At 42.0% G+C, this 122309-nt stretch overlaps 10 protein-coding genes and 2 long non-coding RNA genes across 13 annotated transcripts; 2 read left to right on the top strand and 10 right to left on the bottom strand.

Annotated features, from left to right (window-relative positions):
• Positions 1-7518: 7518 nt before the first annotated feature.
• On the top strand, positions 7519-9376 carry LOC134176189 (uncharacterized). The gene is made up of 3 exons (XR_009969265.1): positions 7519-8021; positions 8152-8765; positions 8822-9376. It is a non-coding gene; the product is annotated as an uncharacterized LOC134176189 (long non-coding RNA).
• Positions 9377-15994: 6618 nt separating this feature from the next.
• On the bottom strand, positions 15995-17178 carry LOC134176253 (uncharacterized). The gene is made up of 2 exons (XR_009969286.1): positions 17089-17178; positions 15995-16574 (listed from the first exon to the last, which is right to left on the bottom strand). It is a non-coding gene; the product is annotated as an uncharacterized LOC134176253 (long non-coding RNA).
• A 1800-nt stretch (positions 17179-18978) lies between these two features.
• Positions 18979-22730, bottom strand: LOC134198107 (TNF receptor-associated factor 3-like). Its single transcript, XM_062667443.1, has 7 exons — positions 22471-22730; positions 21890-21944; positions 21717-21821; positions 21492-21653; positions 21347-21430; positions 21212-21280; positions 18979-20484 (listed from the first exon to the last, which is right to left on the bottom strand). Exons 1-7 carry the CDS (start codon positions 22671-22673, stop codon positions 19459-19461), a joined length of 1704 nt encoding a protein of 567 aa, XP_062523427.1. The 5' UTR covers positions 22674-22730; the 3' UTR covers positions 18979-19458.
• Positions 22731-23296: 566 nt separating this feature from the next.
• Positions 23297-24541, bottom strand: LOC134198109 (UPF0746 protein DDB_G0281095-like). Its single transcript, XM_062667444.1, has 2 exons — positions 23675-24541; positions 23297-23611 (listed from the first exon to the last, which is right to left on the bottom strand). Exons 1-2 carry the CDS (start codon positions 24526-24528, stop codon positions 23572-23574), a joined length of 894 nt encoding a protein of 297 aa, XP_062523428.1. The 5' UTR covers positions 24529-24541; the 3' UTR covers positions 23297-23571.
• LOC134198110 (piggyBac transposable element-derived protein 4-like) lies at positions 23415-25978 on the bottom strand. The gene is made up of 5 exons (XM_062667445.1): positions 25693-25978; positions 25490-25637; positions 25163-25436; positions 24652-25100; positions 23415-24600 (listed from the first exon to the last, which is right to left on the bottom strand). Exons 3-5 carry the CDS (start codon positions 25192-25194, stop codon positions 24542-24544), a joined length of 540 nt encoding a protein of 179 aa, XP_062523429.1. The 5' UTR covers positions 25195-25436; positions 25490-25637; positions 25693-25978; the 3' UTR covers positions 23415-24541.
• Positions 25979-46934: 20956 nt separating this feature from the next.
• LOC134198297 (uncharacterized) lies at positions 46935-50834 on the bottom strand. Its single transcript, XM_062667662.1, has one exon. The coding sequence runs from the start codon at positions 50559-50561 to the stop codon at positions 47082-47084; it is 3480 nt and encodes a 1159-aa protein (XP_062523646.1). The 5' UTR covers positions 50562-50834; the 3' UTR covers positions 46935-47081.
• A 5534-nt stretch (positions 50835-56368) lies between these two features.
• LOC134198293 (uncharacterized protein K02A2.6-like) lies at positions 56369-56926 on the top strand. Its single transcript, XM_062667659.1, has one exon. It carries the CDS (start codon positions 56369-56371, stop codon positions 56924-56926), a length of 558 nt encoding a protein of 185 aa, XP_062523643.1.
• A 2777-nt stretch (positions 56927-59703) lies between these two features.
• Positions 59704-61120, bottom strand: LOC134198544 (TNF receptor-associated factor 3-like). Its single transcript, XM_062667955.1, has one exon. The coding sequence runs from the start codon at positions 60953-60955 to the stop codon at positions 60164-60166; it is 792 nt and encodes a 263-aa protein (XP_062523939.1). The 5' UTR covers positions 60956-61120; the 3' UTR covers positions 59704-60163.
• Positions 61121-67248: 6128 nt separating this feature from the next.
• On the bottom strand, positions 67249-74938 carry LOC134198416 (uncharacterized). 2 transcript variants are annotated; one of them, XM_062667808.1, is made up of 7 exons: positions 74445-74938; positions 73271-73495; positions 69475-69597; positions 69333-69404; positions 68900-69019; positions 67730-67780; positions 67249-67649 (listed from the first exon to the last, which is right to left on the bottom strand). In XM_062667808.1, exons 1-7 carry the CDS (start codon positions 74734-74736, stop codon positions 67606-67608), a joined length of 927 nt encoding a protein of 308 aa, XP_062523792.1. In that variant the 5' UTR covers positions 74737-74938; the 3' UTR covers positions 67249-67605. The 2 variants fall into 2 exon arrangements, with proteins under 2 accessions (XP_062523792.1, XP_062523793.1); XM_062667809.1 differs by having other exon boundaries at positions 67249-67563; positions 74445-74928.
• An 8241-nt stretch (positions 74939-83179) lies between these two features.
• Positions 83180-88948, bottom strand: LOC134198291 (TNF receptor-associated factor 3-like). The gene is made up of 7 exons (XM_062667657.1): positions 88755-88948; positions 85831-85885; positions 85656-85769; positions 85432-85593; positions 85287-85367; positions 84660-84713; positions 83180-84288 (listed from the first exon to the last, which is right to left on the bottom strand). The coding sequence occupies exons 1-7, from the start codon at positions 88946-88948 to the stop codon at positions 83293-83295; spliced, it is 1656 nt and encodes a 551-aa protein (XP_062523641.1). The 3' UTR covers positions 83180-83292.
• Positions 88949-89228: 280 nt separating this feature from the next.
• Positions 89229-98305, bottom strand: LOC134198290 (uncharacterized). The gene is made up of 7 exons (XM_062667656.1): positions 98014-98305; positions 96866-97099; positions 93836-93958; positions 93691-93762; positions 93260-93376; positions 89709-89759; positions 89229-89537 (listed from the first exon to the last, which is right to left on the bottom strand). Exons 1-7 carry the CDS (start codon positions 98303-98305, stop codon positions 89530-89532), a joined length of 897 nt encoding a protein of 298 aa, XP_062523640.1. The 3' UTR covers positions 89229-89529.
• A 4784-nt stretch (positions 98306-103089) lies between these two features.
• Positions 103090-105303, bottom strand: LOC134198288 (uncharacterized). Its single transcript, XM_062667653.1, has one exon. It carries the CDS (start codon positions 104599-104601, stop codon positions 103090-103092), a length of 1512 nt encoding a protein of 503 aa, XP_062523637.1. The 5' UTR covers positions 104602-105303.
• Between the last annotated feature and the right edge of the window lie 17006 nt (positions 105304-122309).

Here is a 122309-nt window from a genome sequence, read left to right as displayed (position 1 = left end):
AAAATGAAGTCTTTTATATGAGTTGTTCATTGCAATGAATACAGAATATCTTACAGCAATGGTCATTGCAATTGCATGTCTTTAATCATCTTTTCCAGTTTTTCAATTTGTGAATTGTGAACTGCTGCCTCCCTCTTCAGTGAACTGATGAATCAAGCAATCTCATCCATTTCCTCTCCATTTTATCATTATCTTCTTCACCATATTTCTTATTGGTGTTTTCCTCTGAATGAGGTCAATACAGACAGTCACGTTGTCTTTGTTGGATGCAGTCCTCAGTTAATTAATTGTTTGATGTGAGACTTCGTAGCTACAATTTCTTCATTGATATGACTGGCTTCCTTCACTTGAATTCTAATATCCAAAGATAGGTCTTCTTGTTTCATGTCTAGTGTTTCTTTCATGTGCTGTAGAGAATATATGTGAAAGCTTTGCAATTGACAGAGTAGATGTACACTGGCAACTTTATCTGAGACGACTGAATCTGTGAAGTCTATGAACATTGCAAATCTATGGACGATTGATTTGAAGTTTGAAGGTTCATAAACATATTCATCGTGTACTGTGAACGAGTCAAACTCTGTAGGATTTTGTTTCCGGTCATGTGATCCAAACTCCTTAAATCACGTGACCAATCGCATTTCTGCTCCTAGCTATTCACTAGAATTGGTGGTCTGACGTTCTGCTGTTTTGATATCATCGTTAGTATTTTGTTGTTGTTGTTGACCTGTTTGTGTCTTGGTTGTTCTATATACCGTCTCTAGTCTTTGTTGTTTTGTAGCTTACGTTGTTCTCCTATAACTACGAATGCTGCATGGGTATTTCAATGAATTTTTTTCAAGATAGTATAGTAGAAGTGAGTGGGCTTAGTTGGTAAAGAGAGACTGGGTAGAGAGCATGATGTCTGCATATTCTGGCAGACAGTGTCTATAGATCTATAGGCAATATAAACATCTACAGTTTTGTGCTGTCATCCTTCGTTTGCATTGGTACATGCAGTGACAGGTTTTTATATAGAGGAGTCACTTATGTCACGTGCTGATAGCTGCAGGTCATCTGAGAGATGTTTGTCTATAAAACCCTTGTGTGTACGTACGTATTTCTGTCAAATTACATTGCTGCTCATGCAGCTACTCTGTAAATGTCCAGCATTTCTCATTGTTTCTCTTTGTTGTTTGTAGATGTTGATGTTGTAAAGGCAGAGAATGTAAATTTTAGTCAGTCACATGACATGCATCCAGGTAGGTAGGTACTCATGAAATTTGTGGTCAAAAGCATGAGCATGCTGACTATTTACTGAATAAATTGTGTTTGCACATTAATCACTTTACCAGGGTGTTGTTGCCAGGGCAACAGAGCCAAGTTTGAACTTGGCTTCAGACATGGATCCTTTGACTTTAGAAGGCTTCTAAAAATTTAATGTGTCCCTGTGCTGGAGTCTAGTCTCTGTCAATGTCATGTCAGAGTCTGGACTCTGGGTCTTGTCAGGACGAGAATTATGCTATCAATGATATGTTTATACGAAGCTACACGGAAGATGACAGCTGAGGGTACCATAGCAGCACATGTCTGCAGTATGCCAGTTGTGACCGAAGCTGACTCTAGAGCGCAGCAATTGTCTGGTTGTTCAAGGGCTTTGGCTCCCGGTACACTGTACTGGGCAGCAACACCCAAATTTGGCTCCAAAATTGACAACCACCTGCAACCCTGTTTACTTGTAGCAGTAACTAGACAAGACTCTAGTCAGTCAAAAATTTTGAGTCTGGACCATAAATTGTGAGGGTATGTCTACAGTCGTGAAAATACAAAAAGGTTATATTTTTATCATTTCAGGAAGAGCCCTGCCAAACTTGATCAGTTAACTTGACGGCTTTTTCTACAGCTTGTCTGATGTCATTGCGGTTGGTGTTCTTTATGATGTCTGTTGATCCATTAGCTCCTCAGAAACAACCAACATTTGGTGACACGTGGGAGTTCTTGATAAAGACTTGAAGGCAATGACCAAAACTGATATTCCATCTGAAATGGTTTGTAACAAGATCATCCTCTGGATTAACAAATAATTATGCGAATTAAGAGGCAACACTTTTCAAGCTGTTAGATGTGATGCAGACAATTGGCCTGTTGGGAGAGAGCTCTCAAAGCAAAATTTGCATGGATAAACAAAGATTTACTTGATGTTATTATCAAATTGCTTTATATAATTGTGGTAAGGACTAGACATTAGTGTTTGTATTAGCGATAACTTTTAACTTTTTATGATGGTGTAGTAGTAGTAGACACAATACATTCTTGGTTTGGTGTTGTGTCTGTAGGAATTTTTGTACTCATAATGGAGTTGGCTTGATCCATGCTGATTTGTCAGGGTGGTGGCAAATACTCTTAAACACTTAGTCACACATGTCAATAAACACTAAAATACCAACAGTTGACCTATCAGAGAGCTATTTGCAGATACTAGTAGAATGCTTTGCTTGACTGATTTTTTGCAGATTTCTAATCTAATACAGTGGCTGCTGTGGTGCTGTTAATTTCAGTTTGTGTGAAGTTTTTCTAAATCTGTGGTTGTTGATATATCTGGTCAGTCTAGATTTGTTACATGAACGAATTACAACGTGGTCCAAGTGACTCAGTTTGTATTTGCCAATATACATATTTGTATTCTAATAGTCAGTTTCTCCTCTCACTTTGAGAAGGTCGCATGCATGCATCTATATAGAGTTATGTAACTACACATGCATGTACTACAGGGGCAACGGAAGCTCCTTTGGATTGGAAGGGGAGAGAAAATGTTGTAACAGACTGCAGCCAGTTTGATTTTAACTGAATATGTTTGGTTTGTCATTAGCATGCACACATGATCACAGCAAGTGAGTCAACTGCAACACGTACCATCCAATGTTATTTCTACTTACAAGCAACTACACTGATTATCATCCAGTAATGGAGGGGCGACGTGTCCAATCTCAATATTTCAGTTGCAGCCACCTCTCCTGCACCTGTTTTCACCATCCCTGTACTATAGTACAGTTATATAGCTATGCTATAGTTACTTGTATGCCACTGTAGGAAGCAATAACTACAACAACAATCATACAGTTTCAACACTGTTAAAGTGTTTTTGTAAGCAGTTTCTCTAGTTTCTCAATTCTTATTGCTTGAGTTGCTGCCTTTTTCTCTAACAAAGTAGCAAATTGATCCACTTTGTTTCTTATTTTCTCTAACTCATCCATATTCCGTTTTGCCATCTCAGGTAGTAGTACATCTTTATGGCTGAGGTCAATACAGATGGCCACATTGTCTCTATTGGATTCAGACATCACTTGTCTGATGTATGACTTTATAGTCATTATTCTGTCATTGATGCAACTGACTTGCTGCAATTGAGTTCTATAATGCCCCAATAGAGATCTTTAGTCTTTGTGTCTCCTGTCACTTTCATGTTCTGTAGTGGCTGAGTAAGCTCTGTTAAAGTAGCTACACACATGGAAATCTCATCTGACGCAATTGGGTTGGTGGATGGTGCCATAACTGAAGAGAAAGCAATGTATTATACACACAAAGTTACGAACTGTTGATGCATTCTTTATCAGTGGCTATTGTACTAAAATTAGTTAGTTGATTATCAAAGATAAAGGGATAGAGTACATGTGCTGCTTGTAGGTAATTGCCTGAATCATGCAGATTGCAGACTTGTTTGTGACCAATGCCCATGTGTAGGTCTACCTGCATGCATGGGGGCCTTGCACCCAAGTGGGAGATGCACTGGAAAGAAATGAAACACTATGCTAGATGATAAGTATTCTTTCAACTCAGTTTAGTCCACTTTCCTTGTTTAAATGAGTACACTTTTGGTTTGGTCAACGAAATGCATGACTAGTGGAGATGCATGCATAGGCTGGGAAGAGCTTCTCTGCAATAGGTTGATGGCTATGACCTGTAACAGGCCGTGTGCATGTATACATAATGTTAAGATAATGTAGCTGTTACTTGGTTTTATCCTAACAGCTTTAATCTATTTCTAGTGCAGCCGATAAAGCGACTTTAGCATTTTTCAAGTTAGATTTGTTGTTTGTTTTGCTGTGTGTGTGTGTGTGTGTGTGTGTGTGTGTGTGTGTGTGTGTGTGTGTGTGTCAGTTGTTTTCATGCATATCGTTTGTCCTTATGCACAATTTTTCTTGTTAATGAACTTTAAGCAAGTGTAAGTGGCAGCTGTATATGATCACTTGAAGTATATATTACCGTTTCTTTCCTGTGCTGTACATTGACCCTGGTTGCTATGCTGACATGGGAAAGCATCAGTTGTCTTAGGGCACAACTTGCAAAAGCAGGACATGATTGTCACTACTCAATCTTTGTAGCCAATTGGCAGAATGTATGTAAACATTGTCTAATATAGACTTAACGGTACCTTGACTCTCATTGTCTTTGCTTATCTCACCATTTAAAATATGGAAGAATTTGACAGGTTGGCATGGAATAACCGGATGTACAGAAACGGTGCACTATGTCTTGGTGCACCATCACAACACTTACTTAAAATATGCATCAGTGTGACAGTTAATTGGATGTGGAATAGTCTATAGAGGAAAGACATACAGGGTACAACTTTTACAACAGCAGGACATGATTGTTACATTTAATTAGCCCAATCTCTGTAGCCAATTGGCAGAGTGTGTGTATATATATAGAGGTACTGTTACCTATACCACTCAATTAAATAATACATGAATTTGACAGTTAGACATTGAATAGCCGGATGTACTTTCTGATAAGAAATGATGCAGTCTTGGTACCTCCATCCACACACTTATTGATGCATGAATGTAACAGATAGATGTTATAACCGGATGCAATCTAGATCAGGAGAGATACAGTCTTGCTGTAGGTATACTGTGCCACCACTAGATAACACGTAACTCAACCCAAACTGTATTTGCACTGTTATCTACATGCAGAACCAGAATGGTATGCTTAGCTGGAGTCTGTTATGTTCACATTATATGAAGTATATATACCAAGCAGCTAGGTGCCAGCTTAGGGTCAGGTATTTGGTTGATTATACCAGTACATGACTGTCATTAAATGCAAGAATGTTGTTTCATTCTTTTGTAGATTGTACGTATGTCCACAACAGAGTTTCTGCAGTAATCTGGAAATCATATTGATGTACCACCTAGTAGCCTGTGAGTTAATTAGGTTGTGACTTCTGTGTGTACTTGCGTATGAAGTGGTAATTAACTGGTCATTCTACATGCAATTAAGCCGCCTGAGTTGTAGTTTTTGGATACTTTACTTGTGCATGATTCCTTTTGCAGGTGTTATACACTCCAAGTAATGTGAAGCAGCAATATTGCATGGCTTGAACTCTAGTTCTCTCTAATTACATTATATGTGTTAGTTATGTCATGGATCAAAATCTTTTTGACTTCTACAAGTTGGAGTCTAGACTTCCACAAAGACTTGAAGAGGGTCATCTGCGTGCTTAAAGCCCGCGAAGAGACATGCAATACCAGATTGTTATCATTTTGATAACTTGCAATCAGATGTAAATCACATGCACTAATTGCCTAGAGGCAAACTTGAAGTAAACAGACTTTGAAGATCACCACACAAGAAGCAGTATAGGGTCTACGTACTCAGGTTATAGAAAGCATTTGATAATGGGAATTTGTGAATGCTGCAATTTACTTCCTGCTAGGTTTAGGAATTGACACTAGGGTGAGTGCATGCAGATACCCGTTTGCATGCATTCTCGTGTATACGGATTTCCTGACTCTTGGCTTTTACCGTAGTTAAATCAGTAATTAAGTTGGGTTTTATAGGGCTAGGGTCTATTTCAAGTTCTACACGCACTTGTGCATGGTTTCTGTTCTAACTAATGAGGGAAACATCCCTGAGCTCAAACTTAATTTGCTAAGATCATGCATTGCTGGTCTTGTGACAATGATGCTGACATGACAATGGACGCGGAAATCCCTAAACTCAAACCTCATTTGATGAGATCATTGCATGCTGATCAAGACAGCTATAGGCGATCGAGTGCTTGTTGACTATTGCATCACTGAGCTAATAGATATGCCATATGAGTAAACTTTTATTGCATCACTAGACTTATAGGTTTGAGGCATTTATTGATGCATTGGACATAAATACGAGAAACTGGAAGCCAAGCTGCAAATAGCATATATCATGCAGGCCCAGCAGGTCAACGCCTATGAACTGGCTAGGGTTCAGCCTCAATCCTTTCTTTACCCATGGTGTAACCTTTCACACCTCAGAGCATTTTGATTGTGGCTGCCTGCATGTCTGTATGTGTCTTTTTTTGCAGCAGCTGTTAAAACTATATAATGCTGTAGATCGATTTGTATGCTAGCAGCTGGGTCTGCATGCATGGTTTGTGTTACAAATAGCAATGAGACTCAGAGTTAACCGTTGAGTCTCTCAAACATCTGTTGTTCAGTTCAAGGATAGGTGCTAATAATAGAGATCATACTGTTATTTATTTATTTTCTACTATATTTTATGAAAAAAGTATGGGTGATGTACATAGTAGCCTGGATAAATTTTAACTGAAACACAGAACCATATTGAATGTATTTTGGCCGGATATCAATAGTTTACATTCTGTGCAAATGGCAGCCCCTATCTCACCAGGCAGTAAGAAAAGAATGACAGCAGACATCTATTGATTAAAATTCTAACTGTTGCTTATTGATTCACTTCTCAATCATTTCTACTTTACAATCCATGCAGTCTCAAAATCGCTCCTTGCAGGTTTGTTTCTTCCATATGTACAGTAGCATGCAGTATATATGTATCCAGCAATCATACGAACCAGCATATGTATGCTGAACATGTCACCCATATCGCATGTTGAGACCTGCTATGATATCTAGAATTATGTATTGAGCTATCAATGATTCTTGGCATATATGTGTAGTCGTAGTAAACTCAAACTATAGTTTGAGTTTACTACGACTACACATAATTGCATGGCTTTCCAATTATCTTAAATAGAAAATTAAGTCTTTCATATAAGTTGTTCATTGCAATGAATACAGAATATCTTACAGCAATGGTCATTGCAATTGCATGTCTTTAATCATCTTTTCCAGTTTTTCGATTGTCAATTGTGAACTGCTGTGTTTCCCTCCAGTGAACTATTATTGCTGTTTCCTATTGAATGAGGTCAATACAAACAGCCACATTGTCGTTATTGGATACTTGCAGTCCTCGGTTGTTTGATGTGGGACTTCGTAGCTACAATTTCTTCATTGATATGACTGGCTTTCTTCACTTGAATTCTAATATCCAAGGAAAGACCTTCTTGTTTCATGTCTAGCGTTTTTTAAATTTCATGTGCTGTAGAGAATACGAAAGCTTTGCAATTGACAGAGTAGATGCACACCTGGCAACTATATCTGAGACGACTGACTCTGTGAAGTGTATGAACATTGCAAAAATATGAACGATTGATTTGAAGCTTGAAGGTGCATAAACGTATTCATCGTGTACTATGAACAAGTCAAACTCTGTGTGGCATTTTGTTTCCGGTCATGTGATCTAAACCACTGAAATCATGTGACCAATCGCATTTCTGCGCCTAGGCACTAGAATTGGCGGTCTGACGTTCTGCTGTTTTGATATCATCGTTAGTATTTCGTTGTTGTTGACTTGTGTCTTGATTGCTCTATATAGCGTCTCTAGTCTTTGTTGTTTTGTAGCTTACGTTGTTCTCGTAACTACAAATGCAGGGTATTTCAATGAATTTCAAGATAGTATAGTAGAAGTGAGTGGGCTTAGTTGGTAAACAGAGACTGGGTAGAGAGCCATAGTGTTTGTATGTCTGTTGATATTCTGGCATATAGTGTCTAAGTATCTAGAGGGATGTAAACGGAAGCGCACATCTACAGCTTTGTTCTGTCATCCTTTCTTGCCATTTGTACATGTAGTGACAGGTTTCTATCTATAGAGCAGTCACCAAGGTCACGTACTGGCAGCTGCATGCAGCTCATCGGGTATATAAGTTAATTTAGAGATGTTTGTCTACAACCTTAGTGTGAATTTTCTGTCAAATTACATTGTTGCTCATGCAGCTACTTTATAAATATACAACACTCTCTCATTGTTTCTCTTTGTTGTTTGTAGATGTTGATGTTGTAATTAAAGACCATCAAAGCCACTGATATCAAAGAATGTAAATTTTAGTCAGTCACACGAACATCCAAGTAGGTACTCATGAAATGTATAGTCAAAAGCATGAGCATGCTGGCTATTTACTGAATAAGTTGTGTTTGCACATTAATCACTTTATCAGTGGTGTTGTTACGGGGACATCAGAGCCAAGTTTGACCTTGCCTTCAGACACGGATCCTTTGACTTCAGAAGGCTCCTAAAAATTTAATGTGTCCCTGTGCCTGAGTCCAGTCTCTGTCAATGTCATGTCAGAGTCTGGACTCTGGGTCTTGCCAGTACGAGAATTGTGGTATCAATGATCTGTTTATACGACGCTTCACGGAAGATGACAGCTGAGGGTACCATAGCAGCACGTGTATACAGTATGCCAGTTGTGACCGAAGCTGACCCTAGTGCGCAGCAATTGTCTGGGTGTTCAAGGACTTTGGCTCCAAGTACACTGTACTGGGCAGCAACACCCAAATTTGGCTCCAAACTTGACAACCACCTGCAACCCTGTTTACTTGTAGCAGTGACTAGACAAGACTCTATAGTCAGTCAAAAATTTTGAATCTGGACCATAAATTGTGAGTGTATGTCTACAGTCGTGAAATACAAAAAGGTTATATTTTTATCATTTCAGGAAGAGCCATGCCAAACTTGATCAATTAACTTGACGGCTTTTTCAAAGGCTTGTCTGATGTCATTGCTGTTGGTGTTCTTCATGAGGTCTGTCAATCCATTAGCTCCTCAGAAACAACCAACATTTGGTGACACGTGGGAGTTCTCGATGAAGACTTGAAGGCAATAACCAAAACTGATATTCCATCTGAAACGGTTCGTAGCATAATCAGCCTCTGGATTAACAAACAACTAATGCCAATTAAGAGGCAACACTGTTCAAGCTGTTATATGTGATGCAGAGAATTGGCCTGTTGGGAGAGAGATCTCAAAGCAACATTTGCATGGATAAACAAAGATTTACGTGATGTTATTATCAAATTGCTTTATAAACTTGTGGTAAGGACTAAACATTGGTGTTTGTATTAGTAATAACTTTTAACTTTTATGATGGTGTAGTAGTATAGCAGTAGACACAATTGCATTCTGGGTATCAATAGGAATTTTGGTACTCATAATGGAGTTGGCTTGAGCCATATATACTGATTAGTCAGGGTGGTGGCAAATACTCCGAAACACTTAGTCACACATGTTAATAAACACTAAAATACCAACAGTTGACCTATCTGAGAGCTATTTGCAGATACTAGTAGAATACTTTGCTTGACTGACTTTTGCAGATTCTTGATCTAATACAGTGACTGCTGTGGTGCTGTTACTTTCAGTTTGTGTGAAATTTTTCTAGATCTGTGGTCGCTGATGTTTCTGGTCAGTCTAAATTTGTTACATTAATGAATTACAACTTTGGTTGACTCGGTTTTGTATTTGGCAATATACATATTTGTATTCTAATAGTCAGTTTCTCCTTTCACTTTGAGAAGGTCACATGCATGCATCTATATGGAGTTATGTAACTACACATGCATGTGCTACAGGGACAATGGAAGCTCCTTTGGATTGGAAGGGGGGAGGGGGGAGAGAATTTTGTAACAGACTGCAGCCATTTTGATTTTAACTGAATATGTTTGGTTTGCCATTAGCATGCACACATGATCACAGCAAGTGAGTCAACTGCAACACGTACCATCCAATGTTCTTTCTACTTGCAAACAACTACACTGATTATCATTCAATAATGGAGGGGCGACGTCTCCAATCTCAATATTTCAGTTGCAGCCACCCCTCCAGCGCCTGCTTTTTTTTCACCACCCCTGTACTATCATACAGTTATAAAGCTATGCTATAGTTACTTGTATGCCACTGTAGGAAGCAATAACTACAACAACAATCATACAGTTTCTACACTTTTAAAGTGTTTTTGTAAGCAGTTTCTGTAGTTTCTCAATTGTTATCGCTTGGGTTGCTGCCTTCTCCTCTAACGAAGTAACAAATTGATCCATTTTGTTTCTCATTTTCTCTAACTCATCCATATTCTGTTTTACGATTTCAGGTAGTAGTACGTCTTTATTGCTGAGGTCAATACAAGTGGCCACGTTGTCTCTATTAGATTCGGACATCACTTGTTTGATGTGTGACTTTATAGTCATTATTCTGTCATTGATGCAACTGACTTGCTGCAATTGAGTTCTAATTCCCCAATAGAGATCTTCAGTCTTTGTGTCTCCTGTCTCTTTCATGTGCTTTAGTGGCTGAGTAAGCTCTGTTAGAGTAGCTACACACATGGAAATCTCCTCTGACGTAATTGGGTTGTTGGATGGTGCCATAACTGAAGAGATAGCAATATTGTACACAACTAAATTACAAAGTGTTGATGCATTGTTTATCAGTGACTATTGTACTAAAATTAATTAGTTGATTTTCAAAGATGTAGGGATAGAGTACATTGCTACCTATTTGTAATTGCCTGAAGTGTTTGTGACCAACGCCCATGGGTAGGTCTGTACCAGCATGCGGACGTCTCAGTTAATTGGGAGATGTACTGGAAAGGAAACGAAATACCATACCAGATAATAAGTCTTCTTTCAACTCAGTTTAGTCCACTTTCCTTGTATATTATGAGTACACTTTATGTTTGGTCAATGAAATGACTAGTGGAGATGCATGCAATGTGTTGTACAAACAGGCTGGGAAGAGATGCTCTGACCTGTAGCAGGCCGTGTGCATGTATACATAATGTTATACTGTGCTCTTGGCAAAAGTTGGTTTTATCCTATAGCAGCTTGTGTTTGTGTGTGTGTGTGTGTGTGTGTGTGTGTGTGTGTGTGTGTGTGTGTGTGTGTGTGTGTGTGTGCATGTGTGTGTTTGTCAGTTTGTTGGCATACATGTCGTTTGTTTTTATCCAAAACTTGTTAATGAACTTTAAGCAAGTGTATGTGCCAATTAACTGCAGTATATATGAACACTTATACTTACTGTTTCTTTCCTGTTCTGCACTCTGGTTGCTATAATGACATGGTAAAGCATCAGTTGTCTTTAATAGGCACAACTTGCAAAAGCAGGACATGATTGTCAGTACTCAATCGTTGTAGCCAATTGGCAGAGTGTGTCTAAACATTGTCTAATATAGACCTAATGTTACCTAAGTTCTCTAAATGTCTTTTGCTTATCTGCCATTAACATATGGTGGAATGTGGCAGGTTGACAAGGTATAACCGGATGTACTTTGAAATAAGAAACTGTGCAGCTAGTACTATCTTGGTACAAACAATACTTAATTAGAATATATGCATCAATTTGGCAGTTAATTGGACATGAAATATAGTCTTGAAAGCTAGGAAAGGCATACTGTATACAGTCTTCTTATGACCATTATACTACCACGTACTTCAACCCAAAGTTTCTTGCACTTGTTGTTTAATGAACCGGCCATGCAGAACGCATGCTTAAATGGCTGGAATCTGTCACCATGGATGTTCACGCTATGACGTTATACTTGGCAGGTGCAATAACTCAGGTATTTAACTCTTTCTCAGCACATGGGGATGTAGGTAAATTGAAGTACGTTGTTTTCTATTGTAGAATGTGCGTATGTCCGGATGCGAGACTTCTGCAGTTATCTGGAAATGCATCAATCTGCTTGTGAGTTACTTCTCTACATCATGTGTGCATAGAGTGTTAATTACCTACATGGTTAGTAATTAACTAGCCAACCCAGTTGAGCTTTCGGATACTATGCGTTGATTTTTTTGGCAATATCTCTGCAAGTAAAGTGCAGCACCATGCAATTCCATGATGTAAACTTTAGTTCTCTTTCCAACTTGTGTTGTTAATTAATTAATTGTTTAAGTTTTAGCTCTATTGCTATAGGACAAGTGATTGCATGGATCAAAATCTTTGTGACATCCACAAAATTTAAGTTTTGAAGACTTCCATGCATGGACCAGAACTTGATAATTTAAATGCCATTTGGGTGCATGGAGGTGATGAAGAGATAATGCAAAATTGTCAATAACTGATGAATCACACTAACAGATATGAATCACACTAAGTAATATGCAATCTCTAAAGTATGTAATAACATAAGATACATATTACCACACAAGAAGCTGTTAGGGTCTACTCAGATTCTGAATTGCTAGCAGGGTGAATGAATACATGCAGATAGGGATCAATATGCACTAGAGTTAGGGGTCTATTCCAGTCACCCACATGTGATTCTAGGTCTTGTGACATTCCTAGTCAATGATATCCATGCAGCATGGAGGGACTATCCCTCCTATGGTCAAACTCTTTTTTTGATAAGATCATTGCTGGTCTTTGTGAATTTCTTGATGTTGCATATGGACAGGAATCTGTTTGGTATGGGTGAGATCATTGCTGATTGAGTCAGCTAGGAGATTGCTTATGCTAGTTATTGCATCACTGTAAACAATAGGTGAATTGCATGAGTACATGGAATATCTTATTGCATCACTAAACCTATAGGGTTCAGGCGCTAGATTTAGTTTAATTTGAGACATTGGACATCAGAGGAACTCAAAGACATGCTTCAGCATGATCGAAGCCCTATGTATAGCACATATAAACAGGACCTTATAATTAGCTAAGCACCTCAGTTGCATGCAAGCTAGCTATAAGCTTCAGCCCTCAATCATTTGTATTACTCAATGGTGTAATTAACACCTTTCGCAAAACAGAGCAAATTAATTGTGGCTGTCTTTTTAATTTGTCCTTGTTGCAGCAACTGTTGCAACTAAGCTGTAGATTTGCTAGCAAGCCTACATCTGGAGTGTACGCGTGATGCATTCTAATTGAAGCCTCAACAGCAGTGGGCCAATTAATTTACCTTTATATAGATAGTCTCACAAATATATCTGTTAGTCAGTGCAAGGATACATGGTGACATTCTCATAATTAGTCATTTTTGAACTTTATATTAAACTGACACAGAAAACCGTATTGAATGTATGTATTGCAGAGTAGAATATCTAAGGCAAACGTTTTGGTTGGACATCCACAAAATTTAAGTTTTGAAGACTTCCATGCATGGACAAGGGTTAGATAATTTAAATGTCATTTGGGTGCTGAAGAGATAATGCAAGATTGTCCATAACCAATATGAATCACACTAAGTAATATGCAATCTCTAAAGTATGTAATAACTAATGCATACTACCACACAAGAAGCTGTTAGGGTCTACTCAGATTCTGAATGGCTAATAGGGTAAGTGAATACATGCAGATAGGGATCAATATGCGTTATAGTTAAGAGTCTATTGCAATTACCCGCATGTGATTCTAGGTCTTGTGACATTCGTAGACAATGATATCCATACAGCATGGAGGGGCTACCCCTTATTATGGTGAAACCCTTTTTTAATAAGGTCATTGCTGGTCTTTGTGGTATTCCTTGATGTTGCATGGACAGCAATCTGTTTGGTATGTGTGAGATCATTGCTGATTGAGTCAGCTAGGAGAGTGCTTATGCTAGTTATTGCATTCACTGTAAACAATAGGTGAATTGCATGAGTACATGGAATATCTTATTGCATCACTGAACCTTTAGAGTTCAGGCGCTAGATTTCGTTTAATTTGAGACATTGGAACTCAAAGACATGCTTCAGCATGATCGAAGCTCTATGTATAGTACATATAAACAGGACCCTAGAATTATAAGCACCTCGGTTGCATGCTAGCTCTAGGTTTCAGCCCTCAATCATTTGTATTACTCAATGGTGTAATTAATTACTAACCGCTTTCAAAAACAGAGCAAATTAATTGTGGCTGTCTGTTTGTTTCTATGTGTCTTTGTTGCAGCAACTGTTGCAACTGAAACTGTAGATTTGCTAGAAAGCCTAAATCTGGAGTGTACTCGTGTTGCATTCTGATTGAAGCCTCAACAGCAATGGGCCAATTATCCTTGCCCATATTTATTCATTTTTGAACTTTATATTAAACTGACACAGAGAACCGTATTGAATGTAGATATTGCAGAGTAGAATATATAAGGCAAACGTTTTGGTTGGACTCCACAAAATTTAAGTTTTGAAGACTTCCATGCATGGACAAGGTCTTGATAATTTAATTAAATGTCATTTGGGTGCATGGAGGAGGTGATGAAGAGATAATGCAAGATTGTTAATAACTGATATGAATCACACTAAGTAATATGCAATCTCTAAAGTATGTAATAACATCAGATACATATTACCACACAAGAAGCTGTGGTGTCTATATACTCAGATTCCCTATAGCATTCGAAAATGGGAATACGGGGTTCATAGGTATTTGTGAGTGCATGTGTTGCAATTTCTTTGTGGATTACGAATTGCTAGCATGCAGGGTGAGTGAATATACATGCAGAAAGGGATCAATATGCATTATAGTTAAGTGTCTATTCCAATCACCCACTTGTGATTCTAGGTCTTGCCACATTCCTAATCAATGATATCCATGTAGCATGGAGGGGAGCATTCCCTAATTATGCTCAAACTCTTTTTTGATAAGATCATTGCAGGTCTTTGTGATATTCCTTGATGTTGCATGGACATGCAGGAATCTGTTTGGTACTGGTGAGATCATTGCTGATTGATTCAACTAGGAGAGTGCTTATGCTAGTTATTGCATCACTGTAAGCAATAGTACACATGGAATCATATTGCATCACTAAACTTGTAGGTTTGAGGCGCTAGATTTCGTTTAATTTGAGGGATTGGACATCAGAGGAACTCAAAGATATACTTCAGCATGATTGCATGATCGAGGCCCTAGGTATACATTTAAACAGGACCTTATTTAGCACCTCGGTTGCATGCAAGCTAGCTATATGCTTCAGCTCTCAATCAATTGTTTTACTCAATGGTGTAACACCTTTCACATAACGTAGAACTGCCTGTTTGTCTTTATGTGTCTTGCTGCAACTGCAGTTGTAGATTTGCTAGCAAGCCTAGCTAAATCTGGTGTGCACGTGTTGCATTCTAATTGCAGTCTCAACAGCAGTGGGCCAGTTAACCTCTATACATATATAGTCTCACAAACGTACTGTTATTCAGTGCAAGCATAGATAGTGCATGATATGCCCTTATTTATTCATTTTTGAACTTTATTGAACTGACACAGCTAGAGAACCGTAGTGAATATATATATTGCAGTATTGAATGTATATATTGCAGAGTGGACTATATGGCAAACTTTTTTGATGGACATTGTGCTCTAGCAGAAGAGGTTGACCTGACATTTGAAATTTTAGGCATTCATTTGTTGCATCGCATTCACGACCGTATATATTCGTTATTAAAATACAATCAAACTGTTACAGTATTGTAACAGTATCGTTATTCATGCATCTGGGGATCATCAACTCTACAATAGATTTTGCCAGCTACTTGGGTCAGTTGTCTAGATGTTTGGGTCACTCATTGATTCCCTACCATGCAATAACTATAAGGCCTTGACCAGTCATGGAGGTATATCTGATCAAAGCAAAAGAGTGGTCAGTCATGAACACCATGCAGTTGATCATATTGAACTCTGCCAATAGATATGAATAGTGTAATTTTGTGCAAATCAATGGTTGGTTCATGATTGCTTGATATACAGCTATAGGTAGTGGTACTGCATTTGGCTATACGTGCATCTGCTGTTATGGAACTTATGGATCTAAGAAACAGACTTATATTTATAAAGCAACAGCTAAAACTTTAATCAGTAGATGACTGCTGTGCATTCTTTCTTGACTGCATGGTAAGATGGGGTAATTGTAAACGTTGAGCATTCACTTTACTTAGATCGCATGTTGAGAACAACGATATTTATTAATAATTAAGTATTGAGGCATCAAAGATTGTTGACATAGTTTTGAGTTTACCACGACATAAGTGGTCCTCCATTTACCTTACATAAAATATCTTTGATCTGTTGTTCACTGCAATTAATAAGTAGGAAAAAATGTTACAGCACTAGACACTACAACTATACGTCTGTACTCATGGCATCGATCATTTCCAGTTTTCAATATTCACATTGATTGTGAACTGCTGCCTTCTCTTCCAGTGAATGGATACTCGGGCAAACTTATCCGCTTTCTCTCCATTTCATTCAAGCTCTATGATATTTTTATAGCTGTTTCCATTTCAATGAAGTCAATACAAACAACAAGGATAATGTCTGTGCTGGATATGCAGTTATCAGTTGTTCGATGACTTCATAGCCACAATTTTTGGTTGCTAAGACTGCTTCTTCCATTTGAATTCTAATTTCTAAACAAGGTTTTTCTGCTATAGAGTGTCTTTCTTGTGTGCTGTAGAGATCAAGTGTGAAATCTTTGAGATAGTATATTTGCATAACATCATTTGAGACAGCTGGGTTGGTCAAGTCTAAGCAATTTGCAAAAGCTATGGATGAATAACGACAAGCAATACAATTGACGCTGAACGATCAGTTATTACTACACAATAGGTGAGGACATAATATCATATATCAAAAGTTTTAGCATATGTCACTGGAATATATCTCTCACTTCTAGCAAAGTACATAGGTTAGTCTAGGTTTATAAAGAATTAATTAATGCAAATTAAATACAACTTGGAACTAAAAGTTTTGTACAGTAATTAATAATTATTATTACCAAGAGCACAGAACAGTTTATATATTCAGATGTGAAAGCAGCTATGCTCTATGTTTGTAATACACTAAATTGTTTTACATTTTAATTAAAGAAGATGTTCAAAATGCATGCCATTACTGACTAAACAAACAAACATAGCCTATAGTCCAAAGCCTACAGCAAAGAGTTGTGTGTATTCTGAGCCTAGCCTAGTCTACATACATTCTAGGGCATTTATGTTGATCCCGTCTAATTCTGTTTGTAGGGCACTTTTTAGACTGTACCTTTTAGCTGTTCTCAGACTTCTGTACTAGTGAGGTGTTTTTGTCTACCTCCATCAGTGTTGGTTTTGGTGACTTTCACAAAAGAGGATGCAGCCATAGCATTTCACTCGAATATGAATACAGATCCACACAGTGTGACACACATCACAGATATTATCTGGCCAGGCGCACTAACAGCAATCAAAGTATGGTGTGTTCACACTATGGTTACAAACCATGGTGTGTTGTTTTGATTTGCGTGATACAAGGAAAGAAATTAGCATACAGTACAAACCTGTGTTCAGACTAAAATTCGTGAAAAGACTTTTTAGACTGGGTTTGATTACCTGGTTTGTCAACCTAGCACGCTATTGCGATCCATTGTTTGAGCAGGAATCTCTAGACATGGCGTCTGACAACAGAGTTAGAATACTCCGCATGACAAACGAGACAACAGTTCCGTGCTCTGCTAGCACTGCGATAGCGACGAAAAACGACGTCATCTGTCATCTTGCACGCGCAAGATTCTTGCTGTTGACGCCCTGTTTCTAGCAGCATCCACCACAGTAAGACGATGATTTCCATTGCTACTCTCGTAGCGATGCGCTACGCAGACTGCTACTCTGGTTACTAGACGCTAAACAGCTAGGAATGTTTTGATAGCTCCAAACCAGACTCAAGTAACCGCAAACCGCAAACCTACCTACCTTTGGTTTGCAAACCCACCGCAAACCAGCATGCCATGGGGCACGTGCAACGTTTAACACTAACTCACTTGTGATAACAAGCTCAAACCAGGCTCGCAAACCATATAGTGTGAACACACCTTTTAAAGGAGAACTCCCACGATTTTCAAGTTGGGGTCAGATACAAGTCCCTTCCATAAACCGACAATTCGAAGGAACATAGGTTTTGTGCGCGACATCTTCACGGCAGGAGAAACGTCGAAAGAAAGGGGCGTGTCGGGTAAGCGAGGTACATGACGTCATTGGTGCAAAGCCACACGCGCATGCCATCGGGTTAGATGCAGTTGCGGACGGATTCGAACGCATACGCTTTGTTCTTTTCTGTCTGGTGTTCGACCTTACAGTTTCGAGCCAGAGTACGGACCTACTCAGCGTGACATCAACGCAGTTGAATACATTGACGGCCATGACGGCAGACAGATCACCGGTGAAGATCTGTCTGATGAGAACGAAAATCGAGTTGGGAACACTGCTTGGTGCAGGTGCTTGGTGCAGGTGCAACAGGTGTTCTGTAATACCTAACGTAGTTGAGTGTTTGTGCTGCCAGGAAGTGGACGAACTAGGGTATAGAGTGGAAGCTTCAGGATCTGATCTGTAATTATTACGCAGCATGAGAACTTCCTTGCTGTGTGTCTCAATGAAGACGTTCTTCGAACAGCTATAGTCTTAATCACCGATTGGCGACGGGATCCCATCATGGAGCCACTAACTTCCAGACGAGTAGCACCTAGACGAACTTGGACAGGCTTGCCTATGTAATATTTTCACGCAGGCTGCTGCGACTAACTGTGTACAGGTAATTTACTAGCTGGGTGCACGAGAGGCTGGGCAAGGGTATCAGACGTGTCATTCCAGCATGCGTTGTAGGACTCAAAGTGATCCGAACGAACGCGGCTAATTTTTTTGAGATTAGATACTAAAGATTCCGCACTTTTGAGACGACAGGGCTCAGGGTATCATTTGTTTGCGCCACAGAGTAATCTAGTCACATGCTGATGAGGGGAATCCCCTTCTAACTCCACCCATTTCTGTAACCAGCAAACAATTCATCTAATCTCGCGTACTCCGACCTTTCACTGCCCTGTGAGTTACGTGTGAATTGGCTACAGAAACTCTCTTGAAAACGTGTGACCACACAGTCCCCATCACGTTGGGGGAGCAGTCCCTATCCCATCCTGATTGGGGGAGAGTCCGCATGCCTTCCCAAATCACAGGTGGACCACCTACGTGGCAGATAAGATGGTGGTAGATTAGGAAACAATTGCCGTACTTGAGTCAAATAAACCGTCATAATTGCTTGGTAACTTCCTTAGATTTTTTTAGATAGGCAAGGCATACCAGTTGGCAAAGCAGTACCAAAAGCAACTTTACAGCTAGAACACAAGTACTGTGTATGATATATACCATATAAATATATAAAAAAGTCCTATACAATGTAATGTCAGTTTAGGAGGAGCAGCTTACTTTCCAGGTGTTAGGTTTGAAGTGCTTAGGGGGCCTTGTGTCATCCAGTCCACTAAGTGCCGCATTAGTAAGCCATGGTCAGTTGGTGTTCCAAAGGATGGAAGGATCATGAGCTCATATTGGCAACCGACCGATCCTCGGCTGAGAACGATCCCATGTGGACTAGTGCACAAGCCGACTATTATCGTGCATCAGGACGATACAGTTCAGTAGAGTCAACTACCATTTTGATGAACAATGTATCATCGGTGATGTATCCTCCCCCATCCAGAGTAGAAAGTGAGACGAACAATGGACATCCACTGGCAATGTTCATCTCACTCCTTGGCCGCTTGAATGAAGACGAAGATGGATCAGGCCTGAAGGTATCAGAGATATGATGTCGTCCGCCTTGATCTATCAATATCAGAGTCACCTTCTGCTGGAAAGGCCATGGAAGCAACGAGTCATATTCGCCACGCATAATGACAAAGAATAAAGACAAATGAGATCCACGACCCATCCCATCTCCATTCAAGTACAGCCTTGCACACATCTTGTAGCCATTTGGCGACGTATAGAATGGCTGTGAGTATATAGATGGTGTTTTGCCATTCACTGCTTCTCTTCTGCGTCGTCTGATTTCGGTAATCTTCCATAACAACACGCCATCGGTATTCTTGCAATCCATCATATCTAACCGCAGACTATGCTCGGCTAACTTGATGTCGTGGGAAGCAAGAATACGATCTTGGGATTGAAATTGTTGCTGAGATGCTTCCGTCATGCCACTAGATTTTTTATTCTTCGCGATATCTTCTTCTAGTTGTTGAATTCTGGTAGACTGTGTAATTATTATTTCTTCAAATTTCATACACTTTTCCATCAGACCTCGCATATGATGCTCAAACGATTGTAATTGTTCCTTCATGTCTTTCTGTAAATTATCGACAGATTGGTAACATGCTTCTAATGTCTTCTGCTGCATCAATTTCTGTTGTGTAGCAGCTTCATTTAAACCAACTTCCAACTGGTTTGTCTGCTGAGATATTGAATGGATTCGATCCTTGCAAGCTTGCTGTGCCTGTTGTTGTTCATTCAATTGACTGTCCAACTTTGTTTCCATCCTGGTTATGTCTTCTTTCATAGAAATTACTTCACTATTGATCAAGCTAATATGCCTGCTATGTCCTAATTCCATATGAGGTACCATTTCTTCTCTAGACGCCTACACAACAAACAAAGTATGCAAACCACTAGTAATTGACATTAATCTAGTGTATAGATAAAACTGAAAATGTGTGTATCCATGTATGTATGTATTTGATGGATGCCCTCTGGCATGTGGAAGGTTTTCACTGGTTTGAAAGACAGGCAGCACTTGTTAATTGTCAAAACAAACATACTACTAACTAGCACATGTCTACTACAACTAAGTAGACATCAAATGTTCCCTGCATACTTTATGACTTCTTATGTAATCATGGCCTACATAGTAAAGTAGGGTGAGGCTGTAGGGAAGAGAGAAGCCACAGTGACAGCACTGGAACTTTGTATGTGCTGGAACAATTCTGGGTCAACGAACTGTTCATACTGAGACCTTCAGATTATCAGACCCGATTTAACGATCATTGGCAATGGCTAATGAAACCTATAATAATATAATTTATTTTTATCTCACCACATCTGGTGTTTTCCCTCATAGGGGCAACATGAAACACACACACACACACACACACACATAAAGAGAACTGACATAACTATCACAAAATTTCCTATTCTAAAGTAGAGGATTTTACAGCCTTTACATTCCTACATGGCCAATCAGAGGTCAAGAATAGAACCATTAACCCAGATGTACAGTACTGCCATCCTGCAGCTGGGCAACAGATCAATAATTCTATTTACAATTATTATAATTACTATTTGGGGAAAACTTAAATCTCAACAATTACCTTATATGTACAGCCTATTACGGAACAAGCATCCTTCTTCCGTGGACACCTTTCCAAATGATCAGGAAGCTACAAATATAACAACAAGGATGTTACACACCATAATATTAGACATTCCCACTACATGAGACTTACGTCCTTCCTTAGCATAGTATCCTTATCATTCATGCAACCATTAGGACAGGGAACGGGAAAATGCGTGCAATTCTCGCGATGCAACTGCAACACAAACGAAATTTTACACCAAAGAGTCAAAACTAAACAATCAGCAGCGACATACATGTAGGGAGTGGACTACAATCGGTTGATGGCAATGAGGGCAGATCTCTTGACGGTAATCACAGACCGATTCGTGATGTGCCTTACCAGCAAGCGGAACGTATTCGCTACAACCTTCATTGTCGCATTTTTCGAGTCTGTGCTGACAATTCGGGGTATGAGTCTAGACAATGATCTAGTTATCTTATCTAGATCGCCGGTGGCGCGCACAAACAACACGACTCACCTCAAGATCAGACTTTCTGCCATTGTAGGTGCAGCCGGACTCGTGATTGTGGCAGTAGAAAATGAGCTGGTTTAGTTCCTTGGCGGCAAACACGTCTGGCCACGACTGGAGAATATCATAGAGAAACTCAATTATGCAACAAAGGAAATTGCTGTCTAGTCGTGGTTACTGACCCCTTTGACGTCGATACATTGGCCACAGCATGGACAGGTCGGACTGCTGCCACCTCTACAGAATACGACAACAGCGGTCTTAGTTAAGAAAGTACAAAGTCAGCGACAGTGGTTCGTCTACAGACCCCTAATCTAGAAAGTGCAACAACAGTCCCTTTATTAATTAAGCTATACCGATGCGTCACACCCTAGGGGACTGATTGTGATTGTGAGTGATATGAAACTTGATCATAGCGACAGTTGATGAGATTTTCGCAGCTTAGCCGTCGTGTAACAATACACTTTCGCTTGCACTGTTACATAGCACAGCAAAGTACAGCGACATACACGTTTCCCGCGACATACACGTTTCCCACATCCTGTCTGGTCGTCTTTCTCTATCTTACTGATCTTTCACACGACCGGATGTACGTGTACCTTTGTCTACTTATGAGACATTGCCGCAATACTGCTAGGGTGATGACACTTGACACGTCATGGTCACATGGACCGAGAAACGCGCCTTGCAATAATGCCGTCGCTCGTCAAGATACTGTAATTACTACCTCTACAGCTTTCACCCCTCCAAATGCGAGACTCACTTGACAATTGCCTTGAAGCACTCCTCGCAGAATCGTTCTCCGCATGCGGACTGGATCGGTTCTTCCAAGAGGGCTCCACAAGCACTGCAAAGGAGGCCGCTGGGTACTCGGTTTACTGGTTTCAGTTTTCGCCTGGTTGAGATAGGACTGCGTGCGTTGCAGTCTGCTTTTACATTCCCAGCGAGTCGCGACTGTGCCGACATTATAATATATAGTAAACGAACGGGACCAGTAATTCTGGTAGGCCGTCTCCTCTACACATGCGCGCTTATATAGGTTCCAAGGGGACTTCCTTCCCTTCGTCACTGTGTTATGACGAATACGGGAATGTTTCGACTTAATTAGTAGGGAACTTCTGAGTGGGACTAGTGACATTACGTACGTGACAGGGGTTTTGGGGGGCTAAAATTGCACCCCAAGAATTATTTTTGTGGGTCTCATTTATTTTTGTTTAATTTATTCATTAAGTCTAGACCTTCAGAACCGGCCCGCGAAGTTCCTCAATCACCTTTGCACTACTATGTCACGCCTATAATTATCTAGCGCGCGTTTCTATTACCTAGCGCGCGCCCTTATAATCTAGCGTGCGCATAGCAAAGTACTATTATTTGCAACTGTACCAACAGTATAGAAGTAAAAATAACAATTCTGACACATATGAAATGTACATAAATTGCTCATTTGAATGACACAACTTTTGTAACTACCTCTAACTGTTTCAATATTTGCTTTGTCTCCCTGTTTATTTTACCTCTAATTTGCATAACAATCCAATCAAGTTGATTGGACTATTTGAAAAAATATTGGTATGAAAATGCTAAACAAATACAAAATATTTTCAGCAGTGACTTTACACTTTCAATTATATACACATATATACACCTAAACCAACACTAAAAAACAACAAACTTTTACTATATACAAATCGTGAAACATAACATAGATCACCTAATACAACAATATATAAATAGAAATATACAACAATATATAAATAGAAATATACAACAACATATAAATAGAAATATACAACACTGTATAGAAATATATACAATATATACAGTCAATTCCTAGTGTGGTAAATATACAATATAAAGCCACTATTCAGTCATTCTGAGTATGGTACCTCTCCGTATGATAAAGTCTAAAACAATGTCGGTCAGCAGATGCCACACAGAGGGGGACGTTGCATTCTTGGCAGCGATACCTGGTCCTTGTGTTGTTCCTGCCTTCAGATACACAAACAATGCAACGTACTAGCCCCTCTGCTATAACCGGCATGTGTGAGCTATACCGAGGGTTTGGCATCTGTTCTAGTTGTTGTTGTTGTATTTGTTGTTGCTGTTGTTGTATTAGTAGTTGTTGTTGGTGCATCTGTTGTTGTTGCATCTGTTGTTGTTGTTGTTGTTGTTGTTCTTGCATCTGTCGTTGTTGCATTTGCTGTATTTGTTGTTGTGCATCTGCGAGTTGTTGTTGCATCTGTTCTTGTTGTTGTTGTTGTTGTTGTTGCATGAGTTGTTGTTCTTGTGTGTGCACTCTTTGTTGTTGTAGTTGTGATAGTAATTGTAATTGCTGGCTTTGCTGTTGTTGTTGTTGTTCTTCTTCTTGTTGTCGTCTCCGTTGCTGTGGTGTCGGTGCGGGAATCTGTATCATTCGTTTTGTTAAAAAACAATATTGAGCTAACGGTTCCCTAATGTCAATTCCTGCCAACCCTCGGATAAGCTCACACCTGAAGTCTTTCTGCGCATACTGCCCTTTCCTCTGGAGACGTTCATCTTGAGGATATTGTTTTTGAAGGGCAGTAAACATGATGAAGCTGTTGAGAATAGCTAAGTCAATCATGTGCAGAAAGATCTTCTTCCAGTACTTGAGGCTCTTATGCAATACTTCATAATACTTTATCATTTGATCTGACTTATCCACGCCTCCCATGTGGGCGTTGTAGTCGCAAATAGCCTCAGGTCTGAGAACACGGATCCTGTGGTGCCCATCATACTTTGCACGATCCTTGGTGAATCTTTCGCAGAGAGCATGATGGTGTCCAGAATGAAGGGTGCTCATAAGTGTTACCACGTTACGGTCCACCCATTTGAATGGTACAGAGTGGACCGTCACGTTCATAACGAAATGAACCTAAACAAAACTGTAATTGTATTTGCTAATAAACACATATGCTATAGTTACCTCGTGGCAATTTTGAGAACAGACGAATGTTCTTCAAATCGGCAGGAACACCCTTCCTGTTTTTCTGGACTGTACCACAGGCCATTGTATGCCGGTCATAGAGCTCCTTGAACAGAGGTCCTGATGTATAGAATTGATCAGTGTACACAGTGTACCCCTGATCAAAGAGAGGATCCATCATACGCATGACTGTACGATGGATCACACTTGTGTCATCTGCTGACTGACGTGTTGTCTTCCGTCGTTTTCGAGCTGAGCCAGCTGATGGTGTTGTGGTTGCAGCTGCTGTTGTTGCTGCTTGTGATGTTGTTGTTCCCGCTGTTGCCGCCACTGATGATTGACGCTCCTTGCCCGTGTAAATATCGAAGTTGTATGTGTAGCCAGAAATAGAATCGCATACACAATACAACTTCACACCCCACTTGACGGGTTTGTTTTTTATGTATTGCCTAATAATAGCAAGATCATATTCAGTAATTGTTCAGCTTATATTTTGGAAACCTTTACATACCTAAAAGCAAAACGGCCTTTGGCTTTCACCATGAGCTCGTCAAGTGAGACACGGGCTTGAGGCTGACCATATTCTAGACAATTTCTTCGTAATTCGTTATATACGGTGCTAATACTTTTCTCAATGGGTCAGCCTCTTGGTCCTTATCAATACGAGGATTTTCCATCTGTAGGACCAATAGGATCGTGTCAAAACGATCGCGAGACATGAACCTTCTGGCCCACAACCCGTAAAAGAGAAAAGTTGTGAGCCAGTAATCTGAGAGCTCAGGAACCTACAGATACAAAGAATCAAAAATAATACACTAAATATTTTGTTATAGTATACCTTGACAAGTCCCATGTATATCAAGAGCCCAATCAGCGAGTTCATCTCGTCAACCGTCACTGGTCGAAAACTACCCTCCCCTCGCCGTCCTCCAGATTTGCCTCTATAACTCTTTTTACAGCTATCTTCACCGTTGATGTTACTGTTTCTACAGAATATTATACCATGAAGACAAATGCAGAGAAAAGACATCAAACACATACGTTCTGATAATCTCCATCATGTTGTCGGTGAAAAACAATTTAAAGAATCCTACAGCAGTGGTAGAATACGGTTGAGGAGGGTAGAATCCAGCAGGCCTTCGTGGTGCAAATTGTGGTAATTGCCGTTGGTAATCATCAACAGGTGGAACATGGCACAAATGCTCGACAGGCAGTGCATCAGTGCGGCGATCAAGACGGGCAGCTGGCTCAGGCTCAGAGTCAGATGACTCAGACGAGGAAGCTGGTGAATGACGTTGTTGAGTTGCTCGACGACGAGCTGGCTGTTGGCAAGTTGGCTGTTGACGAGGTTGAGGTGGTGGTTGCTGATGGGGAAGAGTTGACATTGATGACACAGAAACAGCAGTGACTGAGGAAGAGGGAGCTGAATGGGAAGTAGGAGGTGAATTGGCAGGTAGAGAAGTAGCAGGAAGTGATAAATGAGGATCTGGTGATAAAGGAGAATGATTGTGAGGTGAAGGAGGGCTAATACAAATATGAGATATTAGAATCTGTGTGCATGAGTGCAATATATTGCATCTGTAATCACAAGGTACAGGTACACAGCCATAGCAACCGCAACACAACAGGTCCGTTGCTATGTGCGTTGCTATAGGCATAACTCAAATTCTTGCCAACTCCTAACATCCAAACTTGGAAAACACTTACTGAAACGTAAAAACTAAACAGCGCATAGCAAAAAACGAAACGAATAGACATCAAACTGTTTTACATACCGATGTCTACCACAACATACGGGTACACAGTCATAGCAACCGAACACTCATGCGTTGCTATGCGCATAACTCAAATTCTTCCCAACGGCTAACGCCCAAACTTGCAAAACAGGTACTAGAAACGTTACTGAACAACGTATCGCAAAAAACCGAGATGATTAGACATCAAAACGTTATACTTACAGCGTAGCGTCATCGCTGTCTTCCTCGACGGGTAGCGCTTCTTCGTTGTCCGTCGCGTCATCGTCGGACGACGATATCGAAGCCATCGACACATCATCACCATCGCCAACCTCGTCATCAGTTGTCTGCAGCTGAAAAAAGAAAGCCAAATCGCCAACAGGCAGCGAAGCCCCAACTCAACAAGAGCGCGGCGACATCCGGTCGAGAGAAAATTATGACCAAGCCGCATGCGCCTTTAAAAATTTCCCCGTATGTGTAGACACGCCTCAAAGGTGTGTCTAACAGTGAAAAATATTTTGATTGGCTACCAACATTCACAAAGGTGGCTATTCGACGATAAAGTCACGTGGCCGGAAACAGGCCATGACGTCAGAGGTGTGCAAACTGCGATATCTAGCGATTACGAGAACGTAGACTCCTCAAAGTAGGTTCATTCGAAAGATAATTTAATAGCGAATCGTTTAGGCTATAATTTAAAAAATATTGACGAAGGCTCCTTTGCAGGAAACCGGAATAGCAAAGCCGGGTACTGACCGGAGGTGGAGACAAGGTACGCGCGTTACTGACGTCACTCCACGTGATGACCTACGTACCCGCGACGTAATAACTGGTCAGGAATAGAAGAGCTAGAGGGTAATTTTATGTACATAACATAGTTACTGTATACAATACAGGCCCGGATCCAGGAATTTTTGAAAGAAGGGGTTGACCTGGTAGCGGTTATTTATAGCCTTACTAATTTTCTCTTTCTAGTGAAATTATATAAAATTATTGAACCACGCGTATTGAAAAAGGGGAGTTTCAACCCCCTTAATCCCCATCTGGATCCGGGCCTGCAATACCACGCAATTATACATTTAATTATTCTCTACTAGTTGATATGGATTATGTCCCGGTATTATATGAGGCGATAGACCAAGGCCAGTAGGTCAGTTAGTAGATAGAGTGTATATTGCTCTAAACACCACGTCCTAGTCAGAGTTGCAACTAACGACATTAATTAATGAATTTAATTAATAATATAATTATTATCTTTAATAGAGACGGTAGTCTGTGAATTGACAAAGTATTAATATTAATTTTGAACAAATTAACATTAATTGCAACACAACTGAACAAAAATTAGTATTGATTTAAACAAATTAATTGATAGTAATTTCGAATAAATAACTATTAACTTTGAACCTCAAAAATTTTCCTTGGCTACGCTGCTGCTGCATGGGACCAGGCAGTCTGGGACTGTTTGTAGGAAGCTGTAGTCTGGAAGACAAGCTGTCTCTTGGTATTCTTGTCACTTCTAGATTATGGTTGCTGTGTAGCTACTACTTAGGTGATCCCTAATTTGGAGGGGTGTCATTCACACTCGAAAGCCAAGCTCTGGTCACTTTTATGGCATGAACATTCATCACGTTTTCACCTAGCCGCGTCCCCAGGCGCTCCTCCGTGCAACGAACTCCTTGTAGTCTCGCGTAGCCAGACCCTTGCCGCTGGAAGGATGTAGGCAGGAAAAGTCTGGCTACGCGAGGCCAGTGACGGTAGGGAATACACGCCAGAGCCGTATAGAGACGACATGACGATTTGGTCACGTGATGATGTACAGGGACTATTCTGTTCACGTGGACTATTCTGTTCATATTTGCTCCTATTCTGTTCACCGGGGACTATCTTGTTCACGCAATTTGAAACACCCTAGCGGGGACTATCCTGTTCACTGGGGACTATCCTGTTCACATGAACAGGATAGTCCCCAGTGAACAGGATAGTCCCGCTATAGCGTGGACTGTTCACCGGGGACTATCTTGTTCACAGGCGACTATCCTGTTCACGACGACTATTCTGCATGTTCATACTAGCCCTATGCATAGTGTTCATGGTGACTATCCTGTTCACAGGCGACTTATAATCCTGTTCACAGGTGACAATTTTGTTCACGTTCACCGAGGACTATCCTGTTCACGGCGACTATCGGCTACTATGTATTCTGTTTACGGCGACTATAGATCTGCGTGTTCACTAGAGCTTCTGTTCACTAGCTAGATACTTTTGTTCATTGTCAACAGTCCCATCAATTCATACGCGCAACACTTACCGTACTAGCTCTTGCTCAATTTAGCTATCAATTAAGCTATCTGCCTGTACGGTACGTGGCTCACAACACTACCATATCGTAGACTCTTCCAATGTGCTCAACTAAAGTGGTCCTCTCTGGTGTATACAGATCCTAGAAATGTGTGTATTACAACTAATAATTTCCTGATTGTCCATGTGTGATTACGTAATTCCTAGATAAGTATGATATCTATACTGTACAGTGTCTGCGACAGAAGGTTGACGAGTGGTTGCAAGAAGCTAGTAAATTTACAGAAACTATAATGCAATTAATGCATAGTAAGTTAATTGCGTCAGTAACAGGGATCGATGGTTGTAAGCAAGCACCAGCAACTCATCTGGGGTAGGGAAATTAATTGAAGATTGAGACTGTGATCTAGCATTACTATTTTCCTCATATACAATGAACAAAAACACATTTTATAATATCTATTTTGTGTGTGTCTGTGTGTGTCTCTGTGTAAATTTTAAATGTACAGTTCTATGTCCTTTATTAACTGTGGATACTGTATGCCTTCAGCACGCGTGAAAGAAATTCATACATATGAGTACCATACTATAATACATTTCTATATCACACAGAAATTGCCATGCATCGATCGATCAATCTTAGACACAGATTCAAAAGAAGTCTAGTGTTTTGAGTGTGGGGGAGGTTGCATAGGCTATTGTGTTAAAAATGATGTCATAACTGCCGCCAGGTTATTGCCTACAATTCTTGTTGGACGTCTCTAGATGGGAAGACTGACTCACATATACTTTTATGTTTTAACTTAACAGATGTATCAAAGTAGATAATGAGTAGTTATTTACAGCTACAATAGCATATAGTGCGCAAGTTTTATTTGAAATAGTGCACCGTTAATTAATTGGTTTTGAGACTAGACAGATTTTTCGTTGAATTATATAGGCTACAAATAAAGATTGGATAAACAAACAATAAATGTTTTTGCAGAGTTACTGTTGATGTAATTCAAATAATTGTTGTGAACAGAATACGTGTAGTCGCCTGTGAACAGGATAGTCGCCATGAACACTATGCATATGGCTAGTGTGATTATGCAGAATAGTCGCGGAAACAGGATAGTCGCCTGTGAACAGGATAGTCGCCTGTGGACAGGATAGTCCCCGGTGAACAGGATAGTCCCCGCTATAGTGGGGACTATCCTATTCACCGGAGACTATTCTGTTCACGTGAACAGGACAGTTCCGGTGAACAGGATTATAAGTCGCCTGTGAACAGGATAGTCACCATGAATACTGTATGCATATGGCTAGTGTGAACATGCAGAATAGTCGTCGTGAACAGGATAGTTAGTCGCCTGTGAACAAGATAGTTGCCTATCCTGTTCACGTGAACAGGATAGTCCCCAGTGAACAGGATAGTCCCCGCTAGGGTGGGTTCAAATTGCGTGAACAAGATAGTTCCCGGTGAACAGAATAGGAGCAAATATGAACAGAATAGGAGCAAATATGAACAGAATAGTCCACGTGAACAGGATAGTCCACGTGAACAGGATAGTCCCCGTGAACAGAATAGTCTCTGTACAGATGTAACGGGCGCCATTTTTGTGTCCAGTTGTGTGTACTGCGGGAAATCAGGAGATAGTCGCTTTGTGGTGTAGTCACTGCTTGCAGAAAGCCTCGTTGTTGCGCTTGGGGATGCAGCAATACAACTGAAAAAGGGTACAAGCTGTGTCGTTTCCCAAAAGACTTTGCAAGAAGGAAGATCTTGGAGGTGAAAGTGAGGCAACGTTGTTGGGCGTCATCTCCGACGAGCTTTTTCTCTACTAGGTAATGTAGAAGGCATGAAAACTTTTAGGGCGTTGTTGTTTCTTTCCTTTTTTGCTTTTAGGCTCATTTTTGTAGTATACTTGAAGTATAGCAATAGAACACAACACGTAAACAAGCGTAACAACTAGAAATACAACACGACGTCTGCCTTCCTGCAGCCGGTATATGTCTAACCCCGGATATCTCAGTCAAACCATTTACCAAGCCCCGTATATTACATCTCCCCTTGTTTCAAACATAGTCCTTCCTCCACTGTGGGGTTTTCACTAATCGTCCAAATCGTGTTCGGGTTTCTATATGTTTTTCAGGCCTAACCGGGGTTTGCTGTGCAGCTTCTTCCACTGCCTGTTGATGGTTACTATTAGTCTCTTGATGATCTCTCTGCCCTTCCACTGTCTGTTGATGGTTACCATTAGTCTCTTGATGATCTCTCTGCCCTGCCACTGTCTGTTGATGGTTACTATTAGTCTCTTGATGATCTCTCTGCCCTTCCACTGTCTGTTATGGTTACTATTAGTCTCTTGATGATCTCTCTGCCCTGCCACCATTTCAGGGTTTAGTCGAAGATCATGACGATTGCGTCTTAGAGTACCCCCTGATTCAGTCACTACACGGTATGATCTCGGCTGTATCTCTCTATCCACTGTCGCAGGTACATTCCCCTCTCCACCTATTTGGTCATGAACCAACACCCGAGTTCCTGCAGCTGGTTCCAAGTCTGGTAAGGATCGCACTCCATGTCTTCTGTTATATTCTGCTGCCTGCTTTGCTTTGCTACCCCTGTCTTTCTCTCTCACTGAAGACTTATCCACCAACTGTGGAATCAATTGACTAGCAATAGTTGGCATGGTTGTCCGCAACTTCCTCCCCATTAACAATTGACCAGGAGACACTCCAGTGGCTTCATGTTCTGTAGCTCTATATGCTAACAATCCCAAGTGTGGATCTTCCCCTGCGTGCCAAGCCTTCTTAATCAGGGCTTTGACAGTCCCCACAGTCTTTTCGGCTAGTCCATTTCCTTGTGGATGTCTAGGAGATGACGTTACATGCATACACTGATAAGTCCTGCTGAAGTTCTTAAAGTCCTCACTCACAAACTGTGGTCCATTATCTGTGACCAGTACATCGGGAATCCCAAATCGTGAGAAAATACCCTTCAGTGCTAGTACAATATCCGTTGATTTTGTTCCTGTGAGCTGTTTAACTTCTGGATACCTCGAGTAATAGTCAAGCAACCACTAGAAAATGCATCTTTTCTACTTCAAATAGATCCGCACCCAATTTTTCCCAAGGTCTTCCTGGCATTGGAGTACTACAGAGTGGCTCTTTCCTCTGCTCACTTGCATATCTTGCACACGTTGTACAGTTGGAAACTATTAACTCCAACTGATTATTCATTTGCGGCCACCATACTGATTGTCTTGCTCGTTTCTTGGTCTTTACTATTCCCAAATGCCCATCATGTGCCAGCTTAAGCATCTCCTTTCTCATAGACTTGGGAATAACTATCTGATGTCCCCTCAACAGTAACCCGCCAACCACAGTCAATAAATCCTTATGGCTCCAAAACGGGCGAATAGCAGCAACAACCTGAGTAACCCGATTCGGCCATCCTGCATTGACAACCCTGATCAACTCTTGCATATCTAAATCTTGACGAGTTGCCTCCTTGATCCTCAATAGACCATCTTTTGATGCTGGTAATGCATCTCTAATTCCCTCAACGTGTTCTTCAACCGCCTTTATCAACTCATCCACCATGCTATCTACATTAGCAGGACTTTGTGGTCGTCTAGACAACGCATCAGCTACTTGCAACTCTCTTCCAGGAACATAGACAACTTGAAAGTAAAATTTCATTGTACGCATCTTAAAACTTTGAATCCGCGGAGGACTTTGATCTAAGTCTTGCTTGTTCAAAATAGTGACTAAAGGTTTATGGTCTGTTTCAATGGTAAATGGCTCATCTCGACCCAACAGAAATGATTCAAATCGGTCACATCCCCAAACCAAAGCCAATGCTTCTTTTTCAATTTGTGAAAAACGTTTTTCTTGATCTGTCAACGTTCTTGATGCATACATAACCGGTGCTTTTCTTCCATCTGATTGAATTTGCAGCAATGCAGCACCCAGACCATACGAAGAGGCATCGGCCGAGACAGCTGTTTTAGCTTCAGCACTATAAAATGCTAAAACTGGTGCTTGAACAATCATTTGCTTCAAATCTGACAAACAATTTTGAATCTGTATCCTCACGAAGCAGGTTTCTCAATGGACCTGCTTTGTGAGAAAATTCAGGCAAAAACTTGGCCAAATAACTAAACATCCCCAAAATAGTGCGTAATTGATCTTTATTTGTTGGACTCTCTAGTGAAGTTACTCCACTAATCTTGTCCGGATCAGCCTTCAAACCTTCGTTAGACAAAACATGACCAAAAAATTTGACTTCCTGTTTCCGGAGCTGGCATTTGCTCATATTCAGCTTCAATCCACTGGTCTTACATTTCTCTAAAACCTGCCTCAATCGGTGATCGTGCTCTTCTTCATTCACACCCCATACCACGATGTCATCAATAAAACAATCACAGCCATCTATCCCTGCCAAAATCTGCCTCATCACTCTTTGAAAAATTTCAGGACCAGAGGTAATGCTAAATGGCAATCTCAGACATCGGAAACGTCCCAATGGTGTAATAAACGTTGTTAGTAACGAGCTGCTTTCATTTAAAGGAATCTGCCAAAATCCTGATTCAGCATCCAGAGTTGTAAAACACTTAGAACCTTGCATCTTAGCAAAAATCTCCTCAGCCACAGGAATTTGGAATCGTTCACGTCTTATAGACCTGTTGAGCTCACTGAAGTCAATACACACTCTTATTTGACCATTCTTCTTAAGAACTGGCACCATAGGTGCAATCCAATCCGTCGGTTCAACCACTTCTTGAATAATCCCCATCTTCTGCATTCTTTCTAATTCATTTCTCAATTTTGGCAGCAACGGAAGCTTCACACGTCTAGGAGCAAAAACTGAATACGGAACAGCACCTTCTTTCAATCGAATTTGATAGACATGATCCCTTAGAAGTCCTGGAGTACCAAACACAGTAGAATAATCTTTCAAAACTACGTCCTTTACAATCTGATTGTCATTTCTATCTACTTCAGCAATTCGTTTGACCAGTCCTAGTTTTTGACATGCATTTAGTCCCAATATTGGTGAAGCTGTTGCCGGCACAACATAAAACTGCAAATGGTGAGTTGTTCCATGCTCCACCTGACACAAGTATTGTCCATCTACTGGCAGTGGTCTAGATAACCCATATGGCATTAATCTAATTTTAGCCGGTTCCAGTACTGGTTTAGATGTCAGTCTACAATAAACACTCCGAGGCAGGACATTAACTTGAGCTCCTGTGTCTAGTTTAAAGTTTACCATAATGCCGTTAGTTCTCAGAGACATAGACCACACATCTGACTTTGAGCCACCTAGAGCACTAATAAACATTTTAGCAGGCTGTTCTTCTTGCATCATCATTTGCTGCACTTGTGCTTCATTAGCCTTGCACTTACTTGCAAAATGTCCGCGTAGTCGACACTTTAAACAATTTCTTGTGAAGGCAGGGCATCTCCTTTCTGGATGATTCCTTCCACACTTAGGACAATCTCGTATGAATTGCCAGTCTCCTGTCCTTTTACTTTCTTTCCTAACAGCATCTAGGTCGCCTGCCGTACTGGTGGATCCACTTTCCAACTCTTTCAACTGAAACTGGGACAGTTCTGATGCCTTGCATATCGCCACTGCTTTCTCTAACGTCAAGTCCATCTCTCTCAACAACCTCTCTCTCAATCTTGACTCCAGAACTCCACAAACTAACCTGTCTTTAACCAATGACTCACTGATCACTCCAAATTCACACGTCTTCTCTAATGTACGTAACTCAGTAACATACTGGTCTATTGTTTCTTCCTGCAATTGATTTCTCATGAAGAAGCAATGTCTTTCGTATGTTACGTTTCGTTTTGGAATGAAGTGTTCTTCAAACTTTTTCGTCACGTCTTCCAGCTTTTGTCTTTGCTTTCTTCAGTGCCGAAAACGGAGGTGTTGTAAACATCAAGAGCCTCGGGCCCGATTGAATGAAAAACACCGACGTTTGCACAGGATCCCCTTGAGATGTCAACCCTGAAGCTACTCGATAAATTTCAAATCGCTGCCTCCATTTCTTTCATGCCATGGCCAAGTTTCTTCCCGTCAACGATAGATGCTCTGGAGGATTCAGACGCTTCATTTCCTGGTACCATGTTGTATACTTGAAGTATAGCAATAGAACACAACACGTAAACAAGCGTAACAACTAGAAATACAACACGACGTCTGCCTTCCTGCAGCCGGTATATGTCTAACCCCGGATATCCCAGTCAAACCATTTACCAAGCCCCGTATATTACAATTTTGACGAGTCTCAATTCGAGAATTGCATGCAGAGCCGACAGGAAAAGAAAGCTGAAAGGAAATATTCCATTTCGACGATATTCCCTCATCGCAAAGCTAACTTGCGAAGAAAGCCTCCTTCATTTAAGATGAAGGGTAGATCCGGAATCAAGAGCTCCCCTTGTCTCATTCCTACTGTTCTTCCATGGAGGCCGGGAGCACGAGTTTCTTCAAATGAAGTGAGTAATATATACAAAATATATGAATTTGGACTTGTGATGAAATAAATGCACTTGTTCACTATGGCAATTATTAAAACATTTATTTGTTTGTTCTGCAGGAGAGGTGGTTGCAGTTAATGATACAGGAAAGTAATTGTGTGATGATGAGGTTCCTCACTTGACACCCTGTCTCAGCTAGAATGCAAAATAATTAATTAAGGATACCGATGAGAGAGCTAGCTCAAGCTAAACACAAGAAGAGAACAATTTTGCATCAGAAACTGAAAATAAAGGAAAGATTTGGCATTTTTTGGAAAAGACCAGCTCACCGCTCTTTTAAGAGGTCTCTAGCACGAGAGGCATGCTTTGGACATCGTCAACCATTAATTAAGAACATTGATTTGCTTGTGGATCTGTTGAATACAGCCTGCTTTTGAAACAGCACCATCCATTGCCATCTGTGTGTACTCTTCAACGAAGAATGTCAACCATCTCTTCTAACTCTATCATAGACCATCTTCACTCAAAACTGCAGCATCTTTGTGAACAGGAAAAACGTTGATTTTTGACAATGGATGAAATGTCCATTACCCAAGGGGCTGAGTTTGATACAAGTAGTGGTCAGAGGCGAAGTCGCACTGCCTGGTCAACTTAATTAAGCATGGGTGTGTCACTAGGTTGGGTGGGTTAGCATCATGGTGGAAGCAGACAGTTGCTTACTACTTTACTGACAATTTTACTTTTGTCATTGTCCTCCAGCCCATTGTATTGGAATTATAATGTGCATGGACAATAATTGCATGGTAATTAATATATGACAGGTAATTAGAAATTCGAAACATAGCATAACTTTTAATGTTTGGAAGCCAAAAATAAAGAAGCAGCTTTTTAAAGGTGTCCCTGTGCCCTTGCGTTGACTAATCTCAGTCTGACTCGCTTGTAACATCCAGGAAAGCAAAACTGCCGAGGCAGTCCGAACTCCGAGGCAGCGCACACCGCGGCAATCTCACTTCCCGCTGATGCCATCACTTAGTGTTTCAAGTACCAAGGAAAGCAACGTGAGATCTTTAAAGGACAAGTGAGCTCTAACACTAGCTATCGTCATCTGGATTATACAGAGCCGCTTTCTAAAAATACTGTACGTACATACAAAGTCCCTCAAAATTAGGGAAAGTGTTGTTCATACCTATAGAAATGATTTCCATTAACTTCAACCTTTGTCGATGTTCGTACAATTTATACAAGAATTTTTACTACCGTCGGCTGGACACAAATGGCGCCCTTAATCCGGGTTGTCGCACTCTCTCTCTCTCTCTCTCTCTCTCTCTCTCTCTCTCTCTCTCTCTCTCTCTCTCTCTCTCTCTCTCTCTCTCTCTCTCTCTCTCTCTCTCTCTCTCTCTCTCTCTCTCTCTCTCTCTCTCTCTCTCTCTCTCTGTCTCTGTCTCTCTCTCTCTCTCTCTCTCTCTCTCTCTGTCTCTCTCTCTCTCTGTCTCTCTGTCTCTCTGTACTTCTCTCTCTCTCTCTCTCTCTCTCTCTCTCTCTCTCTGTCTCTCTCTCTCTCTGTCTCTCTCTCTCTCTGTCTCTCTCTCTCTCTCTCTGTCTCTCTCTCTCTCTGTCTCTCTGTCTCTCTGTCTCTCTGTCTCTCTGTCTCTCTGTCTCTCTCTCTCTCTCTCTCTCTCTCTCTCTCTCTCTCTCTCTCTCTCTCTCTCTCTCTCTCTCTCTCTCTCTCTCTCTCTCTCTCTCTCTCTCTCTCTCTCTCTCTCTCTCTCTCTCTCTCTCTCTCTCTCTCTTCTCTCTATACGACTCTAACCCATGCTAGTCTCGCGTGGCCAGACGTTTGCGTGCGGGGAGGAGGGGCGTGTAGTAAGTCTGGACACAGTGGCCGGGTTTATTAGTCCGTGGGCTGATTGCTGTAGCGAGAAGTTCTGCTCCCACTTTCGTACGAGGAAGGTTCCTTGATTGTAACCGACAGAGGACTCAAATTGAAGGCTATTCCACTTTGTTGGCGGTTGAGAAAGTGGTCGGTTTTCGTGATATAATTATTTTATTAAACGCGATGGAAGCGAGCAGACTCAATTTCGTTTTGCATTTTTGTGCGTCTTTATATAATTTAACTTCCAACGACTGCTTCTAGTTTGATAGGTGTAACAACATTTTCTGGAACTTAAAATAAACTAGGCGCGCAGACACTGTTTGGAAGAGCGAGGCTGGCCGCTGTTGTTCGCATGTGTCTGTTGAAGCAATTTTTGTTGACGCAGCTTTACGTATTATCAGTTGTAAACACTATAGAATTAATTTAATTTTGATTTTACAACGGCCTGTCAGTTTTTCAGATTAACTATGTATGTATTTCTTTAGCATCAATCTTTACTCGCAAATGTTACGAGTTAAATTGTAAAATTTAGCAACACAATTTGATTATATTAAGAAAACTAACATCAGAGTTTTTAGCACTGTAAACAACTTCGTTTTAGTTTAAATTTCTAACATTACATGATATTTGTACAAACCAGCGCCCTGTAGCTACGTATTTATAGTTGTGTCGGTTACATTTCATCAAGAACAATCAGGTCGTCGTCTTCAACGTATACATCAGTGACAGAAGGAACAGCAGCCTCGGCACTGACACAGTCTTTGCACTTGCAAGCATCGGTACATGGCATGTTATTCTTGAAGCACCGACATCTTGCACTATTGCAACCCGATGAACAACCACAACGCAGTAATTCCAAGAGAGCCAAAGGTGCAGGAGGAAGAATCATTCATAATACTTTGATGTCACCATCGCCGATATACCAACCATGCCCAATAGGACTGGGAACTTCTCCACACTGAAGACACCGTTTCCAAAGAAACGCTTAGTAGTTGCTTCGGCGGACATGTTGAACAAATGCGTCACGGGTTGGAGGTAAATCGGCGTACGACTTGCATGCTGCAGTGCAAAACAAATAATATCTTAACGAATTCACACTTGTAAATGACTCCTTTCCGTATAGTTTGCACACAAACTGTTCACACAATTGAATTACATCTTCATCAAACGTCAGAAATTCTCCTAGACGCTGCATCGCTTGTATGTGGCCTCTCTTGATGAGTTTGAAAGCTCCATCTTTCCACGTTTTGAAAAAGAGCTCACGGTATCACAACCTGTAAATGCATGCACACCTGGTATAGCTTTACAAACATCACTGCCATGAGTGCTCTCAATGTTGTCTAAGCTGATGTACCCACTTCTCTGGGCTGTATCTGCATAGAGAATTAGCTGTGATGCAATACGGCTATCTGCCCAAGCACCAATAACAGCAATATCAGTATCTGGTGATTTAATTATGACTGCCGCATAGCCCGAGATGGCAGCATGATAGGCATGTAAAAAAGGCGTGTGTCAGATGTGTCTGCAGTTCTGCTATAGTACATGCTACTACAGTTAGGCCGTCGGTACTGGTAAGACATTCGCATTTTTTAGCGACAGTAACATATAGCTTCTTGCCTTTGAGTAGTTGTGAATACTGCGGCATCTTCCATTGATTGGCAAGAAACGAAATAAGAGCAACTTTGTTGGATGAGGTTGCCATAGATTTCTTCCAAGTCGGAAGCTTTTGTTCAGCGCTCGCGATGGTCATCACCAGCATTCCAGATTTTCTTCTCTTTTGTCTTTCCAGTGATTTGATGCTATTTCGAGGGTACTGATCGCATACAAAATCAACACGTCCGCCTTCAATAGTACCGTAAGTAATGCCTTTTAGAACTTGATCGGCAAGCATTCCAAATGTGCCACCAGTTGGTATCGTGGTCCGTAGAGTTGCCATGGCATCAACAATATACGCTGCTCTAGATGGTACTATATCGAGAGTTGTTACGTCTTTTTCTAGCAGTGGCAAAAGCTTTGACTTGCTCGTCTTCATTAGCCCTCCATGTAGAGTTGCCAAAGAATAAGGAAGTAGTCCTAGTTCGTGTGATAACACATCTTGCATGTTAAATTCCCTTGCCTGAGCTACAACTGCAAGCTTCGCAAACAGGTTGCAATGCGCCTTCAGAGAAGTTTGACGTCCGGTTGAAGTTGTTTTTAATGGCTTCATTTGTGACGTAAAAGTCTTCAGCTTTAGGGACTTTAGAGTGGCAGAAAAGTCCTCCATTTTGCTTAGAAGACGTTTAGCAAAGAAATGATTCACATGCGTTACAACCTTTCATATGGGCACCAAGCACATCAGAGCGTACTTCGTCATTTGCTTGAATTCCAGACGAGAGACAGAAAAGAGCATCTGAAATTGAAAAGGGATTGGCCCAAGCCTAAAGTGCCGTGCTGACTTGTTCCACTAAGATGTTTGATTTTGATATTGCTGACTGGCTCAACCTTCTAGGCAGTACTGACGATTCTGTGAGCATGCCCGCCAAGTTTTTGCAAGACTTTGTTAGCGCTGCGCGAAGCTGAGCAGTGAGCATCCAACGTTGCACGGCGCCGGGCTGAAACCTATTATCCCTCCACTAACTTTGGTGTCATGATTGACTGTTTGTTGCAGAGCTTAGTCGACTGGTACTTGTGCAAAGTAAGACTGTCGACTGCGTCGAACAGTGAGTTCACCGCGCTCCATTTGAGCGTATGCGTCTGGATGAGTGGAAGGCAACAAAACCATTTCACACCAGTATGCAGACAGATATCGACAGTAGTTGGTACGGTCATAGGCAAACAGCCATGGCAATAGCTCACGCACACACTGAAGATGAAGATTCCAATCTGCTTGTCTTGAAGCCCGGATAAATCGACGAAAGAGACTAACCATATCAATGTATGATGTCCAAAACACTGACATTGGCCCACGATCTTGTTTGCAAAAGTCTGAGTAAGCACCGTACAAGTGTTTGAATGAAGAATGTTCTATTAAATCGGTCACTGATGGCAAAGATTGATTGCAGCAAAGGTCAGTCAACATACTGTGCAGATCTGGGTGGTTGACTTGTAGTCTATTGCACGTTATCCATTCTTCAAACTCTTGCCACCGAAGACGTTCGAAGGCTTCTGACAAAATTAGGTGAGCTTTAATGGAACGATTGTAGTGTTTTCCTCCTAAAACGCCTGCTACAGAACCGGCACTCACAACATTGGCTTCCACTAGAGTGTCCCTGAAACCAGCTTCGCCGTATCTTTTACCAATTATGGCTAACAAAGTACAGATAACGTGAAAAGTGCTCATTCTAGCAACGACAGATTTAAATTCAGCTCTATCTGGAAGTTCAGAAATTGCCACTTGGTCATGCCAGAGAATTTCTTGCAGCTTTGCATAATTGCTTGATCTGCAACGACAACGATGTCTTGCTGTTTTGTTTGCAAAGAGATGTTTAAAGCCATATCCAAAACATTTTTACAATACTGATTTGGGTGGAAGGAGCGTTGATGACTGGTAAATACCCAACCTTACTTATGAGTGGAATACTCTGAATGCAAGGAGCAGCATTGAAACCTGCCCAGTCTGGAACTGATAAACTAACCGCACCCAGTTTCTCATTCAAATGTGCCGGAAGCCTAGCTAACATCAAAGCAAAGTCTGTAAACTGGGCAGTCTAGCTGTAATCTTTGTCATCGGTAAGTTTAGCGATGTCAATACAGTATTCACCTGGTCCATGTCGTCGTGAAGAAACATAGCGTGGTGGCGGGTCTACCAGTGTAGTACGCAGTGACCGACTGTGTTTGCGATATGTACGTTTCTGAGACTGATCATGAACGAGCAGCATTGCAGCAGCAGTAGGAACAGCACGCTGGATGAGAATAGAATTAGTGCAGTGCGTAGTGTTGGCCCCTGTTGGCGTGTCCTCCATTATATCATTGTTGTCAGTAGCTAATACAACTGACGTCGATAGATCGACATTTGAAGGAAGTGGAACGTTTCCAGTACCAGCCAGTTCCAATTGTTTCTCCGCGAGAGCGGTATCCATTTCTTGAATCTGGCTCATAGATATTCCATGGCCACGCGATTTAGCAAACTAACGTCTTGGGCGCTTTTAGTCATGTGATGAATTGCAGCAGGTAGCACGCGGCCGTTATGAGCAGTGTAGATAATGTCTTGAGCAATTGACAAAGCACTGAGATGTGTAGTTTCTGACACATTGGGATACGTCGTTCAAGGCTGTAGACATCAAAAGTTGTGCTTTCCACATCAACGAGCAACAAAACCAAGTAGTTGTATAAATAACAGTGGAGGAACAAGACGATCAATTTCAGCTTCGTTAAGATCATCTGCTGTGGGAGGCCATATCATGGTTTCGGTCACATGCAATTACAGCACTGCGTAATTCCAAAGCACTGTGCAGATGACTTATCGCGGAAGAAGGTGACGTAAAGTTATCGTCGTCAATTGCACTCATATCTTCAATCTCACCAACTTCATCAATCTTGTGTTTCAAATTTAGAAATGCTTCCAGTAGATCTCCTTTCGCAGTTGAAGACGAGAACACGATTTCTACTTCATTAGCATGTTTTGGTTTCCAAAACTCTAGCCTTTTCTGATAATACTTGATTAATCTTTTCTTTAAATTCTCTCTGCGGCAAGACAGATTGAGTTCATCAAACTGCTCTAAAAGCTCTAGAAATTTAGCGTGGAGTTGTAACATTGTGGCTGTGCTTTTCCCAGAATTGACTCTAGATTCTACTGAGTGCACTAGACTTGAGAAGGCTATGTCAAAAGCAGTCCCTCTGTTAAGTCACCAGCAGTGCTTCTTTCTTCCCACTTGCAAGCGTCGTATCTTCAAACTACACTAGCAAGATTCTTCTTTGAAGTGTAGTCTCGATAACAGCTCGTATGGTAATTCACTTCGGCAGCATGAAAATCAAGGTTTCCGTATTCCGTTGCTAGAAGAACTCTTGTGTCATCACGTACTCTGGCTGCTTGTACAAGTGTAACAGGAGAAATATCCATTTGGCAATTTTAATCTATCGTAACTGTGCTTGTCCAATTTTTCGGTTTCTAACACAGTAAACAAAGCGAGAAATTGGTCTTTGCTAATGATCGGCGAGTGGTTCGTGCTGACGAAGAAGATCCTTGATCAACAATGACTGCAGTTGATGATGATGGGTTTGTGCACACTTGGCTTTCTGCAGCAAGCGTTGTTGTTGCAGGTGCGGATTCATCTTGCTCTTTCCTTCTATTATTCTGCAGATGTCTAAGGTTTATCTTGTTTGTGTAATTTTGATAACACAAACGATGGTAGTAGCCTCTTGGATTATCCTCACGTGTAACCCCTTCCTTGCGCATAAACGGGTATTTGTCATCTTGTCTCACCTCCGCAGTGTCAGGCAAAGTCGCCCAACTGCGCTGTTGAGACACAGTCAATTTCACCACCCTCTCTCTGACACTGACACAGGTAACTTCTCCAATCTAGGCAACGAACCTTCGCAGCGGGAACAACAGCTTCAAAGACAAGACTTTCGTCGTCACTTCTTTCGAACTCCATTGCTTGAATTAGTTAATTAATTAATTAATTAATTGATAAAAGCCAATTCAATAGATATTATACACAAAGTTTGTTCTTCTGAGATACGACTTTAACAACAAATTAGACAACTGCAACAATGAAATGCTAGTATAAGTCTAGTGCTACACATGCGTTCCTTTAAACAGTGTCTGCCAATTGCACGTCTGGTTCGTTTCATACATTTTGCGTAGTCATCATCTACTTTACCTATTAATTAATTACTACTCCTAGTCATCATCCGCTTGAGTCCGGTCAAATCATAGTCGTCATTCGGTTGAGTCATCGTCATCCGCGTCAAATTGTGTGCAGTCATCATCCGGTTTACGTCGTAGTAGCCGGTTGAGTTCAAAGTGAAACGATTACGTCATCATTTTTCCGGGTTCTAGTAGTAATTGCAATAATCATTCAGTGAGTTATTGTTATTGTCCACTTTCATGCTAGTTTTAACATCCGATGAACGCTTTCTAACTTGTTGCATGCTTGCACGTCTGGGTTTTGAAATCTACAGACATCAAAGCCGTAAAACAAACCTAGACAAGCAGGGCACAAAGCAGAACGTGAAATAATGTAATATAATACTTTCAAAAGCTTAAAAACTTATGTGCAGGAGTCTACAGGGGGTTCTAGTGGCTCTGTTGAATAACCGGAAATAATAGCTCGGGTACCAGACCTCATTATGGCATCACGCTAACGTTTTAAACTCGCTGTTGTAAACCGATCATTTTTGTGAGTGCCAACAAGTCGAAACGGTCTTAGCACTACATTATCTACTATTTTATGAAGTAAAACCTTCTTCTTACGAGAGTGGGAGCGGAGGTGCAGAAAACAACAGCTCTGCGTGATCAGCCCACGGACTATACCAAACTTGCGTTGTCTCTTTTGTGCTAACCTTTGTCAAAAGAGGAACTGATGCAAGAGCATACATTGGCATAGCTAATGGATCACCTTGAGTCGTGCCTTCTTTAGATATTAGAACTTCACCTTCAACAAATAAGAAAGATGGTTGACGGTATGTGTTGGCGAGCACCGGTAAGATGGCAGGACAGTTAACAGAAATATTCGCTAAAGCCACTTGACCGTTCAAGTTATTGAAAGCGTTGGAAGCGTCTACAAGTAGGATTGCTTCTGTATTTAAATCATCAAGGACAGTTTGCATTGCATGTGTGGCAGATTCAACACCTGATAATTGACCTGCACAAAGTTGAAGTGGTCCAGCAGCATTCAGTATGTCTGACTTTGCAATACTAAGGATGGCTTTTCCGATTATCCTTCTTGATTTTTCGCATATGCCAATTGGTCAAACTCCGCGTTTCTTGTCCAGTAGAATCAGACGACAACTCACCAAACCAGTAAGACCAATTGGATCAACTACTACTACTACTACTGCTGCTGCTGCTGCTGCTACCACTGCTGCTGCTACCACTGCTGCTGCTACCACTGCTGCTGCTACCACTGCTGCTGCTACCACTGCTGCTGCTACCACTGCTGCTGCTACTACTGCCGCTGCTATCACTGCTGCTGCTACTACTGCTGCTGCTACTACTGCTACTGCTACTGCTGCTGCTACTTCTGCTGCTACTGCTACTGCTACTGCTACTGCTACTGCTACTGCTACTGCTACTGCTACTGCTACTGCTGCTGCTGCTGTTGTTGTTGCTGCTTCTTTAGCTGCTGCTTTAGCTGCTGCTTTAGCTGCTGCTGCTGCTGCTGCTGCTGCTACTGCTACTGCTACTGCTACTGCTACTGCTAATACTACTACTGCTACTGCTAATACTACTACTGCTACTGCTACTGCTACTACTACTGTTACTGCTACTACTACTGCAAAAGAACTACTGCATTTGAAACATTCCAAACACCAATCATTATGTGAATCTGCATTGCTTCGTGGTTCTGTCAATGACATACCAAAAGTCATTTTTGACAGAATTGATGGCTCTGTCATCAAGTCTGCAGCTTTGCGAACTCAGGGTGCTGGCGGGCCTTCCGGAGTCGACTCTGTTGCATGGAGAAGATTTTGCTGCTCATTTCACAACCAGTCCACTGAATTATGCAATGCATTGGCTGCTCTGACAAGACTCATTTGTACGGAATTTGTTGACCCAAGAGGAATCCAAGCACTAGTAGCTTGTCGACTAATACCATTGGACAAGTCTCCTGGTCTACGTCCAATTGGTATTGGAGAAACGTTCAGAAGGATCATTGCCAAATCGATAATGTCTGTAGTGAAGGATGATGTCTGCTGTTGTTCAGGACCTTTGCAAGTATGTGCTGGTCAAGCAGGAGGATGTGAAGGAGCTGTTCATGCAATGAGAGCAATATTTGAAGATGATGCTACAGACTGTGTTCTGTTGGTAGACGCAAGTAATGCGTTCAATGCTTTGAATCGTCGAGTTGCTTTACACAATGCTCGCATACTATGCCCTATTATTGCAACAGCTTTAATTAACACATACAGAGTTGACATATTGATGTATGTGATTGGAGGAGAGACTATACAGTCAACTGAAGGTACTACACAGGGTGACCCTCTGGCCATGTCATTGTATGCAATTGGCATTAGTCCTCTCATCACCAAAGTTATGGGTACGTGCAAGCAAGGTTGTCTTGCTGATGATGCTACTGGGGGCGGGATCCATTAAGAATGTAAGAAAATGGTGGGATGCTATTACAGAGCATGGACCAGAATTTGGCTATTTTGCTAATGCTAACACAACATGGCTGATCGTGAAAGAGAACAAGCAGGAGCAGGCAAGAGATATTTTTGGAGACACTTCTGTTCAGATAACAACATCAGGGAAGAGACACCTTTGGTGCTGCTCTTGGTAGTTCATCCTTTGTTGAAGAATATGTCAGCAGAAAGGTAGATAAATGGGTCATGCAAGTAAAACGCTTGTCAGAGATTGCATTAACACAACCACATGTTGCTTACTCTGTATTTACTCATGGCTTGTCACGTCAATGGTCATACATATCAAGAACTGCCGAAAACATCTCTTCCATGATGCAGCCGCTTGAGGAAGCCATTCGTGATTATTTCATTCCTGCCATAACCGGCCAGCAACATTGTAGCCAAGACGTGAGAGATTTGTTGGCTCTACCTTGTCGACTTGGAGGTTTGAACTTGACTAATCCAACTCACACGTCCGATGTTGAGTTCAAGTCTCCTTGTCGTATAAAAACACCATTAGCAGCTCTCATAATACAACAAGAACAGTGCTACAATGTGGCTGTCGAAGCTGTTCAGAAAGAAAAATCTGCCACAAAATTTGAAAAACCGGCTTCTCAGAAACAAACTTTAGTAGAAATAGAAGCTAATTGTCCAGCATCTATGAAACGATGCGTTGAACTTGCCTCTGAAAAGGGTGCATCAAATTGGCTATCCGTTTTACCGGTTGAAGAACATGGTTTTTATTTGAGCAAAGGAGATTTTCGTGATGCTTTATGCATGCGCTATGGTTGGATGTTACCAAATCTACCTTCAAAATGTGTCTGTGGATCTGCTTTCAACGTTGACCATGCAATGGTATGTTCTAAAGGTGGCTTTCCGACGCTAAGGCACAATGAAATTAGGGATATAACTGCCGATCTTTTGACTGAAGTGTGTCATGATGTAGCGATAGAACCGATGTTACAACCTCTGACTGGAGAAAAGTTTCAGAAGAAAACAGCGAACATGTCTGACGAGGCTAGACTTGATCTTTCAGCGAGAGGAGTCTGGACAAAAGGAGACCGTGCATTTTTTGATGTAAGGGTATTTTACCCAAACGCGCGCTCCAATAGTCAAGGCTCTTTGAGATCAGCATTCAACATCCATGAATGTGGAAAAAAACGTGAATATGCGCATCGAGTACTGGAAGTGGAACATGCCAGCTTCACTCCGTTGGTTTTTTCCTCTACCGGTGGCATGAGCTCTGAAACTTCCACCTTCTACAAACATCTTGCCAGTTTAATTGCCAACAAAACTGAAAAGAAATATAGTTCAGTGATGGAACTTCTGAGATGTCGGATCAGCTTTTCTCTAATAAGATCTTCTGTTTTGTGCATTCGCGAAAGTAGATCGGCCAAGCACAGCCCTCTAAAATGTCATGACATGGATTTAATCAACAGTGAGGCTTGCCTCACTAAGTCGATTGTGACGTTGACTTAAGTGGGTTTGTTTAATTGAATGGATTGATATAGTGTTGTGTTGAGTGCCGTTGTAGTGGTTTTTGTAGTATGGGCATGACCGGTGGATGCTTTTGCTGAGTAATAAATATACTACTACTACTACTACTACTACTACTACTACTACTACTTAGAAGATATGGTGTATTTGAAACAATAGCAGACTACGTATACACAAACGGCAACCTACAGCGAATGGCAATAAACTATTACTACTACTAAACAATTACTGTCATATACAATAGTACAACTTTTACTACTACTATGTCATGTACAGTAAAGTCACTAAGCTGAGGAGGCCAGGTGCCCCTCAGACGTAGCCAGGAGAATATTGTTTTCCGGCCTGACGTAGCGTTTGCACCTGCTGCCCCTGATGCACATTATGGAAGCTCTTAGGAGTGCGAACCCGAGTCGACATCTTAGCCAGTTGATCACGCTACCGTATGGAGTGTCCTTTTTCTCAGATATCATTGAGGCCAGCTTTTTGGTAAATGACGTTGTAAGCTTGCTCATGCCACCAGTGCAAGAAAGGATAATAGGTGTAAAGGAAGCATTTTCTACTTTTCTCAGTCTTTCTTCATATTTCCTTTTCTTCTCTTGTTCCTGTCTTCTATAGCATGATGCAACTTCAAAACATGTGTACGAGGTGGCATTGGGGTTAAACACCCGGACATCAAAATATGTCTTCTCAAATCTTCCTCCCCAAAAACCTCTTGCCGAAATGTCTAATCTTGCATCATCATCTCGACTGCTTGAACGTAAAGAGAACGTCTCTCCACTTAGTGATTGCAACGTGGGCTCCGTTTCCACATCATGACAGACATCAGACAACAGATGAGAAAACATATCTCGGATTTCATTATGGCGTATAGTTGGAAAGCCTCCCGTGGGGCAGGACATAGCATGCTCCACTGACATTTTTCCACCGCAAGGGCAAGATTCACTCATATGAGGGGGGACCCATCCATATCTGAGGCATAGAGCATCTCTGAATGCAGACTTATGTAATGAGAAGCCGTGATCCTCCAATGGCAGCACTGTGAGCCAGTTTGATGCCCCCTTTTCATTTGCTAACTCGAACATTCTTTTATGTTGGTGTGAGAGGTTATCTCGAACATTATCAGCAAGAGTTTTGATTTCTAGCCCTTTGTGCTTGCGAATTTGCTTTTTGAGAGAATCCTGTTGATCTGGGGCATCTCCTAGAGTGATCTCCTGATTCAAAATGAAGTCAACAAGCGGTGCAGTCATCTTTCGAGAGTTTAAGTATTCAGAAGACAATGAAGTTGGATCTGTGATTCCCAGACCACCAAGTCTGGCTGGTAAGGAGAAGAGTTTTCTTTCCAGTTCTCCAGGGGCCGAACGACCAGTTATAGCAGGAATCAGTTGAGATTGTATTGATGATTCTAAAAGCCCAGCAAAAGTTTTGAAATTCTGATTTGTTCTCGCAGTAAAAATCCACCTGCCCAGAAGACCGTGACTTAATGTGGAATGAGCTGCTTGTGGCTGACTTTGGGCAATGGAAGCCAATTTGTCAATCTGACGTGTCCAGTCTAAGATTGCATCACTGAGATAGCCGTTACAGAAGTTTTCAGTTCCCAGTGCAGCTCCTAAATACTTTCGACCTTCAGAGGTGATGTTCACAGCCGTTTTTGAGAACACACGTTTGGCTTCTTCAAGGCAATTCGGTTTGACGATCAACCAGGATTTCTTGGCATTTGGAAAGTATCCAAATTTTTCTCCATGTATGGAGAGTTTCTCCCACCATTGTTTGACTGCTTGTATCTTTCCTCCGGCTGCAGCATCATCGGCATACCAGACTTGGGTGCTGCCTTCTGTTTGTACTTTTTTCAGCAGAGGTACTGTGGCCAAGGCGTACATTGCCATCGCGAGAGGATCTCCCTGTGTGGTTCCCTCACGCGACAACAAGACTTCCCCACCAACGAATAGGGGTGAAGGCTGTTGATATGTGTTGAGCAATACGGTATGAATTGCTGGACAAGTGCTTGAGATGTTCTTTAGAGCCAACTGACGGTTCAAGCTATTAAAGGCATTTGTTGCATCTACAAGTAGTATGGCTTCCGTATTGTCATCTTCAAACAATGACTGCATGGCATGTATTGCAGCCTCACACCCAGCAATCTGTCCTGCACAAAGCTGCAAGGTTCCGGTTGCCGAGAGCACGTCAGACTTGACCACAGAAAGAACCGCCTTTCCAATAATTCTTCTAACTGTCTCACACACACCAATTGGTCTCACCCCAGGATTTTTGTTCAGAGGTACAAGACGACAAGCCACTAGAGCTGAGATACCGTCAGGATCTACTATCTCTGTTGAAATTCGACGAGCAACAGCAGCTAGAGCATTACAGAGATCTTTGGAGGAAGTGTGAAATCCCGTACACAGGCGTTTCCATTGAGTCGAGTCAAGGCCAGAAGGACCAGCTGCACCAGAACATCGCATTGCTGTATTCCTGATCAGTTGTCCATCAAGAGAATCAAACAAGACAGGATGGACTGGAGAAGCGTTCTCTTTAGAATTCACAACATAGTCAGGATCGAGGGAAGAAGCATTTGGATGTTTTTCTTTGAGTACATCTCTCACGGTTTTTTGACTTGAATTTGTCAGGTAGTCATCCAGGTGTAAAAGACCATTAGCACCTTCATCAGACAGTAAACGCATAGCAGCATTCACATTTCCTTTCTTCAAATGACCAGCGAAAACGTGAGGAAGATCGTCGATTTTGGTTGCCTTGTTAGAAGACCTACTATAAGTTAGATGTTGTTGGATCGTCTTGGCTTCATACAACAGAGCCTTGATATCACCCGCCTTCCAGGCTTCTAAGCGACGGGTCAGACAAGAGACATGATCAGGACCTCTGGACCGCTTGTGTGGCTTCTGTAGCAGAAGATGGGGCATCACCATAGCAGCAGTCAATGAGACACACTCAAGAGCAGATGCACTTGCATACGCATGAAACAATCTGGCAAGTTCGGAGGCGAACATTTTACCAGTAGAACCGTATGGTACTTGAAATAAATTCCTTCTCCAATGAACAACTTCTTGGTAAGCCTGTTCTATTTGACTCATCACTTCAACACCATTCAGTGAACCCCAACTGAAATTTGGTGATGCCATCACTCTGTAAGGAAGGCGTTCATGTAACTCTAGGGAAGGAGAAGCTGTTTGATTTAAGTCATGAATGTCTTCATCTTCCTGGGTGTTAGATATCATATCGACAATGTGAGCGACTGGTGAACTTGTCTGCTGTTGCAATTTAGGATGGACCCTGGACTGTTCAAGTGTCTGCTTTTGCGATAACTTAGAACAAGGCAGTTGCCTTTGCGACAACGAAGAACAAGGTGGGTGCAGCTGGACGGCATCGGAATAAAGCATTCTTGTTGCAGCAGTAAGGACACTAGATTCTAGACTGGATGAAGAGAGTGCTTTACCTCCTGGAGAACTAGACCGAGCAACAACCGAAGCGTAAGACAGTGGCTTATCATGACCTGAATGCTGATTCACTGGCGAGTCCATGATTGTAGGCGCCTGATGATCATCACTTGACATGCACGGCTTCGTCGGGGATATCTTGCTAGAAGTGGTACCAGCAGTTTTAGGACGTTGTAGTTGATATTTCCCTCTTGCTTCCCAGTTTTGGCAGCGGTTGTGGTTGAGTGGATTGCAATTTCTACAGAATTGGCCCAACTTGGCACAGCGACAGTTCATACAGCGGCCGCTGCTGTTGCATAAGCAGCATTTAGACATCACCGAGAGATCGCTGGACAGTTGAACACTTAGAAGTAGAAGTCACAATTTAAATCTCAGACCAATATGTTAAGGAGTAGACAGTGACGAGGCTGAACAGAACAGGAGACTTTTGAAATTCAAATCTCGGTTGACCGTTGAAAGAGATTTTCTGTCCCCCACACTATAGAATCGTTGTGGATCGTGGTGAAACCAAAAACAAACTAACGAAGTAATCCTCAAACCTAGGAACGAACGTAAACTGAAATGAACTGGCAAAATGTTACCGAATGATGCGCGCCGCCATGACAGGTCTACATCCGGGACTACTACTCTACTATTACTACTACTACTACTACTACTACTACTACTACTACTACTACTTCTACTGAGAGAACTGGTGTATTTGAACAATCAAACGGCATCTGCTAACACACTACTACATACTACTACTGTATGTAAAAGCTTCCTCTATAGCAACAAGTTTCTAGGTTGTAACAACTTTGAGATAAACAGTCTTCTATAATCTACTTTCTGCTGCTTCCAGCAGAATGTTGAAGTCCCTTGAGGTTCTGTGAAGCTTGGACCTGCATCCTCGCAAACACATCACGCAGGCCCGAAGGAGTGCAAATGACAGTCGACATCTCAGCCAGTTGATAGTTGTGCTGTACTCGGTGTGGTGCTTTTCCGATAAAAGTGAGGCTAGTCTTTTCAAAAAAATAGACGTCAGTTTACTGCATCCTCCAGTGCATGCTAAAATGATTGGCGTGAACGATGAAAGCTCCACGTTATTAATTCGTTCCTCGTATCGCCTTTTCTACTACTACTACTTCTACTACTACTGAGAGAACTAGTGAATTTGAAAATCAAACTCCATTGTACAAAGTAAATAATTAAGCAAAGGTACTGTACTGTGCGCAACATACACAAAACAATTACTTTAAAAACGTTATTTAATTCTAGTGGATGCACGTAATAAGGCAAAGCCAATGCGACTTACGACTTACCAGTACTACTACTACTACTACCTGTGAGAACTGGTGTATTTGAAAATCAAAGTCTATCTTACAAGACAAACATTTAAGCAAAGGTACAGCACGCAACATACGTAAAACGATTACATTAAACACATAACTAGCTCTAAAATTCAACTACTGCAAGGTAGTCTACTCTCAGCTGAGGCCAAGAGTATGTCTTTGTTGATAGATGTTCTTGTTCTGCAGCCTCTGAGACACATGATGGATGCGCGTAGTAAGGCAAGGCCAATGCGACATCTTATCCAGTTGATGGAAGTACTGTAGACAATGTTTTGTTTCAGGGACAGTAGAGACCCTAGTCTTTTCAAAACGTTGAAGTTAAAATGCTGACATCTCCAGTATAGGAAAACACCGAGGGAGTGAAAGAGGCATGCTCTATTCGTTTCACTCGTTCTTCATAGCGTCGTTTCTTCTCTTGTTCGTGGACTTTGTAGCAGGAAGAGATTACAGAAGACTTGTAAGAAGGAGCATTAGGACTGAACACTCTTACGTCATAAAAAGTTTTTTGAAAACGACCTCCCAAAATCCACATGCAGACACATCTAAGCGAGCTTCATCGTAAGTCGAGTTGCTGCGCTGTGACTCTCACCAGAAAGGGGCTGTAACTCTACTTCAATATCATGACACATCAGAGAGAAGACTTGCTATAAGATCGCGTACTTCGTTGTGTCTGAGTGTTGGGTATCCATGCACCAGTTGGACAGGCAAGAGCATAATCAATCGTGAATTTTTTACCTCACGGACAAGTATCAGCTAAGCGAAGAGGCAACCAACCATATCTAATGCATAACGCGTTGCGAAATGCAGACTTGTGTAGCAAAAAGTCATGTTTGATCAAAGGATGCACTGATAACCAGGTAGAGGCACCTTTCTCTTTTGCTAGATCAATAGATCGCTTCATAGCTTTTGGGACTTCATGTTCTAATTGTTCTGCAATCGCTTTCATAGTTGATTTCTCTTGCTGATGTCAACTGATAACAGACGATTTCGTTCTTTTGAAACATTTCTGAAATCTGTGTCTTGTTGAAGATCGAGTCTTGACAAAGGAGCTGTTATCATTTGTGAGTTGGAAACTCTTAACATAAAGAAGTAGGATTGATGATTCCCAGACTTCCAAGTTTAGGAGAAAGAGCAAGAATATATTCCTTTCTATGTTTGAAGGAGCTGAACGGCCAGTCAGAGCAGGAATCAATTTTGATTTTATTACGTTTTCTAACGGTTTCGTGACTTCAGAAAGATGGTCATTCGTTCTAGCCGTAAAGGTCCATCTTCCAACAATACCATGTGTAAATGCACTGTGTACAGCATGTGGCTGTGACTGAGCAAATGAAGGAAGCTTGTCAATTTGAATTGTCCACTCCTTGATCTTGGCTTGCAAAAAGTCATGACAAAATTTGTGATTTTCTAGTGGAGCACCAAGATAATTTTCCCTTATGCTGTGATTTCCACATTTGTGGCAAGAAATTCCTTTTTTTGCTTTTTCGAATCGTTCAGGTTTGACTATAAGCCAAGATTTACAGCCGTTAGGTAAATAACCAAAATTGGGTCCAAGAGAACCCAGATTATTCCACCACTGCCTGAGTGATGCCAGCTTTCCGCCACCAGCAGCGTCATCCCCGTACCATTCTTGACGGAGACCATTTGTTTTGACTTTGTCGATCAATGGCACAGTAGCAAGGACATACATTGCCATTGCTAGGGAAGCATTCTGTGTGGTATCTTCTTGAGACAATAAAGTTTCTTCTCCCACCAATAAGTAAGAAGGTCTTCGATAACCCATTAACTAGAATTGGGTTAATAGCTGGACACAGAATGGAAATATTTGTGAGAGCAACCTGACGGTTTAAGCTGTTGAACGCATTGGTTGCATCAACCAGTAAAACACCATTGTTTCAGGGTTTGCAAAGATGGAACGCATGGAGTGAATAGCTGCCTCACATCCAGCCTTTTGCCCGGCACATACTTGCATGGCTCCTGCAACTGATTGGATCTCAGATTGAAGTGTAGATACAACAGTCTTTTCAATAATTCTGCGTACTCTTTCACATGCTCCTATAGGACGGACACCAGGATTTTGTTTAGCAGTATAAGACGACAAGCGAAGAATGCAGATGTACTGCTGTAATGTACAAGTTTAATGCATAAGCGACGTGTCAAAGCGGCTAAGACATTACAGAGATCTTTAAAAAAAAACTCTTGAGCGATGAACACAAACTTTTCCAATCAGAAGCTGTTATAGACTCGACGGACCAGCACCGCCTTTTGATTTCAAAGCCATGCGTCGAAAGTGATCTCCATCAATAGTTTTAAATGAAACGGGATGAACTAAAGGATATTGAAAGTTAGAATCTGCAACGGCTTCTGAATGAATAGGGATGAAGTTGGATGTTTGTCTTTGAGAACTTGACGTACTGTGGCTTGTTGGTATTAGAGACTTGGTCATTAAGAGACAGTAAACCATGGTTATTCTCATCAACAAGGAGACGATCAGCTACTACTACTACCACTACTGTATAGAGCTGCCAGGTATCTGGTCACGCCGCCACACATGGGGAGCTGACGCATCAGCAACCATTTCACCCTCATATACTGGGGAACAAAGATAAAAAAAGTCCAACGTTCAAAAGCAATAGACGTAACGTTCATAATAAACTGAAGTACCTCGTCAGTCATCCACGCTCTCACCTTCAAAGTTCACTATCCATCCATCTTCTCGTCTTTATCAGCCGTCTAAACTCCTGTTCTCATCTGCCATCTATGCTCTCGTCTACACCAGCCATCCATGCCCCTGTCTTCATCAGCCATCGCAAAAAATTCAACCATGCACGCTCAATATCACGTGCATACCACCAACGTCCATCGAAAATTATTGCCTAGATCTCTGAACCATCAACGTTGCTCTATGTGCAAAATGAGATAGCAACTGAGATGGATGCAAGTCCTCTGCAGTTGGACAGAAGAGTTTTGATGTGAGTGCATGACGCCATCAAACCGACATCTCGGACTCACGATCAAGACTGAGCCCCTTTTGTAGTGCCCTTTATGTGTGCATAGCTCCTCACTGATCGTATCTGGGATCCTATAGATGGTTATAAATAGAGGAGACCCGAAGAAGACAAACAGCAACAGATGCCACAACGTATTCTGGGCGCCGCCATGCCATATCCCGGGCACACACACACAAACACATACACACAGACACACAAAGATGACGTTGTGGGATGTTAGGAAAAACATGGAGTTGACACGCTTACAAAGAATGACCTTCTCTAGCCTCGGACGACCTTACTCCTGGGGAATTCGTGTACGCAAGCGTGTATTTGGTATATGGCTAAGCTAGGCAAATAATATAGTCAGTCTTTATGTACTGTAAAAATTGGCGTGCGTTTCTGGGTATTCCCCAACACCACATTTGGCGACGAGGATATTCTGCAACCCGACATAGCAGAAGCATACCAGCAGCAATAGTTACTACGAGCTTCGCCCATCAGCGTGCAGCAGCCGTCACCGTTCCAGCAGTTTGCGGACGATCCTCCATTCGCGTGGTCTCGATGGTATCTTGCGTTTAAATCATATTTACTAGCCATTGGTCTTGAAGTTCTGTCGGATCGTCGAAGGAATGCTCTTTTGGAGCATTGCTTGGGTACAGATCGAAGGTTAGCGAGGGTTATAGCAAGCCTGGACATTCAACCAGCAAACGATGAACAACATCGTGCTGAAGTAATAGTATCAGCGCATTGTGAGTGAACTCAGAGCACACTTTGGCACACAGCCAAACCGTGATCACTGAGCGACATTGATTTCGTCAGCATTCACAGATTGCAGGTCGCCATTATTAAAACGTCTCTGCCCTCAGCCAGCTGGCAGCGCTGTGTTAATTTAAAGTTCTTCATTATAATATGATTATCAATCAACTTAACGAAAAGACAACGTCTTCGGCAATTAGGGAACGAGTTCTCTTCGAAAAGGACGATTTTGTTATGCACAAAAGCACTGAAAATCACCTTTCAAGTGGAATCCGCAAAGCATAAAGCATAAAGCCTTGCAATTAGGCGGGACCTCATCCGCATCTGCAAAACCCAAAACAAGTGACATCCAGGGAATAGCACGAAAACCAAAGCAGCCCAAACAGACGCCTCGATCGCCGCAATATGGTCAATCTGCATCACAATTCCACACAACCGGCCTAATCATCTTCGTATTGTGGAAATTACGGTATGTCAGGCCAAAATCTGGGAGTTTATCTTGTCCGCCAACGGAAAGGAATGTTTTCAATGCCACAAGTTGAATCATTTCGACAGATGCTGTTGATCTTCCAAAAATTCTTCCGGATCATCCAAAGTCCGCTCCATTATCAATAAGATATCTTCTTGTCAACAAACAGGTTTCAAGCTGTGCTCTCTTGTTTTTCTTGTAGACCTTGGAGCCAAAGTGTCTATCATTAATCAAGAAACATGGCGTGGATTGCTTTGCAACTACAAGTTGTAAACCACCTCAACTCAGCTTACCGGATAGGATGGGAAAACAATCAGGGTATTGTGTACCGTTTCATTTTCTGTCCAGCCAGAAGATCAGCCAGCCAATCAATTTTAGTTCTTTGTGAACACGAAGGGATCCAATTTGTTGGTCGTCGATCTTTTTGATCACTTGGGATTCTCGATTGCTATACAAAATCAAGCTCCACTATTTGCCTTGAGGGTAGCTGAAATCACCTGGCGTTGGTCGTCTCTTTTTCTTGATTGTTAACTTCGAGAGCTCAATGGATATGCTCACGAGCCCAGGCTGGACCCGATGATTCCTCCAGTTATTCAGCGTTGCCGTCGCTTGCTACTGGCACTACGAGATGAAGTGTCAGCTGAGCTGAACCGCCTTCAAGCACAAGGAATCATTGACGCTCTTGACTCATTTCCATGGATCTCTAATCTGGTTGTTGTCAGGAAGAAGACTGGAAGTATCCGAATTTGTGTGGATCCCAGGGAGGTCAACAAGGCAGTCATTCCTGACAATTGCAAGCATCCATTGCCTGCCATTGATGAACTAGCCAGTTTCATAGCAGCAAGTGTTTTTTGGCAATTGGACTTTTCTCAAGGTTATCTGCAAATACCACTGACAGAGAAAGGAAGAAGTACTACTGCGTTCATTAGTCATGATGGCATTTTTCAGTTCAAAGTAATGCTTTTTGGACTGTCTACCGCCCCTAGTCAATTTCAGAAGATAATGGTGTCAACTCTTGCTGACCTCAAAGGTGTCTCTATATACATGGATGACATTGTTGTTTATGGGGCAACCCAAGAAGAACAGAATAGACGATTTCTGCTGTCTTGGATCGCCTACAAAAACGCAAAGTGATTCTCGATGAAAAAAGTGTGTTCTTGGGGTTTCGTTTTTTTCGCAAATGGCATTCAGCCGATTTAGTCAATGTAGATGCAATTTGTACCATTCCAGCTCCAACAACAGTCAAAGAACTAATGTCCTTTCTTGGGATGGCAAACTGTTATCTCATATTCATACCTCATTGTGCAACTCTAACGGCATCAAGGAGACACCTGTTAATTAAAGAAAGATATTACCTTGACCTGGACAGAACAATGCCAGACATCATTTGAACAAATGAAGGCATCACTCACTACTTCTCCTTTGTTTTCTCATTTTCTTGTCTTCAGCATCCAGATTTCTGACTTGTGATGCTGAAGACAAAAAAAATGAGAAAACAACTCATTTTGGTACAGGACTGAACAAACAGACTGAAAAGAACTGCTCTTGGTGCATGCTTATCACAGCGACTTGATGGTTAGGAGAAGCCAATCTCTTATTATGCCTCACCAGCACTGTCTGATGCCGAAAAGTACTCGGTGGGCAAATGTGAAGCACTCGCTTACATTTGGGCATGTGAACATTGACATGTTAATTTACTTCTAGGGCCGTTAGTTCACACTCAGAACTGACCTCCAGGCTCTCACTACCCTTCTTTCCTTATCAGGAACTGCACAACGTCCACTTCGCTTGCACAGATGGTCCGATCGTCTTTATTAGTATGACTTCATTACCTCTAATAGGCCTGAAAGTCAGAACCAGGTAGCTGACTATTTGTTCAGGTTACCTGGAATATCGTCTGGTACTGCCTCCACAACACAGGAACCACTGCAGCTCCTGACAGAACCTTTGATAGCATCATCACCTTGGATGAACTTCGTCGCGCATCAGGCAGTGATGATCTCCTAAGTCAAGTTTGCAATTTTACCGTCAACGGCTGGCGAAGTAAGACGGAGGATAGTCTATATATACTATGGCCATTTTATCAGCCACGAGACGAGCTCTCAGTTTGGAATGACAGCTCCTTAGCCAGAGGAGAACGTGCAGTCATACCTGCACCTCTGCAGCAGGAGCTAGGTCTTAGCTATGGCTCAAGAAGGCTATTCAGACATGGTCAGAACCTAGCAGAAGTGTCTTAGCTCAGTGTGGTGGCCAGGCATTGATAAGCAGATCGAAGACCATGTTCGAAGTTGTAAAGCTTGCATTCAGAGTGGCGAAGTTCATCAAACGCACAAAATAACCGCTCGACCCAGTGAACTCGCCAAAACAACCATGACAGAAGCTTCAGATTGATATAGTTGATGAGATTCATGGTCAGTGGCGTAACTAGGCATGAGGCAGCCGAGGCAGTTGCCTCGGTAAATAAAATGGGTGTGGCGTTGCAAAAATTTTGCTAGATGCATCAGTTAGTAGATAACAGAAAAGATCGGGCATTCTAAGTGGCTTAGCTCTTTCATATATTCATAGAGATGTGGCTGTGAGTAGAGAGAGAGTCTTACGAAGATTGTACAGGACATCGCAGATTGGGACAGTTGTTATTATAGAAGCTATGTTTACTTACATTATACATAAAGTAGGTTAAAGACAAATTATTGCTTAATTAATTAATTTATATAAATTTGCCTCGGTAAAATTTTAATGCTAGTTACGCCCTTGATGGTGCTCCCTTCACTCACAGATACATCATTGTTGTTCATGATCTGCATTCTAAGTGGCCTGAAATACATCCATGCAGTCATGACAGCTCTTAGAGGGTCATCTCCTTCATATGTGATCTTTTTACAAGGTGGGGTCTACTGAACATTACAATTTCAGACAATGGTCCTCAATTTCCATCAAACGAATTTACTTCTTTTCTGGCTACAAAGGAATCAAGCACAACGCAACAGCATTCTATCACACGCAATCTAACGGAGGAGTTGAACGATTTAACCAAAACACTGAAGCAGTGTCTACCTACACACAGAGCACAAGGTCTAGCCTTTTATCAGGCTCTACAGGAAGCCCTTTTGAATTATCGAACATCAGTCAGGTCATTGTACAACGTGTTATGCTCCTTCTCAGCTTATGATTCGCGGGAGTTTCGACTACTCTTAGCATCTTACAACCTCCATTCCAAATCGTCACCTCAAATGTGCCCAGCACTGATCAGTTAGCCCAGGACATCAAAGCCAACAAGCGAATTAAGTTATATACTTCGATCACAACCACCCAATGCAGACTCCAAAGTTTAAACCGGGTAGGCTTGTGAGGATAAAAAATCCAGTCAGACGACATAAAATGGCACCGGCCAGCATACTCTAAACCAATGGCCATCAAGAAGCACGACTCGACAACCTCATTCCGGTTATCAGATAGTTCTCTTTGGAACGTCAACCTCTTACTAATTGAAGTTCCAGTGGTTATTCCATCTCATCAGTCTGAACCACCTAATTGTTCGAGTCACGTTCCTCTTCAATCTAGACCTGAAGCAAGACCTCAAGTTGGACGAAGCAAGCGCCCTACCTGCAGGCCCGCTGGTCACTCTGATTTCATGTGGACTCTACATGACTCTTCCGTATTGATTTACAGTCTTGGCTATGTTGTGTTGTGTTAGAACTTAGAAAAGGGTAGAGAAAATGTCGTGTACACATGCGTGTATTGATGTATATGGGCAAATAATATGCTGGTCAGTCTTCGTGTACGTACTCTAATTGGCGTGCGTTTCCGGCTATTCCCCAACATCACAAGGGGCAAAGACCGGCTGGATACCCCGCCTACGGACCCTAAGCCAGTGGTCAAATGTATTATTAATTAATTACAAAAAGGATCTTTCAATGCGATAAATATTTGCTATATAGCTAGCACTAATGCCTGCCCACAAGCAACTGGACCAAATGAAATACGAGTAAACAATAATTCTTCTAAATACATTAGTTGAAAATATACTAAGTAACACGCTTATGTCCATATCACGAACAAATAAGAGTACCTACTTAGACTGCAGCCTCCACTACAACTCGCATATATAATTATAAGGTTTAGTGTCTTCCATATCCAAGCTCCATGTGGTGTTTGGCCAATAACTTGGGTATATAGAGACACAACTAACCTTGGCTAAGATAATTAATTAACTACATTATTGTGCATCAAAGCGATACAGTTCAGTAGCTTCAACTACCATTTTGATTGCATCCTGGCCTTCCGTCCAGAGTGGTACAGTACCTGAGAGATAACGGACATCCACTGGCAATAAATGTTCACATTGCTCTCTGGCTGCTTGAAGTCTACTGTCTAATCAGCGCGATACAGTTCAGTAGAGTCCACTATCATTTTGATAAACAATGTATCATCAGTGATGTATCCTCCTCCATCCAGAGTAGAAAGCGAGACGAACAATGAACATCCGCTGGCAATGTTCATCTCACTCCTTGGCCGCTTGAATGAAGACGAAGATGGATCGGGCATGAACGTATCAGAGATATGACGACGTCCGCCTTGATCTATCAATATCAAAGTCACCATCTGCTTGAAAGGCCATGGAAGCACAGAGTCATATTTGCCACGCATGATAACAAAGAATAAAGACAAGTGAGATCGACGACCCATCTCATCTCCATTCAAGTACAGCTTTGCACACATCTTGTACCCGTTTGGTGATGTATAGAATGGCTGTGAGTATATCGATAGTGTTTTACCACTCACTGCATCTCTTCTGCGCCTTCCGATTTCGGTAATCTTCCATCTCAAGATGCCATCGGTATTCTTGTAATCCATCATACCCAATCGCAGACCATCCTCTGCTAATTTGATATCGTGGGAAGCAAGAATCCGATCTTGGGATTGAAATTGTTGCTGACATGCTTCGGTCATGCCACTAGATTTTCGATTCTTTGCGATATCTTCTTCTAGTTGTTGAATTCTGGTATACAGTGTAGTTATTACTTCTTCAAACTTCATACACTTTTCCATCAGACCTCGCATGTGACGCTCGAACGATTGTAATCGTTCCTTCAAGTCTTTCTGTAAATTATCGACAGACTGGTAACATGCTTCTAATGTCTTCTGCTGCAACGGAGTCACCATTTGTTCTTTTGAAGCCTACACAACAAACAAGGTATACAAATTGATAATCACCGCTTACATTGTCTACACAATAGAAGAAAGTCACATATCACAGACGACTATTTTCAGTAGTGCATATACCATAAACAGTACAAATCATGTCTGACATCACATACTTTACACAACAAAGATATGTTCCAAGATTAATAAATGACAAATGACAGCTAGTAATTCTAAAATCTATCACCTTCATATCTAGTTTTTACATTCCCATAATACGGAAAATCTAATCAGGGAAACCGTAGAATACAAACTGTTAATTAGTCCAGCAAATTGCTGTCAAAATTTAAGCAGTCAAAATAAATAATTATATATCGTGATGCCACCACACAAATAGCAACACATAAATCTCAAAATATGGTACCTTAAGTAAACAAACATCCTTGTTCCAGTGGCATCCTTGCAAATGAGGAAGAAGGTACAAATAAAACAATCAGATGTTACATAATATTACCAGAGACATATTCCAAAGAGTTGCCAGAGTGTGCAGAAACACCTTTGGCTGTGTCTTATCTAAAGGTTGTGGACGTTTGTGATGTACATGCTTTTGCTGAGTTGTTTTTGACTGATTTCTTAGAGCGAGTGTGAGGGTCCAGTCTAGTCTCAAATGTCTAGAAAAATTCTACAATTGGCTACTATTGTCACAGTGGTGTTACAATAATCCATGTATACTTATTGTAGTAGATGCGGAATTTTGGTTCGATCCGGGAACCCTATTCGTAGATGCGAAGCTCGGAACTGTATCTATATCTAAGAACAAGTTACAGTTACTACATTGGCAACGAGAATGGCTGAGCCAGTAGACAACTCGCCCCCAACAACAGCGGCTACAGTAACGTTCGGCCTCCTGGATCTCTTCGAGGAGACTGCCAACGATAGCTCCCACTACCAAGAACGGATGACGTCTATTTTGAAGCCAACAGGATTACGAAGAACGAACAGAAGCACGCGATATTCCTGACGGCTGTAGGAGTGGCAAATTACCAGCGATTGAGAAACCTCGTGGCTCCCGCCAAACCAGGTGAGAAAATATTCAAGCAACTGTGTGACGTACTTAGCAAGCACCAAAACCCGAAGCCGGCCGTACCGCTCCAACGTTTTCGGCACAACAGCCGGGGAAATCGGTAGCAATTTTTGTGGAGGCCCTACGAGGACTGTCTGAACTTTGCGAATTTGGAGAGACACTGGAACCTATGTTGCGGGACTGTTTGACTTTGCGGGATTGCAAACAAACGAGTACAACGTCACTTCTGTCGTAGAGAGAGAGAGAGCTGCCCTTTTCAAAGGCATGGAATACTGCGAAAACCATGAAGAGTACGGGCAGGGACAACGAGAAAATGAAATCCAATTGGAGCAGTCTAGCAGGGCAACCTCCTCCTGTAGCATCAGCAGTTCTCCAGGTACAGAGTAGACAACGGAAGTATGACACCCCGCAGTCGTGCACCGTTGCACTGAATTGGGACATGTGCTTATTGCCGGTTCAAGAATTCCGCTGTTTTAATTGCCAAAAGGTAGGCCATGTGGGCAGAGCATGTCGCCCTCGGCCACGGAGAGGAGATGACAACTACCTACCATCAAGCCGTCCATTCAGGAGGCAGACGAGAAAACACATCAACTACAGGCAGAGAAACAAGTGCAGTATATATACACATCAACTGGACAAGAGGGCATGACATACGCACTACCATGCAAATCAATGGAAAAGCAGTGGAATTCGAGGGGGACACAGGAGCGTCAGTTTTGGTACTCAACTGGTCAGAGTTTCAGACCCTCTGGGGGTCTAACCTCCTCCATTAAATAAGAGTACTACAGTGCTCAGGGGCTATGGTGGGAAAAACATAACTGTTTCGGGAACAGTGTTGGTAGACGTGCAAACCAGCAACATAGATAAACCTAAACTCTTGGAGCTGCATGTGGTGGAAGGTCTGGGACCAAGTCTCATGGGTCGGAATTGGTTGAAACCTATTCCCTTAGATTGGCAGGGAATGTTCAAGGTACAAAGAAATGAAAGATTGGAGCGAATACTAGCAAACAAGGCAGAAGTGTTTAGTGAGGCATTAAGAACACTCAGAGGGATAAAAGCTAGTCCCTCAAGCCACACCCAGGCTCTTCCGGTCAAGGAAGGTATCATATGCACTGCGAAAGAAGGTGCCGGAAGCATTGCTTAAATTCCAGAAGAGTGGAGTAATAAAACCAGTGCAGTTCTCAGACTAAGCTGCGCCCATCTTTACAGTCCTAAAACAAGGAGACTATACGTATTATTACACATTATAAACTGGCAGTGAATAGAGCATCAAAGGTGGATAGTTATCCTCTTCCAGAGATCGAGGACTTGTTGGTACAGCTAGTTGGAGAAAAGCTATTCAGCAAACCTGACATGAGTAAGCCTTACTAGCAGTTATTACTGGATGATGCCTCTCGAAACTACGTATGGCCGAGCAAGAATCCAGAGGTACTCGAACCGTATGCAAAAGGAGACTGTCGATGGCCATAGAAGGGATGTTTGATGTTAGGCAACAGAGTGAGTGTACCACCACAAGGCCGAGCAACTACTTTGGACGAGCTACATTCAGGACATCCTGGAATATCCCAGATGAGGGAGCTGGGTAGAGCAATGGCTTGGTGGCTCTACATAGACAATGACATCGAAAAAGTGGCGAACATTGTGACACCTAACAAAAAGACTGGCCCAAAACACTCCTGGCTCCACTACACACTTGAGAGTGGCCCATGAAACCTCGGTCCCGGGTACATGTAGACTATGCTGACTCATTCTTGGACCACATGTTTTGATCTTGATTAATGTCCATTTTGAATTGATGGAGGTATACAACACGGGTAAACTATCAACGGCAGAGGTCACGGTCAAGAAGTGCAGTCAAGTCATAACACATGGCCTGCCGGACGTCATTGTTTGAGATAATGGCCTGTGTTTTACAAGCTCTCGGTTTCCAGATTTTGAATAGCAACAACATCCGTTACATTACTATTGCCAAGCAAAGCAGGGAAACAACAGCATGATCAGACAGCACATGAACAACATTTCGACGTAGAACATTCTGTACACATAGGCCACTATTCACCTACGGGAAGGGACCGGAAGCCTAGGACTATCACCGAGGTAACCGGCAAGTGTCCTACAGATGTCAAATGGAAGGAGGCAGCTCTGTTCCTAAACACATATATCAATTGAAAGAAAGGGTGAGCAGCGGAGATACGTTACGAACAGACACAAACCGACTCCCTAGTCAGTCCAAAGCATAGCAACAATTTCTTATCTAAAATTAAACGAATCATTCAAACATTGTGACAATTCGATTCAAATATTTTTTGGGATTAGCCTGCATGCTGTCAACCCTATAGATCTAAACAGCTATGGCCAACTGTTGGAATCCCCCTGAGGAGATACGCCCCTGATTACAGTCAATATGGCTACAATTTACTAGACTTACCTCTTCCCTACAGATGGTCTCCATGCACCCATCTAGAGGGCAAGGCACGGAAAAATGTGTGCAATTCTTTACTAGATGCAACTGCAACATAAACGATTTGACACTCAAACAGTCAGCACTATACAACGAACAGTGACGTACCTGTAGTGAGCGCTTCGCAACCGGTTGATAGCAAAAGTTGCAAGGCACTGAAAGATAGCCACAAGATGACACGTGATCTGGCATGAGCGCTACAACCACATGTGTACCACAGCCTTCATTGGGGCATTCTTCACGTCTGTACCGACACGACGAAGAATGCTCCTGCAAACAATAGACAGTACATTCATTTCTGATTAGCAATAAATCGAGTAACATGCACCAACAACACTTGCTTTGAGTTCAGACTGTGTGCCCCTGTATTCACAGCCATAGTCACGATTGCTGCAAAAAAAGCGCAGCTGGCTTAGCTCTTTGTCTGCAAAATTGTCTGGGTAAGTCTAGCAGATGCAGAACGTGAGTATTAGACAACGATCTGATGTTTGGTGATTGTATCTGCACCCCTTGTAGACAGACGACTTCACCACACTTCGGACAACCCGGATGGCTGCAGCCTCTAAACATGAAAAGATGCACACTAGCAGATGATCATATGGGACATGGTCACAGTCTGCGTTGTCAAACTGTGAGTCTAGATCTGTGTCGCCAAACTGTCACAGTCTGTGTCGCAAAACGATAACAGTTCGATGCAAACGTGTGCATGCTCTACCCAGGCCACAGCTGGGCCCGCAGAGAATGCGGAAGACACGTACTCTATGTATGGTGCAGATGCACATACAGTCGCTTGCGACCACACACCATCCCACAGCACACACTCTTGTGACGGTGCGTTTGGAGTGATCCCCCAGGACATTTGGGGAGTGGTTACAAACCGCTATGACCATTGGAAACCATTACGTAATTACAGACGACCAAAGAAACCCCGTAATGGGATATCCACATCGCAAACACGAGCTGCACCTTTGAGCTATAGACAGTTGACAGCAAGGACTGCTACTTGCAAACTGATATTCACAACTCTTGCTGACCTGCCAATTCTTTCTAAATTTTGTACGCTAAAAAAAGATAACATCAAAATTCCAGGGCTAGGGCGCACTGTAAAGCCCAGTTCACAGTACGAGGCTAGCACAGTGTCCTGCAAGCGTCTTGATCGCTGACAAGGACGCTCACACGAGTGTCAGCGAAGAGGCTGGCGTTGTACCATTCACAGTATTGCGTCTGACGAGCGTCCATGGCACAAAGAACACACTGCGACAGTGGTCTGGCGCTGCAAAGTAACCACGTGTGTACAATGTACTTGTGACAGACAGGGACGACGACGTTTTGCTTTTGTTGCAGCTGCGCCGTAGTCCTAAGCGTTCTATTTCATCCTTAGGTCCTTGCAGTTTTTTGACTGAGCTTGTCAAACGCATGAGGAAAACTACGCAGTGACGCACACACTGACTCGATGAAAACTGCCAGCGACGAATTTATCATCGATGCTATGTGAACGAATAGAATATCCCGGATACGTCTAGTTGCTCTGACTGACTTTCGATTGGTTGAAAATGAGTCCGTGATGTCATCTGACGCTTGGTCACTTCCGGCTAGGACGTTCGATTATAACTTTTCTCTATTCCAGCGTCGGGGACGCTCGCCTAGCGTCGTGCAAGCGTCACGGACGCTGACATGTTCACAGTGTCACGCAGACGCTCGCTCATCGTCAGTGTCCACGACGGTCGCAGGACGCTCGTGCTAGCGTCGCACTGTGAACCGGGCTTAATTAACTGTTACAACTTACATGCCGTTCCTTCTAGATACCATAAACCTCCTACACCTGCTGTAGCTACGACTTACTCGATGGTTGCCGTGGAGCAGCCATGACAGAATCGTTCGCCGCAAAGAGACAGTACCGGTTCGTACAAGAGGTTGTCACAAACGCTACAAAGAAGGCCGCTAGCAATACGTTCAGCTGCCATCAGCTTTGGTCTAGAGGAGTTCATGGTGAAACTGCAGGTTGGAAGAAAACGAACACTGGTACGGCCAGCGCGCGCTAAGGGGCGTGGCTGCTCATGTAACTCGCTAGACTCGTAGGTTTGAATTGTCGTGACATCTGTCATGACTGGTCAACACAGTCAAGACGTGACAAGACAAGACCTTTCAAGCATTAACTAGAGCATCAAGAATCACATGAACAATCAAGCATGAACCGGGCTGCTGATAAGAAAAATATGTTAGTTATCTAGTTAATTAGCTATATCATTAGACCGGAAGTTTGCGGCAAACAGAAGCAGGCATTTTGAAAACTGGTCAGACGCCCCTAAACTGCTGTTGGCAAAGCATCCGGGGCCTACAACGTCATGACGTCTCTTTAGTGATACCCCTTTAGGCTAGCAATCAGGAAGTAGATTCACACCTTTGTATTTTAGATGTTCTACGCAGTCGGCTTTTACTAGAGAGTTGCGCCATCGTAAGGATCATTGTGCTCTGCAGAGGTTGTTACCTAGACTCGTGACAGTCTCCCCCACCTTCGTCATTCCCCGGATTGGGAGGATTGAACATCCGGGAATAACGAAGGCGCGGCGAGACTGGTCACGAGTCTAGTTGTTACCTGTACGTGCGCGCATTTTGCATGTGGAATCTCCGTCTCCGTACATTCTTACGAGGAGATGGCATGCCTAGTTACGTACGCAACCCACGGGTTTAGTAGAATGTCTGAAAATGTTTGTACAAGCTTTGTATGTACACTGGGAGACGTCATTCTGTTGCTATTCAGTACTCTGATACTGTTACGCGTCTTTCAATGCATACAATAGTCCAATCTTTGCCATGTAGATAACACTCATGTCTGCCCACAAGCAAGTGAAATACCGGTAAAGAAAAGTTCTATTAAAATAGATACAACTAGAACCTTAGAGAAAAATGCTTAAAACAGTTACAAAACTGCACGAACCCATCTGATAAGTCACTACGCCCAGTATGTACTAAAGCAATATGTTTATGTACAAATCACTAAGAAAAAGATTACATAATCAAATGCAGCTGTCAGTATAAGTGATGTGGCCAACACTGTAACTCACAAGTTGAATATTCAAAAGTCTAAAGCAACAACAAACACTTACGAGAAGAAACAAAGTGGTATCAAATTTGTAAAATATTGAAATGAAACGGCATAAAATAGCACACTATAACAAAATACCAGCAATACAATACTATGTGTCTATTATGATACTAACTATACAAATTATATGCCAAATTGAAGTACCTGGCACAGATGACAATTGGTCAGATTCAGGAATAGAGTGTACTTTTGTGTCTACAAGCAATCAAGACATTTTAACAATTACCCTCAACCAGTTGAGACTAAAGCAAAAAATTGACAAATGTTGACACAAAGCAGACAGGCAGGCAGGCAGGCAGGCAGGCAGGCAGGCAGGCAGGCAGGCAGGCAGGCAGGCAGGCAGGCAGGCAGGCAGGCAGGCAGGCAGGCAGGCGGGTTATTTGATTAGAATATAGCATCTCTACCCACTAGAATACATGATTTTTCAATAATTAAAAGGAAGTGCTTCATAAACAAGTTCAACTATTTCAATATGTGAAGCACTGAATGTATCTATCTCTGATAACTACACTATGCTCCATTAGTCTGTTTGTTGACAACTTAGACACTTTTCTCAAGACAAATTTACTATTGCATTTTTGGAGAGTCACAGAAAAACGTCATCGCCAATATGACATAAAATCATGCATCTACTCGTCTTCCTTCAATGAGCCCTGTCTTTCTTCCCAGTTTATGCAGTATGTTCTCCGCTTGTGATACCCATGTGCCGAAATGCTAAAAAACTAGCGAACAATTTCAAAGCTGGATCCATCTGGCAAGATCTCCTTTGAATATTTGTAAGCAGGCAGGCAGGCAGGCAGGCAGGCAGGCAGCCAGGGAAGAGATGAAGCATGTGGGTGTGTATGCGTACACACACACACACACACACACACACACACACACACACACACACACACACACACACACACACACACACACACACAACTTTCAACTCAAGTGGTCAACACAGAAATGTCAAGAAATTCAAGACTAATAATTGATGACACTGTTTTCTGTAGCTCTGCAGAGATGTAATGCAACTGCGACAAGGAGACCACAATCTAGCCTGACTCAATTTACAAACAGCATATGCATATACAGACAGTTAGATGGCACCTAAAGCTACAAGACATATGGCTTTGAAAATCATCACAGATTCATGAATGTATAATCTGTTTCAAACAATTCATTTCACAAACAGACAAAACAGACATGCAGCACTCGAACCAACAGAAACATATACAAACAGATACAAATAGGGTTACTAACAACCACGTGTAGAAAACAAACTAAGAGCAAGCAAAACAGGCAATAAAGTAAAAAACTTATCATAACCTCCATATCTTGCACTCCATTCTCTGCCACTTGAAAGATTGTAAGCCTGACTACCCAGATCATAGTACTCGTTTCTTTCTGCTTCGACCCACTCATCCACATTCACATCAATATTCAAGTCTGGCATATCAACCACAAAAATATTAATGAGAGAACTACACGGCACACAAACAAGCAAGGCAACACTGCCTGCAACCTCATACAAGCAGAGCATGACCAACAGTTACTCACATATTCACACAGCCTCGATTCCATGCTTTCAGTCATCACGTGATCATGTTCTTGCACACGTTGGTTGTGTCTTCTCTCCTGCTAAGTGAGGAAAAGCAGCAGGAGAAAAGACATGTTGTGCAACATGAGCAAGAACATAATCATGTGATGACTGCAAGCTTGGAAATTGCCTAAATATGAGAACAATTCAAGTGCAACTCACCATTGGTACGAGAGCTTTCATGAGTAATGGGATGAGCCCCATCACATTCAACAACAGTAGGCAGACCAACCCCTGAAAACATGATTCAGTTGATTGCATGCAGTGTAAATGATAAATACGTAATGTAGTTCATCAACGATACTTTCTGTTTGTTGATAAAGTGATGGTGAAGGTATTTGTGGAAAGTGCGAATCAAGTTGTCCAGTTGATGTTGTACTCTGGTGCTGAGGTGATAATGAAGAAGCACCCTGTCTACCATTGAGACCTAGTGGAGACAAACCACACATAATCACTCAGTTCTACCATCAACAACTTTGCATACAAACAATGGCAGATGTTTATGGCTATTACAGAAGCACCATGCCACACAATAATTAGTTCTAAAGTGTGTCATGTTGCACTGCATGGTCAGTGCCCCTTACTAAGCAGTTGCTCATCAGTGGCGTACGCAGGGTTACTCACAAGGTGTTGCTGAAGCAAGCTTGTGCATCAAATTTTGATAACACCATCAATTGTTTAATGACTAGATATCATACAATGACGTTCAGTGCTTTCCTGGTGGTCAGTGCACGATATCCAATAGCCATGCTGTACGAAGTACACGGTCACCATAATGCCTGCAATCTATATCGAATTGGCTAGTCATTGATAGCCATGTGGACTACACAGAAACATGTACCCTGCTGGGCTCACCTGGTGGGTTAGTGGGCGCCCAGATGGGGTAAGGACCTTACTTGCATCATGGAGGGGCATAACGACACATATAAACATACTAATAACATGTAATGATTTTAAAACAGTGCCACAATGCAGATTAAAACCTCAACACTTAAACATATTTGATGGGCTATATGAAATATTTAATTAGCCATTAGCTGTGAAAACTTCAATGTCATACGACAAGCTTTCCTTTTGACTAACAAGTCAACCACACCAGCCACGATTTTTGTTGAAGAGAGGGTCTGCCAATCACAGTGACATCGCGTGCAAGGCATGCACGTTAGTAGTAGCTGTACTAGCAGTGTACACATGCATGTAATAAAAATCAGACAAGAGACTTAAAATAGTGAGAATATGGGACGCAGTGTGCTCGCAAAGAACAACCAAAACGCAGGTTACTTACAATGGGAAAACACCTAAAGAGAAACTCAAGAAGCATAGACTGCGCCAGATGTCAAGTAGAAATTGATCAATTTTTTCATCTTTACAAGCTTATTGTACCAAATCAAAAATTTCCTGGAGGCATTATATACGACTCGAAACAAAGGGCCCTAGACTGTGGGTATTGATAGCAATAGAGGACTCTCTGCATATGCCACAGCAGTCAGGGTTTAGACAGTCAGAGACCATTGCAGATGTACTGTTACAGTGTACATGTTTTGTGTGCAGCATTGAAGTAAAGAAAATGAGAGATGCATCTTTCCAAAAAAAGTGTAAGTATTGGTAGATGCATCTCGTCAATACAATAGTCTATTTTATTGAGAGACGCATCCCTGCAATACAATAATCTAGTGTATTGTGAGATGCATCCCTACAATACAATAGTCTATTTTATGCAGCAGTAGAAAAAGAAGAAAACAATAAAGTACACAGAAACTGCCAAATCCCTACGACACATCTTTCGCCCAATTGCAATTGAGGTATTCGGACGCTGGGGTCCCAAGACTGAAGAGCTACTGACAGAGACGATCAAGATGGCGCCCAAGCAATTAGACATGCCAGCAAGCCAATTCAAAGCACAATGGTCATGTCGTTTGTCTGTGACACTTCAACGACTAAATTCGGACATGATCAATAATCGGGCATTGACAATTGTTGGTAAGAGCAAGCCTGGTACCAGTGTGCCAGCTAACCTTGCCAAACGTCACTTAGGTTTTGACTTTCCTAAATTTATGTTCTTGTGTGTGTGTGTGTGTGTGTGTGTGTGTGTGTGTGTGTGTGTGTGTGTGTGTGTGTGTGTGTGTGTGTGTGTGTGTGCTTGGTTGCATTTTAGTTTGCATTGTAGTTTGCATTATAGTTTGTGTCGTTTGCTTGTAATTTGCCTTGTGCTTTTCATGAGAGTTCTGATATATATATTGAGAGATGCATCCCTCCAATACAGTAGTCAGACTGTCTAATGTATTGTGAGATGCATCCCTCCATACAAAACTGTATTCTGCCAGAATAATGCCCTGGACGTATAGACAAGAACAACTTTTCCTGGCGTAGACTAAGGCATGGGTGTACTTAGGTCCTAGGCGTGTATACATGGTCGCAAAATGCTGTCATTAGGCCAGTCATCATTTAGACAATTGAAGACAGAATTACCACAAATGTCTGCAATTATCTGCTTGTAAGATCAAAGGTACTGGTATCCGTACACCATCACCATAAACGCAGAAACTAACCACACAGGCAAACCACCAAAGTCGTTGCCCTGAAGCCTAGCCTCTTCCCCAAACTCACGTCAGCCTGGCAGTGTCCGGTTCCTGTATAACACTTTTAGCCTCCCATGAGTCTGGACTCACCACGCCTACTTTCACATGCTTACTTTACTAAGAGTCACCTCAAGTCATAGCCTTGGCAACCCATGTGACTAAATACTACCTATGTCACTAACTCAATTAGCTTTTATCTATCTCAATTATGTGTGACCCAGCAGATTGTGTATCATGCCCAAGCCTCCTAACAGCATATGGCGACTCTCTACAATGAGTGATTCACCAAGTTCAAGCTCTCCAAATCTCAAGATGACTTCAGCATGTGGAAAGGTGAGGGTCTTCCTACTGTATTGTCCCACTCGTGTAGACTGGTGAGCTAGCCAAGTCTAGTTACAACGATCCGGACTTCACGTGTAGTTCACTCGTTGTTTGTGCGGACAAAGATGTCTTTTCCCCCTAGGATGGTCCTGGAGACTTCAAGTTTACTCTCATGAAAGTCATCATAATTGAAAACATGAAGAGAGGACCGCAATTCCACGTCAGTGAATCTCTGTTTGCCATTGCGCACCCTACTGACCTATATAATAGAGTCTGCGCACTAGCAAGAGCTGTGCAGATAGCAGTTGTGGAATGAAACAACTAGTGAAGTACACGCGAAGTCCAGATCGCTGTACCTCAACTTGGCAAACTCGCCAGTCTACACGAGTAGAACCATAACGTAAGAATACATTCACCTTTCCACATACTGAAGACGCCTGGAGATTCGGAGAGCGTGAACTTGATGAATCACTCACCGTGGAGAGTCACCATGCGCTGTTTGGAGGCTTGAGTGTGATACACAATCTGCTGGGTCACACATTAGATAGACATAAGCTAATTGAGTTTGTGATGTAGGTAGTATTTAGTCACGTGGGGTGCCAAGGCTATGACATAGGGTGACACTTAGTGAAGTAAGTGTGCGAAAGTAGGCGCAGTGAGTCCAGACTCACAGGAGGCTGAAAGAGCCATACGGGAACCGAATACTGCCAGGCTCATGTGAGTCTGGGGATAAGGCTACTGAAGCCTATCAAAAAGCATCAGTATCAGTAATTGCACCAAAGAAATGAGTTTAGCGGTAAGAACTTTCACGCAACACTGAAACCATGCTGATGCAGCTCATCAAACGCACACTGATGGAGACGGATGTTTGCCGGACACCATGTCGTTTACTCTGCACATGCTTATGTGGGCATATACTTGGGCGTGGGCACTTTTCTGGCTGAAAGTTCTGACCAGCTGCAAAAGGGCCTATATACGGGCATGGGTGTTATTTCAGTATGGGCATTATTAAGAGCGAATAAAGTAGTCTAGTGTATTATGAGATGCATCCCTCCAATACAATAGTCTAGTGCATTGTAAGATGCATCTAGTCTAGTGTATTGTGAGATGCATCCCTCCAATACAATCGTCTAGTGTATTGAGAGATGCATCCCTCCAATACAAAATATCACAAATCTACAGTACAAAATAAAACCCTACCAAACACTGGAATCTCTCCTTGTTCCTGATGCTCAGTGTTCACAACATTAGATGCCACCTCATGATGAGTCGAAGATAGAGCCTCATGTCTTGAACTTGATAGCATTATTGATCCCTGAGCTTGTATGGTTCTTTCCTGATCTTGAACTTTCCTTTCCAGCTCTGCCAATCGTGCATGAAGCTGCTCATCGTACTGTGAAGCTGGATTTCTAGATGGGCTACGACCTAAAAAGTAAGTAACAGATGTGAGACTGAAATACTTCATTGCAGAGCCATTAGCCAAATGAGCATCTACTGTGCATTGTAATATCTCATAACAAGCAGGGTTCCTCAGACCTCCTGGCATAGGGCGGGCCACTTGGTTTAGAAAATGGGTGTAGCCGCTTTATAAGTCATGATCGCTGCTTGCTAATCCTTGTGAGCAACTACTCTTGTACATACTACTCCTAGGGTTAGTATTTTGTAGTAACGTTACTGTTTTAATGAATTACCTGATATCATTACTTCATTGTACAAGAATAACTGTCGTATTCCAGTCATGTGACTAGTTGATATTAGTGACCACCTGGTTTAAATAAATATGAGGATGAAACAACAAAAGTAAGTCAATATTTCATAGACAGAGAGGTGGCAACACTAACCAAAACTAAGTTCCAAAACAAATTATAAAAATCCGTTTTCCAGCACAGACCACATGCAGGCAATCAGATTTGTCAACATTTTGACATCATGACTACCTCAATGACAATGAATAAAGATATTTACATCTACGTCTCCACCAGGACATCTGGGTTAGTCCATAAACTTTTAGTTACTAGGTAGACGCAGGTTGCAAAGCCAGATATATCGCTATCTATTGTAATTCATCATATCAAAATGTTGACAATCTGATTGTCTGTGCTCTGTACCAGATGTAGTTTGATAGTAGGGTAGCTTGACTAAACTTAGACATCACTGATATTTGTATGAATTAATAGATCACGTGTTTATCTGCGTCCTCAACAGGCCAAACAGACAACTCTATTAGTAAACAAATTTTAGTGGTAAAGGAGGAAATCATAAGTGATAAATGAGAGTCAAGTGGTCGTCATGACACGACGAGTCATCATTGATGACCACCATTTACCGAACTAACACTTACAGTGACGTACGTCATACTAGCTACATTGCTCACCTTCTAGTTTGTTCGCTAAGTCAGTGAGTCCCACACGCCGAAGTATTTCAACGAATTCTGGAAACTTGTCAGCTGGTCGCGTTGGTAGAATGTCTAGCAACAGACGGTCTTTACGTTTGGAAGAGAGAATGGTCGGCATCAGCAATTCTTCGTAATCTCCTTTGCATATAAACCCGTGCTGAAGCAGAAGACGCAGCAGATCGTGATTAAGGACGAGCTTTTCGCTGCAATACGTGAAGTTGAGTCTTATTGTTGTCCACGGGTCGATCTCTGGGTCGTAAGTAGCGGCCATTTATTAATTGATATCAAATATGAATTGAATGCCGTAATATTGTAATGGTACAGTCTACATGTACAGACTTGGCATGTTCTAGCAAGCAACGTGCAGCGACGGCGTTTACAATAATTTGCTGATTACATCGCCTCGTAAGAACAATTCGTCACTGAGTTTTAAGTGCATTAATCAACATATTAATTAATTAATTATTAAGAAAAGTAATACTTTTAATTAGTACAGTACAGTGCGAAAGAAAGTAACAATGTGTGTGTGTGTGTGTGTGTGTGTGTGTGTGTGTGTGTGTGTGTGTGTGCGTGTGTGTGTGTGTGCGCGCGCTCGCGCGCGTGTGCGTGTGCGTGTGCGTGCGTGCGTGCGTGCGTGCGTGCGTGTTTGTTTGTGTGTGTGTGTGTGTGTGTGTGTGTGTGTGTGTGTGTGTGTGTGTGTGTGTGTGTGCCAGTGTGTGTTACTGCTAGTAACACTCAGTGGCGACTGAGCTGGGAAGGAGGGGCATGGCTGCCAAACTTGGCGATCGCAGCAGAGAAATCTGAAAAATATTTGAATTTAGTACTCCAGTATGACTCTGTTCACAAGAACTATAGATGTGTTTAGGCACTTTCGGTTGCCATGCAAACAGGAGTGTTTTGTTTGAGTTCAACATCAGAAAGCAATTCCCGACTGAAAATGCCTTCTGAAAGGCCACTCTAGTTCATGTGTACTCCGATTTCTTTTTGTAACCCGCCGTCGCTCCGCCGTCCCTTACAGTAATTGCGTAACGAGGTTTGTCATAATAGATAAATAAAGACTTGCATTTAGAGTCTGTCCTGGTCCTATGTATATCACATACACGTGATAGCTTACAACACACGATTCAGGCTCGTACGTATGGGGGCTACAGGATTCACCTGAGGTCCGCTCTTACGGTATACGACCAATCTGCCTGCAATATTTGCACCAGCTCTCAATGTTGCCGGCCCTGCATGGTGCCGAAATTGTGGCCTCAAAGAGCTTTCTGGTACCATTTGATTAATATTAATAGTGATATCTGCAAATTGACCAAGTCCAAAACTCGACAAATCGGCTAATTCGAGCAAACCAAACTGCTCTAGCTAGACGATGCTCCTAGATCATCTAGTTACAAAATGCTCTATGCAATGCTCTGTTTATTCCCGACCCCTAGAGTCTAAGTTAGCCATGAATGCCAAGTGTATACGACTCCTACGCCAGCCTAGTGCAACACCTTTAGATCCTTCATAGTGCCACAATTGGTACCTTTAGCATGGGAACAACATCCTTAGATGTAGAAGCTGTATAAACTGCCAAAGTTCTGGTCTGGGTACCACGTCCCAGATGTTTTAGCAAAAGTAGGGAACGACTGGTATTCGAAAAGGGCGATTTGTCAAGCACGAAAGCACTGGAAATTGCCTGTCAATTGGAATCCGCGAAGCATAAAGCCTTGCATTGGGCGGGACCTCATCCGCATCTGCACAACCCACAACAAGCGACATTGAGAGAATAGCGCAAAACAAATGCAGCCCAAACAGACGCCTCGATTGCCGTGATATTGTCGATCTGCATCACAATCTTCCACAAAACCGGCCTAATCGTTTCCGTATTGTGGAAATTACGGTACGTCAGGCCACGAATCTGGGAGTTTATCTTGTCCAGCCAAAGGAAAGTAATGTTTTCGATGCCAGAAGTTGAACCATTTCGGCCGATGCTGTCGATCTTCCAAGAATTAATTCGGATCATCTAAAGTGCACTCCATTATAAATATAATATCTACTTGTCAACAAACAAGTTTCAAACTGTGCTCTCTTGTTGTGGCTGGTCATATAGCCTCAAATTTCTTGTTGAACTTGGAGCCAAAGTGTCATCAGTAATCAAGAAACATGGCGTCAATTGTTTTGCAACTATAAGTTGCAAACCACCTCAAATCAGCTTACCAGATACGATGGAAAACCAATCAAGGCATAGGGTACCGTTTCATTGCCTCTACAGCATGAAGATCAGCCAGCCAATCATTTTCAGTTCTCTGTGAACACGAAGAAATCCAATTTGTTGGTCGTCGATCTTTTTGATCACTTGGGACTCTCGAGTGCTACACAACACCAAGCTCTACTATTTACCTTGAGTGTAGCTGAAATAAGCAGGTGTTGGCCGTCTCTTTTTCTTGACCGTGAACTTCGAGAGCTCGATGGATATGCTCACGAGCCTAGGATGGATTCGATGATTCCTCCAGTTATTCAATGTTGTCGTCGTTTGCCACTGGCACTACGAGATGAAGTGTCAGCTGAGATGAAGTGTCAGTTGAGCCGAACCGCCTTCAAGCACAAGGAATCATTGAAGCTCTTGACTCATCTCCGTGGATCTCTAATCTGGTTGTTGTCAGGAAGAAGACTGGAAGTAACCGAACTTGTGTGGATCCCAGGGAGGTCAATAAGGCAGTCATTCCTGACAATTGCAGGTATCCATTGCCTACCGCTGATGAACTAGCCAGTCTCAAGCAGCAAGATTTTCAGCACATTGGATCGACTTATGTCAAGGTTATCTGCAAATACCACTGACAGAGAAAGGAAGAAATATTACTGCGTTCGTCAGTCATGATGGCATTTTAGGTTCAAACTAAGTCCCTTTGGACTGTCTTCTGCTCCTAGGCTATTTCAGAAAATAATGGTGTCAACTCTTTCTGACTTCAATAGCGTCTCTATCTACATTGTTGTTCATGGAGCAACCCAAGAACATGATAGACGATGTCTGCTTGCTTGGATCTCTAACGGCACCATTGAGACACCTGTTAAAGAAAGGTACTACTTTGAACTGGACAGAACAATGCCAGATATCATTTGAACAAGTGAATTAAGGCATCACTCACTACTCCTGTGTTGGCTCATTCTTTGACTTCAACATCGACATTTCTGATTTGTGATACATCAGCAACCGCTCTTGGTGCAGGCTTATCACAGGAACTTGATGGTCAGGAGAAGCCAAGCGCTTATTATGCCTCACCAGCACTGACTGATGTCGAAAAGTACTCGATGGGCGAACGTGAAGCACTAGCTTGCATTTGGGCATGTGAACATTGGCATGTTTACTTGTATGACCGTCAGTTGACAGTCAGAATTGACCTTCAGGCTCTCACTGCTCTTCTATCCTCATTAGGAACTGGACGACGTCCACTTCGCTTGCACAGATGGTCCGATCGTCTTCATCAGTACACCTTCATTACCTCGTATAGGCCTGAAAGTCAGAACTAGGTAGCTGATTGTTTGTCCAGCACACCCAGAATATCGTCTGTTACTGCCTCCACAACACAGGAGCCACTGCAGCTGCTGACAGCATGATAGCATCATCACATTGGACGAAATTTGTCGCGCATCAGGCAGTGATGATCTCCTACGTCAAGTTTGCAATTTGACTGGCACAACGGCTGGCGAAGTATGACAGAGGATAGTCTACTAGGCCATTCTATCAGGTACGAGACGAGTTCTCAGTTTGGAATGACAGCTGCTTAGCCAGAGGAGAACGTGCGGTCATACCTGCATCTCTGCAGCAGAAGCTAGGTCTTATCTATGGCTCACGAAGGCCATTCAGGCAGGTCAAAACCAAGGAAAAGTGTCGTACGTCAGTGTGGTGGCCATGCATTAATAGGCAGACAGAAGACCATGTTGTGAAGCTTGCATTCAGAGTGGGAAGTCTATCAAATCAACTAAATTACCGCTCAACCTAGTGAAGTGGGCAAAACAACAATGGCAAAAGCTACAGATTGATATAGTTGGTGAGAGTCATGGTGCTCCCTCCCCTCACAAGTACATCATTGTTGTTCATGATCTGCATTCTAAGTGGCCTGAAATATGCAGTCATGACAGGTCTCAGAGGTCATCTCCTTCCTATATGATCTTTTCACAAGGTGGGGTCCACTGAAGGTTATAATTTCAGACAATGGTTCTCAATTTCCATCTCACGAATTTTTGGTTTTCTGGCCAACAAAGAAATCAAGCATTACACAACAGCATTCTATCACACGCAATCTAATGAAGGAGTTGAACCATTTAACCAAACACTGATGCAGTGTCTACGTACACACAGAGCACAAGGTCTAGCCTTTCGTCAGGCTCTACAAGAAACCCTTTTGAAATATCGTACATCAGTGACGTCATTGCACGTACAACGAACGGGTTATGCTCCTTTTCATCTTATGATTCGAGAGCAGTTTCGACTCCCTCTTAGCATCTTACAACACCCATTCCAAGTCGTAACCTCACTTGTACCCAGCACTGATCAGTTATAACAGGACATCAAAGCCAACAAGCGAAGATGAAGTCATATAATTCGATCACAACCAACCAGTGCAGATTCCAAGGTTTAAACCGGGTCAGCTGGTGAGGATAAAAAATTCAGTCAGACGACATAAGATGGTACCAGCATACTCTAAACCAGTGGTTCTTAACCTTGTTGAAGGTACTGACCCCCACCAGTTTCATATGCGCGTTCACCGAACCCTTCTTAATTGGAAAAATAAAATTCAAAACATAGTCATAGATATATATTTTACTGGTGCACAAAATGAACCGTGCATCAACATCAGTGTTTAAAGAACAAAACCATTAAAACATGATTTTCACACAAAAAAACAAAAACATAATAATGAATATTTACTGCAAAGCGGGGCGTGTCATCACGAATCATATGAGTCGGGTGTGTGTCTTGACCTCCGCCGAACCCTTGAGACTGACTCACCGAACCCAGGTTAAGAACCACTGCTCTAAACCAATCGCCATCAAGAACCACGACTCGCCAACCTCATTCCGGTTATCAGATAGTTCTCTTCGGAACGTCAACCTCGTACTAATTGAAGCTCCGGTGATTACTTGTACTCATCAGTTTGAACCACCTGATCGTTCGAATCACGTTCCTCTTCAATCTAGAGCTGAAGCATAACATCAATTTGGATCGACGAAACAAGCGGACTACCTCCAGGCCCGCTGGTCACTCTAAGATTTACGTGGACTCTACGAGATGACTTTCCGTGTTGTTTTACAGTCCTGGTTAGGTTGCTTTGTGTTAGAACTTACAAAAGGAAAGAGAAAATGTCGTGTACGCATGCGTGTATTGGTATATACGGGCAAATAGTATGCTATTCAGTCTTCGTGTACGTACTGTAATTGGCGTGGATTTCCAGGTACTCCCCAACATAAAAGGGGCAAAGACCGGCTGTATACCGCGGCTATACGGACCCGAAGCCAACATTTGCTAGGTAGCTAGCACTAATGCCTGCCCGCAAGCAACTGGACCAAGTGAAATACCGGTAAACAATATTTCGTCTAAATACATTAGTTGCAAACATACTAAGTAACACGCTTATGTTCATATCACTACCAAAAAGGAGTGCCTACAGAATGCAGCTGCCACTGCAACTGATAGATGGCGCATATATATATATATATATCTATATATATAAAGGAGAGGTGTCTGTGTGTCTGTCTGTCTGTCTGTCTGTCTGTGTGTCCGTACGTACGAGCGTCTCTCGAAGACGGCGAGTCCGATCTCGGCCGAATTTTGCTCGCGCACGCCGAATTCATTCAGGTCGAAAGTCAGACTGCGGTCGTCTTCCTGACTTCTCCCACGACGACGCCGTTTCCCGCCGATCGCGCTCGCTTCCGCTCGCGCGCGAATATCTCCGGAACGGCGCATCGTGTCTCCACCGAATTTAGACTGCCCGTTCCCGACGTCGGACGGTACGCGCCGAGCGTGTCGTCTATGGCCGGCGATGTCGGGAAAGGGAAGATATTTTTGCTGATATCCGGGTCTTGAAAAAATACGCCCACAGTCGTTTGCCAGTCTGCGACCGTCGAAGAGCTGCCGTGTTCGATGCACCTGTTGCCCGAAACGCCAGCAACGTCTTCGAAGAGACGACGTTGAGCGGGACTGTCGAAATGACGAGAGTCGGTACGCGTCGTGACTTCGTTGGATACGACCGTCGAAGAGCTGCCATGTTTGACGCACCTGTTCTCCGAAACGCCAGCAACGTCTTCGACGAGACGACGTTCAACGGGACTGTCGAAATGACGCGAGTCGGCATTCGTTGTATACGGGGAACGTATTATCCGGGTAAGTATTGCACGTGACTTGCACGTTACGGGATTCGCGTCGAAATTATAGATGCCAGGTTCGATACACCTGTTCTCCGCAACGGGACTGTCGAAATGGCTTCAACGGGATCAATAATCCAATCAACGGGAATTTTTTGAAACCGGACACGTGTCGAATAGATGCCAAGGGTCGAAAGTGACACTGTGGTCGTCTTCCTGACTTCTCCCACGACGACGCGATAAGGCGCCGATCGTGTCGTTTCTTGCCGAAACAAGCGCGAAGAGCAAGATTCGAATTTATTCAGCACATCCGGGACCTCGCAACTAAGATTGCACGTGACGTGTCCACAGACCTATCTTTACATTACAGTATCTTGCCCGTACGAAGGACGGGCCACGTGAGCTCGATACACCTCTTCTCCGCAACAGGACTGTCGAAATGGCTTCAACGGGATCAATAATCCAATCAACGGGATTAATAATCCAATCAATGGGATTTTTTGGAACTGAACACGTGTCGAATAGATGCCAAGTTCGATACACCTGGCAGCAACGTCCAAGTCGAAATAGTTTCAACCAATTGCTAATCCAATCAACGGGATTTTGGAAACGGCAATTGAACGAGATATAACTATGAATGAGAATTCTGTCTGGCTGCTACTAAACGGTAAAAACACTTACACCACGGCTAATTAGTGACAGTAAACGGTTCTCTAAACAAACTGTACGTGACCTGGCTACACCCCCTCTGCCTCTCCAACCATCAAACGCATTTTTAGATACTTTCTGCTATAATCTCTACCTATAAAAAGGCGACCTGTCTCTCCTCCACTTCCAACTGCGGCGCTATGAAGTGGAAAGGAGAAGCACCTGGCATGGGTTGTCCCCCGGGCGAAGCCGGGCGTTGGAGCTTGTACTATATAAAGCTCAAATTGTCTGTCTGTGTGTGTGTGTGTGTTGGCGTTTGGGGGCCACGTCTTTTGTCCGTTCGCAACCGAAATCGGTACGCACACTCTACACGCACAGAGGAAGATTTGCGTAAAAAAATTAAAGAAAATTATGCACCGGGTCCCCTTTCGAGGGGTCGACCCCCACGTAAAATTTCTCGATGACGCAAACGCTACGCATTCCGATTCATTCAAACACACGCCCACACCAGTCCTGTGTAGTCCGGGACCTCGCAACAAAGATTGCACGTGACGTGTCCACAGACCTATCTTTACACTACAGTATCTTGCCCGTACGAAGGACGGGCCATGTATACTAGTATATATATATATATATATATATATATATATATATATATATATATATATATATATATATATATATGTATATATATATAAGGCGGATACGTGTTATTTGTGTTATCTGTATTATATACAAGTATATGGGTGTCACTCAAATATATATATATATATATATATATATATATATAATTATAAGGTATAGTGTTTTCCATAACCAAGCTCCATGCCGTGTTTGGCCAATAACTTGGTATCTACAGACACAACTAACCTTGATTAAGATAATTAACTAGTTGTACGGTATCCGTAGGCGCCTCGCCTCGCCTTCGTGAGTAACACGTCCAACGGAGTTTTCAGACCGTCTACTGAAACGCTGACTCCTAGCTAGACAATACGTATCTGTTGAAATCCTCTCATGGAAGTAAACACGAAAACTTCCTAGTAGTTTAGATTACGTGTATAGGCCTGCTATAGGTAGTCGTTATTTTGCGATCGTGATCAAGACAATTGAAATGTACAGTCTAGGTATGCATTTAGTTCTGTTGTAACGATCGATAGTGCTATTGTATTTACTGACATAGAAATTGATATCGGCAAACATTGACTATCAACAGTGTTAGATGCAGTACATTGTAGTAAAGGATTGATTGTAGTATGGGACGTGCGAATAGTTGACTGTAGGTAGCATTCAACTCCTGAAGGTGTTTCTTGGATTGTCACGTCCACACAATCCTTAGCTACAACACAAAAGGATGGAGGACGGAAGTTCATGAAGCGTTTTCGTCGCCGTTTGCTCACTTAGACGAATCGTTCTTAGACTCATCTGTAGTCGGACACGTAAATGATTTTCTAAGGTAGGTACTATCATGAAACGTGGTCGCGGGGAGGAGAAATTTGAAATTTGTGTACACACACACATACACACACACACACACACACACACACACACACACACACACACACACACACACACACACACACACCAAGAGCTCGATCGATAGAAAGCCATATAGAACCACGCCCCTTTCTGTTGTGCGACCCGGATTAGAAGCCTCTCTACGCTCGGTAATTAACTATTATATTGCGCATCAGAGCGATATAATGCAGTAGCTTCAACTACCGTTTTTATTGCACCCTGGCCTCCCGTCCAGAGTGGTACAGTACATGAGAGATAATGGACATCCACTAGCGATCAATGATCACATAGCTCTTAATTGAGGCTTGAAGTCTACTGTCTAATCAGGGCAATGTAGTTCAATAGCGTCAACCACCATTCTGATGAACAATGTGTCGTTGTTAATATATGCTCCTTCATCCAGAGTGGTAAGTGACACAAACAATGGACATCCACTGGCAATGTTCATCTTACTCTTTGGCCTCTTGAATGAAGGCGAAGATGGATCGTGTGTCAAGGTACTGGACATATGACAACGTCCGCTTTGATCTATCAATATCAAAGTCACCCTCTGCTGAAAAGGCCATGGAAGCAATGAGTCATATTTGCCGCGCATGATAACAAAGAATAAAGACAAGTGAGATCGTTGACCCATCCCATTTCCATTCAAGTACAGCCTTGCACACATCTTGTACCCGTTTGGTGATGTATAGAATGGCTGAGAGTATATCGATGGTGTTTTACCACTCACTGCTTCTCTTCTGCGCCTTCTGATTTCGGTAATCTTCCATAATAACACGCCATTCGGGTTCTTACAATCCATCATATCCAATCGCGAACTACCTCTGAAAAACTTGTCAAAAGCCAAAATTCGATTTTGTTGGGCACGGGCTTCAATTTGTTGCCTCAGTGCTTCAGCCACACCACTAGATCGTTGATTGCTTGCCAGCTCCTCTTCCAGTTGTTGAATTCTGGTAGATTGGGTAGCTATTATTTCTTCAAATTTCATACACTTTTCCATCAGACTTCGCATTTTACGCTCAAATGACTGTAATTGTTGATTCATGTTATTCTGCAAATTATCAACAAATTGATAGCATGCTTCTAATATCTTCTGCTCCATCAATTTCTGCTGTGTATCAGCTTCATTCCTGCCAACTTTCAGGTTGTTCATCTGCTGAGAGATAGAACAAATTTCATCTTGAGAAGCTTGTTGTGCCTTTCGCTGTTTATGCAGTTGACTTTTCAACTGCTCCATTTCAGAAACAACTGCATCATTGACCAAAGGTTGTATATGTTCTGACTCCCTACGGGTCATCATTTGTTCTGTAGAAACCTACACAACAAACCAAGTATAAAATTTGATTTACATTGTCTACAATAGAAGAAAGTGCCATGTCACAGATAGCTATCTTTAGTAGTGTATATAAAATAAACACTACAAATCACATGTCTGACATCAGATACTTTACACAATAAATTTATGTCCCAAAATTAATAAAATAACAAATAATAGAAATTCTAAAATCTATCACTTCCACATCTAGTTTCTACATTCTCATAATAGGGTCCATCTAGTCAGAGAAAAGGTGGAATGGAAAGCATTAATTAATTAGTCCAGCAAATTGCTGTCAAAATTTATCAACCAAATGAATATATCGTGACGCCACCTAAGAAATAGCAAACATAAATCTCAAAATACAGCACCTTATTTGAACAAGCAGCCTTGTTCCATTGGCACCGTTGCAAATGAGCATTAAGCTACAAATAAAACAATCAGATGTTACATATTATTACCAGACGCATTTCCCAAAGGGTTGCCAGAGTGTGTAGAAACCCGGGCCCTTCTTGGCCGTGTCTTATCTAAAGGTTGTGCACGTTTGTGATATGTACATGCTCTTGCTGAGTTGTTGCTTTTGGCTGATGTCCTAGAACGAGTATGAGGGTCCGGCCTAGTCGTACATGTCTACAAAATTCAATTGGCCAAGATTGCCACAGTGGTCTTACAATAGTAGATACGGGATTTTGGCTTGATCCGGAGACACTATTTTAGTTGTGAAGCGCGGACTGTTATCAGAACAAGTTACAGTTACTACATTGACGACCAGCGGACAACCGCTTTCCCCCTGACAATGAACAGCGGATACAGTAGCGTTCGGCCGCCTCGATCCCATCGAGGAGACAGTCCACGATTGGTTCAACTACTTTTCTTAGGAATTAGCCTACATGCTGCCAACTTTATAGATATAAACAACTATGGCCAACTGTTGGAACCTCCCTGAAGAAATACGCCTCTGATTACAGTCAGTATGGCTAAAAAATTACTAGACCTACCTCTTTCCTACGGATGGTCTCCATGCACCCATCTACAGGGCAAGTCACAGGCAAATGTGTGCAATTCTCTACTAGATGCAACTGCAACATAAACAGTCAACTTGACACTCAAACAGTCAGCACTAGGCAACGAACAGTGACGTACCTGTAGAGCGCGCACCGCAACCGGTTGATAGCAAACGCTGCAATGCACTGAACGATAGCCACATGATGACACGTGATCGAGCATGTTAGCTAGAGCAACATGTGTACCACAGCCTTCATTGGGGCATTCTTTACGTCTGTACTGACACGTCGAAGTATGCCCCTGCAAACAATAGACAGTACATTCATTATTGATTAGCAATAAATCGGGTAACATGCGCCAACAACACTTGCTTCGAGTTCAAACTTTGTGCCGTTATATTCACAGCCATAGTCACGATTGCTGCAAAAAAAGAGCAGCTGGCTTAGCTCTTTGTCCGCAAAAACGTCTCGCCAAACCTAGCACACACACAACGTGAGTATTAGAAAACGATCTAATGTTTTGTGGTTGTATCTGCACCCTTTGTAGACAGCGGACTTCACCACACTTGGGACAAACCGGACGGCTGCAGCCTCTATACATGAAAAGATGCACAATAGCAGGTGATTATGGGACATGCATGGTCACAGTCTGTGTCGTCAAACAGTCAGTCTAGATCTGTGTAGCAAAACTGTCACAGTCTGTGTCGCCAAATCAACTGTCACATATGTACTGTACAGTCTATATATAGAGTCAAACTGCCAATCTGTGTCGCCAAACTGTCACAGTCTGTGTCGAAAAACGATAAAAAATTCGATGCAAACGTGCGCATGCTCTATACCCAGACCACAGTCCACAAAAAATGCAGAAGACACGTACTCTGAGTATGTATGGTACACATACACCTACAGTCGCTTGTGACCACACATAGCACGCACTTTTGTTGACCGTGCGTTTGGATTCATTGGAACGTTTGGGGAGTAATCACCATGACCAATTGAGACCAGTACAGACCAGCGAAGAAACCCCGTACTAGGATATCCACATCGCAAACACGAGATGCACGTTTGAGCTATGGACAGTTGACAGCAGGGACAGCTACTTGCAAACTGATATAGCTGTTGAAGTAGAAAGCGCATGTTTATTAATATGTTTGCGTAAGACGCGCCTCGCTTCTAGTTAGTGTAGTTTCTCCAAAATTCTCACTTGCGTAGCGTAGACAGGAAGTAGCGCTCTTAATTTATCGAAAGCGTTAGTTGGACAATACCGATAACCGGAAGACTGAGAGCTTCACAACGGTCTTCTTGCCGGCCTGCCAATTGTTATAAATTTTGTAATCTAGGTCAAAAATTCCAGAGAACGCACTGTAACTGTTACAAAGCCCGGTTCACAGTACGACGCTGCCACGAGCGCCGTGCGAGCGTCCTGGACGCTGACGATGAGCGAGCGGCAGCGTTACACTGTGAATATGTCAGCGTCCGCGACGTTTGCGCGACGCTCCCACGATGCTAGGCGAGCGTCCGCGACGCTGGAATAGAGAAAAGTTCTAGTCGAGCGTCCTAACCGAAAGTGACGCAGCGTCCGCTGACATCACGCGCTCCATTTCAACCAATCGATAGTCAGTCACTGGACGTATCCGGGATATTCTATTGGTACACATGGCATCGGTCATTGATTCGTCGATGGAAGTTTTCATTGAGCGTCTGCGTGGTTTTCGCTGCGTTTGGCAAGTTTAGTGAAAGCACTTCCATGACATAAGGATGAAAGAAACCCTTGATCGAGACTACGGCGCAGCAGCGCACTAAAAGCAAAACGTCGTCGTCCATGTCTGTCGCGAGTGCATTGTACACACGTGGTTACTTTGCAGCGCCAAACCATTGTCGCAGTGTGTTGTTGGTGCGATGGACGCTCGTCAGACGCCATACTGTGAATGGTCCAGCGCCAGCGTCTCCACTGACGCTCGTGTGAGCGTCCTTGTCAGCGTCCAGGACGCTCGCAGTAAGCTGTGCCAGCGTCGTACTGTGAACCGGGCTTAACATGCCGGTCCTTCTAGATACCGTAAATCTCCAACACCTGTTGTAGGAACGACTTACTGGATGGTTGCCATGAGGCAGCCATGGCAGAATCGTTCGCCGCACATAGACTGTACCAGTTCGTTCAAGAGGTTGTCGAAAACGCTACAAAGAAGGCCGCTAGGAATGCGTTGAACTGCCTTCAGCTTTGGTCTAGAGGAGTTCATGGTAGAACTGCTCGTTGGCAACCCTATCGAGGGCCTGTGCATCTTTTATTCTGGATCCTTCGTGCAAACGGGATCCGAAAAATTTCTTGCAAACGAGATCCGAGCCGCGTGCTGATACCGACCGCTTCAACCTCTTCATCGATAACAATGCAACGTCTCTGCGCTTACTCTAGCAGTTGTACGGCCGCGCTCTTTGCGGCGACGCGGAGGTCGCCATTTGCATAATGCCTTCACTGTGCCAAATGCACCGAAACATGTCACAGATCGCTTTGCAAATATTTTTCGCAGACTCTAAAAAATAAGAGAAGACGACAGAACAAGTTTGGGGTCGCTGCGTTGTTTCCTCGATTTACTACATAAAGGATCCCGTTTGGACGAAACTTCGTGCAAATGAGATCCCACATGTTCTCCTCTGCAAGTCGCTTTACAACTATTTTTGATTTTCTTGCAAATGGGATCCTTTTTGTAGTAAATCGAGGAAACAACGCAGCGACTCCAAACTTGTTCTGTCGCCTTCTCTTATTTTTTAGAGTCTGCGAAAAATAGTTGCAAAGCGATCTGTGACATGTTTCGGTGCATTTGGCACAGTGAAAGGCATTATGCAAATGACGACCTCCGCGTCGCCGCAAAGAGCGCGGCCGTACAACTGCTAGAGTAAGCGCAGAGACGTTGCATTGTTATCGATGAAGAGGTTGAGTATCAGCACGCGGCTCGGATCCTGTTTGAAAGAAATTTTTCGGATCCCGTTTGCACGAAGGATCCAGAATAAAAGATGCATAGGGCCGCCTACAACGTCATGACGTCATTGTACTGATACCCTGACCATATTTGGCTAGTAATCAAGAATTAGAGTCATGACGACACTATATGTTATGACACTTCGTGGTCACACGGACTGAGAAACGCGCCTTCCACTAATGCCGTCGCTCGTCTAGCTACTGTAAGTACTACCTCTACCGCTTTCATCCCTCCAAATGCGAGACTCACTTAACGATTGCCTTGAAGCACTCCTCGCAGAATCGTTCACAACACGCGGACTGGATCGGTTCTACGGTTTCAGTTTTCGCTTGGTTGTGATAGGAGTGCATGCGTTGCAGTCCGCTTTTACATTCCCAGCGAGTCGCGACTGTGCCGACATTAAGGTAGTATACGAAGCTACTGCATGTATACGTAGGCCTAATTACTACCTCTATACCGCTTTCATCCCTCCAAATGCGAGACTCACTTGACAATTGCCTTGAAGCACTCCCCGCAGAATCGTTCTCCACATGCGGACTGGATCGGCTCTTCCAAGAGGGCTCCACAAGCACTGCAAAGGAGGCTGCTGGGTACTCGCTTTACTGGTTTCAGTTTTCGCCTGGTTGAGATAGATCTGCGTGCGCTGCAGTCAGGTTTTACATTCCCAGCGAGTCGCGTCATCGTAAGGATCGAGGTAAACGAGCTGTAGCTGTTGCTCTACAGAGGTCGTTATCTGTACATGCGTGCACTGTTGCATGTGGAATCCCCGCCTCCGTACATTCTTACCAGACATATGGCATACGTAATTACGTTACTCATAACCCACGGGTTTCAGAGATTGTCTGAAAATGTTTGTACAAAGCTTTTTATGTACACTAGGGGATGTCATTCTGTTGCTATCAGTATACTGATACTGTTACGCGTCTTTCAATGCATGCAATAGTCCAATCTTTGCCATGTAGCTAACACTCATGTCTGCATGCCCACAAGCAAGTGAAATACCGGTAAAGAAAGTTCTTTTAAAATAGATACAACTAGAACCTTAGAAAAATGCTTAAAACAGTTACAAAACTGCACAAACCCATCTGCAAAGTCACTATGCCCAGCAAAGCCCACACTATGTACTAAAGCAATATGTTTATGTACAAGTCACTAACAAAAAGATTACATAATGGAATGCAGCTGTCAGTGATGTGGCAAACAGTGTAACTCACAAGATGACTATTCGATCAGTTGCCTTCTTCATAACACATCAATTGACCTCAAAGGTCTAAAGCAACAACAAACACTTACAAGAAGAATGAAACAAACTGGTACATAAATTTGTAAAATATTGAAATGAAACCTTGTTAAAATAACACACTAAAACATAATACCAGCAATACAATACTATGTGCTATTGTGATACTACCTATGCAAATTATATGCCAAATTGAAGTACCTGGCACAGATGACAATTGGTCAGATCCAGGAACAGAGTGTACTTTTGTGTCTACAAGCAATCAAGACATGTTAACAAATACCCTCAAATAGTTGAAAAATTAATTGTGTCTCTAAGACAAAAAAACTGACAAATGTTGACACAAAGCAGGCAGGCAGGCAGGCAGGCAGGCAGGCAGGCAGGCAGGCAGGCAGGCAGGCAGGCAGGCAGGCAGGCAGGCAGGCAGGTTATTTTATTAGGATACAGCATCCCTACACAATAGAATACATGATTTTTCATTAATTAAAAGAAAAGTGCTTCATAAACAAGTCACAAGTTCAACTATTTCAATGTGTGAAGCACTGAATGTATCTATCTCTGCTAACTACATTATCCTCCATTGGTCTGTTTGTTGACCACTTAGACACTTTCTCACGACAACTTTACTATTGCATTTTTGGAGAGTCACAGAATACGTCGTCCCCAATATGACAAACTCTGCATGTACTCGTCTTCCTTCAATGAGCCCTGCCTTTCTTCCCAGTACATGCAGTAAGTTTTCCATTTGTGATTCACATGTACCGAAATACTAAAGAACTAGCGGAAAATTTCAGGACTAGATCCATCTGGCAAGATCTCCTTTGAATATTTGTAACATTTTTCTGATTCTCGTTTTGTCTCTGCATGTCTGCATGCCTTTGCAGCTCCGTTCACCATGTCTTTCCTCCAAGGGTGAGCCAAAGAAACATCACATTCATAGGTGACACTAGAATCAATGTCGTAGAATGTAATGTCTGTTCTTCCATCAGTTTGTACGTATCTGTTTCTTGGTTCTGTTGGATGAGGAATACCCAGCTCCGTTAGGCAAGCAGACCAATCAGCAACAATAATATCGTAAGACAAGACAGGACCGCCTCCATACTTACAGGTAATCATATAAAAACCTTCTTGATCTAACTTCTGTCCACAGTCACTATGCTCAAGCAATCGACTAAAAGGCAAGCTGATCCTCAATCTCATACAAGACGCTAAACTAAATTCGTTAGGTTGAAGTGCGTTCTTGTATGTTTAGGGAATAACATCAAGCCATACTCCTGCACCTTTCCCTGTAATGACCTAAGCTGGCAGCATCCCGATTTGACTATGTTTTTAATGAAATCTTCTGACTGTTTCTGCGAATATCCAAAGTTAAACAATGTTGAAGTTTTCTACAATAATCAATCATTTTCTCCAGAGAATGGATTGTGGCTTCACTTCTTCCGAGTTTGACTTCGGGGGTAGTTGGACCACCAATTCATGTAAAATCAACCCTGTTTTCTAGTTGATATATATTCATTAAGCTGGTTAGCAAGACAGGGAAATCTCTTTGGCAGTTCATGTTAAGAGAGTGCCCAAGCAACTAAATACTCTGCATGACAAATACTATCATTTGAAGTTAAACCAAATCCACTGAGTTTCACTTTCAGAGATGCTTGATACCATGAGGTGTAATCCAGTTGGTTCAAGTTATGAAAACAGTCCTTTGTCAGATGATCATGAATTACTGCTGCTGGTAATAAATTCTCAGGTGAAACAGTTCTAGAAAGAAAGTATAGTTTGGGAACATGGCAATGTTTCAATCTTAGAAGACTACATTGAGGGTCATCAAGTTCGTTAATCAGGCAGGCAAGCAGGCAGGCAGGCAGGCAGGCAGGCAGGCAGGCAGGCAGGCAGGCAGGCAGGCAGGCAGGCAGGCAGGCAGGCAGGCAGGCAGGCAGGCAGGCAGGCAGGCAGGCAGGCAGGCAGGGAGGCAGGCAGGCAGGCAGGCAGGCAGGCAGGCAGGCCGGCCGGCAGGCAGGCAGGCAGGCAGGCAGGCAGGCAGGCAGGCAGGCAGGTTATTTTATTAGGATACAGCATCTCTACACACTAGAATACATAATTTTTCAATAATTAAAAGAAAGTGCTTCATAAACAACTTCAACTATTTTAATGTGTAAAGCACTGAAGGTATCTATCTCTGATAACTACATTATCATCCATTAGTCTGTTTGATGACAACTTAGACACTTTTCTCAAGACAACTTTGCTGTTATACATTTTCAAACAGTCACAAAAAACCTCATCACAACGGCCAGTATGACATAAACTCTGCAGCTATTCGTCTTCCTTCAATGAGCCTTGCCTTGCATGTAGTAAATATTCCACTTGTGTTCCCAATGTGCCAAAATCCCAAAACTAGCGGAACAATTTCAGGGCTAGATCCAACTGGCAAAATCTACTTTGAATACTTGTAACATTTTCTGATTCTCGTTTTGTCACTGCATGTCTGCAGACTCGTACACAGTCCTCTCGGGTACGAGTCTAGCATGTCTGCAGGCCTTTGCAGCTCCTATGGTGAGTCAAAGAAACATCACACTCACATGTGACACCAGAATCAAAGTTACAGAATGTAATGACTGCATGGTCTTCCCTCAGTTTGTACGTATTCGTTCCTTGGTTTTGTTTAATGAGGAATAACCAACTGAGTTGGCAAGCAGGCAGGCAAACAGATTGTTATTAGGATACAACATCTCAACACACTAGAATACATGAGTTTCCATTAAAGAAAGTCACATTAATCAAGTTCAATTATTTCAATGTGTAATGCAGGCAGGCAGGCAGGAAGGGAGGTAAGAGATGAAAGCATGTGGGTGTGCATGCACACACACACACACACACACACACACACACACACACACACACACACACACACACACACACACACACACACAAGTGGACAAGTGTCAAGCCCTCCACGTCATTCGATGTCAACCATAGGGTCAGTTACAGAGATAGCTCCCCCTCCCTCTAGAAACAGGGCCTCCATGCGCTATGTGGAGGCTTAAGGACCAGTGCTACAATCCAGCTGAAGCTTGGCCAGGTCATCCAGGGGCACTGACTTGTGGCCCAGCTCTGGGACTGGACACCAAGGCCTAAAAGTACCTGTCTGCTGCATGATGTTACTGCCAAGCCAGAGGTCATGTCCACCCCAGTCAATGACTAGGTACTCATTTATTATACTCCTGAGTCAAGAGAAGCAATTGTGTGTAAGTTTCTTACACACACACACACACACACACACACACACACACACACACACACACACACACACACACACACACACACACACACACACACACACACACACACAAACACACAACTTTCACTTCAATTGGTCAACAAAGAAATGTCAAGAAATTCAACACTAATCGATGACACTGTTTTCTATTACTCTACAGAGATGTAATGTCAGTGCGATAAGGAGACCACAATCTGGCCTAACTCAATTTGCAAACAACATATGCATATACAGACAGTTGGACAGATGCCACATAAAGCTACAAGACCTATGGCTTTGTAAATCATCATAGATTCATGAATATTTAATCTGCTTCAAACAATCCATTTCACAAACAGACATCAAAACAGACAATCACCACTCAAACCAACAGAAACATATACAAACAGATACATACAGGGTTACTAAGAACTACGTGTAGGAAACAAACTAAAACCAAGCAAAACAGGCAATAAAGTAACAAACTTATCATAACCCCCATATCTTGCACTCCATTCTCTGCCACTTGAAAGATCGTAAGACTGACTACCCCGTTCATAGTACTCGTTTCTTCTTGCTTCCCACTCATCCATATTCACATCAGTATTCAAGTCTGCCATATACACCACAAGAATATTAATGAGAGAACTACATACCACGCAAACAAGAAAGGCAATCCTCCATGCAACCTCACACAAGCATGACCAACTGTTACTCATATATTCACACAGCCTCGACTCCTTGCTTGTAGTCATCACGTGATCGTGTGCTTGTACGTATTGGTCATGTCTTCCCTCCTGCTAGGTGAGGAAAAGCAGCAGGAGAAAGCCATGCATATTGTCCAACATGAGCAAGAACATAATCATGCGACGACTGCAAGCTTGGAAATGGCCTAAATATGAGAAGAACAATTCAAGTGCAACTCACCATTGGTAAAAGCGCTTTCATGAGTACTGGGACGAGCACTATCACACTCAACAACATCAGGCAGACCAACCCCTGAAAACATGATTCAGTTAATTGCATGCAGTGTAAATGATAAATACATAATGTAGATTTTCATCAACAATACTTTGTGTTTGTTGATAAAGTGATGTTGAAGGTATTTGTGGGAAGTGTGAATCAAGTTGTCCAGTTGATGTTGTATTCTGGTGCTGAGGTGATAATGAAGAAGCACCATGTCTACCATCAGGACCTAGACGAGACAAACCACACATAATCACTCAGTTCTACCATCAACAAATTTGCATACAAACAATGGCAGATGTTTATGGCTATTCCAGAAGCACCATGCCACACAATAATTAGTTTTAAAGTGTGTCATGTTGCACTGCATGGTCAGTGCCCCTATACTAAGCAGTTACTCATCAGTGGCATTGGCAGGGTTACTCACAAGGTGTTGCTGAAGCAAGCTTGTACATCAAATTTGATAACATCATCAATTGTTTAATGACTATATATCATACGATCACGTTCAGTGCTTTCCTGGTGGTCAGTGATATCCACTAGCCGTGCTGTATGGAGTTCGCGGTCACCGTAATGCCTGCAATCTATATCAAATTGGCTAGTCATCGATCGCCGTGTGGACTACACAGAAACTTGCACCATGCTGGGCTCACCTGGTTTGGTTAGTAGGTGCCCAGATGGCGGTAAAGACCCTACCTGCCCATCATGGAAGGGCATAATGACACATATACACACACTAATAACTTGTAATGATTTTAAAACAGTGCAACAATGCAGATTACAAAATCAACACTTAAACATGTTTGATGGGCTATATACGACAGTTAATTAGCCATTAGCAGTGAAAACTTCAATGTCATACAACGAGCATTCCTTTTGACTAACAAGTCTACCACACCAGCCACGATGTTGTTGGAGAGAGGGTCTGCCAATCACAGTGACATCGCGTGGAAGGCATACAAGTTAGTAGTAGCTGTACAGGCAGCTGTATACATGAATGTAACAAAAATCAGAGAGAGACTTGAAATAGTGAGAATATGGGATGCAAAAAAGTGTGCTCGCAAAGAACCACTGAAACGCAGGTTAATCATGATGTGAAAACACCTAAAGAGAAACTCAAGGAGCATAAACTGCACCGGCTGTCAAGTAGAAATTGATCAATTTTTCCATCCTTACAAGTTAATCGTACCAAATCCAAAAATTTCCTGGAGGCATCATATATTTCTCGAAACAAAGGGCCCTAGACTGTGGGTATTGCTAGCAATGGAGGACTCCTTGCATATGCCACAGCAGTCAGGGTTTGGACAGTCAGAGACCATTGCAGATGTACCGTTACAGTGTACATGTTTTGTGTGCAGCATTGAAGCAAAGAAAATGAGAGATGCATCCCTCCAAAAAACAGTGTCGGTATTGGTAGATCTATCTCGTCAATACAATAGTCTATTTTAATGAGAGAAGCATCCCTGCAATATAATAGTCTAGTGTATTGTGAGATGCATCCTTCCAATACAATAGTCGTTTATGCAGCAGTAGAAAAACAAAAGGACAAGAAGTACAGAGAAACTGCCGAATCCCTACGACACATCTTTCGCCCAATTGCAAAAATTGAGGTTTTTGGATGCTGGGGCCCAAGGGTGAAGGGCTACTGACAGATACGATCAAGATGGTGCCCATGCAATTAGACATACTAACGAGACAATTCAAAGCACAGAGGTCATGTCATTTGTCTGTGACACTTCAACGACTAAATTCAGACATGACCAATAATCGGGCATTGACAATTGTTGGCAAGAGCAAGCCTGGTACCAGTGTGCCAGCTAACCTTGCCAAACGCCAATTTGGTTTAGACTTTCCTAAATTTATGTTCGTGTGTGTGTGTGTGTGTGTGTGTGTGTGTGTGTGTGTGTGTGTGTGTGTGTGTGTCTGTGTCTGTGTGTGTGTGTGAGGTGGCGTTAATTTCCCTTGTGCTTTTGATGACAGTGCTTAATATATATATATATATATATATATATATATATATATATATATATATATATATATTGAGAGATGCATCCCTCCAATACAGTAGTCAGACTGTCTAACGTATTGTCAGATGCATCCCTCCATACAATACCGTATTCTGCCGTAATAATGCCCCGGGCATATAGAAAAGAAAGACTTTTTTCCTGGCGCATACTAGGCATAGGCGTTATTTTGGTCCTAGGCGTGTATACATGGTCACAAAATGCTGTCGTTTGGCTAGTCATCATTTAGACACTCAAAGACAGAAATACCACAAATGCCTGCAATTATCCGTTTATAAGATCGAAGGTACTGGTATCTGTACGCCATCAGCATGCACACAAAACCAACCACAAACGAAAACCAGAGTCGTCGCCCTGAAGCCCGTCAAAACCATCAGTATCAGTAATTGCACAGAAGAAATGAGTCTAGCAATAGGCACTTTCACTCAACACTAAAACCATGCTGATGCAGCGCATCAAACGCACACTGACAGAGACAGATGTTCTGTGGACACCATGTTCTTTATTCTTTGCATGCTTATCTGGGCCAAAGTGTATACTTGGGCACGGGCATATACTTGGGCATGGGAATTTTTCGGGCTAATGTTCCAACCAGCTGCAAAATGGCTTATATACGGGCATGGGCGTTATTACGGTATGGGCGTAACTACGGGCGAATACGGTAGACTAGTGTGTTATGAGATGCATCCATCCAATACAATTGTCTTGTGTATTGTGAGATGCATCCCTCCAATACAATAGTCTTGTGTATTGTGAGATGCATCCTTCCAATACAATAGTCTAGTGTATTGTGAGATGCATCCCTCCAATACAATAGTCTAGTGTATTGTGAGATGCATCCCTCCAATACAATAGTCTAGAGTATTGTGAGATGCATCTCTCCAATACAATAGTCCAATGTATTGTGAGATGCATACCTCCAATACAATAGTCTAAGTATTGAGAGATGCATCCCTCCAATACAGTAGTCTAGCGTATTGTGAGATGCATCCCTCCAATACAATAGTCTAGTGTATTGAGAGATGCATCTCGCCAATACAATAATCTATTTTATTGAGAGATGCATACCAATACAAAATATCACAAATCTACAGTACAACACAAAACCATACCAAACACTGGAATCTCTCCTTGTTCCTGATGCTCAGTGTTCACAACATTAGATGCCACCTCATGGTGAGTTGGAGATAGAACCTCATGTCTTGAACTTCCCAATTCTGATAGTCTTAGTGAGCTCTGAGCTTGTATGGTTCTTCCCTGATCTTGAACTCTCCTTTCCAGCTCTGTCAATCGTGAATAAAGCTGCTCATTGTTCTGTGAAGCTGGATTGCTAGATGGGCTACGACCTAAAAAGTAAGTAACAGATGTGAGACTGAAATACTTCATTGCAGAGCCATTAGCAAAACGAGCATCTACTGAGCATTGCAATATCTCATAACAAGCCCGGCACAGGTGGGGTCACCTCGTTTAAAAAATGGGTGTAGCCGCTTTATAAAAAATGATGGCTGCTTGCTAATCCTTGACACCTTGTGAGCAACTAAACTTGTGCATACTACTCCTAGGGTTAGTATTTTGTAGTAACGTTAATGTTGTAAATGAACTGCCTGATATCATTACTTCATTGTACAAGAATAACAGTTGTATTGCAGTCACGTGACTAGTTGATATTAGTGTCCACCTGGGTTTAATAAAAATGCGGGTGGAACCCTGACAAGTAAGTCAATATTTCACTGACAGAGAGGTGGTAACACTAACCAAAACTAAGTTCCAAAACAAATAAAATCCGGTTTCCAGCACAGACTACAGGCAATCAAATTGTCGACATTTTGATATCATGAGTAAGTTTATAGACTAACTCAGATTTCCTGGTGGAGAAGTAGATGTAAATATCTTTAGTTACTAGGTAAATGGCAGGTCGCAAAGCCAGGTAGATCACTATCCATTGTAAGCGAGTTACTCATCATATCGAAATGTTGACAATCTGATTGTCTGTGCTCTGTACCAGATGCAGTTTGATAGTAGGGTAGATTGGCTAAACTTTGACGTCACTGATATTTGTATGACGTAATAGATCACGTGTTTATCTACCTACCCAACAGGCCACACACTCTATTAGTGAACAAATCTTAGTGGTAAAGGAGGCAACCATAAATGATAAATGAGACTCAGAGTCAAGTGGTCGTCAATGGCATGACGAGTCGTCATTGACGACCACCATTTACCAAACTAACAGTGACGTCATAATCACCTGTTGTCTCACCTTCTAATTTGTTCGCTAAGTCAGTGAGTCTCACGCGTCGAAGTATTTCAACGAATTCTGGAAACTTGTCAGCTGGTCGCGTTGGTAGAATGTCTAGCAACAGACGGTCTTTACGTTTGCACGAGAGAATGGTCGGCATCAGCAATTCTTCGTAATCTCCTTTGCATATAAACCTGTGCTCCAGCAGAAGCTGCAGCAGATCGTGATTAAGGACGAGTTTTTCGCTGCAATACGTCAGGTTGCGTCGTATTCTTGTCCACGGGTCGATCTCTGGGTCGTAGTTGGCGGCCATTTTTCATTGATATCAAATATGTATTGAATGCAGTAATATTGTAATGGCACAGTCTAGATGTAGAGACTTGGCATGTTCTAGCAAGCAACGTTGCGTTTACAATAATTTGCTGATTAGATCTCGTTTAGTTGTCACTGAATTTTAAGTTAATTAATTAACATAATAATTAATTAATTATTAAGTAAAGTAATACTTTTAATTAGTACAGCACAGTGCAAAAGAAAGTTAGTAACAACGAGCGCGCGCGCGTGTGTGTGTCCTTTCATGCTCTGCAGTCGCTCGATCCGCCGTCCCTGACACTATTTGCGTAACAAGGTAAGTCATAATAATAGATAAAGACCTGTATATATGTATAAGTATATATATATATATATATATATATATATATATATATATATGTATATATGTATATATGTATGTATGTATATATAGTCTGACTGTGTCTCTCTTGATCCTATCTATGTATATCGCACACGTTGTAGCTTACAACACGCAATTTAGGGGCGTACCTAGGGGTTACAGGGTGGGAACAAACCGACCCACTTACTCTTACTGTATACGACCAGACTGTATGCAAGATTTGCACCAGGTGTCAGTTTTGCCGGCCCTAGTTATGGTTGCTTGGTGCCGAAATTGTGGCCTAGCTTTCCGGTACCACTTGATTAAATGTTAATAGCAATATCAGCAAATTGACCAAGTCCAAAAGTCGACAAATCAAACTGCTCTAGACGTTGCTCCTAAGTCATAGAGTTGCAAAACGCTCTATACAATGCTTTGTTTATTTCCGACCCAAGTCATTCTTGAATGCCAAGTGTATACGACTCCTACACCAGGCCTGGTGCCACAATTTTAAATCCTTGTGCGACAATTGGTACCATTAGCATGGTCACCATATCCTTCGATGTAGAACTGCATGCCAAAATTCTGGTCTGGGTTCCACATTCCAGATGTTTTAGCACGATCGGTGTACGCAGATCTAGACTAAAACTCCATACACGCAACTTTCAGTGGTACACATTTACATTGTCCTGGTAACTAATAAATAAAATAGTTAGAATTGACTGGGATTCAGTGGGAAAGTACACTAAAGCATTGAAAAAACCGACCCGCTATATGCGCCACGTACGCCCCTGCGATTTGTGAGTCCGAACGCGTCTAGGGACATACAAACGAATGTATAAACGAGTGGAGAGAGCGTAATCGGATGTGTGCAATAAGACAGCAGTGTACAGTACACCCATACTAGAAATGGAATATGGTGACAAGGTAACCACGCGGTACCACGGAGTCCAAATGCGGTATCGCAGCACACGTAAGCAAGGCTTACATGCAATGTACAGTACACCTATGGTCGATATGCATCCAGTGTATAAATAATTATTGTGAAGACTTGTCAGCTGGTCGGGTTGACATCAGTGGCGGATCTAGGGTAGGGTGTGGGGGTTGCAAGAACCCCTTTTTGTTAGCCTCGGAGTTAAAGAACAAGGCCTTGAAGCAGCAGTGTGCTCATTTCCAGTATTTAATTAAAATAACTAAGCTGATTCTTGACGAAGTGAGACATCCGGCAGAGAAACTCCAGACTCGTGACCAGTTGCGTACGGAATGGTTCACTCAGCACGTAACTGAAAGAATTGCGACAACAAGGCAGGATATATACAACCTCTTTGACTTCTAGTATCGAGACATTCTGCTACTCGCAGAGAGGACTGAATCCGTTGAATCTTTTCCAAGAAAGGTGAACTTACAGCGAAACAGGTAGTCGGAGTCCGATTGAGCACTACAAAGGATCCGTTGCGATACCCCTCCTAGCCTCCCTGCTTCTTCAGATGCGAGAACGATCTAATGGTGAGCAAGATAATGTCCGAGCATTGTTATGTCTTGGGCTTACCCTTCTGGTTCGTTCTGACGTTGACCGAATGGAAAGCGTAGATGGAATATGCACTGGCAAGCCGATCTTCGTGTCCATTGCCGAAGTCTTTACGAGGTGAAGTGGGAAGGTGGCAGTCAGTATGGCAAAGCAAATACCAGGAAATGCAAGAAGCAAGGAAAAGAGAGCAGGAGTGCAAGAAGGCCATACCCAACAACCTTCTCTTGGCCTTGGGAGCCTGTGACTCTCGGTTGAACCCGAATGTTCATCGTCTGCTATTGATAGCACGTAGACTGCCTATCACAAGTGTCGAAGTAGAGAGGTCAGTTTGTCTACTGAGGAGACTGAAGACTTCGACAATTAAGGTCTACCATGGCAGAGGAGCGTCTTGCACACCCATCTGTTATAGCCATGCATTACAAAGACCAAGTACCAGCAGACAAAGTTTGTACAAAATCATCCACGGAGATTGTTCATACAGTCTTTGTTTGAAAGAGACATAACTGCACCGTAGTTTACTTAACATTTATTTAGCAGTAGTCTATGCATGATGCAGTTAGACTCTGTTAAACAGTTTTGACTATTTAGGGAGTATTTAACATGACACATTGCTAGAGATATGTTGCCATGGTTGTTGCCAGTTACTCTAGCTAAGTTGTAACAAGCCTGGGCGCATTTGCACCTCTAATAATACAAATGCGTTGACTGAAGTAGGCGTGGTCTATCAATATTTGCAACTCCCCTCTTTTCAAAATCCTGGATCCGCGCCTGGTTGTCTAGCAACGACCTTCTCTGCGTTTAAACGAGCTCGAGAACATGACTGATATCTTCAATTTTGGGTAGCCTTCTATTCAAATAATCCAGATCATCATACGCCAAACTAGAAACTACATTTCACCTCCTATCTAAATAAAAATAATTCTTTATGTAGTTCATGTGTCTATTGTCTTAACACGGAGTTAGTTTTTAGCACATGCAGTGGCGTAGCGTCGAGGGCGTCTGGGTGAGGATAAAGCCTCCTTAATCTTTGCAGGGGTGTCAAGCAAAAGTGCCATATTTTCCTCAGGTTACCAAACATTTAGCTTAATTAATTAATTAATCTCAGTGTGGTGTATTGACGGCAACATCAATTACTTATATGTTTGACGAAAAACATCAGCGTTGCAGTATGGTGAAGTCTGAAGCCAGTGTCTAGATAAAATGTTACGACATGTGAAGTGGGCATGCCAATCACACTTTCCCGGTAATGACGAACGTCCATGCTTTGGAGGTAAAATAAAATTTGGCAGTGGTTTTGCAGTGTGATTGATCAGTTCTTCCAACTATGCAACCTTCGCTGGTAAGGCTAGCACCTAAGAGACAATTTCTTCACAAGATAATGTATACGTATGTTCGTTGTAGTACACTACGAGAACTCAGCAGCAGCTAGCAGCGCCTTAGGAACCTTGTTTTGGTTGAGGGGAAATACCTGGGTGTGGCATTAAACAAAAATTAGACTAAAAATGTTATTAATTAATCAGACATGTGCATGCATGTAACACAGCAAAAGAAAACAGTAAACTAACAAGAACACTATAGTATGTCACGTCAGTCTAGGTCTTACATATGTCTCCCACGTCTATTCTTAATTCTTGCATAAATGCAGGTCAGTTAGAAGCTTTCTAGAGTTTATATTAGCCTGAACTACTAATGATTTCTCAATCACACCTAAAAAGTGGAGCCTTCAGTACCACGGCGGTTCCTACGACTATATGAAACTCACATGAAGAAAGAAAATGCGACACTGATAATTACATTTCCAGCACTGCATGACCGTTTGACTCTACTTTTACTTCTTAAATCTATATCTTCCATCAGTCTATGGGATATGACTACGTCACACACACGAAAAATGAAAAAAATGAAACCATGAAACCACGACAACCTGAATACATCCCGTTTTCATGTTCGTGTGTTTGGTTTCTCGTCAGATATAGCTAGGGCTTCTAGTTTCCCCCTTTGCTAGACTACGCAAATCAGAACAACACGTTCAGTCCGTTATGAAGACAGCGGTTTTTAGTCATATAAGGAACAGCAACATTTGCTCCACTTGTTTCCAGAAGTGCACCAGTCATAGCCGGCACCATAGCTAGCGCACGTTCCCGTGCAGCAGTAATCCCAGCTGGAGCTCGTATAGCACCAAGCATAAGCTTCTCCATGGTAACCACATGTATGATTACTTCGACACGCATTGTTTGGAGCTGTAACCCCTGGTCTTGGCAGTTTATCGCGCTTGCAATACTGCCACTTGTTTGAAATTCCAGTAGTGCACCAGTCATAGTCAAAGTTTTTTTCTTGCATATTGCACTCTGTTGTACAACAATAATCCCAGGAGGAGTCTGTGTAGCACCACGCGTAGTCGTTGCCGTGATAGCCACATGTGCTATCGCTTCTACAAGGTGTCAGGTTGTAGGTGTGACGTGGGTACGGCATTGTCTCCATTTTGCAGTAGTTCCATTTTGTACCGGATGTACACCAGTCATAACTGCTGCCATGACTAGCGCAGTCTCCTGTACAGCAGTAGTCCCAGCTGTTATCCGTGGTGTAGCACCATGCATACGCGTAATTGTGGTATCCACAGGGTGAGTCACTTTTGCATGTTTTGCCTAAAGAACTTCGATAAGTGGCCTTAAGATCTCTGTGGCAGTATTGCCACTTGGAGTTTGTACCGGTCGTGCACCAATCGCATAGGCGCAGGAAGCACGGGGGCCCGGGGGCACGTGCCCCCCCACTTTTTGACATGTCTGTTCTGAACATAATCGCTACTGGTCTTGGGATTTTCCTGATGTCTTCGAGAACAAAAGCAACTGGTAACTGGTAACGCCCACACAAGACCGCCAATGAAGGTGCCCCCCCAGTCGAAAGTTGCTTCCTACGCCTATGAATCGTAGTCAGACCCATAGGAGTCACATTCTGTTGTACAACAGTATCCCCAATTGTTGCTGGTATCAGTGTAGCACCATGCATAGTCATAACCGTGGTATCCACAGGAATCGCCTGATCTACAGCTTTTGCCATCCACCGTACGGGAAGGATAAGGAAAGGTTGTCACTTTGCAGTAATCCCACTTGTCACCTGCCTGACACCAGTCGTACACTTTGGCGTCGTGGTTCCCACAAGAACCGGAACAACAGTAGTCCCACCCTCCCGATTGTTTGTAACACCATGTGTAGTCATAATTGTGATAACCACATGTATTATTAGCTGCACATTGCTCTCCTTCGGCTGTGTGGGAAATATCGGCATGTTCTTCACCACAGCATGGATCTTCTCGTTGGATGAAGCTAACAGTGCAGTTGTATTGAGCACTGACTGATGCCGAGCTCTTACCAACTTTCCTAGCTCTACGTATACTTCTCGGAGACATTTTTTCTGTGTTCTGATCGTGTCTTGGATACGCTGTCTCTTCCAATAAAACATGAAACCTCTTCTTCTGTCCTACAGGCATCACATAACGCTTTTGGTTCAAAATCTCATTGTTTTGTTTGTCTCTAGTTTCTTTGCTCACGGGGTGACTTCCTGTTACTTGTTGAATCCATCCATTGAACCGTTCAGTTATACGAAGAAACAATGAATTTAGACTGCGTTCCCCACTGATGATTGTGAGCCGCTCAACTTGTCCTTCCAACCACAGCCCATTACAAAAGTCAGACACGAACTCTCCACTATGAACGGTACTATTCACAAGGTGAGGATATTCAAGACTTTGTGGTGGTCGAATGTGAAATAACAAAATACCTACAACTTGCAGCACCCGCACTATGTTCGCTCGATCATCAGCAGTAAGGGCAGGAGTGAGTCTTGTCCCTGCTGTTGTACGGCCAACATACAAAGGTACGTTCAGGTTGCTAAACGCTGCAACATTTCTGAAGTCATTGACAATGGCGTCTGCACAGGCGGGACATGGGTGAATCCACGTATAGAGAATGACGTACCTGAGCGAATCGTTGGGGTGGTTGTTTACGAACTGGTTGTACAGAGCGTTCATGTCACCATATCCGCCCGAATTGCGGTTACCTCTCATCGTTTGGATCTCGGCGTGCGTTCTGCAGTTATCGTTAGGTTGGAAGTTAGGTTCAGCATAGCGATAGTTGATGCCTTCGTTGTTGGTCGCTAGTAGAGCTCTGACTTGATCCTCTGTTCTGGCGCTTTCTGGTACAAAGAGAAGAACTGCAAATTGGGTTCCGCTGGTGCCGTTTCGTTGAAACATTGAGATGATCATCTCCATCACTCTGCACACAAACCATCTAGGCGGTGGAGTTTGCTGGAGAGGCTGTTGTGAAGGCTGTTGTAGGTCCTGCTGTGATTGGTGTTCTAATGCTCCACACTGGACCAGACAAAACGTAAAGACAATCGTAGTTGTAGCGAAAACGACGCCTTTCCAATTCATCCCTCGCGAAATGTAACGTCTTCACTTATTGTCGAGCAGCTGCCTTGTTCCCGCTAGCTATCGCTACAGAAGGTGAAATCTAGGCGGTAACGAGCTGTGACATAATGTGTGAGACGCTACTACGAATAGAAAATGAGCTCTTTGTATTATCAAGCTGGATAGGTGTAAAGTCGACGGACGTTCACGCCCTAGCTGAAGCAGGTTGGCGAAAGTAAAGAAACTGACGGATTTATCAACTTAAATAAATGAAAACTGCTACTGGAACAAAGATACGTTGTCACAATTATTAACGGTAGATGGAAAGTCGTAACATGTATAGAATACGGCCAATACTAGATTTTGATTTAATACAGTGGCGTATTCACATGTTCACGAGCGGGGGCTGTCCCTTGGATGTCATCAGCAAAACTACCTCGCTTGCCAGACCAGGCAGATTCGCAAACGTCACAGGCACAGAAATATAAATTCTTAAACTGATCGACGGGGCTTCAGCTTTCTACGTCAGTAAAAGACGTGATTGTATATCGACACCAGATTGCTATTAACCGCAAGTACATGCATTATCAAATCCAATATGACTTGTGAACCAATCTACCAGCCAGTCATTTGTGGTCCGTTAATTGCAGGTATAATTATGCCACGTGGCCTAAAATGGCACAAAACCTTTTGATTTCTTATTTGAAGAGAAATCTTTTGGTAAGAACTAGGCTATATGGATATATGTATGTATGTATACACACACACACACACACACACACACACACACACACACACACACACACACACACACACACACACACACACACACACACACACACATATACATATATAGCTATATAACGTAGGCCTCTTTCTGCATGAGGTTGTGTTCTAGATTGCTGATGCAGCTGTGGAATGTGCAGAAACCGTGGATCCAGGCAGGTGCGTTAGTTTTTTAGAAGGTCGTCTAGCCTCTCCAAGCATATCCATGGCTTCAAGAGGACGGTTCCTCCGGTTTCCTAATAGAGAACGCGTCAAAAATAAAGAAATGCTCGCTGATAAGACGAGAAAGTGTGTATAAAGTTGATTAATTATTTAGAAAGCGTTTTTGATTGAAGCCTTAGGTATTTGGAAGAAACTCTAATTCCGAACGCGGGAGTGAGCGCGTCCACATTGGAGTCCGAGGGCAACCGTGTCCCTAATTATATTAATTAATTGCCGTCGCATGACACATTAGCTATACAGTAGTTAAGGCCGGTCACTTGACGTAAGACCGACAATCCTGCTAGGCAACGGCGTATGTTGCCGCCCAGTAGTTCGTGATTAAATAATTGTCCCGTCATGTGATGTCGGTGGACGTGAATCACGCTGACTAGACAAAGGTTTGCACTGCAGTGCTTCTTAATTGATTAATTTGTTACAACACGTTGATTATGCGATAACGTTATCCTGGCGCTTAATTTGTTCGGTAATTTGTATTGTTGCATCACCTGCATATATGTGTGCACAAGATGGTGTACTTTGCGGATTCCTTGTACCAAGGTTGTGGCAGTTCCCCAAGAAAAAATCGCGGATTTTCACTCGGAAAAATTAACGAGAACAGAGAAGACATTTATTATCTTAACTTCTAGTCATACTGCTAGTACTTATGGATGTGCTTTACACTACTACTGTCTGTTCGCCATAAGCGTGAACTCGGAAGTGAGTAATGAAGTAGAGGTCACACCAGGTGTGCACATTGGAGCACTAAGAGCTGCCCCAGTTGGACCATGTTATACCAATTATCTTAAATGGTTCCAGTTGCTGATCCGTTGGTCTTACCAGATAATTGGATAATAGCCATTGCTCCACCCGTTTGTGTTTGATATGCACAAGTACTATCCTTCCGTTTCGTTTGTAGAAAGGGCTTAGATAATTTGATAAACAGAAATGCCAGACCTAGCGGTTTCTAATGATACCGAGATCATCGCGAAAGTCTACTAAACAGCAGAGATATTGATGAATTTCAAAGTTCACGCTTGTGGTGAACAGACAGTAGTTATGGTGCCCGATTAGCATGAATAAATCGTTTAATTAAACCAACAGTTGGTCATGGATGGAGAGCGATTGTTTAGTTGACTGCACTCTCCAAGTCACTTCCGAATTTAGGTACGACTTTCTATAGTAAACCGAGTTTACGAAAGCTATAGATACGGCTAACAGCGTGCAAGACTAACTAACTGTTATCCAGCGACTCAAAGAAATGCGAAATGTAAATTCAAAAAAATTATTGACCTGCTGCCAGGATTCTTCGTGGTTACTGGCAATATCGCCTCAAGGCTAGACTACGGTTTCCTCACACGCAAACTGTATAATAAGAGTAAGTTACAGCTGCCAAGATCAGTTGGTGTTCTACCAGCTTGCCTGGATGATGCTAAATATTTGGTGCGTTGCATCAATTGTCATTGTTTTCTATCATAACAACGTGGTCACGTCCGGCAATATTGTTGCAAGAGACGAGCCATCGGATGAAGAATTCTCGAGTGCGGACGACGTTCTTCGCAAGCTTTCGTTCAACTTTTCTTCGTCTGGTTGGACAACAAATGAGATCAATGACCAACTAATCACTTTTACGCTCCCTACGGAAAAGGACGAGGAAATGAAATCGTTTGTTCACAAGCTGTTTCCGGATTTCTCCTTTGACACGGTTACTTCCGTTATTGGCAATGAACCAGACATCTCATTTCAAGACTTACTTTTGGAAAACATGACCATCAATGCTGCAATCAAGGAAATCTCCATTGGTACACGTCTCACGGCGTCTGTTGTTGTTATTCGGGAACTTGTAGAAGTGCAAGATGTTACTCTAGTGCTTCGTATGCATTTCAAGTTTAGCATCGAACCTCCTACATTTCAGAGTCTCGAAATGGCGGCTAGGTGGCCTGTGGGAACAACAAATTTTGAATTTTATCTTTCTACAAGCGGGTCTGAAGTTTTGTGTTCAGCTAACTTGGAGAATCCAACGTCAAACATCTTGGAGGTAAAGAAGTTTATCGACTTGCTTGGACTATCATTTCTTCCCAGAGAAACCATCATCGACAATTCCAACTTAGAAAAACTGAAATTAAAATATGTTCAAGTAAATGGAAGTTACAAGAAAAACGGAAATTTTGAGCTTGCCTTTTCTGGGTTACCGTCACTCGGTGGTTGGCAAAGTTTGCATGAAGTCCGATTGGTGATTACTCGATACACCAAAGAAGAATTTACTCACACAGCAGTGACAACGGCACTCAAGTTCAACACGATCAAATTGTCAGACGCAATATACAAAGCGACTGGTGTTGACATAAGAGACGTACCTGCTCTAGGAACAACACAGCCCTCTAAGACTACAATCTTCATATCGACTGATGACGGTATGTCTGACATACACTTTGATTTGTCAGATAAAGATTATCAAAACACTACATCTAATAGGAATGGTATCACTGTGCAGTTTGGTCTAAGTTTCTCACAAGCCGAGGCTTCTACATTGTTTTTTGCTTATTTCTCTTTTGGAAAACTAATTTTCAAGCCTGCTGGCATACACAGTTCTTTGAACTTTGAAAAACTTATCTATCTATTTTTTTCTGACATTTCCGTGGATAGACAAAATTTACAGCTTCCTCCAGGGGTCTCAAGCATCCTCCATTTGCAAGTGTCTCATTTCAACGTGAGTACTACTACAGGCGTTAAAACCTTGTCTGTAAATTTGAAATTCAATGAACCCATTGACATATTGCCAGGGTACATTAGAATGCACAACACGTCACTGTACTTCAACACAACGTTTAGCAAACCGAGAAGAACAGCAGTCACTGCCGTTGGCGTATGCACAATTGGCTCCTACTTGGTGCAGTTTTCAATAGAACCGCTTCTTGCATTAGATGGAGTAGCAGCAGGATCAATTGTGAACAGTTTGCAGGGATATGTGGTAAGGGGATACACGAAGATCCTCAATATTCCAGACTTGTTATCGACACTTCACGCCGATTCTCATCTGAGTCAAGTGTCCTCTATCGGTCTTGACAAAATGAAGTTAACTAACGTCAAATTGATTGGAATGTACAACAAAAGTAACGCGTGGGCTCTCGGATTATCTGCAGTTCCATCCTTTAAGGGTTGGGACTCATTGGTGAGCAATCATGTTCTGATCACGGGTAACATTAAAGAACATACAGTACAGACAATGTTTACGCAATTGCTGCAGTTTAAATCATTGAAACTATCGCTTCTAATTAATAAAGCAGTTGGAGTCGACCTAAATGACGTGCCATTTCTGGGAACGTTGCAGGCGTCAAACGTTGAATTTGGCGTGTCAACTGGTGACGTTTCACCGCACCTGCCGCCTCAACTTCTCGATGGATCTATGGCAAGAATGGCAGACGTTCGTAAAGGCATGACTGTACAGGCGGATCTCAATTTAATGGAAGACGAGGATCCTCATAAGTTTCTCATTCGTTTGTCGCCGGATTGGATTAAAGTCAGCCCCAGAATCATAGGACGGTCATTCAATCTGCAAAGCTTACTAAAAGTTACTATTCCTGATTTGTCCATCGACAGCTTGTCGTTACCGCCTGAAATTGAAAACATTGCCATTGCAGAAGTGAGCAGTTTTGATATAAGGATAATGTCTGGAATAAAGAGTCTGCTTGTTAATCTAACGATACAAGATTCATTCGACATTATACCAGGATATTTAACAATCAATACTTCGTCTCTATTAATCAACACAACTTTCAACAAACCTAGAAAATCAACGTTTGCTATCAGTGGTACTTGCACTATAGGATCAAATTCGATAGACGTTTACCTCGAGCCGACGTCTAAATTGAACGTTGTGTCGACGAAAAGTTTGAAATGGCAAGGACTTACATATGTGCTGCGCGGGTATGCCAAAACAATTGACTTTGCATCTTTACTTACTAAACTGGATGTTAAATACGTTATGAATCAAATGTCAGCAATTGATTTTGACGACATGCAATTGGATGACATCAAACTGAGGGGATGGTATGTAAAAGATGAAACTGTAGTAATCGGTTTAACGGCAGATGCGTCCATTTCGGGTTGGCAATTCTTGTCAGACAGTCAAATTGTGCTCACTAGAAACCTCAACAGACAGAAAGCAAGGACGGTCTTAACGACTGCATTGCGGTTGGATTCGTTAAAGCTTTCAGATTTATCTGATGTAGACATCTCAAGTTACCCGTTTGTAGGATCTGTACTACTTTCTAATGTTAGGCTGTTTCTCTCAAGCTCTGACATTGAACTGAATCCTTTGCACAATCAGCTAATAAGCGGACGTCTCCAAAATGGTAATGAAATTCGCAAAGGTGTGACTATTGAGGCAGATTTACATCTTGATTCTATGCAAGCAACTCAAACTTACATGATACAATGGTCCAGAGGAATGATTAAATTTGATCGTTTCAATTTACTCAATACATTAAAACTGCGTGACCTTTTGAAAGTTACAATTCCTGATTTTCTAGCAGACGATTTGCAGTTGCCTTCGGAAGTGTCTAATGTCTTAGATTTACCAGTAATCCAATTTGGATTTAACACTCGTGATCAATCGTTGTTCGTGACGGTAACTATTGAAACGTCGTTAGTCATCATTCCAGAAATTCTTATCATCAAAGATTCATCACTTTCTATCAACACAACGTTAAGCAAACCTCGAAAAGTAGTTACAACAATTAACGGACTGTGGAAGATAGGATCGACGAGTGTGAATATTTCGATGAGCTCTACTTCTGCAAAAATTGGAAGTTCAAATGTTCCTGTAGTGCAAAACGAGTTTCACGGTTACGCAAAATCCATCAATATTAGAGAGATGCTCTCCGAGATTCGTACCGATTGTCTTCTTAGCAATGTGTCGAATATCGATTTCGATACAATGATATTGAATGATGTCAAAGTAATGGGAGTTTACAACAAAGGTAAAACGTGGGCTGTCGGATTTTCGGGAATGCCATCTATTGACGGTTGGGACTCTTTAGTGGGTGGTCATGTTATGATCACGGGTGAGACGGAAGGGGACAAGAAACAAACTATCGTTACAGTTGCGCTAAAGTTCGATTCTCTAAAACTCTCGATTCTAGCCAGAAAGGCTGCTGGCGTCGAATTTGGAACTGAGACAGTACAATACAAGGACTTGTCAAAAGTTGGACTCGTTGCTTCAACGGGCGACTTGAACCCAAACTTATTGCCTAAATTTCTGACTGGAGCTCTGCAAAAAATTAGTGATATTTGCAAAGGTTTGACTGTAGTGGCAGATCTGAGGATCTCGGGAGATGAGGCTCCTTATACGTTTCTCATTCGTTTGTCGCCGGAGTCGAACAAAGTCAGCTTCGTAAGCAAGGATCGGTCCTTCAATGTGCAAAGCTTACTTAAACTTACTATTTATGGATTGCACATGGACAACTTGCCGTTACCTCCCGGAAATACAAATATTCGCAGTCTGGAAGCGACTAGTTTTGATCTAAATTTTGAACTAAACACAAAATATAAAGTGCTGACTCTGGCTGTCAATTTAAAAGATCCACTCGACTTTATACCAGGATACGTAACAATCACTGATCCATCTCTGTTGATCAGAACATTCAAATATACTCATAGAAGATGGACAAATCCTCATAAGAGTCCTTTCAAAGTAACATTTGCTATTATAGGTACTTGGACAATAGGATCAAATTCAATGAGCGTTTACTTTGAGACAGAGACGGAGACTAGAGCCTATAGCGATATGAGTTTTGTGTTGAAGAAGCTAGTAGTGTTCAAAGAACTATTTGTACTACGTGGCAATGGTAACAAAATTGACTTTGTATCTTTCCTTGCCAAAATGGATGCTAGATCGTTAATGAATCAAATGTCAACAACCAATTTTGATGACGTGCAGATGAATAATGTCAAGCTGATGGGACGGTATGTGAAAAAAGATAAAACAGTAGTAATGGGTTTATCAGCAAAAGCATCCAGTTCGAGTTGGCAATTGTTATCAGGCGGTCAAGTTATACTCACGCGCTACCTCAGTGGACACAAAGCAAGCGCAGTCTTGACGACTGCATTCCATATGGATTCATCGTGGCTTTCAAATTTGACTCGTAGAATATCTGATGTTGACATTTCCTATTACCCGTTCATAGGAACGTTGAATCTTTTTAATGTTGCACTCCTTCTCTCAAGCGCTGACCTTGAACTGAATCCTTTGCCCAACCTACTTGGCGGACATCTCCAAAATTTTGAAGACATTCGTAAGGGTGTAACTGTTGTGGCAGATTTTGATAATGATACTGATAAAGATTCCCCTCATATTTATATGATACGATGGTCGAAAGAAATGATTAGATTTCATAGCTTAAAGCTACTCAATTCTCCTGAGTCGATGGAAATTACAATGCCTAATTTTAAACAATATTTTCAATTGCATATGTATAGGACAGTGTCTTGGTGGCCACCAGTTTCTGGTTTGCGGATGTTCGAGTTTGAATTTCACACTTGTGAGACATGCTTGTGCTTTACTGCGACTGTTGTACCATGGGACGTCATTCACTTCGATCTTTTAACTGGGATTGAAATCAGCAAGCTGTCTCTTTTTATCAATACAACGCTAAGCAAACCTAGAAAATTAGTTATCAAAGTCAACGGAACGTGGGCGCTTGGATCAATGATGGTGAATATGTCGATGAGCTTAGCTACTACAATTGATGGAAATTCTTTCGAATTTACAGAATTTAACTTTCACGGTTATGCAAACACCATCGATTTTATGGATATCTTGAGCATTATTGATAAAAATATTAGTATCCAAGGTATTGATCGTGAATTCTATGATAATCTTTCCAAATTGAAATTGCATGACGTCAAAGTGACAGTAATTTGCAATCAAAGATTAGAATTCTGTACTGTCGGATTTTTTGTAATCCCATCTACTGACGATGATTTCTCACTGTTTGACCCTCATTTAGCAATCCCATCTATCGACTCACTGGTGAGCATTCACTTTATGATCATGTTGAGCTATGAGCATCTGCCTATTCTTACAACGACGCTGCATTTCACTTCATTCAAACTCTCTCAGTTTGTCGAAAATATATGGATCGTCACAAAGGCGGATGTGCCAATAGTTGCAACTTTGCAGGCGTCAAATTGTGCTGTTGTCGCGTCAACGGATGACTTGTCCATAAACCTACCGCCTAATCTTCTGACTGGAGTTCTGAAAAAAATTGTTAATATTCGCAAAGGCTTTACTGTAGTGGCAGATCTAAAGATCTTGAAAGATGGAGGTCCTCATACGTTTATCATTCTTTTGTCGTCGAACTTGATCAGCTTCATAAGCACAGGACGGTCCCTCAACCTGCAAAGCTTACTAAAAGTTACTATTCCTGATTTGTCCATCGACAGCTTGTTGTTACCGCTTGAAATTGAAAACATTGGCATTGCAGAAGTGAGCAGTTTTGATATAAGGATAATGTCTGGAGTAAAGAGTCTGCTTGTTAATCTAACGATACAAGATTCATTCGACATTATACCAGGATATTTGACAATCAATACTTCGTCTCTATTAATCAACACAACTTTCAACAAACCTAGAAAATCAACTTTTGCTATCAGTGGTACTTGGACTATAGGATCAAATTCTATAGACGTTTACTTCGAGACGACGTCTAAATTGAACGTTGTGTCGACGAAAAGTTTGAAATGGCAAGGACTTACATATGTGCTGCACGGGCATGCCAAAACAATTGACTTTGCATCTTTACTTACTAAAATGGATGTTAAATACGTTATGAATCAAATGTCAACAATTGATTTTGACGACATGCAATTGGATGACATCAAACTGAGGGGATGGTATGTAAAAGATGAAACTGTAGTAATCGGCTTAACGGCCAATGCGTCCATTTCGGGTTGGCAATTCTTGTCAGACAGTCAAATTGTGCTCACTAGCAACCTCAATGGACAGAAAGCAAGGACTGTCTTAACGACTGCATTGCAGCTGGATTCGTTAAAGCTTTCAGATTTATCTGATGTTGACATCTCAAGTTATCCGTTGGTAGGATCTGTACTACTTTCTAATGTTAGGCTGTTTCTCTCAAGCTCTGACATTGAACTGAATCCTTTGCACAATCAGCTAATAAGCGGACGTCTCCAAAATGGTAATGAAATTCGCAAAGGTGTGACTATTGAGGCAGATTTACATCTTGATTCTATGCAAGCAACTCAAACTTACATGATACAATGGTCCAGAGGAATGATTAAATTTGATCGTTTCAATTTACTCAATACATTAAAACTGCGTGACCTTTTGAAAGTTACAATTCCTGATTTTCTAGCAGACGATTTGCAGTTGCCTTCGGAAGTGTCTAATGTCTTAGATTTACCAGTAATCCAATTTGGATTTAACACTCGTGATCAATCGTTGTTCGTGACGGTAACTATTGAAACGTCGTTAGTCATCATTCCAGAAATTCTTATCATCAAAGATTCATCACTTTCTATCAACACAACGTTAAGCAAACCTCGAAAAGTAGTTACAACAATTAACGGACTGTGGAAGATAGGATCGACGAGTGTGAATATTTCGATGAGCTCTACTTCTGCAAAAATTGGAAGTTCAAATGTTCCTGTAGTGCAAAACGAGTTTCACGGTTACGCAAAATCCATCAATATTAGAGAGATGCTCTCCGAGATTCGTACCGATTGTCTTCTTAGCAATGTGTCGAATATCGATTTCGATACAATGATATTGAATGATGTCAAAGTAATGGGAGTTTACAACAAAGGTAAAACGTGGGCTGTCGGATTTTCGGGAATGCCATCTATTGACGGTTGGGACTCTTTAGTGGGTGGTCATGTTATGATCACGGGTGAGACGGAAGGGGACAAGAAACAAACTATCGTTACAGTTGCGCTAAAGTTCGATTCTCTAAAACTCTCGATTCTAGCCAGAAAGGCTGCTGGCGTCGAATTTGGAACTGAGACAGTACAATACAAGGACTTGTCAAAAGTTGGACTCGTTGCTTCAACGGGCGACTTGAACCCAAACTTATTGCCTAAATTTCTGACTGGAGCTCTGCAAAAAATTAGTGATATTTGCAAAGGTTTGACTGTAGTGGCAGATCTGAGGATCTCGGGAGATGAGGCTCCTTATACGTTTCTCATTCGTTTGTCGCCGGAGTCGAACAAAGTCAGCTTCGTAAGCAAGGATCGGTCCTTCAATGTGCAAAGCTTACTTAAACTTACTATTTATGGATTGCACATGGACAACTTGCCGTTACCTCCCGGAAATACAAATATTCGCAGTCTGGAAGCGACTAGTTTTGATCTAAATTTTGAACTAAACACAAAATATAAAGTGCTGACTCTGGCTGTCAATTTAAAAGATCCACTCGACTTTATACCAGGATACGTAACAATCACTGATCCATCTCTGTTGATCAGAACATTCAAATATACTCATAGAAGATGGACAAATCCTCATAAGAGTCCTTTCAAAGTAACATTTGCTATTATAGGTACTTGGACAATAGGATCAAATTCAATGAGCGTTTACTTTGAGACAGAGACGGAGACTAGAGCCTATAGCGATATGAGTTTTGTGTTGAAGAAGCTAGTAGTGTTCAAAGAACTATTTGTACTACGTGGCAATGGTAACAAAATTGACTTTGTATCTTTCCTTGCCAAAATGGATGCTAGATCGTTAATGAATCAAATGTCAACAACCAATTTTGATGACGTGCAGATGAATAATGTCAAGCTGATGGGACGGTATGTGAAAAAAGATAAAACAGTAGTAATGGGTTTATCAGCAAAAGCATCCAGTTCGAGTTGGCAATTGTTATCAGGCGGTCAAGTTATACTCACGCGCTACCTCAGTGGACACAAAGCAAGCGCAGTCTTGACGACTGCATTCCATATGGATTCATCGTGGCTTTCAAATTTGACTCGTAGAATATCTGATGTTGACATTTCCTATTACCCGTTCATAGGAACGTTGAATCTTTTTAATGTTGCACTCCTTCTCTCAAGCGCTGACCTTGAACTGAATCCTTTGCCCAACCTACTTGGCGGACATCTCCAAAATTTTGAAGACATTCGTAAGGGTGTAACTGTTGTGGCAGATTTTGATAATGATACTGATAAAGATTCCCCTCATATTTATATGATACGATGGTCGAAAGAAATGATTAGATTTCATAGCTTAAAGCTACTCAATTCTCCTGAGTCGATGGAAATTACAATGCCTAATTTTAAACAATATTTTCAATTGCATATGTATAGGACAGTGTCTTGGTGGCCACCAGTTTCTGGTTTGCGGATGTTCGAGTTTGAATTTCACACTTGTGAGACATGCTTGTGCTTTACTGCGACTGTTGTACCATGGGACGTCATTCACTTCGATCTTTTAACTGGGATTGAAATCAGCAAGCTGTCTCTTTTTATCAATACAACGCTAAGCAAACCTAGAAAATTAGTTATCAAAGTCAACGGAACGTGGGCGCTTGGATCAATGATGGTGAATATGTCGATGAGCTTAGCTACTACAATTGATGGAAATTCTTTCGAATTTACAGAATTTAACTTTCACGGTTATGCAAACACCATCGATTTTATGGATATCTTGAGCATTATTGATAAAAATATTAGTATCCAAGGTATTGATCGTGAATTCTATGATAATCTTTCCAAATTGAAATTGCATGACGTCAAAGTGACAGTAATTTGCAATCAAAGATTAGAATTCTGTACTGTCGGATTTTTTGTAATCCCATCTACTGACGATGATTTCTCACTGTTTGACCCTCATTTAGCAATCCCATCTATCGACTCACTGGTGAGCATTCACTTTATGATCATGTTGAGCTATGAGCATCTGCCTATTCTTACAACGACGCTGCATTTCACTTCATTCAAACTCTCTCAGTTTGTCGAAAATATATGGATCGTCACAAAGGCGGATGTGCCAATAGTTGCAACTTTGCAGGCGTCAAATTGTGCTGTTGTCGCGTCAACGGATGACTTGTCCATAAACCTACCGCCTAATCTTCTGACTGGAGTTCTGAAAAAAATTGTTAATATTCGCAAAGGCTTTACTGTAGTGGCAGATCTAAAGATCTTGAAAGATGGAGGTCCTCATACGTTTATCATTCTTTTGTCGTCGAACTTGATCAGCTTCATAAGCACAGGACGGTCCCTCAACCTGCAAAGCTTACTAAAAGTTACTATTCCTGATTTGTCCATCGACAGCTTGTTGTTACCGCTTGAAATTGAAAACATTGGCATTGCAGAAGTGAGCAGTTTTGATATAAGGATAATGTCTGGAGTAAAGAGTCTGCTTGTTAATCTAACGATACAAGATTCATTCGACATTATACCAGGATATTTGACAATCAATACTTCGTCTCTATTAATCAACACAACTTTCAACAAACCTAGAAAATCAACTTTTGCTATCAGTGGTACTTGGACTATAGGATCAAATTCTATAGACGTTTACTTCGAGACGACGTCTAAATTGAACGTTGTGTCGACGAAAAGTTTGAAATGGCAAGGACTTACATATGTGCTGCACGGGCATGCCAAAACAATTGACTTTGCATCTTTACTTACTAAAATGGATGTTAAATACGTTATGAATCAAATGTCAACAATTGATTTTGACGACATGCAATTGGATGACATCAAACTGAGGGGATGGTATGTAAAAGATGAAACTGTAGTAATCGGCTTAACGGCCAATGCGTCCATTTCGGGTTGGCAATTCTTGTCAGACAGTCAAATTGTGCTCACTAGCAACCTCAATGGACAGAAAGCAAGGACTGTCTTAACGACTGCATTGCAGCTGGATTCGTTAAAGCTTTCAGATTTATCTGATGTTGACATCTCAAGTTATCCGTTGGTAGGATCTGTACTACTTTCTAATGTTAGGCTGTTTCTCTCAAGCTCTGACATTGAACTGAATCCTTTGCACAATCAGCTAATAAGCGGACGTCTCCAAAATGGTAATGAAATTCGCAAAGGTGTGACTATTGAGGCAGATTTACATCTTGATTCTATGCAAGCAACTCAAACTTACATGATACAATGGTCCAGAGGAATGATTAAATTTGATCGTTTCAATTTACTCAATACATTAAAACTGCGTGACCTTTTGAAAGTTACAATTCCTGATTTTCTAGCAGACGATTTGCAGTTGCCTTCGGAAGTGTCTAATGTCTTAGATTTACCAGTAATCCAATTTGGATTTAACACTCGTGATCAATCGTTGTTCGTGACGGTAACTATTGAAACGTCGTTAGTCATCATTCCAGAAATTCTTATCATCAAAGATTCATCACTTTCTATCAACACAACGTTAAGCAAACCTCGAAAAGTAGTTACAACAATTAACGGACTGTGGAAGATAGGATCGACGAGTGTGAATATTTCGATGAGCTCTACTTCTGCAAAAATTGGAAGTTCAAATGTTCCTGTAGTGCAAAACGAGTTTCACGGTTACGCAAAATCCATCAATATTAGAGAGATGCTCTCCGAGATTCGTACCGATTGTCTTCTTAGCAATGTGTCGAATATCGATTTCGATACAATGATATTGAATGATGTCAAAGTAATGGGAGTTTACAACAAAGGTAAAACGTGGGCTGTCGGATTTTCGGGAATGCCATCTATTGACGGTTGGGACTCTTTAGTGGGTGGTCATGTTATGATCACGGGTGAGACGGAAGGGGACAAGAAACAAACTATCGTTACAGTTGCGCTAAAGTTCGATTCTCTAAAACTCTCGATTCTAGCCAGAAAGGCTGCTGGCGTCGAATTTGGAACTGAGACAGTACAATACAAGGACTTGTCAAAAGTTGGACTCGTTGCTTCAACGGGCGACTTGAACCCAAACTTATTGCCTAAATTTCTGACTGGAGCTCTGCAAAAAATTAGTGATATTTGCAAAGGTTTGACTGTAGTGGCAGATCTGAGGATCTCGGGAGATGAGGCTCCTTATACGTTTCTCATTCGTTTGTCGCCGGAGTCGAACAAAGTCAGCTTCGTAAGCAAGGATCGGTCCTTCAATGTGCAAAGCTTACTTAAACTTACTATTTATGGATTGCACATGGACAACTTGCCGTTACCTCCCGGAAATACAAATATTCGCAGTCTGGAAGCGACTAGTTTTGATCTAAATTTTGAACTAAACACAAAATATAAAGTGCTGACTCTGGCTGTCAATTTAAAAGATCCACTCGACTTTATACCAGGATACGTAACAATCACTGATCCATCTCTGTTGATCAGAACATTCAAATATACTCATAGAAGATGGACAAATCCTCATAAGAGTCCTTTCAAAGTAACATTTGCTATTATAGGTACTTGGACAATAGGATCAAATTCAATGAGCGTTTACTTTGAGACAGAGACGGAGACTAGAGCCTATAGCGATATGAGTTTTGTGTTGAAGAAGCTAGTAGTGTTCAAAGAACTATTTGTACTACGTGGCAATGGTAACAAAATTGACTTTGTATCTTTCCTTGCCAAAATGGATGCTAGATCGTTAATGAATCAAATGTCAACAACCAATTTTGATGACGTGCAGATGAATAATGTCAAGCTGATGGGACGGTATGTGAAAAAAGATAAAACAGTAGTAATGGGTTTATCAGCAAAAGCATCCAGTTCGAGTTGGCAATTGTTATCAGGCGGTCAAGTTATACTCACGCGCTACCTCAGTGGACACAAAGCAAGCGCAGTCTTGACGACTGCATTCCATATGGATTCATCGTGGCTTTCAAATTTGACTCGTAGAATATCTGATGTTGACATTTCCTATTACCCGTTCATAGGAACGTTGAATCTTTTTAATGTTGCACTCCTTCTCTCAAGCGCTGACCTTGAACTGAATCCTTTGCCCAACCTACTTGGCGGACATCTCCAAAATTTTGAAGACATTCGTAAGGGTGTAACTGTTGTGGCAGATTTTGATAATGATACTGATAAAGATTCCCCTCATATTTATATGATACGATGGTCGAAAGAAATGATTAGATTTCATAGCTTAAAGCTACTCAATTCTCCTGAGTCGATGGAAATTACAATGCCTAATTTTAAACAATATTTTCAATTGCATATGTATAGGACAGTGTCTTGGTGGCCACCAGTTTCTGGTTTGCGGATGTTCGAGTTTGAATTTCACACTTGTGAGACATGCTTGTGCTTTACTGCGACTGTTGTACCATGGGACGTCATTCACTTCGATCTTTTAACTGGGATTGAAATCAGCAAGCTGTCTCTTTTTATCAATACAACGCTAAGCAAACCTAGAAAATTAGTTATCAAAGTCAACGGAACGTGGGCGCTTGGATCAATGATGGTGAATATGTCGATGAGCTTAGCTACTACAATTGATGGAAATTCTTTCGAATTTACAGAATTTAACTTTCACGGTTATGCAAACACCATCGATTTTATGGATATCTTGAGCATTATTGATAAAAATATTAGTATCCAAGGTATTGATCGTGAATTCTATGATAATCTTTCCAAATTGAAATTGCATGACGTCAAAGTGACAGTAATTTGCAATCAAAGATTAGAATTCTGTACTGTCGGATTTTTTGTAATCCCATCTACTGACGATGATTTCTCACTGTTTGACCCTCATTTAGCAATCCCATCTATCGACTCACTGGTGAGCATTCACTTTATGATCATGTTGAGCTATGAGCATCTGCCTATTCTTACAACGACGCTGCATTTCACTTCATTCAAACTCTCTCAGTTTGTCGAAAATATATGGATCGTCACAAAGGCGGATGTGCCAATAGTTGCAACTTTGCAGGCGTCAAATTGTGCTGTTGTCGCGTCAACGGATGACTTGTCCATAAACCTACCGCCTAATCTTCTGACTGGAGTTCTGAAAAAAATTGTTAATATTCGCAAAGGCTTTACTGTAGTGGCAGATCTAAAGATCTTGAAAGATGGAGGTCCTCATACGTTTATCATTCTTTTGTCGTCGAACTTGATCAGCTTCATAAGCACAGGACGGTCCCTCAACCTGCAAAGCTTACTAAAAGTTACTATTCCTGATTTGTCCATCGACAGCTTGTTGTTACCGCTTGAAATTGAAAACATTGGCATTGCAGAAGTGAGCAGTTTTGATATAAGGATAATGTCTGGAGTAAAGAGTCTGCTTGTTAATCTAACGATACAAGATTCATTCGACATTATACCAGGATATTTGACAATCAATACTTCGTCTCTATTAATCAACACAACTTTCAACAAACCTAGAAAATCAACTTTTGCTATCAGTGGTACTTGGACTATAGGATCAAATTCTATAGACGTTTACTTCGAGACGACGTCTAAATTGAACGTTGTGTCGACGAAAAGTTTGAAATGGCAAGGACTTACATATGTGCTGCACGGGCATGCCAAAACAATTGACTTTGCATCTTTACTTACTAAAATGGATGTTAAATACGTTATGAATCAAATGTCAACAATTGATTTTGACGACATGCAATTGGATGACATCAAACTGAGGGGATGGTATGTAAAAGATGAAACTGTAGTAATCGGCTTAACGGCCAATGCGTCCATTTCGGGTTGGCAATTCTTGTCAGACAGTCAAATTGTGCTCACTAGCAACCTCAATGGACAGAAAGCAAGGACTGTCTTAACGACTGCATTGCAGCTGGATTCGTTAAAGCTTTCAGATTTATCTGATGTTGACATCTCAAGTTATCCGTTGGTAGGATCTGTACTACTTTCTAATGTTAGGCTGTTTCTCTCAAGCTCTGACATTGAACTGAATCCTTTGCACAATCAGCTAATAAGCGGACGTCTCCAAAATGGTAATGAAATTCGCAAAGGTGTGACTATTGAGGCAGATTTACATCTTGATTCTATGCAAGCAACTCAAACTTACATGATACAATGGTCCAGAGGAATGATTAAATTTGATCGTTTCAATTTACTCAATACATTAAAACTGCGTGACCTTTTGAAAGTTACAATTCCTGATTTTCTAGCAGACGATTTGCAGTTGCCTTCGGAAGTGTCTAATGTCTTAGATTTACCAGTAATCCAATTTGGATTTAACACTCGTGATCAATCGTTGTTCGTGACGGTAACTATTGAAACGTCGTTAGTCATCATTCCAGAAATTCTTATCATCAAAGATTCATCACTTTCTATCAACACAACGTTAAGCAAACCTCGAAAAGTAGTTACAACAATTAACGGACTGTGGAAGATAGGATCGACGAGTGTGAATATTTCGATGAGCTCTACTTCTGCAAAAATTGGAAGTTCAAATGTTCCTGTAGTGCAAAACGAGTTTCACGGTTACGCAAAATCCATCAATATTAGAGAGATGCTCTCCGAGATTCGTACCGATTGTCTTCTTAGCAATGTGTCGAATATCGATTTCGATACAATGATATTGAATGATGTCAAAGTAATGGGAGTTTACAACAAAGGTAAAACGTGGGCTGTCGGATTTTCGGGAATGCCATCTATTGACGGTTGGGACTCTTTAGTGGGTGGTCATGTTATGATCACGGGTGAGACGGAAGGGGACAAGAAACAAACTATCGTTACAGTTGCGCTAAAGTTCGATTCTCTAAAACTCTCGATTCTAGCCAGAAAGGCTGCTGGCGTCGAATTTGGAACTGAGACAGTACAATACAAGGACTTGTCAAAAGTTG

The sequence above is a fragment of the Corticium candelabrum genome, chromosome 2 (genome assembly GCF_963422355.1).
Source record: "Corticium candelabrum chromosome 2, ooCorCand1.1, whole genome shotgun sequence".
NCBI classification, from domain to species: Eukaryota; Metazoa; Porifera; class Homoscleromorpha; order Homosclerophorida; family Plakinidae; genus Corticium; species Corticium candelabrum.
The sequence above is the reverse complement of the archived record's forward strand: the minus strand, read 5'-3'. Positions and strand labels throughout refer to the sequence as shown.

Bases quoted from the DNA above. Each gene is read 5' to 3' on its own strand.
- LOC134198293 (XM_062667659.1), top strand. From the start codon at position 56,369: ATGATTCCTCCAGTTATTCAGCGTTGCCGTCGCTTGCTACTGGCACTA.
- LOC134198416 (XM_062667808.1), bottom strand. From the start codon at position 74,736: ATGGCCGCTACTTACGACCCAGAGATCGACCCGTGGACAACAATAAGA. The intron at 69,405-69,474 runs GTATCGTTGATG...TCATGTTTTCAG, and splicing joins ACTTTATCAACAAACAGAAA to GGGTTGGTCTGCCTACTGTT. The intron at 69,020-69,332 runs GTGAGTTGCACT...TTGATATGCCAG, and splicing joins TGAAAGCTCTCGTACCAATG to ACTTGAATATTGATGTGAAT.
- LOC134198544 (XM_062667955.1), bottom strand. From the start codon at position 60,955: ATGGTGACTCCGTTGCAGCAGAAGACATTAGAAGCATGTTACCAGTCT.
- LOC134198297 (XM_062667662.1), bottom strand. From the start codon at position 50,561: ATGTCTAAATGCTGCTTATGCAACAGCAGCGGCCGCTGTATGAACTGT.
- LOC134198109 (XM_062667444.1), bottom strand. From the start codon at position 24,528: ATGAGCACCCTTCATTCTGGACACCATCATGCTCTCTGCGAAAGATTC. The intron at 23,612-23,674 runs GTATCGCTGCCA...ACATTGTTTTAG, and splicing joins AGGAACAACACAAGGACCAG to ACTTTATCATACGGAGAGGT.
- LOC134198288 (XM_062667653.1), bottom strand. From the start codon at position 104,601: ATGAATTGGAAAGGCGTCGTTTTCGCTACAACTACGATTGTCTTTACG.
- LOC134198107 (XM_062667443.1), bottom strand. From the start codon at position 22,673: ATGTCGGCACAGTCGCGACTCGCTGGGAATGTAAAAGCAGACTGCAAC. The intron at 21,945-22,470 runs GTGAGTCTCGCA...CGTATTCTGTAG, and splicing joins TGCTTCAAGGCAATTGTCAA to AGGTGGCAGCAGTCCGACCT. The intron at 21,822-21,889 runs GTCAGTAACCAC...GATATTCTCCAG, and splicing joins AATGTATCGACGTCAAAGGG to TCGTGGCCAGACGTGTTTGC.
- LOC134198291 (XM_062667657.1), bottom strand. From the start codon at position 88,948: ATGACGCGACTCGCTGGGAATGTAAAACCTGACTGCAGCGCACGCAGA. The intron at 85,594-85,655 runs GTTGGCGCATGT...TATTGTTTGCAG, and splicing joins TTGAACTCGAAGCAAGTGTT to GGGCATACTTCGACGTGTCA. The intron at 85,368-85,431 runs GTACGTCACTGT...TTTATGTTGCAG, and splicing joins TTGCGGTGCGCGCTCTACAG to TTGCATCTAGTAGAGAATTG.
- LOC134198290 (XM_062667656.1), bottom strand. From the start codon at position 98,305: ATGGCCGCCAACTACGACCCAGAGATCGACCCGTGGACAAGAATACGA. The intron at 93,959-96,865 runs GTATGGTTTTGT...TGTCTCGTCTAG, and splicing joins AGGAGAGATTCCAGTGTTTG to GTCCTGATGGTAGACATGGT. The intron at 93,377-93,690 runs GTGAGTTGCACT...TGTATATGGCAG, and splicing joins TGAAAGCGCTTTTACCAATG to ACTTGAATACTGATGTGAAT.
- LOC134198110 (XM_062667445.1), bottom strand. From the start codon at position 25,194: ATGGTGAAAGCCAAAGGCCGTTTTGCTTTTAG. The intron at 25,101-25,162 runs GTATGTAAAGGT...TGCTATTATTAG, and splicing joins AAAGGCCGTTTTGCTTTTAG to GCAATACATAAAAAACAAAC. The intron at 24,601-24,651 runs GTAACTATAGCA...AGTTTTGTTTAG, and splicing joins GTTCTCAAAATTGCCACGAG to GTTCATTTCGTTATGAACGT.